Consider the following 128,071-nt stretch of genomic DNA (forward strand, 5'->3'; position numbering starts at 1 on the left):
AGTTCTAAGAAGTAGAATATTAAATGAGGAAATATCAGTAACAGAAACTTCTTGTTAATTTTTGTCATTCGTTATATTTTGTGCGGAATTTCCACCATTAAAATAAAGGTATTTTGTTATTTTTATCATAAGTGATTTTGAGACTCAACGGTTTAAGCCTAGTACTAGTAGTAGCGTGGTGTTGTTAAGCCTAACGAAATGTAGCTTAGTACTAATTATTTTATTAGTATATGAAACGTTCAGAATGTAGTAATGTTATTACTAGAAGTTTCACTAGAAACTATTACTACTTCTAGTAACATCATTGCATAGTTAAAAAATTATATTTTGTGTTTTATTTTTATATTAGGTACCTAGTAGGTAGTACATTTCCTCCCCCAGTGGCCCATTAGCAAACGAATTTGTATAATGTAGGGGTTTGTTTAGCTCTAACTTAAATTATGGTTCAGTTATAACACCAGTAAGGGTACAGTAAACGATAATTATCTATACGAAATGGTAATCTACGTTCTCTACATAATTAATTATAGAAATGTTTGGTGTTAAATTAATAAAGCAATTGCAATGAATTAACGTTTTTGAATATATAGTTATTCACACAAAAATTGAGAACAATATTGGTTATAAACAATAGCTGTAGTTGCTTATAAATTTATTTTTTATGATATATATGTTTTTAAGATGCATACTGTAAGAACACACTCATATGTACTAATAACTAATATATACATACAGCTTCTTGTAGTGTAGTATAAATAGATTAATGTTTAGTATGTATAGTTTCTAGTGCTTTGCTTTAAATATAATTCTAACATCCATAATTTCTAGATACCTTATCTCTAGTAACTATTGAAATATATAAAGTAAGTGAAGAGAAACTTCTACTACTTAATGGCTAAAATATGCTTGAGGATGATGATTTGCTTTTTGTCCTGGGATGTAATATTAAGCTTTATATCTATGTGGAGCTTAACTTAGTAAGACCTTATAGCTGTTACATAACTATATAATCTGTGAAGCTCGTGTTTTGTTCTGTTTTAAATTTTAAATTCTAGAAGTGTTTAGATAATTTTGATAGATCTTTCTTATATCTATTAATAATACAATAACTATCAACTAGAACAAACTGTTTAAACTTAAGATAAAATCTAAACATCACTGTACAAGGTGAAGAGAACTGGTGAAACATCGGAAACCAGTTCTGTAAAGAGCAATTAATTTTACATTGTCTTAATAGTTAAAAGAAAGAATAAAATAAGTTGTTGTATGAAATGTGTATATTTGTATATACAGTATTATTTTATCTTTTTAGTGGCACATCCATTAATGTTTTCTATAAATATCAACATTTCCAATACTGTACAGGTATCGATAATGTGTATGAAAAAATGTACTGATGATAATATATTTCCAATGTTGCATTCAATGACATATCTGGATATATAAATATTAATGCATGATCAGTATTGTGAGTATTGGTATTCTGAGGAATTTCCAAAGAAGCTTATACATCAAGACATTTTTAGTGTTCTTTGTTAGTTGAGTATACAATATAGGAAGTTATTACAGAATCTAAACACGGCATAATTTTCACAATTTTTTAATGAAACAACAAATGGCATGCTTTTTAATTACATTCCTATTGTTACAGTTGTTTTTTTATGTCTAGCTTGATGTTCCAGTTGTAGGTTCACGGTGAAAAGCATAAGCTATTTATGTTTTGTGTATGGCTTATGCAGTCTTTTTTTCTTTTTTTTTTGTCAACCACAATGATAAGTGTTTTGCACATTACACTAAACCCTTGTGCAAATTAATTGAAACAAGATGGAAAATTACAAGTTCTTTTGTGTTTCTGATAATCCAACATTTAATCTCAAATTAATACATGATATGACCGCCCTTATTTTTCAGATGATCATTAGTCCACTTTGGCATTGAGTCCATGAGTTGACTGCAATCTTTACTAATTTTTGGATTGTGGTACTATATCTCAATTAGCTTATCTTTTGTAGTGCAGTCTTTTCCCTGAAGTCTTTCTTTACAAATCGCGTAAAGATTTTCAATAGGACTTAAGTCCAGAGATTTTCCATGCCAGTCCAGCACCTTTATTCACGTTGTAGTCATAAAATTCTTCACACGTTTTGATGTAGTCATAAGATTCTTCACAAATTTCGATGTGTGGCACAGAATCAGTTCTTGCTGAAAAATGCTAGATCCGTCTGGAAATCTTTTGCAATTCTGGAATGACTCTTCTCTGCAAAATTTCGATATACTGTGGTCCTAGCATCATACCTTCTATGATATGTAAGCCTCCGATGCCATAGTAGCTGAAAAAGCCCCAAAACATCTTCTTTAAGGAATGTTTTACGAACTGATTGATATGAGATTCTCAAAGTTTCTCACCTGGAGATCTGCAAACATGCAGACTTCTTTGACCCTATACGAAGAAATTAGTCTCGTCACTAAATAACACCTTCCTCCATTGTTCTTGCATCCAGTTCTTGTATTTCAGACCCCATTGATACCGTTTTTTCTTCATTGAGTTGGTAAGAAGTTGTTTTTTGACTGGTCTCCTTGCCCTTCTAACACAATTTTGAATGACGTAATATTCCTCAAAATTTCATCATATATCCCAAAAAATAGATCGATTGTACTGCAAAACACAGCTAATGATGCTGTTGTGTGAAAAAATGACTATTAAAGGAAATCAGCAGGTCCAGCAAGCCTACACCGGCCACCATGCTGAAAATATTGTAAAATGACCATTTGTTTCAATAAATTTGTACAAGGGTGTATGTAACAAAATTTTTACTTTTTCTTTTTCCTGGGCAGAAAGTGTTATTTTCTGATTGTTTATGCCTAAAGTAAATGGAAAAGACCTATTTTTCTCTTCAAACTTAGCGTTTGTGACCTAGGAGCATATAACAAAAACATGGTGGGAGACTATATTTGGGGACTGATACGTGAAAATGATTTATGTTACATTCGCAAATTTCGAAAAACTATTCTCTTCTAAACAGTTTTGTTCATTTTTGTATAACTTTAGTATAAATACATTTAAATCTTGATTCACATGTTTTATTTAGACCTTATGTAAATGAAAATGTGCAAATTTGCTCATTTTTTACCTAAAAAATAGGCTAATTTCTAAATTTCATTATCCAGGTCACAAAAGCAAAGTTTGAAGGGAATAATGGCCATTTTCTTTATTTTTACAACATAAGCAATTAAGAAAATTTGTTAGTGTTATATTTGTATGCATTCTGTGTTATATGCAACATATATTTACAAAGCTTTTGATAACTAGTTAAAGGTACAGTTATTCATATAATGGGTTTTGTATTTTTTATAGAATATTTTCCATTTCCTTTTATACTTCTTTCTTAATCCTGACAGAAATTGGTTTTAATATTGTTCTGAAGCCTTGATCTTTCCAGGTTATTTTGTTTCTCTTATGTGTGAGTATTAGCAAATAGTCCTAGGTAATCTACATAGTACATTATAATAACAGAGATGAATGTGTGGAAATGCCTGCAAAGTTGCTGCTCCAATCATCTATATTTTTTCTTTTTTTCTCATTGAAGAACAAAAATTCTAATGTGGATATATTATCTTTATACCACTTTATTTAACACATTTTCTGTTGTGAAAACTTGTCTTAGCCCCTCATATAGAGTTAGAACAAATGTATTTCATTGTAAATGTTAGAATATTTTACTAACTATGCAGAAGATAAGGGAGTGTTGTAGGAAACTGACATAAAATAACAAATGGAGGAACAGCAATGTATCTGTACTCATAGGGTTAAGCCCAAGGCTATACATGTATGTAAAAGATTGCCATTTTGCTTCTGTTTTCTGTATACATGACAATGTCGTATTCATTTTCGCATTTTGGTGAGTACCTGTTGGCTGTATATGCTTTCTCACATTATAGAATGAGAGGATTTGTATGGAGAAAATTGTATTTATGAATATATACAGGGTGGCCCGTAAGTCCCTACACATCCGTATGTTATTATATTATATTCAATTACGCATGTATTATAAATGATTCTTTTTTTTTAGAGAAGTATGGCCGATGTAAGCCCATGTTGAAGAAAATGATTCGCAGAACATGGAGTCGCATAATATTATGCAGTGAGAATGAGGGACAGCACACAGATACACTGGATACATAAGATATATGGATGGGTAGGGACTTATGGGTCACCCTATATATGTGCATGTGTTTGTGAATTTCCACCCTTCATTCCCCACTAGTTAAAGAGTGTAAGGTAGTGTTGGTTCTGTGTATAGTACTTAATGTTTTATGAAGAGAACATGACTTTAAAAGAAATGCAAAAGAATGGATTTTTATTAATATTTTTTTCATTTATATTCATCCTGAAATGATTTTGGAGTACCGTATACAGTGTTCTCTCATTTTGTTGTAAAAACTAGTAGAAAAATTAATTAATGAAATTTATTGGAAAAGAATGCATAAGTGATGGGACCAGTTTATGTATGTATGTGTGTGTGTGTGTAAACTTTGCACATGTTCAGTTATGGGTCTATGGCTGATACTTTTATTACACTCATTATTCATGTTTCTGTCAATTCAAATTTTATAATATTCCTATACTTTGCTGTTATTACAGAGATAATTTTTTGCTAAGTTGGATCCAGTATTACATGATGTATAAGACCTCTTATGGTATGAATTTTACCAATAGGAGTATTCGTACATTTTTGTTGAAGAATTAGAACCTGATCACATGCTGAAAAATAGATCTATTCCAGTACCATGTGTCTGTATAATTCTTTATTTTGGCCATTACCTTCTAAAGTAGTACTTGTCACATCACTACTCATCTTTTTACAGAAGTGGTAGCTATAATTTTGCACTATTCCAATAAAATGTTTGTACATGTACCAAGCCTTGTATGAAACTTTCACCCCTACACCTGTTAATAATTACTGGGCCAGTCTTTATTGCCTTCCTATTAGCAATAAATAAAACTACTTTAGTGAGTGTACAAGGAGGAATAGTGCTATCAAAGAAATTGTATGACAGACTCTGAAACACATGACCAAATAATTTGATTAAAAGAAGAAATAAATTAGTATTGTTCAAAATAGCAGTTTTAAGTAAACTCTTTAAACATTTGAATATTTTTTTTTGAAATGATGAAGATACAGGTAAGAAGGACTACATTACTAAAATTTTAAAATAAGAAGCTCAAAATTCTATAATTATTAATGAAAACATTTTGGAAAAAGTAGTGTTGTGAAAAAGAATGAGCCTGTATTAAAACACAATGCTCATATGGTTTATTGCAAATGCCCTTCAGATGGTAGAAAGCTGTAATACAATTATAAATGTGTGTAGAGATGAAAGTTTTGATCAATGTTTGATGCATGCTTAAAAATGTTTTGTAGTGGTACTAGTTAGTAGTTCTGTCAAGAGGTGATGTTTATGTGAAATACAATTTAGATAAGAAAAATGTTAATATTCTGAATATGTTTCAACAATTTTTAACTAAAAATATTTTATAGTGTAATTTACAATGAAAAGTTGAAATGAAATATGTTCTGAGATTAACTTCTAAGCAGTTCTGAGGATTATATCATGTAAACTACACACTTATAATATATTTTTAGAAACATTCTGAGTACCCTTAAAATGTAGTTTTATATTTGCTGTAAAACTAAAATCCTTCAAGAAAAAATCTCTTATTTCTTATGTGATATCTTTTTTCTGTTAGCATTCTTATTACTACAAGCCTTTATTCCCATCTTTTTTCTTTCGTAATGATAATTTGTCTGGTGCATTTGACACATTCTTATTTAGTCAGTATGGACTATTGAAAAATTATTAGGCCACTGTTATTGCTATTGCTCAGACTGGTTATTTAATACCAATTTGCCTCTGATGTGGCTTGGACAATGATCAATGAAACAAGAACTTTAAAAATAGTTACAAACAATGTTAAAGTATGTACACATAGAGCAAGATTATAAACTGATGGAGTAAGTGGTGTGAGCTGTAACTTTTGGTTTTGTGGGAAAATGACTACTTATGACACTTGTAGGGATGAATAAAAAATCTGATGAGAAGATTAAAAGGTATTTTTTTATACTTTAAATGTTTTAATGTGAAAGTATGTGTTTCAAGGCTACAGAATGTTTTTTATTCATTAGTTAAACTTAATGATTTAGGCAACAGTAAAATAGTCTGATTCAAATCCTTATTTACTGAAGATTATTATCAAGTTTATTGTATTCAAACAGGTGCCATAAATGAAATGTTTATTGAAAAGAAATTGCACTTAGATATAAATTGATGTTGATAAAAAATATATTTAGAAAAATTGAAGTTACCCAATCTGTCACCTATAAAACCTTTGTCAGTTTTTGCTCTGTTTTAATAATTTGTAGCAGGAAGTGAGAAATATGCCAATATTATTGAAGTTGAATCTGACTAAGTAATATGCAATATTTTGATGAAGAATAAAATAATTCAAGTTGTGAGATGAAATTAAGTTTTTAAAACAATCTCTTACAAACCTTTTACATTATAAAAAACCTTAGAAAAACTAAAATTATATGAATTTTTTTAAAGCTGAAACTAGGTGTCAAGTAGTAAGGTTTGCTAAATTAAATGTAATTTTGTTAATCATTTCCATTGTGAAAAGAAAGTAGCAGGTATTAGCAATATTTCCTTCAGTCTAGGAAATTATTATTTTGCTAAGTAATAATTCTATTTTTAAGACTTGATGTATTTAGAAATCATGTGTTGCTTATTCTATTCAATGAGAAAGTGTTAATTTTGTTTTAACCTTTGCTATAATAGTTATAGATAGACAACTATTGAAGGTTTAAGGAATGGATTATGGGTGCATGCCTAAGTTTAGATGAAGAGGAACGTCGAGCTCGTTTGAGGAGTGAGGAGATTGATCGTCAACTTGCTGAATTGGCAAAACAAGAGCGGAATGTGGTAAAAATATTGTTGCTAGGTGGGTAAAATGTCTGAATTATGGTTTGTTTTCTGTAAGTTGTGTACAGCTGAAGTATTTTTCAAACTTGTGAATTGAATGGTGTTATTAAAGTTTTTGTTAGATATGTAATAACTATTTGAAAGTGAGGTTTAATTTTTGAAATTATTAGTGAAAAAAGAATTTTTTTCCATTTGTGTATGGATTTAAAATGTTTGACTTGTTCTGACTGAGGCTTCCACTTGTTCATAAATACATATTTTGAAGGTCCTTCATGGGTTTTGATACCCATGGTGGGCACAGCACAGATAGCCAATTGTCTAGCTTTGTGCTATAAAACTTGTTTAGTGTAAAGTTTAAATTTACACTTATTTTCTCCTGAATAGAGACTTTTCAACTACCTTTGTCAATTTGAATGTAATTCTAATTTTCATATAACTGATTTGTCCTTTTTCAGCTAGCATAAAATACTCTCAGAGAGCCCTCAGTATTCAAGAAGGATTCTTTGTTTTAAAAGCTAATGGAAACAATAACAACATCAATATGTACAATTTAACCAAAGTGCAAATGTTATATCAACCCTTACACCTAGGGCTTGGTATAACATACATGAGTTCATCTACACATTTGTACATGTTAAGTATTTGTACTATAACTTTTGATACAGAATATGTATCTTCACAAAATGTGGCAGACTTTTAGTAAAAGTTACAAGTATTTTGAATAAGAAAAATCTGATTTTTTAAAGAGATATTTTTATTAAAGATTTTTGTGAAAATAGAAAAGGGTTAAACATAAAAAAAAGCAATGACATCACTGTTACTTTCATACAATAAGACATACATAAGCCACAAAGAAATTTCCTTTCAATGTCATTTCAGTGTATATTACATATGCTCTAGACCACATTGGTTATCATTTGGCTTTAACTAAACAGTAATATGGAGATTTGGACACAGTAACTATAATGTCAAAAAGTGTTGGATGTGCATATCTTGATCTTCCAATTCTGTGGCAAAAATGATAATTTATCTAGTCAATATTAAATTTTAACAAAATTCAGAATCAAAATGATACTTAATAACAAAAAGTTGTATTGTTCAGTGTTAGCAGAATGCAGTAAAAACACAACTTTGCTTTCAAACATTGATATTTTTAATTCTTCAAATAAGAGAATTGAACTTTTGTGTTTACTTGATGTGATAAAGTATCTAAAATGTATAAAACTATTGTAAAATAAATCAATAAACTTCACTGTCTGTAATATTAAATTACTCAGTAATCCAAAATGAAATTACATCTGGCTCATCAGTGTTTGCTACTTCTGGTATTGAATCACATTTTGATTAAAACAAATGTTTCATTAGTTAAATCTATTCAGTGTAAAAGGTACTAAATTTGAAATTATCAATATTTTTAAGTGTTTACAAAATATTAGAACTTAAAAGTGGAATTTTGAATTGTAGTGTTACTTCACTACTTAATTTTAGTCTTTCCTCATACAATTTAGATATAACTGGCAAAACCATGAAAGAGACTGAATGAATTTTTGAAATATATGAGAAGGAGTTTATATATTACATTTTAAATTGAAAGGAAAAATTTTAAGATTTTTTTTAAAACTTAATATGCTAATGATGTTGTGTGCCACTGGTGGTACACAGCATCTATAAGACATAACTGCACCTCCTATCTCTAAGATCTTATATAAAAGCATTTATTTTACTGGTTGAACACGGACACCATGGTGAAAGGATAATTGAAATAAAACAAATTTACAGGATTAAATTAATTTTTATTTTAAAATTACATTAAGAGACTTGTATTTTACTGGTGATGTAGTCAAGAGAAAACTGTCAATGCTGTCATTCTATCATGAAATGTAACATAAAGCTATAAATTTAGCATTATCTGAGACAGAGTTCACAATTAGGCTTTACATTCCTATTGTATAATTAGGGAAATCATGTACATTACTTTTCCTTCCACATTTGACTTCAAACTTTGTTTTTCATAAAATACTACAGGTTTTTCACATGCCATTGGTTGTTTTGAGGGCTAATATTATACCATAATAACTATATCCATGCATACAAAGTAAATAATTTATTGGTAAAATTTTGTTTATTTTCTTTAAGTAATTGAAAAAACGTATAATGTAGAAGATAAAAATTAACATCACAGGCTGTTCAAAAATTGAAATTGTTTCAATGTGTTATAAATGAAACACTTATTTACTTGAAGGATATTTAATTCCTAGTTTGTCACATGTGCATGTAGCCTATTATGTGTAATATCCCATTGTATAGACTTGTGAAATCTACAGGGTGTTTGGAAAGTCACTGTGCAGTTTTGTAATCATATTTTATTCAGTCTATTTCAAGCCAACAACTGATAGTGGTGTTTAGAAACAAAATAAGAAGGATCCAGGCCTGTATTGATGCCAACAGTTGTCACTTTCAACATTGTTTATAATTGTCATTCATATTTACCTCCTGTATTCTATATTGAAACATGTCTGTTAATAAATATATAAGTGCACAGTGACTTTATGAACACCCTGTACTTCAAGTTACCAAAATTGAGAGCTTCACAGCTCATTTAACCATCATGCTGTTGGTTTGATTTCAGCTCCTGCATGTTTTTTTCAATGGTATATTTGATACATTGAATATATTAGTTATACATTTTTCATCACACACACACACACACACAGACATTGAAGTATGCATACTCGAAATTAGTCTTAATACAAAGCCAAAATAGTGGTTAACATATTGTACATTTTTTGTAATTCCCTCCTTCCCTCCATAGCCTGAACTCCTCATTTAAGAAACTTCATGCTTAGAATACTCTCTGTACATGTGTTTCCTATTCCTATATTGTATCACCATTTTCTAATTATGTATACTTGTTACTCTAGGAGCAGGCGAAAGTGGAAAGAGTACATTGGTGAAACAGATGAAGATTATTCACAATGATGGCTTCACTGAGGAAGAACTTAGAAGTTTTAGGGTATGTTTGGAAATTATATTGGAAGTTAATGCAGTATTGTTATATGAACTAATACCTTCCTCTAGTGGCTGTTTGTTTTTAATTTTTTAAGAGTATTCAAGTTTAGTTTTAAAATTTAGTTTAAAGTAAAACCTTTGATTAGTAGTGAGAATTTCATCTGGTTGGCTTCTCAAGTACACAGAGACAAATGTTTTTGTGTATGTGGTTGCTCAGATGCTAGTCCCTGCTCTTACACTTACAAGAATAAAAAGCATGTGCACATGGAGTTACTATAAAATGATGGCATAATATTTTAACATTACTAGTTGCTAAATACAACCAGCCAATAAACACTGACATCAAGTGAATTTAGATCAAATGACTTATTTATTCAGTAGTATCTAAATAATCAAAACAAGGAGCATGTCTGGTTGTACTCTTAGATATTGTATTGTACTGAAGTTCAATGTATGAAAAACAATGTCAAAAAACTTGAATGTTTATGTTTATTTGCAAAATAATGGAACAACCCACAAATCCTTTTATTCATTTTAATTGTTACTTTTTTGTACATACTATAATACAGCTGCCACTCCTTTCCTTGAAATAAAAAATATAACCTGTTTACTCTTGGCCTATTTCTTTTCTTTTTTTACAAACCCAAGCAGTTGTTTCTTCTTGAAGAAAATCCAAAATTCCATAACTACAAAAGTATATAGCCATATTTTTATTTTATCGTTAACACTGCATGATATAATAAAATGTCACTCATTATGAAAGAAATAAACTATGATGAAGGTATGTGGTGGCAAAACTATTCATGTGTTTTGTGTATCATTAGCTGATTAACACATTTTTGCTTAAGAATATTAATGTATCTATATATTTTGGGGAGAAATGACAGTTTAGCCTGCTTACTGTAAGTTATGCAGTTGAAAACTGTTGATATAAGCTGCAGGAGTGCAGAAATATGCATTTGGTGATGCTTCATGACTCTGTAAACAAAATTCTTTTATCATTCTTTGTAGAAATGTATCCTGATTCAGTGAATTATGTGGCTCTTTATTGAAGTACTGATTAATTTCATAATTTACTGATATTTTTTTTATAGATAATCTTCCACAAGTAATGTAGTCATCATATGCTATGCAGTAGCAGTACGTTATCTTTTGCATTCAGTAAAATGATTGCTCCTGTCCTGGTGCTTCTGAACTGTCTGTTTGTTGATATACTTGAAATGAGTTCATCTAACTTGACTCTTGTAACCATCTGTATATTGGGATCATTTAGATGTTTAAGTCATTGGTCCAGGGTTATCACTATTAATGCTACTTTTGCACCTGGTTCTAAGCTTGAAATTGCTATTTGCTTTTCAAGTGATTTTCTAACTGATGTTTTGAAATGAATTACCTTGTAGAAATCATTGTCACATTTCTCAAATGTTTTAACAGTAATATGATAGTAATAAGGAACACCAATAAGTTAATACACCTGACTTCTCAGAGTAAGCAGTTGTTACATATTTAAAAGTATATAAACTGGCTGAAGCTTTTCAGTTATCTGCCAGATGATAGTTATAGGACATTGTCTCTCTGCTTTTTGTGTGCTACTATTCTCGTTTCTTAGGCATATTTAATCAGGTAGAAATTATTTAATGTAGTAGTACCATTAATGTAAAGAAGTAGGCTTAAGCTTCATTGACAGTATACATCTGTCACTAGTGATTCAAGGACTAAGGTTATTTTAGGTATTACATTTATGACGAAAAATAGATTTCTCAAAAGTACTTATGTTACATCCTCTCCATTCTTTATTTTTATTTTTATCCATCTTCTACATTGGGGGTTTTAATACTAGGATATATTAAAGAAAGATGAAACAAGTTTAAGTTGTATGGAAGACCTACTGTGGCTGTAACCACAAACTTTGAAATATAGATTTCTAAGGTGATAGGTAAAAGCATGAAAAAATAATTTAATATGCATATATGAGTGGGATTGTGGAACATTTTCAGTTTGCTATGACCATCTGGAAGTCAATCTGTAATTACAGTGTAAAAGGTGAATTCTTGATGAGAACACATTTACTCTTAAATGTTCTATATTTTACATTACTTGCATTTTGTTGTAGTAAAAGGATAACTTCTGTTGTAGACTTTGCAGTGGCTTTCATTTATGCTTATGATTGAAAGAACTAAGAATCTTGTATGCACTGATGTATAGTTGTAATTCATGTGCATTTATTTCAACTTTCTACTCTTTTTTTCAGCCAACTGTTTTAGACAACCTCTTAAGTTCAATGAAATATGTGTTAACTGGAATGGGACTTTTGTGAATTAATTTAGAAACCGTGAAAAACAGAGTAAGTATATTTTTTATAAGTTTGTTACAAACGTTTTACAAAAATGTTAGATAGAAAGTAAAATAAGAAATTATATTTAAGTGTAAGAAGAATGTTTAAAATTATTCTAAACAAATGTTAAGAGTATGGATTTTGTCTATTATTGTGTGATAGTATTTTTAGGTGGTATATCTTACCTTATCAGCTGGACACACACACACACACACACACACACACACACACACACACACACACACATGAATTGAATGAATTTAAATTTATGTTTGAAGTTGATTGTTTTCAGTAAATTTAGATAATTTTTGAATTAATGAGATAATTACTTATTATAGCTTTTAGCATTGTAAAACTATCCAAAACATAATTGTTTGAGTAATAGGCACAGCCAATTAGTCTTCTCTTTGTCAAATAGCTTTAGAGAGAATGTTTAAACTGACAGTTTCTAAAATTGAAGAAAAAAATTTTCCTGATTTTCAATTGATATAGAAAATGTTGCATATCCTGGGAAGTTATTTTAAGACAAAAGATGCATTTGGGAGTACTTGTATAATTGTGGTAACTAAAACTTAACAGTGAACAGCATTTACTCTTTAGAATCAGCAGTGATCATATGTTAAATATTTTGAGTGTTGTTATTCAGTGGCATTAGACTATAACTTCTTAATTTTTTCAAACTGTTTTTACTAAAATATAAATGGGACAATAAATACCACCTATCTTAAGGTTTGACCAGAATCCATGAAGTAATTTTAAAAGGAAGAAGATGATTTAACAGAATAAAAGAGAACTTGATAATCAATTTTTTCATCAGAGTAATTAAGTAACTGAAGACTGGGATCAGATTCACATGTGAGGATGTGCTAGTATGTATTTACATTGTTATAGATACACTGTATCTTTGGAAAAAAGGTAATGTTCAATAATTTTAAAGATACTGACTTGCTTTTATGACATTTACAATAAAGAAAAAAACATTGTTCCATTGGATGCAATTAGACAATTTAGACTGTGCCCATGATTCTTGGCTTTGAGCATGTCTAAACAATTTTTCTGTCTGAATTATTTCATGGCTGTGCTAGTTTTATTAGTTTTAGGCTTTAGATGTGTTGATGCTGAATATGTTTTGCACTTTCATGCTGTAAACACTTGATAAAATTGACATTTAAGCCCATTATTTCATTCATAGAACCAGATATAGCTCTTTTGTTAGTTTGAACTGTTAGCTATGGTTAATAATTTGAAGTTAATGGTCTCTTACTTGGCCATTTAACCCATGTGTACATAAAATTCTGTTCAGGTTGGAAATTCCAATGTTTTGAAAACTTTTGTAAAACTCCAATACAAATGAACCAGTATAATTATAAGTCTTGAAAATGTGATAAAAATTAATAGGCCTTAAGACAATACATAAATATAATGTAAAAGGCATATATTTAACAGCCAGTATGCTTATCAATGAAGGGACCAGACTCCAGTGTTCAAGTTAAAACCAAAAATATTGTTTATATTTAAAATATAAAATATAAAAATATTGTTAATATTCTCTATTAAGGGCCCAATGTTTCAACATAAAAAAAAAAAACACTTCCAAAAAACTTGATCCTCAATAGTATTCAGACAGAAAGTGGCAGAGGTTAAGGGATTGGTCAGATTATGTTCCTCCTGTAGTAGGATGATTTGTGTTCAGTTAGGTATCACATTTAGCCTCATTAATCCTTCCTGGCAACCTGTAGTAACAAACTCATGAAAACTGCAGATCAAATAGCTTTATAGAATTAGGTACTGTATTGTGCAACATGTGCAGCCACTGCTATGTTATATGGGATTTTGAATAGAGGTATGGGCTTTACACTCTCATAGTCTAGATTATTTTGTATAACTGGCCATGCAGATGTACAACTCAGATTTCAGGTATCTCAGAGTTTAAATCTCTATGTAGAATCATAAAAAATTACCAGAAAGCTTTATTTGGAAATTATCCCACTGAACATGTCTCTTTGATTTGCAAACTTAAGATAAATTTTCAAAAATATATACATAAACCAAAAATAGTAAATAGTAGAAATTTCCTTGTATAAGGACAGTATCAGGTGGTGCATCTTGTCACAACACAGAGTCAGGTCATGTTACCCCTTGGTCTCAGTTAAGTTTATAGCCTTCTTAGAATTAGGTGTTATGAGACTGGTTGGAATAGGAGTATGTTAATCACCATTATTTTCCTGAGGTTAAATCATACTCTCTCAATTTCTGGTCTGTTTATAATACCAATGTATGGAGAGAAAGCACATTACTAGCACATTGATCAAAGCTCATGAATTTTATCAACATACTCAGTCATTGATAACCATGGTTTTAAGTATTCCTAAAAATTTTCATTTTGAGTGCTAAAATTACCCAAAATTTGTTATAAGGTGATGAAAATATAGTTTGTTTGCAGCAAGTTTCTTAAAGTTACTAGGTTTTGATTTGTCAGCTAAAAAAATGAATGTGATTACAAATGTAACATTTGTTTAGTAAGGTAGCACATATATCTTATATGTTTGAAATTTCATGGTAAAATGTAAAACCTTAGGTTTTAAAGCAACAAAAGGTAAGAAACACCCATATGTCAAAAACTGACCACAGTTAAGAAAATTTCACATAATGGAAGGGTTTTACTGTCGGTGAATACAATTACTATCTGAACATAATTGACTATGACCGTGACATGGTGTTTCATTGTTGAAAAGAGCCACATCAGTAATTAGCAAATTCCAATTGAGAAAACATTAAAAGAATGCACTCACATTTTCTGTTTTTGTCTTTTACAACACTAAGTATAAAGGAATGACTAAAACATGGGTGAAATCACTTGTTTACTTTAGGAAAAACACAGACAATTAGTGTAATGTTGATGCTATTTTTGTTTACATTTCTACATGTGGCTCATGTTGTTTAGAGCCATTTTTTTTTTTTGTCTATAACAACACTCAATATAAGGAAATGACCAAAACATTGGTAAAATCACTTGTTTTCTTTAGGGAAAACATTGGTGATATATTGATGTTATTTTTGTTTACATTTATACGTGTGGCTCGTACATTGTTAGGGGCAAAAAAAGTGTAGGATCTATAATTAGTTTACAAAAATTTTTGAAGTTGATGGAGTAGACCTAGTAGTTATAGATTTTATTTATTGGGTCATTTTCTCATTAGCTAAAGCTTGGAAAGAATACATGGAGCACTTAATGAATTAGAAATAATGTGAGCTTTTTGACACTGGTGAGAATCTGCTGGTGTGATATTTTCTAGTTAATGTGTAGGACAAATGTAAAGAAGAGACAGTATTTGAGTTTAAAAAGTATCAGATGTTGTAGTGAGGATGTAATTTATTTTTTTGTATGCATTGTATACTTTTGTATACTTTGACAATTGTACTTAAAAATTATGAATAAGAAAGTTTCATGAAATTTGTTCAAATTTTATTTCAAAATGTGATTCTAAATTACCTTCTATCTTAGACTTGGTAATTACAACAAAAACCTCTTAGCTTTCTGTTTATGCTAAATTATGTTAGAAATAAATACTATACTGTTCAACCTTGTACTGAAGTCTACCTGTATTAATATGATAAACAGAATTAAAATCATATTGAAAATTCATGCCATACTTAACCTCAGGAAACAATCATTTTTAACAATTTTTTAGTACATTGAAAGGTTATCTATTTTAAATTAAATGTAAAACCTCAATATGAAGCTCAACAAACCTTGTATGTCTTTTCAAGTGGGAAAAAATAAAGGAATGCTAAGATTTATTTCTAAACTTCATAAGTGTTAAAAATAAGCCAAGATAATTAAAATGTTAGCTTGATAGTTGTTTTCTTGAAAGTTGCATTTTACAAACTTAAATTATGAGACTGGGATATATTTACACAAACACGTCATCTGAGTCAATCATTATTTATTTGTTTATTTGCTCTTTTAAGTTAAACAATGTATTGTTATTGGAAGATAGGCTTAACACAGATATAAAAATACTGGTTTTCAACTTTGAAGTTTTCTTTTAGGTTTGAGTGTTTTAAATTAATTGTAATTCTGAATATCTTAAAAGAGGTTTGTGTAATCTGAAGTATGTTGCCATAGTCTAAATGTTGACTGAGCTGTAATAAGACTGAGAAAGGAAGTATAGTTTGATAATCGCTGTAGGATACACACAGTAGAAGGGTAAATAATTGCATAGTACATAATAGTATAAAACAGTCATGATCATGTGGTATACACTAATAATTTATTGATACCTTTATTATTCTAATATTTAAAGGTATTACCATTTAACACTATAAAATTGGTAAAATCTAAAATTGTTTTAAGTAAATCTACAACCAGCCATTCTGAGACACATTTTTATTTCAAGTGGGTTTCTCATCATCAAGAAACTTAAATTCCATTACTACTGTACTTTATGATTTACTAATGTGTTCATATATAATAATAAAGGAGTCTGTCTGTGTATATCTGATCACCATAGCTCAAAGAGGTAAGAGCCTAAACATCTGAAACTTTGCATATATACTGATATACTTTTTTTGATAATAATAAAAGAGCCTGTCTGTGTTTCTTATCTGATCACCATTGTTCCAAGAGGGAAGAACCTAGAGATCTGAAACTTTGTGTATACTAAAGGGATTCTGAGAGCATGCACCTGAATATTATTTTTCAAATATGTCTCGAGCTTTACTGGTTTTATTTGCCCTATATACTTAATCCTAATAATTCTGCTTCCTGAAGGTCTGTGGGAAAGTTTTTTTTTTCTACTTCTCACTTTCTGAATGAATAATATGTCAAGGTTTGCTTCCATATACTGTTTTTTCAAAATAAACATGGGAATAAAAATACAAATCTGAGAATTGAAAATGAGTTGAACTCAGTTTGGGAACTAGGAAGAAAAATTTGAATTGCATAATATTTAAGAATTTGAAGAGTTAAAATAATTCAAATAAAAACAGGAAGAGAAAAATAAATCTGGGAAGCTAAATTAAAATTATCTACTTTTAAAAAGAGTTGAATTAAGTTTGGCAAATAGTAATAGACAAACCAGTTAAGGAATTGGTACGTTAGAGGAGCTATAGAAGTAATTACAATAATGGTGATAATTGATTGGTACATTGAGGCCTCTGAAGATCATGAATGAACCTTATAAAAAATGCAGTGGAGTAAAGGTATTTTATGCCAGTTGTAAATATTAATAAATGCACAAGTTTATAGCTACAAAACACAACTAACTTTTGTTTTATGCTTAAATGTTGTAATTTATATTGGTATAATTTTATAAGCAAGATAAAATATATAAAGAAATACTATACAAAAATTGTATAAATGCTCACCCAAGAATAACCTGTAAAAAACGGTAACAAGAAAAAAATTATTCTGTTAAATGGGCAAATTTACTTTTAAAACAAGGTTAAGTGATGGGTAAATTGGTAGGGAAACAATAATTAAGGGATTACTTAAGACAAACAGTCTTTCAAATAGGAGATGTTGATTGGTTCATTGTCTCCGATTATACATAAGATCTGTTTTTAATTTAATTATGCAAATACTTTTTGTTATAAGATTAGTTAATTACAGTATTTAATAAGACAAATATTATAAAAGAAATGTTTACTATGTAAACATCATTTCAAATAAAACACAATAGATATAAAAAGTAAAAAACAAGAGAGCAGCAAGTTTTCTCATCTAAAAACTTTTAAAAACAGTTGACATAAAATTAAGAGCTAAACAACAGTGCCATTTCAGTACCTGTTAAAATATATTTTGCAAAACAAGATATAGTATTAAGAATAAATTTTCTGTGTTATTTTGCTCAGCACCATGCTCAGACCATTTTATCCTGCCAGTGTTGTTTTGATGAGCACTTCATCATGCTTCCCTTCATTAGCAACTCCTTGAAGAACTTATGGAATGATAAGGGTGTAAGACTGGCTGTGGCAAGAGGATATGAATATGAACTTAATGATTCTGCAATATAGTAAGTGAGATTTTTATTATGTCAGACGTTACACTTTCCAACCATTATACACATCATGGGTATTTCTAAATGCAAGTCATTTTTTTTCTTTAATGTGATGATTAAAATTATAATATATTTGAGCCAAAGAAGCTAAAGCAAGTTACAAACCTTCTTAACATAGAAATTATAACCTCAACTCTTTAATAGCAGTTAGAGTTTCAAAGTGTAAAAGGTCTTTGATACACACTGCAAAAATACAATACAGCATACAAGGAAGTTTAAAATGGAGTTAAAATTAATTGTTAATTAAAGTATATTAACTTCTCAATTTTCAGTAGAGTATTTCCTAGGAAAAAAACCCTTCAAGTCCTGTAGTTGCTAAAGTGACATTTCAAAAAGAAATATATTTGTTTTAAGACAAGTGCCAATTTGTCTACTTATATTTGTTTTGTAGTCTATAGTGTTTACACCTCTCATATGTTAAAAATTGGGGTTTTCACTGTTCTTTATTTTTTGGCATGTGTGTTTTATTGCTTGTGTATTCTGGTGTCTGTAAAAATTTGTTATAGAGTCTGTTTTATATTAATATCTGCAAACAGCTTTAGTCTACATCATGTGTACCACTGCTTTTGAAATATAAAACAGATTAAGAACAGAAGATTTCTGTATTTTTCAGATAAGAAATATTTTTACTTTTTGGCTCATTAAAATTATATTGGTTTCAGTATCAAGATGTTACTGAATTAAGGGTGTTTGGCTAAAGATAGGTTGAGAAAACAATGAGTGAGTAATGAGGTACTGGAGCTTTGAATTTTAAAGTTTACTGATTAAAGTTAAGGATTTCTTTGTCTTGATTTTACTGATAAAGTGCAGCGAGTGAAATTCACATGCAGAGCATCTGTAAGTTTTTAAAATGCACACACATTCATGCATTTTATGCGGTGTTTAAACTTTGACAAATTCTGACTATACTGTGCATAAATGTGAGGGCTAGATTCTTGTTTTTTGCCTTTCTAACAAACATTAAATTATACATAAGAATTTGTTGGTTGCATACAGATTTTGTTTTCATTTTCAGGATATTAAATTTATCATTAAGTTGAAATGCTTTGTAACGTCACTTATGTAGCTCATTGTAAGCAATCTCAACATTTCCAGTTTTTGTACACATTAACAACTAGGGAATTAAAAGGTTTTATTCCATTATAATTCTGTCCAATTCATCTGGAGATAACTTTGAATAAATTAAAAATGCTGTTACAGAATATACAATCTGTTTAAATATGTTTAATTTATAAGGATTATGGAAATGGTACTTTAATTGTATAAGTTATACATCTTTAATTTGTTTTATACTTTTTAAGTTTTGTTTTTTTCATTCAGTTCTCTTTTTTTTAGGTTTTTACTATTTTATATATTTTTGTTTCAGTCTTTTTGAAAACATTGACAGGATATGTTCAGAAAAATACATGCCAACAGCTACAGATGTCTTGAGAGCAAGGGTCAGAACCAATGGAATTATTGAAACCCATTTCAAAATCAGTGATATGGTGTTCAGGTTAGGATCTAAACATAACATTAATAATACTTTTTACTTAATCACCCAAACTCCATTCTGTACTGAAGTTAATTACATTTTATAAGAACGATGATCCAGTTTCAGTGCTGTGTTTAGAAGTACTTCTTCATCCTTGATTATACCCTGTCTGATGACAGTGATTTTGCACCAGTGCCAGATATCCATTTTCATTGTAACAAATCTATGCAAAAAATGACAAGATCAATTTTACACCACACATCTTAAACAAAGAACTTAGTTAGAATTTAGATTTTTGTTTGTAAGACCTCATTTAAGCATTTGAGGTACAGAGTTTATTGGAAGTTTCATCAAAGGACTTGTGGTTGAATTGGATTACTGGAATTCTAGCTGGGTTTTTTTTACCATCTTTCTCATGAAACTAGTTGCTAACATGAAATGGCTTGTGAACCTTTAACAATTTTCAAATAATGTAATTATTTTGCTAATAATACCAGAAAATGTAATCAGTATTGTTAGATTTGAGTGATGGGTTACATTGTTGTATTTTATCTTCTTAACCTTCTCTTTACAGAAGAGGACATTACTGTAGATTGGCTTTGGGTGTGATTTTTAATCTTTTGCTTTTCTAAATTGTCTGCAATATAATGTTTATTTTTCCATGAAGAACATTGGAGGTTCCTATTATGTCATTTAATGATCTTGCTATAGGAAATATCCTTTGTGAGAAATGAGAGTAACAGTTACTACAGCTATCTTTCCATGGCATAATTGCACTTGCAAATAGTTGTAAATAAAATATACATGTTTCATGTCTGAGGTGACTCATCTTTATATTAGTTTATTCAGTTATTGAAATAGGTTGTGCTTAGTGCTCCTCTTATTAAATACAAGGATTATTTTGGAAGTGGTAAACACAAATGTTTTATATGGACAAGTAGCTTCAGTTTCATTATATAACCAAAATATTAAAAATTAATTTTGTTTAGGTTTCATAATAAAGTAAAAAAAAAAGGAATAAATAGTTATAGTTGCTTTAATATTTTTCTTAGAAAATTTCATACAATCAAAGTTAACTTGTAACCTAGCTTGTATTTAAGAATTACAAAGTAGTTTTTTCAAGTAATTAGTATTAGTGCAGGTCTTGCCAGTATGTTATTTTGTAGTCTTTAAGACTATACAGTGTTTGAGCATATACAAATATTTTGTGTGTTTGGTATAATAAATAATATTTAAGGCTATGCAGTATATAAGAGGGAAAGAGAGATAAATTTTAGACCAGTATGTGCCAAGAATGCAGTAGTGTAGTATTACAGGGTGTACAATCTCTTTGCAGACATTATTGTTAGTCTAAGTTGTTTCCACAACACTCAGTCTCTAAACAGTCATATTAAACAATATTTTTGCAGACAGTGTTAGACCACCTTGTGTAGCATTCAAAAATATGGTGACTGTAAGTAAGCTATGCTGTCAGCTTGCTTTATTCAAAATGATGTTTTGAAGGCTGTTCTATTTTGGAGCATGAATCACTGTTAAGGATAATATAAACTGAAGAGAAAGTCATTTACATGTTTAATTACAATTAAGATTTTTGTATGAATATAAAAATATTCCATTTAGATCTAGATATTGAGTAGGAGATATAAAGTCATACAATTTGCAAAAAACTTTATGCTAAAAATTGTGAGGAAAATGGTTAAAAAATCTTTAAGAATTGAGGAATTCTAGTGTTGTGTCATCAAAATGAGTAACTTAGTTATTGCTTAAGTTGTGAGCACCTAATTAGTTTTGAACTTTTAATATAGGTTCATCAAAGAAAACTAATATTATTATTGATATAAGTTTTTATTTCAGTTGGATAAAGAGCTGGGGAGAACAGTACAGTTAAAAAGAAAAAGCATGAAGTGTTAAATTTTATAGTTTCTTCTTCATTGTAATTCAGTTAAAATTGCCACTGATTCTAAGAACTGATTGATTAGGGTTCTTTCATAAATATATGGATGAAAACTTTTTATTTGTTATTATAGTGTGAATTATTTCAGATAAGAATTACTCTCTACAAATGTAGTGAACCAAAATGTTATTTAATTTTTCTTAGAATGTTTGATGTTGGTGGGCAGCGCTCAGAAAGGAGAAAGTGGATCCAGTGCTTTGATGATGTTCGAGCTCTCCTATTTGTAGTCGCCCTCAGTGGTTATGATATGATGTTGCAGGAAGACCCAAATGTTGTAAGTGTAAATACTCATCAGAGTATTTCTATTAAACTGATATTGTATCAATAAAATAGTTAGTAATGTTTAAAAAATCAAATATAAACCTGTCTATATATGAAAGACATCTTAGGCATCTTAGACATAAATATCAATATTTATAATTTATGATTATTGGTAATGCTGTCCTGGAGATATCATGAACCAAAATTGTAGCTTATTTCTTTGACCTGATGACCAAACTTGAAAGCAGTAGTGGTATTTTCAAGTGTAATTAATAATGCTGATAATTATATTAAAACAATTTTTATTTTTTGTAAAAAAAAAAGGTAAACCACTATCATATTTTTTTATTTATAAATAAGAGTTGTACAAAATTTTAACTAACAAGATGGTGTACTTTTGGGCCTTTTTGTGATTTTCTTCTTGCACATCACTTTTTTCTGTATAAATCTGTAGGTAAAAGAAATCCATTCAACACAGAGTGAGCTCATATACCATTTATATATTTCATTATTTGAATAGAGATTAAAATTAGCTTGAAGGTATGTTTAAAGTATCACTTCTTTTACAGGTAAGAAAGACTATATAAATGTTACGTTACTGGAGTAGCTTGTTGGTGATTTCTTAACCTGAATGAGAAAAATATTTTTCCATTCATGAAGAGAATAACACTAGTTAGAATAAGTACTAACCAGGGGTAGGTTAAGCCATACTTCAAAATGAATAACTGCTGAGTGTCCTGTAAAAAAGCACAATTTTTTTTGGTGACCTTGGTAAGCCTAATAAAAGCTAAGAAAACCAGGCCACTGACTTCATAAACTTTTATGTTTGAGCACCTATTGTTTTATTGTATTATATAAATAAAAACCAAAAGTATGTTTAGATAAAAGTGTTTAATGAAAAGTAATTGTATGTATGCTTATTAACTCTTGAATTTTTTTTTCCATTTATGGTGCAATACAGAACCGTCTTTTGGAAAGCATGAACCTTTTCTCTGCTATTTGTAACAACAGGTTTTTCTGTGACACCTCAATGGTAAGTACCTTTACATATTTACATGAAATGTATATTTGCATTGTTATATGATAACGCAGTCCTTGTTAACATAATTTTGTTTTCCTTTTAATCCTTTGAATATACATATACATGATTACCTTTTGCATTTATTCTATGCAAAAGTATTTGCTACTAAATATTTGAAGAAATGTAATTTTCTTTTTTGTCTTTAATTTTTTTAAAGTAGAAGCTGTTCTTTTTTAAAAATTTTTCCAAAATAGAGATTTGATCAGACAATTTTATGTAAATATGGTGTTATTAAGGTATTTAGGTTATTATAGAGTGGTATTAACTATCCATAGTTGGTTCTTTGTAAATGTAGTTATTTAGTGTAATTCATTCCTATGTTTTTTGTTGCAAATACAGTTTTGTTTTCTGAAATTATGCTTAGTTTTTATTTTCTTTCTCTGCAGATATTATTTCTTAATAAGTTGGACTTATTTAGAGAAAAAATTCTATATTCAGGCCGCCATCTTCGACATTACGTGACTGATTATAAAGGTAATTTTTCTCTCTCTTTCTTGCTGCACATTTATATACAAGTGAAATGTGTTGAAATTTGGCTACTATAACTTGCTTTCTTTAGATGTTCTTTTCAACCAAAATCATTTCCAGCAATGTTGATACATTGAACATTGTTTTGGAGGAGGTATAAAGCTTAGATATATTTAATGTGTAAAGCTATTTTTACGGTTATGTGAGGATCATTGTATTGCTTTACCTACATCAGCAACTGCTCTGAATATAAATATCAAGACTGCTCAGTATCTGCATGAAGTTATGAAAAATGCAAAAGCTAAAGTACAAGTAGATATTTAAAAGCATTTTTGATTGCTTTTCATTGGGTGTTATTCTGCAGGTTTTAAAATTATAAAGTAGTTGTTAATTACAGTGGTAAAAGCTACAAATACTTCCAAATGCATTTAAAAAAAAAACAATCTGTATACCTCAAATGGAATTATAGGGTTTCAATGTAGTTTTGTATACTAATTCATCCTATATGATAATATTACAGCTCAATATTTGTATGCATTAAAGTCATCATACATTTCTAAGTTATCCAAGGTGGTTTTAGTTGTTTTTTATGGATTATAATCAGGGGCGTAGATTTTTCACACCCAATGGGGGGTGGATGATTTTTGACCACTTATGTGGACTGTTCAATTTGCAAATTGGTAATCTCTGATTACGTGAACCTGAAAGCTGTAAACATGCAGTCACAGAGTAATCTTGTTGCCACGATACTTGCGTGTATACTTAGGCCTACTGACTGATACTTGCGAACTATCGCTTAGATCAAAAAGCTTAGAAGCACGCCTATATTAAAGATGTACATTTCGGCTACTGAAAAAGCCTACATCTAGACCTAATTATGTAATTCAATTGATAAGAACACGAGAATCACAAGAACAAACACACAATTTGTAGGTCTGTGATGCAATAAAACAATTCAACAGACCAAACTGTAGGGGGGGGGATTGTATGCACTATACCCCCCATCCCCCCATGATCTACACCTCTGATTATAATCATCATTTTCTTTGGAAAGCAAATGCACCATATCAGGTAGTACACCATATACAGGGTTAAATATGTTATCTTAAAGTGATTTTGAATGTGCAGATCGGGAAATCGCAGTTGATATATAAAGTCAATATAGGGTGGTGTGTATCAAAACTATATTTTGATATCTTTTGGCATTTTGTAGGTAGTGTTACAATACCAAATACTGGCCACTTTTGGGAAGGGTGTGTAACAGTCCTTTCTGATGCAAAATATTAATACACTGAGGTCATAAAAATATGTTCACATTAGAGATATCCCATGTTCTTAATGTTACTGGAAAACAAAAATATAGATAAAGTTAATGTACTAGAATTATACAAAAGGAAGTCTGGATCAAGTCATACCATAGCTATAGTTAGTAAAATGCTGTCTTGCAACAGTTGAGAATTCACAACCACAAAGGTCAGTTACAAAACCATTTAATGTGTTCAGCTAACATTCTGCAAACAAAATCAAGAGGAATCTTCATCTGGAAGCAAGACCAATAGGGTTTGGGTTCAATAAGACAAGCTACATATTCTCATTCAACCATCTTCTTTTAACCCTTTTACAATGGGCTCAGTATAATGAGTTTATGTACACACTTGCCCACATTAAGTATTTGCTTTATAACTTTTGATACAGCATGTGTATCTTCACACAATTTGGTAGACTTTTAGTAAAGATTATGTTGTGTTTTTTGTATTCAAAATATCATACTTTGTAATGAAATATTTTTACTGAAGATTTATTTCTGAAATTAGTTTTTTTTCAACTAGTTTGAGTGCAAAGTGATTTCATGTTATGATCCCAAGCATCTCAAGTATTTGTATAATCTCTATAACCTCCCAAATATATTTCAATCATTTGTTTTCAGTAAGACTTTATATTTTGTTATTTTCTATAATTACGTGGGGCCTGTCACTTAACCATCATAAAAAAAAAAAAAAAAAAGGAAATAAATATAAGTATCTTTTTTTTCACTCTGTAATGACTACTTACTATAACATGAAAATACAAATATTTAGTCTTAAGTAGCTTAAGTCTCATAATGTTATATATGAGCATGTATATACAGGGTGAGCCAAAAGTAGGTGGACAGTAAAAAAACATTTATTTAGAGATCACGTATACGTACAACTATATGTAATAAGACAATTATATTAATGAAAATAAAATGTTATTTATTAATGCAAATGCTCAAATTGTTTTCCTTCTTGATTTACACAGCTTTGAAGTCTATCTCTTACGCTTCGACAACCATTTTTGCACAAGTCACTCTGGGCATTAATTTCTTGAAATGCATCTCTTATGTAATTTTTTAAATCACTGACACTTCTTGGTTTTTGACTATAAACTTTTTCCTTGAGCACTCCCCAAAAAAAAAATCCATAAAGGTCACATCCGGTGAACGTGCCAGCCAATCAATTAGACCTCTTCGACCAATCCATTTCAATGGAAATGTTTCATCAAGATACTCACGAACTCCTTTGGAATAATGTGGAGGGGCCCCATCTTGTTGAAAATAAAAGTCATGTAAATTAGGTTGTTGCTGTAACTGGGGAACAACTTGATTCCTTAGAATTTCGAGATACTTATCTCCTGTAATTGTTCCGTCCAAAAAAAAATGGTCCATAAACACCAGAACTTGAAATACCACCCCAAACATTGACACCAGGCTGATTTAGCTGTTATTCTAATGTTAAATGCATGTTTTCACTATACCAGTAAACACAATTATGTCTATTGACATGACTGGATAATTTAAAAGAAGCTTCATCACTCAACACAATGTTATCTAAAATTCCTGGGTTTTCTTCAGTCTTGTTCAGCATAATTTCACTAAATTGCAGTCGCCTGTCTGGATCATCCTCCAATAGGCCATGAATTAGTTGTGGTTGATAGGGTTTCAACCCAATTTGCATTATAATTTGCCTAATAGAGGTTTGTGGTATGTTCAATTCCATAGAAGCTCTTCTGGTGGATTTGTTTGGACTTTGAACAAATGCATCGGCAACATGTTGCTTATTCTCTTACTGTTTTGGGTCAACCAGTTTTAGCAGCATTAAGGATTGAGCCAGGCGTCAATTGCTAATAGAGGTTTTGGTATGTTCAATTCTATAGAACCTGGTGGATTTGTTTTTTGAACAAATGCAGCATTATTATTCTCTGTACAGACTGTTTTTCGACCAGTTTTAGCAGCATTAAGGATTGAGCCAGTGGCATCAAATTTGTCACGGATAATGTAAATGGTTTGTCTTTTTGGAGCTGGAGTATCAAATGTTTCAACCCACTTTCTCCTTACGGTTTCAGTATTTTGAGATTTCCAATACTCTTTTAACACTCATATTCTTTTATCTGTATTTAAAGTATTTGACATTATGGGTTCTATTAACAATCTAAAAAAAAAGAAAACAGATTAAATTAAAACAAATGTAATTATAAAATTGTAATTATATAACACAAATAATATAGTTGCAACATAGTTATAATATACAATTGCATTAATATAACCAATACATAAACCTATTTCAAATGTTGTCCACCTACTTTTGGCTCACCCTGTATATTATTTTCTATTATGTTGATTTTCCAGTCATGCCCACCTAACACTATGTAACTTGCATAAACATGGCACACATACACTTGTGTTTCATATCCAGTAATATAAAACTTGACCATATGTCATTCCTGTCTTGGCTGTGTTTTAATGTAGTAGTATTTTGTACTATTCAGTCACATTTCAATTATTACACATTATATATGTATATAGATTATTACTATTTAGAAATAAATTACTAAACTTATTTTTCTTAACATACAGAACAATATATCAAGAAGTAAAGCAAACCGTTATTTCTTCTTTCTATGACCTTTGTAGTTGGCATAAGTTGCTAAGCCTTTTAAAATTTTGCACATGGAGGATAGTTTTTTTTATACACTTGAATAACCAAATAATCATAAATAACTACATTGATACCATAGAATCCCACTGCACCTCATTTTCATTCTGACAAACTTTAAGGGCAAATATCTCCCTTTTTCATTTCAAAGGGAATATAGGAACTTGCTGGCTCTCCAAAGTCAGTCAACAAGCTTTGTTCTGGGACATATTGGTGGAATCATCCACATCTCAACACAGTGAATTCCTCATACATTCAAAGGCAATTGGGGATGTACCTATTGAGGTTATGCCTCATTCTACTTTAAATTCATCATGAGGAGTTATTGTTCAGAGGAATTTGAAGAACATCCCAGAGTCAGATATTCTCATTGGTTTCTCCATCCAAGGAGTTGCTGCAGTGAGGTGTATCCACTTGCAAAGATTGAATTATGATGCCGACCAGTGTCCTCATTTTAACATTTACAAAACTGCGACCACATGCCACCATCAAGGCATGTTATCTTAATTGCAAGGTATTGCCATATATTTCAATCACTTTCAGATGTTTCCTGTGCCAGTGGTTCAATCACTTGAAAACATCATGTCATAGTTCTTTAACATGTGCTTGTTGTGGTGGCAAAGACCATGATGCCTATGAAATTGAAACAGATCCTCATTGTACCAATTGCAATGGCTGTCACCAGTCCTATTTTCGTTCTTACCCTAAATAGTTGGAAGAAAAAGAGGTGCAGCTTTTGAAGACAATTCAAACAGTTACTTACCCTGAGGCTCGAAAGTTGCTGTCCACCACTTCATCTCAGATGTATGCTGCAGCACTTCATTTCACTACTATAGTAGGAGTTGAGAAGAATCTCTCTGTGCCTTCAAAAGAATTGCTCTCAAACCAAAGGAAAAGTCTTTTGATCTCCATGGTTAAAGAAGTTGATGAATCAATATCAACAACCATCTCTGTCCCTAACATACATTCCAGTAAACCCCAAGATCCATTTATTTGGGTACATCTTCTCCCACCCCAAGATGCAAAATGATCATTCGTTCATGTCATTACTCACTGGAATCCTCTTCCAATAACAAAGACCTGCCCATTCGACTCGGGGCAGGATCCATGGAGGTTGACAGACCTCCCTCGAATGTAAACATAAGGGCTATCCACCCAATTCAGCTACACTTAAATAAAAATGGTCACTTTGATACAATGGAACTGTCGAGGTTTACATTGTAATGTGGATGACATCAAAGCACTGATTGCTTCCTACCATCCTGTATATCTTTCCTTACAGGAAACATTTTTGAAACTTGTCAATACAGTTACCTTTCGGCAGTTTTCTTTGTACAGAAATAGCAGGCTATGTGATGGACGAGTGCATGGAGGGGTGGCACTTTTGGTTGATCAGCATGTGCCCACCCTCTGTCTTTGCCACTCAACACACCATTGGAGGCTGTAGTCATCCGTGTTTCCTTGGGTCATACCATCACTGTTTGTTCTCTTTACCTGTAGCCTGGAGAGATCTGTGATCAATCAGCCCTGTCTGCTCTCTGATCACAACCTTTTCTTTTCAAAACTGGTTCTTATACCTATTTTCATGCACCTACTCAGTTCTTTAGGGCTGTTGATCTCTCAATTTGCTCCCCTTCACTATTTTCTCACTTTTCATGGAGGGTTGACAATAACCCATGAGTCAGTGATGATTTTCCCATAATTTTGAGAGAGACTATTCATGGTTGATGCCACTTGACCCATGTGGCCCAATGGAAGCTGAATCAAGCAAATTGGCCCTCTTTCATTGTTGCAGAATTCGATCCTGCCAGCATCTGTAAGCCATCAGTAGACAAATGTGTGGCAGTAGTAACTGACTGTATTATATAGGCAGTTGCTCAGTGTATTCCTAAAACCCTGACACTTTTCCATGATATCCTCATGCTTGGTGAAATCCTGCCTGCCACATGGTGCAGAAGGCTCAAAAATGGGCATGGAATACTTTCCATAGATATCCCACACTCTTGAACTGCATTGCTTTCCAGCAGCCCCGTGCACATGCTCGGTGGGTGAGACGTCAAAGCCAGAAAGAACCTTGGATTAAGTTCACAACCAGCATATCTTCTACCACCAGTTCCAAAGTCATATGATACAAGATTCAAAAGGTCAGTGGGCAATATAATTCTGTCTCCCTCACAATCTTGCTCTCTTATGGCCAGGAAGTAGCTAATACCCACAGCATAGCCAATACTCTAGGTGAAAGCTTTTGCTGAGTATCTAGCACTTCTGCATCTTCCTCCACCTTCTTAGCCATCAAGATTTGGGCAGATCGATCTCCTCTTTCCTTTTGAGATGATTGTCTCTATGACTGTAATTGTCCCTTTACACTGGTGGAACTTAAACTGGCAGTACATCAGTTGGACCTGATGATGTACACTATGAGATGCTGTGCCACCTATCTCCTGCTTCTCTTGCTATTCTTCTGATTGTTTTTAACCGGATGTGGCAGAAGAATGTTTTTCTTGATGCCTGGTGCCAGGCTATTGTCTTACCTTTCTCTAAGCCTGGGAAGGATTTCAAGATTTCTTCAAACTACTGTCCAGTTGTTTTGATGAGCTGCCTCTGTAAAACCTCATAGAGGATGGTTAATGCTCATCATCTTTGGTTCCTCGAATCAAACAACCTCCTCTCACCCACCCAGTGTGGATTCCAGTGACAATGCTCCACCATGGACCACCTGATTCCACTTTAAATGTCAATCAGAGAAGCCTTTTCCAAACGACAGCATCGTGTCAATATTCTTTGCCATTGAGAAGGCTTATGATATGACATGGAGGTATAGTATTTTGCAAGACCTCCATATATATGGATTACATGGCCATTTGCCCATTTTTATTAAAAGTTTTTTAATGGACAGGAGAATCCATGTTTGTGTGGGTTTGACACTTTTCCGTTATTTTCTTCAGGAATTTGGAGTCCCTCAGGGCTGTGTTTTGAGTGTCACACTTTTCAGTATAAAGATTAATGCCATCACTGAATGACTCCCTCTCACTGTTGCAAATGGGCTCTGTGTGTCAGTCATTGAACATGAGTTATATAGAGCAGCAGCTATAGATTTCTCTCAATTGATTACTGAAGTGGACCACAGCAAACGGCTTTCACTTGTCTCTCTTCAAAACCATTTGCATGCACTTTTGTTGCCAATGGGGTATTCACCCTGATCCTGAACTCTGTATCGGTGAAGTTGTGCTGCCTGTGGTCTCTGAGACAAAGTTCCTGGGGTTTATTTTTTATTAGAAGCAGACTTTTATACCACACATGAAGCAGTTACGGGTTAAATGTACAAGAGCACTAGGGCCCGGCATGGCCAAGCGTGTTAAGGCGTGCGACTTGTAATCTGAGGGTTGCGGGTTCGCATCCCAATCACGCCAAACATGCTCCCCCTTTCAGCTGTGGGGGCGTTATAATGTTACGGTCAATCCCACTATTTGTTGGTAAAAGAGTAGCCCAAGAGTTGGTGGTGGGTGGTGATGACTAGCTGCCTTGCCTCCAGTCTTACACTGCTAAATTAGGGACGGCTAGCACAGATAGCCCTCCAGTAGCTTTGTGCAAAATTCCAAACAAACAAACAAACAAGAGCACTAAACATCCTCTGTGCCCTCTCTTCCACCAGTTGGGGAGCAGATCAATGTTCTATGCTAAAGATATATCATGCTCTTATTCGATCAAAACTCGAATATGGATCACTGGTCTATGGCTCTACCAGGACCTCAGCCTGAAAGATGCTGGACCCCATTCATCATCAAGGACTTTGTCTCTGCATTGGGGATTTCTGCACTTCTCCACTTCAGAGCTTATACATAGTCTAATGAACCTTCTTTGCACCTCTGCTGTTTGCAACTGTCTTTACCATATGCTTCAAAACTTCGTTCCTTACCAAAGAATCCCACCTGGGATTATGTTTTCCTTCCTCAGCGGGCCATACTTTTTCAGAACAGACAATGCTCCTTTTGGCCTTTATATCCAGGCGCAGTTGGATGAATTGGGTCTGTCCTTGAATATTGTTGCTGTATCCACCAGTCAGCCCATCCCACCATGGCTTCTTACAGTCCCCAAGTGTGACCTATCTTTAAGTTATCTGAGAAAAGCATACACTCCCCATTGGAAATACTGTCTGTTATTTGCTGAACATCTTTTGAATCATCCTTCCATTCCAATTTATACAGATGGTTCAAAATCAGGAGACTGTGTGGGCTCTGCCGTGGTTTGTTGTGGTTCGGTGGTTGCTTGCAGAATCCCCTCTTCAGCTTCTGTTGCTGATCATACCATTCATGAGTTATATAGAGTCAATTACAGACTGGGCATTTGTTCTATTTGCCCCCATATACAGCTGGGCAAAGTTATACTTGTATAACTTTGAAATACAAGTGAAATTGTAGGTCTACAAAATTTCATAATTCTGTACAATTATGGTACAGAAAGTCCTTTACAACTTGTATTACTATAGTTTTTCTCTTACCACTGTAGATTAGATGTAAAAATTTGTTTTAATGCTATTTATGTTTTTAATTTGAAAATTAAACTTTATTTTGCTTTTACCTTAATTTTCTTTTATGAATTTTAATAATTTTACATTAATTATATCTTCTTACCAGATATTTGGTGCAGATAGCTTAGTTGGTTTGCACCATAAATCACCTAACCAACCATCCAACATAGATACAATACTTTACTCAAAATTAAAAAAAATATATATAATTAAATGTCAAAATTTATAGCCTTTTTGAAAACAATTAATGATTAATAAAATAATGTTAAAAACACTTATGTAGCTTAATTTTAAAGTACCTCAGAATTATTAAATGTAGTGAGCATCACAAAGCCATATACAGGTATGTTAGAAATGAAAGAAAATTGATATTTCTTGTTAAAGTTTTCTTAGCAATATGTTAAATAATTAAGCTTTTTTGTACTAGGTCCTGATTATGATGTTGACAGTGGAGCTCTGTTTGTGCAGCACAAATTTCAAGCCCAGAACCGACACCCAAACAAAGTAATTTATCCCCACTTCACGACTGCCACTGATACAAGTAATGTGCAGGTGGTGTTTCAGGTTGTCATGGATACTGTGATTCGAGAAAACTTGAAAAGTGCCACATTACTTTAAGTAGATCTTTTAAATTGCAGTTGTATATTTTATCTTTTGGAAGTGTCAATGTTTGGCTGGAAGAGTAGAGCTGTCGGAAGAAAAATATTTCTGAGCAACTCTGAAAAGTTAGTGTGATCTGCTGAATGAAATAATGTTGACCTTCAGAGAGCAACACTTGTGGAAACAATCACAGTTATGGGCTGTTAAGTGAAATGTTGCTCGCTTTTAGAGTGCAAGGTTCCTGGACATTATAACTAAGTACTGACAGCTTTTGAATAAAGTACTTCTGACACTAAGAGACAAATATTGTTATATATTATAAAAGTTTTGGTGTTTCACTGTATGAATTATTGCCAGACAATTTGATGACATATTGGTGTAACCATGCATGCAAATATTTGCTGGTAAATTTAAAATGAAATACTGGTGAAAATTGTTGAGTGAAAATATATTAAACTTGAATTGTGTAACTTGGGAATTCCATTATTGCTGGAGATGAGGTTGAACAAAGCAGGTAATTATATTATTCATCAAAATTACATGTGATTTCATTGAATTTGAACAACTTTGAAGTTATTGGTATAACTCTAATTTTTACAAATGTGAAACTTATGAAATGCATGTACACATTATGAATGTATTTGTCCTTTGCATAATTTATTTTGTTCTAGTGGTAATATATCTTCAAGTTCATTATCATTACGCTAAACCCAGAGGAGATTCCAGTGTCTGTGGTTTACTATAGCTGTAAGCAACTGTTCTCTTTGAAGCCATAAGAGGTCGGTCACCATACTGTCAACTTGCTGTTATCCAACCAAACTGGTGTTTTTTTGTTTTTCATTACAGAGTTGGTTGTGGCTGATGTTTTAATTGTAAAAGTACAATTTTGTGGGCTTTCAGTGATACTTAATATATATAAACACAAACAAACACATACACATGATTTATGTATTAAAAAAGTATACTTCTATAGCTTAAAGTATTTCACTACAAAAATTGGCAGTTCATTTTTTTTATGGCCATTTGCCAAGTTAAAATATGTATTTGTAGTTTTAACTGTTTTTGGATATTGTTAATTTTATTGTAATGATAGAATTAGTTTGAGTAAGCTGTCACAGTAAAGTTATTATTTGTTGCCCAAAACAACTTGTCAGTTATTGTTTTTTTCTGTTCACCTCCTTTTCTAATTTCAGTTTTACTAAAGTCTCATTAATTAGCACTACCATGTAGTATGTTTAGCTTTCATCTCCAGGCTTATATGTAAACTTAGTTTAACATTTCATTGAAGATTGTGATCTCATTGTAATAATAAATCAGTAAGATTTATTTGTATTATTATTGTAACCAAACAACGTCTCATCTGCATTTCAACTAGTAGGCCTATTCATATATGCATGTTACCAATGACATCACAGTTATCAAGGGCACAGGCCCAATTTTTATATAATTATATTATTTATTTGAGGAATAATTAACTTAATTGAGGTTTGGTCACACTAATAATAAATCTTTTACTGAGTATCAAATCACAAGAACAACTGTACATTCTTGTATTTATGAAGTATAATAAATATATGCACTTGTTTAACTTCAGCATAAAATTTGTTTAAAAGTTAGTGAGACTTGTGTTGTCATCCATAGTCACTTTCCATGCAGTACAGTATATGTCAAAAATGTTTACAGTTTATTTGATTATGTTTTTAGTTATCTTTTTCAGGAGTGAAACCTTAGTTCATATGTCCACATTCATGTTACCAGTTTGATCAAATTATTGTAACTTGGCATAAATGAATCAGTGTAAATTCACTGTACTGTAAAAACTTGTTTGCAGCCAGTGGTGTTGACAGCTAGATAACATTGATGTAGTTTTTTATTTTTTACCAGCTTTTCAAGGCAATGTTTTAAATGTTTCATGCTACATTTCTGCCAACCACAGTAAATAATTTGTTATGGAGTTGGATAATATGTTTTGTTATTCTGTTTTGAGCTCATCATGCGTAAATGTTGGATTTATATGAAACAAGTTATTAGTGCCATTTAAGATTTTTATCACTAAGAATATTAAATTAATTGTATGCTGATCATGTTGGTTGTAAACCATACTTACATGCTGAAAAAAAAATGTACTTGCAGATTTAAGATGATAAAAGCATTTCATTGCTGTTGTGTCATGAACAATGTAAGCCCTTTTATTTTTATTTTACATGGAAAGGTTTCCAGAATATGTAGCAACACATTCTATCAAAATTGTGTGTGCATCATCCAATTAGAAATAGAATGTTTGATACATCATTGAAACCTTGTTCACATGACTTACTCTTTGTGGTTTTAGAACCATATATCCAAATCTGGGCTTTTAACCATTTGTAGTTTTGATTGACAGGGATGACTTGTAAATTTGATGTCTGTTATTATCAATTTGGATATTCTGTAGATAAACAGAAAGGTTATGTTTACATTAGTATAAAGAAATGAGGTTAGTTTTTGCAGTATTCCTAATTATAGAGAAGTATAGTATCCATTGCCAATTAGTAAATCCAACAGTAAGATGTAAAAATCCAAAACAAGGATATGCATAGAAAAGTAATTGTTACACAGTTTAAAGTAAAATGGTTATAGGTTAGTTCTTGTAACAACATTGACTGCTCAAAGAATAAAACTGTTGGAGATTAACAAGAATAATGTAAATTTTCAGTTTAAAATGCAATTCAAAGACACTGATTAGTGGAAGGTTCAAACTAAATGCATAATGATTTTTATTTTTAAAAAATGTGTGAGAATGGGTCAACAAAAACTTCCACATTTTTCCAAAGTTGATTGTAAAACAAAGACTGCAGGAAGCTAAACTGGTTAACATAAAGTTCAAATTAAATACTTTGCAACATTTTATTTGTAAAAGTAAAACAACTGAGGAAACAAATTGTCAATACAACTGCACAATGTTTTAAAAAAAAATGGTTGCAAAACAAAGTAGCCTGCATCAGTAAATCTTCTACAAGAAGGATGCATGTGTTACTGACAAAAGTACTTACACTTAAGGATTCTACGTATTAATAAATCTTGGAGTCTATACTCATTTCAACTGTATATATATTCTGGAGTAATGTTGGAAAACATATAACTTGGAGTTTAGTGATTTTAACACACATTTGAAGTACAGTGGGCCCATTAGATTTGAATAGCAACTAAAACATAAAAGAACTTGTTCTCTAAAGTAAGTAATACTAGCAGATTTCCCTGCCTTGCCAACAAAAATTTAATAATTGTAAAGTTCCAAATAAATATTGTACAGGGTGAAAGGTCCCTGGAAATAAATAATCCTACATGAACAATTATGTGGAACTCAGTTTACTTCCTTGTAATAACCCTTCTTTTTCATTTTTATAATTTGCTACGTCCTCTGTTAAATTGACCTGCAGTCATTAATATTATAAATGTTTAAAAAAATTTTGGTAATTCATTTAAAGATCTTAATGCAAGTTAATTCTTTATTTATTACTTCATTTTGCCTTTTTTAATATGTCAACCTAGAAATTGTACAGCTGTTAGTGTAAAAAAGAAGTACATTGAAACCAAATGTCATAATGTAGAAATCTCATCACAATTAAATTTTTAGTTTAAAACTGTAATAGTTCAGTTTGAAATCAGTGTATTTCAACACACCCACACACAAAAGCTATTATAAATGTAAAGTACAAACCTATTTTATTTAAAACTTAGAATTGTTTCACACAATAAACAAATTATTGTATCTATAAATATTAAATTGAACTATCTTTAGTTCAATGCAGATACTTACATCGGTTTACAGGAATGAATCATATGATTTGAACTTCACAATCTCACCCTTGGTCTGTCCAGTTGTTCTTAAGCGAATACTTTGTGCTTTTCATGCAGTCTTAAAATAATTTAAACTAAGTTTAGTCATTTGCATCTACTTAAAGTAATTAACCACCATGAATGTATTGGAAAAATTAAATTGCTGCAGTAATAATAACGGCAATGATGTTCAAGAATTATACAAATAATATTCTTTACAATATTAGTTCTTTTGTTTTAAATAAATTTATATTTTGATAACTAGTGGAAGGCTAAAAGTACTTATTTTTTTTTCTGTTTATAACCATACCATTTTATGTTTACACAAATATAAATTATTTATCTTTTTTGTTTTAATTGAAACTTCCAATTTTTTACTTCAAACAACTGGTGGCTTTATTTTTGTCATGTGTATTATTATATCCATAAATATTAAAGTGAGTTATCCTCAATCCAACATAGATTATATAATAAATTAATATTATTTATTGCTGCCTTTCTACAGACTGATTTGTCTTTAACTTTGAGAATCTGTATGTTAAGGAAAGCTATTTTAATAAGGTCCAAATTGATACATTGGCATGGTTGACCCTGGGACCAAGAAACCTGTTATATTTATAAAATATAAAAGTTTGTTTTCTTAACATTACAATTTTATTTCATAAATTCTTATTATGAAAGCTGTAAGTCTTCATTCTTTTGTCATAAATTCAAAGTTTACAAGTTAATCCACTTTACAGGCAGCAAGAGATGTTATACTGCCCAAAAGAAAAGTAGTTAATAAAACAATTGTAAATATGTATATGATCATACAAGCAAGAAGTTTGTTTTATTAAATTTTAAAATGTCATTTTTGTGTGAATAATACATGATTTGCAGAAAAGTTTTATACCTCTTTTGATATGAGATGGGTTATATTTGGTGTTATATGTTCTAAAGGATTTTACTACTTTTAAAATAGAATGTGCATTTACCAGTTTCTTTTTCTTGTACTTCAGCTAATTGTGATATCTTGTAATCATACAAGCCTGGGTCTCAAAACCAGCATTTATCAACAATTGCATGGCATGATGAATGTGTTAAGTTCGTATATCCAAAAAGGAATATATCAAATAATATATTGAAAATGAGCAAACTGCTGTTACTCCATGTCAGAACAGGATTCATAAGTATTTGTTATAAAGTCAATAAAGGTGCATTTCTGTTGTCATCTTTACAACAGAACATCTGATAGGACATTTCTCTAAAAAACAAGCACAGTTTATTTAACTTCTCAGAAAAATCAATAAGAGAAAAAAATAAAGTTCATTGTGGTATTAGTTCTTTTGTTTTAAGTAAATTTGTTTTTTTTTATAATTGTCAAAGCTAAACTTTTTTCCTTTTTTTGTTACTTCAAAATTTTCAGTTTTTATTACAGTGACTGAGGGTTTTATTTTTGCCACACAATTGATGATTGTTTGTCAAAATATAGGTTGTTGGTGGTTGTATGATTTGGGTTATCTGTGATATGTCAGAGATGTTATCTCTTGTAAGATTAACTCAAAAAGGTTTATCATTAATAGATTAACTTGTATTCTGTGGAGTTTTGGTGCCAAAAAACTAATGTCACAGTAAACTTAGTTTAATATTTGCCTTCATAGCTATGGATGATATCCAATTAAACCATATTTCAATTCTATGAATATTTCTGATGCAAAATTACACCACTTTTCTTGGCTTTTGTGGATGTTCTGATACTCAAAATATTTAATATCCCACTCGGAAAAAGTACTTCACTGTTGTTTACAAATTCATAAATCATTAGAAGTCACTTCTTTATGCTTGCTTTAAACAAATATTTGTGAGGTTATATGCATTTTCACAGTTGTAATTAGAGATATAAAATGTTTGGATTCTTCCAGTTGTTCTGATGTGAATTTTTATATAAACATGTTAGATTTTTTTACTTGAAATTTTATTTTTCTATGGCAGGTTATTATTTTCTATATGCAGCTATTGAAGCTTTGGGAGTGTAGTTATTGGACTTATTTTTCTACATATTGATCTCATTCCTTTATGTGTGCATTTGAAGGGAATATTTAGATAAATTACAGGTTAATGTGTAGGTTTGACACCTGGATATTTCTTGTACAGCTTCATAAATAAAATAAAATGTAATCATTTTCACTAAAAATTTCTCTTTGGTGTTGTATTGTTTGTTGCTAAAACTTTACAACATATTTCAGTTGTGAATACATTCTGATATTTCTGCAAGATTTTCATGCACTATATTTGTGTATTTTCAACCTCAACCCTGGTTTACTGTTGAATTATTATTAAAGGAACAGAAACAAATTATTTGATCACAATACAGTGACATTTTATGGCCAAGTAGATGAAATATTTAATTTTTAGGTACCTTAAAGCATAGTAGCTACATTGCCATCCAATTAAATTTACATTACTAACTTAATGGTTTGAATTAGATAGAATTATATTTGCATTCTTCAAATCAATAGATTCTGAACATTAAAATACAATTTTTTAAATATTTTATCAGCAAAACATTCATGTTGATATTTGTTACAAAATTAACATTTTTGTACAGAATATTCAATTTGTATTTCTTATTGTTTAGAATATAAAAAGTTATTCTAACCACTGTTAAAACAAATATTTCTTGAATGTGTATGCTAGATGGAAAGCTCAGATTTAAATTGTTAAAAATGCCTTACAAGCAATTTCTAAGTGGCTTAATCAAAAATGTATGTGTAAGTAAAATCACTTGGTTATTGAAAATATTGGCAAGAACATTATACTAAGTAGTAAGTATGAAATAAGATTCCATTGTTAAGATATGTTTGGGTGAATACACTAGCAGCAGGATTTTTGATTGGTTGTTCATTTCTATTTTTTTCACCAATGCAAAATTTCTAATTAACTTCATATAACTGTAAAAAGTTTACTTGGAAGAGCTGCTTAAAAATATGTGGTTGCTAGCTAGCTTCTGGAGATATACTTTCTTTTTTTTAAATGGATGCATTTATGACTGTTTTAATCACACTACAGTAAGATGTCATTGGTTCAAAAAATCACCTATTCCCTCATTTTTGTGACAACTTCCCTTCCCTTATAACATTTATAAGTCATAACAATTAATTATTTATGTATTAAGTTAATAGAGGTGCAATAAATGTTCACAACAGTTTAAACAACAGTCCTACTGCTGCTTCTTAAAAGTGATTTGCATGAACTTGAATATCTGATATAAATTGCCTGAAATATCTATCATAAATAATTGGACAAAAAATGCCAATACATGTTTATGTGAAACATTAAATAATGCTCCACTTTTATTTCATTTGACAGGTTCTTTTAAATTATTTGGTGAAAATAATTCAATGTGCATTCATTGTAATGATAAATTCATGTATGTATTCTATGACTGGCTACTATCAATATTATTGTGCAGTTTTAACTATTAGATCTAAAGTTTACAAATGATTGAAACTTAAATATCTCTGATGGTACTATAAAAAACAAAGTTTAGGTACACTTGCATGACTAATCAATCAAATAACTGAATATACCCCATAAATATCACTAATCCAAATACTTCATTTGCAATTATTCTACCACTAAAAACAAAACTGACTGATTCACTGCTGACTGAGCTAATAGACTGGCCCACTCATACTTATAATTTATCAGAGTTCAAGATATTTTACAAAGTCTCTAATATTTATTATGATCAGAAGCTTCCTTCAGTGAACAAACAAGTTATAACACCTCTTGCTTCCTGAAATGTAAGGTCCCTTGAAAAGTCCTCATACAAAAATAAAACACTACAATGAATTGTCCATTCACCAGATCTCTTTGGTACTTTCCTCTCTTGAGGATCGTGGTTTCTTTCAGGGTCTTTTATGCTCACAGCACAGGATTAACACCAATTCTTTGCAGGTCCTCAGAAATTAACCCAAAAGAAGCATTCACTTATTCAGTTGTATACTTGAATACAAGTTTTGTGGTAATGTTCTTTCTTCATCATGTTGAATTTTTGTTCACAATCTGCAATCCAACAAAACTTGCTTGGTTTTATAAGAATTTTGTGTAGAGGATGACTTTATAAAACTTACTTCATGCAAATGCTTTATGGTTGGTCAATTCTGTACAGAACCTCCAGACATTCCCTCTCTGCTCATAATGAACCCCAGAAAGCTTACCTGTTGATGAAATAATTCACTCTTTTTGGTATTCAGCTTAAGGTTCTCTTTCCTAACCTGATCTGGAACCCTCTTTAGCCTGTCACACACATTCTCAAAACTCCTACCATGTGTAATCTCAATAGATGAGTACAACCTTCCAGGAAAATTCAGACAAAACACATTCCACTAAATACTGAAATGTAGCAGGTGCATTACATAATCAAAATGGTAACACAACTTCCATCTCTTCCAGTAAAGGCTGTCTTTTCTTTGTTTTGTAAACTTGCATTTGCTAATATATACTCTCAAGTACAATTTTTAAACCATTTTAAACATAGAACATCTAGAGTGAAGTCAATCCTTGGCAATGGGAAGACATTTTTCTTTGTAACTTTATTCATCTTATGGTAGTCCACACAAAATCTTGTGAACCCTTTTTCTTCACAAATACATTGGTTGATGCCCATGGGCTAGTACTCTTTTATCACTCCTCCTTCTGTCATGGTTCCTATCTCTCTGAAAACCTCTTCAGCAAGAACCATCTGGCTAACTGACATACTGAGGGTTGCATCTCTAATATAAATATTGAGATATTTATTTGTTCAACTTAAGCAATGAGGTTCACTGAAAAAGAAATCTTGTAATTCCACGAGCAAGTTATGTAATCTCTAGTGATCGTCAGCTGTGAGGCCTACACAGCTCCAGTCATTGAGCCGTTGTTAGTAAGGTAGTAAGCTGTTCTAAGATAAGAATTTAACATCAGACTTCCTATATTTGTCCTCAAATGTGGCTACTTCTGAATTTCTTAGATGTACAAATTAACATTGTGTAATTTTCCATTTTAAGTTTGACTCAAATTTTGTTTGTTGTTTTCATGGCTCTAATGATGATAACTTTATTCTTCGGATCCATGAATTAATTTATCAGTACATGCTGGAGTATTTGTTTTTTATGGTTTTGTTTTTAAATGAAAAGCTTCACAATGGGCTATTTTTCCTGTGCTCATCACGGACATTGGACCCAGGTTTTTAGCCTTTAGACTTGTTATTGAGCCACTGTCTAGGGAAGTCACAAGACATTATTTTAATAGGTACTAATATGAATATTTTACTTCTCAGTGGTACAATGATTGTTATCCTTCTTATGGAAAGTTCTTCCTCTGATATAATAATTGTTCTATAGTGCACAAGGATTTCCTGATCATAGATTATCAGAATAATTGAAACTAGCCTAACCTTGCATCTGTGTTACCACATGAAATCAGTTACAAATAATATACACTCCTCCTCGATGTCAATTACCCACACATCATGAGGCACAGAAATGTTTATTAAAACAAGAGTAATTTTCATCTGCCTGGAGCTTTATGTCCATTTCCTGCTTGCATTACTCACTCTTCTTTCTTCATTTCTAAAGACAATTTCCTTTCAGGTTCAACTACTGTAGCTATAAAACCACTGTCAATCAACGTAATGCTTAAGTTCCCATCGATAAGACTATAGACTTTTGGACCTTTTTTAAATACAAATTTTGTGTCTTGCTTGGGGCAGGTGGGATATTGTCAGCTAAACTCTGCCCCATAAGTCAAGCCGAGTTAACATTTTTCTGAACTGGAAACGCATTTCAATAGATAAGTCTTTCACAAAAAAAGCACAGGATAAACTAATAGATGCTATGGCAGATAAGGATATAATATTTAGGTTGAAGTAAAATAGATGTAGATCTTTAAAGGTTAGTGGTGCAACTAGAATCCATTAAAGTCACAGATAACCAAATACACCATCTTACAGAAAAACGTTTATGAGATTAAGTAGCAGTTAAACAATTTCTACTGATGATAGTATAAAAATATTCATTAAACAACTAGATACAGATAATGAAGGGAATAAACCAAAAGATAGTGTTTCAGATGTAACACAAACAGGGCATTTTGCCAGAAGCTGCACAAAAGAGAGGTAGGGAGTAAGAACTCCCAAAGAGGGAGCTGTTACAAATGTTAGAACGTAGCCATTATAGTCAAACTGAGGGTTTAACAGCTGTTAAATACACCAAAGAGGCAATAGCCCAAGAATTACCTTCCAAACATAACTAGATAGAAGTAGCAACAAAGAGTTAACTAGCCACTGGAAAACAGAAATTATGATTCAATATCTTATCTCCTCTCTCAAAAAGCTTTTTTGACTTGCACTGCTGTATATTGGTGCACAATTTTACTCACCACTAGCCTTCTTATTCCCACTCATTACTACATACTAACACACAAATGATTATGCACCAACCTTCCACCAACAGGAGTGCAACCCTAATCCAGTCATAATTAGAATCCCTCTCTGATAATAAGTACGTTAATCCCTTTCACGATTGATCATGACTAACCAAATCAAGTCATACGAGAAGTGGGGGAGGATGGGTGGTAATTGTGGAGAGGCAAGAATCTATCAGAAACATTTTAATTTTAGTAAAAAGTTAATTTCTGATACAATATCTTATCTCCTCTCACAAAAAGCTAGAAGCCCACATTGAACATTAAGCATCTAAAAGACCATGAGGTGTGATAAAGAATTAAAAACAACCCATTACTGGGAGACTGCACCATTTCTAAGCCAGGTATACTTTTTGCCCTTCAGTAATATGTCTTGCCAAAACACAGAATGGGAAATTGGAGGAGTCCCAAAATATACACAAGTAATTGGGCCCCATGATGTTAAATGACTAGTGTGCAACAGAACATAAACCATTCCACTGACATCAGCAGAATGCCACCATCATACTTTCAAAAACTGAACGGTATTATGCAAACTCAGGAAGACAGGCCTCCATGGTCTGCCACATCAGGAGCTGGAAACTGACAAGTGGCAAGGGTTCTCATGTGTCACTGGAAGGAGGAGATAATGCATTTGAGTCTAGAGGACCACAGCACCAGAGACAGTGCAACAGGTGACCACAATACCTAAAAGCAGAGCAACCACATTGATGTAGTGCATCATCTAACACCTGGAAGATTCTAGTCCACAACATAATGAGTGTCAAATGCCATGGATCATAACAGATAGACAGTGATTCCTGCCTGCTTTACTCATGTTAGTCCCTAAGTGTACAGTCCATGATGAACATATCTATAAAGTAAAGGAGGTACACCTATGATCAGAATATTCCACCTCAGTAGTAGGTGTAAGATGACATTCTGACAGGTGATTTCATCTTTTCTTCTACATTTTATAATGATGCATGGTGGAGATATTGGATGGCATTGATCAACGAACAACTGGCTACACATGGAATGGAGTACTACATCTGTGGTAAGAAGAATATTGAAATCACACTCATCTAGCATATTCAAAGATTGCACAAAGTGGAATACAAATATGCAATGAAGTCCTCTGTAAACAAAAATGAGCAGAGTAGTCACCATCACAGATAAACAGTTACAGCATTAATGATGTTCTACTATGGAAAATGGAAATGTGTAGCCAGGGGCATGGTAAGGTGATGATCCTGATGGGAAGAAAACATGAAAAGGTGGTTATCATCAAGAGAAAGGGAAGAAAATGCCAGGCAACTTCAACCCAGAAGGGTGATTAGAAAGTGACAGTAGAGATGAGTATTTCATGGAAGAAACAATTCAAGAACCATGGAATGGTAAAATACACTTCATATATCTAGGACAGCCTTGAACTGACAAATAAGGTAGATGGACTGGAACATTCTGGAAGGATAAGGGGGAGACATATGAAACAGGAAACAAGTACAGAATATACCTGAATAAGAAAATCCACTGAAGGAGAAAAAAGGTCTGGGTAAGTCTCCCAAAATTACACATGGCTAAGTGGCATATTCAGAAGGAGATGATGTCCAAATCCAAAACTAAAGGATCACTGAAAACCTTGTTAGGACAATCATCAGTGTGTTTTAAGTGCAGCATAAGAGTGGACAACATCCAGTGGACCAGAGCTACATAATGAGACAAAAACCGTGCTGTTAACCTGTTAGCTGTGTTGGGAATGCCACTTCATAGTAAGAGTGGTCACAATCATGACTACCCAAAATTTAAAGAGGAGAGAAGATAAATTGTAACTCTCTCAGAAACAGGACAAAAACATAAGGAAAAAATTCACAAATATGAAAATATGTATACATGTTATTAAACAGTGAACAAAAAGCCTGTCTTATCAGTATGTCTACCAACAGAGAAGTGATTAGCATCGTAGTCCATCCATTAGTTTCTCAACTGGCTGATGTGGATCTCTCCAAATAAATTTTGGAACTTGATTTGGTAATATCATAACTGGAATGTTCCAGGGAGGTTCCGTAGTAATACAGCATAGTAGTAGTATAGGTACAGACCAGGTATGTTCTTGTATTCCATACTTTAAAGTAAATGGTATTTTAGGTTGGGAACTCTTGAGCTGATGCAGAAAGATGTATGGTTGATTTAATTTTCATATTTAATAACTCATTTCCCAAATGTTTTATTCCAACACTTCTGTTCTCTTCTATCTTGTTGATATAAATCTTTACTTCAATCAGGTCTTTCTGAATTTTTCAACTTTGTCATTACAGCTTTTTTCTTACTTCACTGACATCTTTGAGTTTTGTTGATGTTTATCTGTAATTCTTCAATCTTATTGTTGTTGTTCTTATGTAAATCTTGTGTTGCTTCATCAATCTTGTCCCCAATCAGATTTATTTTTATTCCTAATTCTTCTTAAGATATTGCATTTTTCTCTCTTAACACCTCTCTTAAATTTCTAACTCTTACCTCTCTGTCTTTCAATCTTCTATAAATTTTTTATTTTTATATTTTGTTTTCTCTTGAACTTTTTTCATAATTTCATCATCTCCAGCAATGACTCATTTTTGCTTTGGAATCTAGTTTTCTTGCCAATATGATGAAATTGAACCAAGTTATATTTTGTTTTCACCAAAATAATACCACTTTAATACCAATACTGTAGGCATTATTCTTTAATTGGGAAGGTTCTTTCAAATTATTTGCTGAAAATAATTCAAGGACCAGTCTATATAACTAATAACTTTATTTCTTCCTTCACATTAATTAGCTGCTATCAGTATCACCTGTACACAATTGTACCTTGTATGGCTAAGTTTACAAATGGCATTCAGAGGGAAACACCACTTTGTTAACTGTACTACAATTAACATAGAAATAAAATTACTGGGACAACTTCACAGCTAATCAGTCAAGTTCCTGAAGACATATGAAACTAAATGATTCACTGTTAGCTTAGCTAATTGGCCAGACCACACATATTTCTTGTTCTAGATATTTCAAAAATTTCTAAACTAGTACACTCTCATGACCAAAAGCTTCTTTTAGTAAACAAAAACATTGCAGCATTAAAAATATGTTACAAAGACAATTTTTCTACATAAATTAAACATAGATACTTTAGTTCTCTTCACCACAATAATTACAAGAAATTGTGAACACTGGTATAATTGAGTATGATTTTAGATATACAAATCAAGTCAGTGACAACAACGGTCAATATAAAGTTGCAATGAAATACATAATTTATCAGAACTACATTTTGACATTGCTTGATGTTTCACAATTAGTGATAATCTTAAATATTGATTGCTTTGGGGAAAGGTAAGTAAATAGCTATTTCTGATGCAATATGTTCATACACTTTGATCATAAAGACCTGTTTAGACTGTAATTTTAGAATTTTTCATTCTGAGATATTCCTTATACTTTATTCCATTGGAAAAAAGCAGAATATGGATGAGTTTGGGATACCCAAGACTATAGCAAAAGAGATCTATAAAGTCATAATCTAGTCATGATATACAAAGTATAGTATCTTTTAACAGATAAGAATACAAAAGTCAGCAGAAAAAGCCATTCACATGAACCAGATAATACTGTGCAATACAATATAAAAGGATCTCCATCTGAAAATAGGTTTACATGATACAAATTACCAAGATGAGACTTCCAGTCATGTCTTCTATTCAACCACAACATATTAAAGCAGCTGGAAAATAAAATCAGTCCTTCGTGTTTGAAAAATGTACATTAACTATAAACACACTGTCACCAACAAACAGTTCAAGGGAACTTTTAGAAGACTGATGCCACATCTTAATTATGAATAAATTGAGACTGGTTTACAGCTTGCTACTAAGCTATGACAACATCCAATCAATACAGAATTCCTTACAAATTTGTCATGCAGAAAATAATTCATCAAGTGCAATATAGGTCATGATCAAATTTGCTGAAACTTCTTGCTAGCCTCAACTGACCAATAATTATCTAATTTTGTACTTTAAACTTAAAAATACTGACTTACTTTCTCAGTTATAAATATTTAATGTCCATGTACAACAATACAGTTTGAAAAATTTATATTACTTCCATGTCCAACATCACTAGTCTAGACAAAAAATTAAAATTAAAGTTCTGATTGTGTAGTATAGCAGGATTTGTATTTCAAAGTATTTGTTTCTTCTTTAGAATAAAATGAACAGTAGTATGCACCAAACAGCAAGCATCATAACAGACTTCACAGGGACTCTAACAAGTTCCTCACAAAACTCATTTTATGGGTGCTTTTGAGCATCAGTGTGATGGTCCCCATCAAGTGTGAAGGACTGTAAAATAGATATTCATGCTATTCCTTACAAAGACACTAGTCAACTCACCTGATTCAATGCCCATGGATTTCTGTATGATACTATTAATACATTAATCTAGTTTGACTCAACTACATGTATGTATTCTTGTTCAAATGCTTTCTGAAAATCCAGATACAACAAATCTATACTCTTACCCTCACCTAAATAAGCAGTGACTTTTTCAAAGAATATCAAAAGATTTGTAAGGCAAGATTTTCCTTCAGTGAAACCATGTTGACTATCCAACAAAATTCTTATGTAAGCTAATTAGGGAGAAGTAATATGCTTTCAGATATAACAGCCTTAGAAAAATAGCTTTTTGCAATGGAAGTTATACAGAACGGATATTGTCAAGATAAAGCATGTCCAGATAAGACAACATGACCTGTAGTGTAATGCAAAGTAAGACTCCAAAATCATTATAACACACTCAACATCTGCAGCTGGTGTGGTCTGATTATTGTAACAAACACAACTGTGCCTGATGCACAGATTTCTTACATTTTACCACTGAATCTCTTATTTTGTTCAATTGCCTGAAAACTCATGAAGAAATTAAGCCAATATTTTTGATAAAATTTTGTGGTCTTCCCAGGTTATTTATATTTGTTTCTTCTTTAGAAAATTTGTAAAGTTAATGTTAATTTTCTCTTGCAATAGATGCATTAATGTTATATTATACATCAAATAAACGTTTTGCACTTAATTCACATAAAACTTTACATTAAACACAGTTCTGGATGATCAACAACAAAAAAAGGTAAATTAAAATTCAATTTCTTAAATTTGTTTAACCTTAAAATACTTTGCAGGTATTTTACTGACAAAACTTTTTTAAACTTATTTACAAATATTTAAGTGTAAATGACATAGGGAACTAAATACATGGATAAAGACTTTCTTACTATATTTATTATAAGGTAAGATTAGTGAATTTGTAATTTTTTAAACTGATACTTTTATCACAGCAATTTTTTTTATCATTTAGTCAGTTATTGTTGCCATTAACATTTTAACTATCTGCATCATTAAAAGTTAAGTTTTAAATGAAGAAAACTCACAAAGCATTATAAACTGACAAGTCCAAAACTGAAATTAAAAAAAACATGTAAAACCACACCTTTTAACATTCCTTTTAATTTGTTTGTTTTGTATATAAAATTTCAAATATCTTCATTTTTGAATATGAAATAAAGAAATGTTTGAAATTAAATGTATTTGGTAACCAATTCTGGAATCACTCTGCACATTATTGTCAGAGTTCAGTCTAGTGTAATTACTGTACTGTGCAAGTGTCAGGACAAGATAATATTTTGTCATTCTTTCTATTTTACAGGCCTAATTCTTCAATGTCATTCCAGAATGTAAATTTCAACACTATGGTAATGCTTCATTGATCCTTGTTGACAATTTATTGAACCATGGTTAGAATATTTATCACTCTTTAGAATTCCCATATACATGTACAAAGGGCATGTCATAAAGGTTCTGCTTGAACGAACATACTGACCAAATTTATGGGTCTGAAATAATTGCAGTAGTACCTCATGCAGTGTCTTAACTATATAGAAAGGAGCTAGCATATTGTGCCAATATATGCAAGAAGAAATCAATTTAACTCTTTTGCTTTGGGTTTTACTATGCATGACAAAGTTTTACTGTCTTATGTTCTAAATTTTATCACACTACTTTCTGTTAAATTTATCAATTAATACAGCATAAAATATTAGCTAATAATCCATATTTTAGTAGTATATGATGTTTATATTTCTAATTCTACAAGGACATGTTTTTAAAATCCCAAATTCCCCATAGTATGACACAATTGCCATATTTTCTTTAAACATCTTGTCTTCTCTGTTTCCTTCATCCCTAAAAAGAGTAATTAATTAAACAAGTTATCCACTATAGAAACTTTATTGTTGAGACAAACCATAATTGTGATAGCCTTAAACTTTGTTTGGTTACAAAATTATCTATATAAAATCAAACCATTCCCACCTGTCACATCCCCTTTCTCAGGATATGTTCATAGTTCTGTCTTATATTTAATTATATATTACATATAACTGAGAGAAACTTGTTTTCACCTAACAACTGACATATAATGCTGTGTTCTGAACAGATAATAGTCAATTTTGTTCAGAGTACAAGCAATGTTCCAGAGAAAAACATAATGACTACTTGGATGAATTTGTAATAGCTCTTGTTCCATAGTTAAAAAACAAAATAATTGAGAGGTAGGGAAAATTGTATACTTTTTGCATGTTATTAGTCTATGTTCTTTGGTGTATTATTTAACTAAAAATTTAGTGCATTACTACCATTAGTAGAAAAAGTAAGCTTAAATGTCCTTGACAACTGACAGCAAGAAAAACAATTGGGTAAGTACTTTATTTCTTGTTTTTCACATTTATTCTTTCTTTCTAATTAGAAAAGTAACAAAAAGGTAAAAGCAGGGAGGGATCTTTTTAGGTTAGTTAAGTAAAATAAATAATAATAACAAAGATATTTCATGAGACACAAGGCAAGCATATGAGCAGCATGTGGGTTAAGTAATTTGATAGATTAACATAAGCTGCACATACCATGAGTATGTATAAAACAATAAAATTTCATTATAAACAGATGTATACTGTTATGAGCTTAAAGCTACTTAGGATAGATGAGTGTAGTTTTTTATAATTTGAAGTCATTCTAGAGCAAAAAATGGGAAATTTAAATTTATTTTCATTTTCTTTTTTTGGTAGTTATGAGGTCTGTCAAATTAGCCAAACCCATTTTAAGTTATGGTAAAGAAAATAACAGATAAAATACAGTCTTACTGAAAACAAATGTTATATACGACATTTTAGAGATTACACAAAGGAAATGTAAGATTTTTGAGATGAATGAAAGTATTTTCAATTTTAACATCAAAATTACTTTGCACATGGGCTATTAAAAATAAATGCTCAATTTATTAATGGACAAATCTTTACTTTATTAAAAATTCTTCACTAAAATATATATTTTTTTGTAAGTGAAAGACTGTAATGTTAACTGAAAGACAGCCAAATTTCATAAAAATATACATGCTATATTGAAAGTTAGAAGTATTAAATCCATAGACTTTAAACGAGTACAAAAAGGTCACTTGGTTGGTCAAACTGACATAGCCCATGTTGAAAGAGTTAAGAGACTCCACAAATAAGCTTTGATAAAAAGTGTTTGACATTATGTATTAAGTTCTGTTGTCATGCCACAGCCAAAAAAATATGGAAAATTGTCAGTAAAAGAGTTTGCATACAAACTTTATATGATGCTGATTGGACTTTGTGACAACTTGCTGCAGACTTAAAATGCTTCCCAAACACTGCCAAGGACACCCTAGATCACGAGACTAAGACAGGTAAATTTTAAAATAGGAAAATAATAGGTAGAATACCTAATCTCAATCATACTTATGTTAAGTATCTTTGTTTATCTAGCCTTCAGGACAAAAAGACAGCCATTAATCTCAAGCCTGTAATAAATGACTTTGTACCAAATGACAGTAGTGTCCAGATCTATAGCATTAAGAAAACTTATTGAGAATGAAATATTTGGTCATGTAGCAGTTAAAAAACCTTTACATTGATCTCCAAATATTAAGAGACTGAAATGTACTAAAAGTTACAAAATCTGGACTGATGATGTTTGGAAAAGTGTGTTATAGATGGATGAGTCCAAGATTGAAATATATGGTTCACAGTGTAGGTTGTACATCAACTGGAAGAAAGTTGAAAGATACTTACCTCAATGCATCGCACCTACCATGAAGCATGGAAGAGGTAGTGTGATGGTTTGGGGGTGTTTTTCTTCTGAGGCAACAGAAGATATTGTCAAGACCCTCATACCAGTCTATGAGATAGTGTCCAACTCCTAATTACAGCCATTTTGGCTCAGTCTCACATATTTCCACTTGAGGCCTGTCAATCAAAGTGAAGCTCCTACCATACATCAACTGATAGTAGCCATGTTTTGTCGGTGTTACAAACAAGGTGATCATTAAAGTTCTCTATTAATGACATACTAATCCTACCCAATGCTTCAAACCTCATGCTGTACTGATGATCATACATTCACTATTAAACCAACAGTATATTTTTACACTCCATTAAACTTTGTCATCTGTAATATTTCTAGTTTGGTGAGTCTTTGGTCTTCTTGTGAACAAAAGATTTGTTCAAAGGGCAAACTCTGCACATATGTTAAAAGTCCTGTCACCTTTCCCTCCATTTTGCAAGAAACAGAACTCTGTTTTCTCAGCCAAATCAATTGTCTCTGTTCTGCCACACTGTCTACATTTTGTAATTTACTGCTACAATTACTACTGTTCAGTTAGATTGTGATTGTGTTGGATCTTTATTTTCTTCTGGAACTTTTGTGTTAATTCAAGACACTGATTACTACATGGATTACTGATTCCTGCTAACATTGTAGAGATGTTATTACAACTTTTGTATCAAACAGAAATGTAATAAGATGAGTATTATGGGCAAGTTGTAGTGGTATGTACTGTACCTTTAAGGCCTCATTCTGATCCCCAAATTGACCCCATACTGTGACATACTGTAATATGACCACCCTGCTATGTGTCCATTAATTACTCAAACCCACAGCTGACCAGATAAATGAGGTTGGACTTATTCACAAAATAAATGAAATAATGAACTATTAGATAACTGATCCCTCTTGTTATATCCAGTTGATTTCATATTATTGGTGAAGGATTCTAATTCTTCTGTCAAATGACCTTAAACACTCATCCAACTTATGCAGAAATAACTTAGCTAAGAAGGAAGCTGCTGGAGTCATTCAAATAATGCAATGAAACACACAGAGTTAAATCCAAAATCTGCTCAACTCAACTGAGCAGGTCTGGGATTTGACAGATCAAAAAGTTACTTCCAAACAAATTTTATAGGAGTGTATTAGAGATGTTTGGTGTAAATGTCCAAGGGACACTGATTAAATATGTTGCAACAATGCCCATAAGACTGCAGTTCATAAAGTAAAAATGGAACACACAAAATATTAACTGTTTGCTGAATTCAAACACTCTTACTGAGTTTCTGTTGTACTAAATATGAATATCAATAAAATTTTGATGTTCCACTTTTGATTTACCTTCCACTGTTCTCTAAAAGTAGTCTGAAATCTGATTTTTGACTGTCTCAACACTCTTGCATTGTACTGTATATATTTTTAGTTTAAATTGTCTAAATACTTTCAAACAGTTCATGAAACCTTAAACCTTTTCATCAATAATTATAGTCAAATAAAAGTACTAGTTTAACTCAAAAAGGTATTTTAATTTTTGTGAATAATTTCTGGATGTGATAAAAGAAAGTTTATACACAGATAATTTCCATACATCTCTTCATAATTCTTGCAAGACTAATTATGAATAAAATCACTCAAATGTTCAAAAATCACTTCACATACACACTATTATTATATCTAAAACATGAAAATTATCAACCTCACATAAATAACTAAACCTTCAGCTGCAAATTATCAACAGTACATGTTCATATAATGCACATGCAGAAAAAAAAATCTGTTTCTAGTTCTCGTGAAACATAATAAAACAAGTATCTTTAAAAATAAATAAACTAGTTTGTATAATTCTTAATAAAATGGATGGGTTGACAAGAATCTACAGAAATCCTTCATATACACTGGTACAAAGACATTCAAAAAGTCAATTTTTGTCAAGGTAATTAAATAATGACACAGAATAGTTAAGTGAAAATATAATCACACAAGCTCCTTTGTACTTTCACTTCATAAAAGTTCTATAGATATAATTCTTATGTCAGTCTTATGGGAAAAAAAACAAAAAACCTTCTTCCTAAAATAGTTGGTCAGTTTATTGTTTTGACAATCTATAATGCCAAGGTTGTTAACTTAAAAGTTTTAATACCATGATATTTCTTACTTCAGGTTTTAGTGAAACATATCACAGAGAAGATGGGTGAACCTAGAAATGAGGCATACACACTTTCCCAGCAAAAAGTTCAGAGATTACTGTGATCCACAAAGCAAGCACAAAGAATATATATGACAGTCCCACATGATAATGCCCTGGAAGTTGGTATGGTTCTCCTCCAATTTCCTCCATGGTGAACCCCAGAGGGAAAATAACAGCCGCCAGACAGAACAATACCACTGAAAGATAAACAGTTATTGCAAACCTAAATTCTGGCAAAATGTAACCACAATGATAAAACACTGCACATAATACTATAAATCAAATGATACCATAGAAAGCTGGACAGACAATAACACAATTTAAGCAGCCAAGGAATTTTAATTTTTTTTTTTTTTGGGGGGGGGGATTTTTTGACTGGAGGATTAGTTTTTAATTTAATCTAGTTTCTATTAAAGAAGAATTTCTATTAGCTGGTTTTATTAAATTGAACAGACAATAAATTTAAAGTATCTAAATAATTTACTTTTAGGGGAAAAAATATTTTAATTGATATGACTGGATTTTAATTTAACCTATTTTCTACTAAAAAAAATCTGTTAGCTGGTTTTATTAATATTTTCCAAACTGATGTTCTTTTTAGACAACTTTAGCAAAAGACCTATACATACATGTAAAAGTAACTTATTTGGACTTCATGTTAAGCTCTTCCTCCACCAATTAAAAAGTTGATGGATTCACACATGGGCATAAATATATTACTGTGCATGTAATTTCATACATACAATAAACATATTGCTTAAAAGAGGTTAATTCATGCCTTTAAAAAGGGACATTCTCATTCTTCAAATATTTTTAAATCTATTAACTTATTGAACAAACAAATACTTTTCTGAAACTAGAATCACTTGTTAAAAAATTCTACTGTATTACAAGACACATAACAGATATTTTCTTATGTGAAAATATGACTTACTTGCAGAAAAACCAACCCATCTTGCATAAGGAATGACATGAATATTCCATCGAGACATAAAGAGAAGACCAAAGGTGGCTGTGACACATAAAGCACCAATGACAATACATATCAAAGTTAACATCCATTCTGGTTGGAGGCTTGGAGAAAAACAAAGCTGAGGACGACCATATATTGTCATACAGGTCTGCATTAGGCCAATTCGAGTGTCACCTACAGGATACATAAAATTAATTATATAAAACAGTGAGGGGAACAAGTCTGTTTCTATTTAAAACCAATTTCTTAATGTTATCTTAGAACAAAACTCAGAATGGTCAATTTTGTGTATCCTGGATAGCTGGAACAATAAAAACAGGATTAAGTGGAAAATTAATCAGTTATTTTCATAATGTTAATCAATTAAATCATAATTTTGAATGTTCAATTACTTTATGTCGGGCCTCAACAAATCCCAGGTGTCAGGCCACGATGGAAATTAAAAATTTCATTGTGGCACATAGTATTTTATTCCACTTTATTCATCTAGAAATGTGCTAAATAGATTTCTTGGAAGTATGGAATTATTTTGCATTCTTTAAGTCCTAAAGTGAACTTTGTTTGGAGGATTCTAATGGTAGATTCAGCACTTCAAGGTTTTTTCAGAAATGAAATGCTGAGGCCACAAGTCACATTACCAATTTTGCACTATTTTGTTTTTCTTCTCTTTCTCAATTAAACCAGTCAGTGTGTGTGTGCACTTTAGACACATACAGGACCAAAGGCAGTTAAGTTCAGGCAATATTATCAAGTGGTTGCTGATATGTGATCATTAACATGCAGCAGTTGATGTGAAAATAAACTGATATATATAGCTGAATTTCCTGGTGCAAACAATACTGAAATTAGATTAGGCACACGTGGCTCCTGAGTTTCTGGGTTGGTTCCTAGATCTCAAATTGTTTATTGAGGCCTATGATACTGATCTATGTAGTTGATGCTGTTAGGTCATCAAGTCAATATCTCAGCTCTGCTTTAGTAATAGTAAAATATGAATGCCTTAATATTCTGATTATAACAATATTTACCCATCACCATCATATCTTGGATCTACTTAACATTTTTTTTTATATGAAAAGGAAATTAAAAAACTACAAACACTATCTTACCAACAAGAATGCGAGTAAGAAATCTTGTGTTGATTACTGCTGTACATTGCTATCTGAAATTCTTATAACAAGTTATGTCATCCTTTTTCAAGGTCTGTTTACTTTATTGTAACTTTCATTATATCAAAACACAAACAAGTCCTTACTGATAAATTAACAAATAATTGTTTGTGGGTATATTTTACAAAGAATAAAAAAATTATTAAGGATGATGGCAACAGCAAATACTTTGTTCTTTAAAAACAGACATGCTGGCTGTTTGAAGTACTTTTTTTTTTTTTTCACAGAAGCTAGGAATCTGGAGGATGTAGAGGATTGTTTTCATTTTAAAATAGCACACCAAATATGTTATTTTAAAACCTTTAATTTTATGGAGGATAAGAATAAGAATAAAAATATTTACAAATCTCAAGGCACTAGAAGATAATGATAACCACCTTGGTATTTGACATTGCTATTAAAATAACATTCAGAACTAAAAACTAGGAAAAACTAACTTTTGGAAAAATAATTGTATTGGATTTCAAATCTTGTTTAAGAGATTGGTTATCTTGTTATATTGGAAAATGTCAATATGCAGTTTACAAAATATTTCTTCTTGCTACACAGGAGAAACTTTTCAAAAGTGATGTGTTACAGTAATAAGCCTGGTATAAAATGGAAAAAGAAAATTAAGCATGTAAAAGTTTCAAATTTCACAAACTAAATCTTTATTATATCAAGACAGTTTCACCAAATGTTACTTAAGAAAAACTTCATATTTTATGTTATTTTCACAAACAAATCTCTTTATGGGTTCAGTCAATTTGACCTATCATCTTGTAACCACCACATAAAATTAGGAAATGAACATAAATTATGCCTTTTTCATTCTAGAATGATTACAGATTATAAAAATTAAACAAATGTTTAGACTAAATATCTTAAATCTCATCACGTTATACATTTATTAATTTTATTATATTGACCTTTCAAGCTGTGCCTAACTAACAATACAGAAGTTACAAAGTGGTGCATGTGAACTCGAGTCACCACATCCAGTAATATAAAACTGGTCATCAGTTTCTACAAAGTGACCTATCTTGGCTGTGTTTTAGTGAACTAGTATTTGGTAAAATGCAGTCACATTTCAGTTATTATAATATGTATAAATATATTGTTACTATTTACAAACAGATTCTTGTACTTATTTTTCTTAAGACATAGGACATTAAATAAACAAAGCATACAATTATCTCTTCTAGTTATGAAATTTCAACTTGTTGCTGCTTGTCTTAGCTTGCTAAGCCTTAAGAAATTTTGCAAGTGGAGGATGTGAAATGTTTTTATGTTCTATGTGACTTAAACTTAATAATTAATCTGTATTTGAATCTAAAACAATGCAAAATCATGAAGACTAAAACTCAACTCACAAGCTTGAAGGTTTGTGTCAAAAGAAAGAGAGGACTGTCATATTTGAAAATGGTTAAGAAAAACCACTAAGAGGACATTGTGAACTTCTGATTGGTTATTCACATCATATGCAGAAGCTACATATAAGGGACCATTTCCACATATGGAAAGAGGTGAATAGGAGGCCACTGTGTTTACTCCACTAAATATAGTGATAGCTCAGCAAATAGAAAAGTTACTAATATTGACAGCTAGAATATAAAATAAGAACCCCATATCTTTTTATTTTGCTGAGATGTGGCTTATATACTGAATTAAATAGTGACTCTATTCAATTCTTACCAGTATATGACATGTGAATAACCAAATCAACAGTTTAGAATGTTTCCAGAGTGGTTATCTTAGCCATTTTAATTTTTGAAAAGGGTACCATGTTCTTTCAATCCAAATTTTCAAGGAGACAGGTTGTATCTTTAGTCTGCTTGAAGTTTCATATTTTTTTTGAAATCTAAATACACCTTAGTTACTAAGCTTAATAAATGATTGAGGAATTTTATGGTAACAGTGTAGCTATTTATAATTTTTTTGGTTATTCAACTGTATATGTAAAATCTAAAATATCTTCCATGTGCAAAATTTTAAAAGGCTTAGCAACCTATGTCCAGCACCAACTGAGTACAAAGATTGTAGTGAGAACAGATAATTGTTTGCTTTACTTCTTGATTTATTGTTCTACATTTTATGAAAAACAAGTTTAATAATTTATTTCTAAATAGTAATAATCTGTACACACACAGACACTCATATATATATATATGTATAATAATCAAAATGTTATTCCATATTACCAAATACCAGTCCATGACCAAAACAGAGAAGACCAAATGTCAGTTTTATGTTACTGGATATATGACCTGAGTGGATGCACACCCCATTAATGCAAGTGACGTAATGTTAGTTATGTCCAAGTGGAAGGTCAATATAATAAAAAATATATATATGTAAATATATAGCTTTATGAGACTTAAGCTACTTTGACTAAACATTTGTATTTTCATGTTATAATATGTAGTCATTCTAGCACAAAAAAGGATAATTTATATTTTTTTTTTTTTTTTTTAAATGAAGGTTACAAGGTTAGTCAAGTGACAGACCCTACATAGTTAGAGTATAGAAAATAACAAAATACAGATATATAGAATATTTTCACAAACAAATCTTTAGTAAAATTATTTCATTGTAAAAAACTGATTTTTTGTAAAATACTTGTTATATTTACTAAAAGTCTACCAAATTTTGTGAAGATGCATATGCTATTTCAAAAATTATAGTGTAAATACTTAACGTGTACACATGGAGACAAAATCGTATGTATTATACTGAATCTGTAACAAAAGGGTTAAACACTAACATTTCTTTGTCATCATAAAACAATTTTGGAATCTGAAACTGCATTCATATGACAACCTTTCCATTTTAAACATCATCCAAATATCCATCCTTTGATCTTTCTTAAACAGTTTAGTGTCCTGTCAAATATATGGAGCACAAGATTGAATACAATAATAAATATTTCTGTAGATACAAACTAACACCTTATCTGTTCTGCTACTAGAAACAGCAAAATGCTTGGATGACTTAAGAGACTAATAAACCAAAACACTAAGATCCTTTCATTCACAATACTGTTAAAGTTATTTCCATTTCTTGTATTTATTACAATTAAAGTTAATATTTTCCTTCACTGAAAATGTATTTGTGACAGCTTTTCACCTCCTCTTACAGAACAGCTTTTCCTGCCTTATAGTGTCCTCTATATGTGCAAAATTTCACTTATCACTAGTTTTGATACTCCCACCCACCTTCATATGTTTTCTTGTGAGGCAGCTGTATGACAACATACAACAACCTTTCACCAATAGGAGTGCAACACAACTCGCACAGTTGACTTTCTCTGTGCATTTGAGTTCAACTTCAGTTTAAGGTTGAGCAATAGAAAAGAAAAAGACACCAGAAGTGGAAAGTGGTACAAATCTATTAGAAATATATTTTCAGTGGTGGAAAATTTTTGATATACTGCCTTATCTTCTCTCAGAGCTTTGCTACAACTTCATGTTTACCTAGTAAAGGAATAGATGCAACAGTACCTAGAAGAGCCCCCCTTCAGAAAGCATTCAAAGGAAGCACATGGGGTGTGTGAATAAAATGTATGCAAGTTACAATCACATAAGATTTCAGTATTTCTGAGTCTGGTATCCTTGTAACATGTGAAATTAATGTGTCACAATAAGAACAGAATCATATGGTGGGGCCCCTGGTGTAGTAGCTAGGGCACATAAGGGCAAGTTAAACTGCAACCAACACCAACAAGACAAACATATGAATATCCAGCCCATGATAGAAAAATGGTCCCTTACTGTTCACTTTGGACAAGAGAATAGGAAGGGAAGAAGATCATCTATTCCAAAGACCTGCTTTATTATATGTGGATGTCTCATACAATCAACACCAGTACCCCTAGAACTAACAACCCAGCAGCAGTAAAAAGATGGACAGCAAGGTAGCAGTTCAGCTCCAGTTCAGAACAATTTGGCACTAGGAATAAATCATCCAGTCCACAGTAAGCAGAAAGTAACCAGGCCTCTTACCTGTGAGAACTTGTCCACCTACAACCAATACTGGTATCCTGTGGGAACTGACAACATAAGGGTGACACGACACATGGTGCTCAGTCAGAGGGGTAAAATGGATCTTGGTAGAAATTATTTAATTCATTACATGCCAGCAGCTTGAATATTACATCAGGTCTGTGGTAGGAGGCTGGTCTATAAACCACTGCCCTGTTCTCAACCAATAGGAACTGAGCACACTCAGAAGGAAGCAAACCTCCATGGTTAACCACTCCAGCAGCTAGGAATTAGTAAGTAGTAAGGTTGGTTCGTTGGTTGGTTTGGTGTTTTATGGCACAAAGCAAAAATTAAAGTAAATTTAGTAAAATTCATAAAAGAAAATTGAGGTAAAACAAAACAAAGTTAAAAAAAAGCATTAAAACCAATGTTTATATCTAGTCTACAGCAGTAAATGAAAAACTACAGTAACACACGTTGTAAAGGACTTTCTGTAGCATAATTATAATTATCACAACTCTCCAGGAAGACTAACAGGTAAGTTCAAAACCATTGTCAGTCACTGAAAGATAGCCTTTCCAGTCCTGGTTTCGAGTTATTTGACATTACGACCATTTTCTAATTTTAAATCAAACTAGAGAGACTGTGATTCTTAAAAGGGAACCATGTTAAAAAAGGCGTAATGTATAAATTAAAAAACTTAAATGGCATTAAAAAGATAAATGGCCTTTAAAAAACAAAAAACTTTATCAAGGTGGATAATGTCACCATCACCAATAACACTGTCTAACATTATGTACAAACCTTGGGACAGAACATGTTTAAAATGGTGCTGTTGTTGAGAGTCATAACAAAGGCAAGACAGTAAAATGTGGTTTATTGTGACCTGAGTGTTATACAAACAACACATTGGTACATCAGTTCCAGATAAAAGAAAACAATGAGTTAAAAAACTGTGACTAATGCAGTCTAGTTAGAACAGCTTCCTCTTTCAGATCCTTAAGAAAGCACAAGAGCCAAAGTCCAATACAGAATTTTATTTGGAAATGTTTGTTTTCATATTCCTCATTCCAAGTCGCCTACCAAATGGCATGGAGCCGAGCTTGGAATACAGAACCATAGTTCATACATGGAACAGGCATAGCGGTGATAGTGCCAGAGCAGATAGATTTAGCTGCGGTGTTGGCAAGCTCGTTCCTGCAAATACCAACATGGACCAGTATCCAGAAAGACTTGACAGAAGTAGATGTTAAACAGAAATGAACCAGTCAGTTTTGAATATTGGCAAGAACAGGGTGTGAACTGACGTGAAGAGATTCCAGAGCCAGTAGAGAACTGAGTCAGCATAAATAGTGCAGCTTGAATACTTCTTAGCTTCTATGTGATCCAGGGCAAGAGAAATGGTGTACAATTCAGCAGTGAACACAGAAGCTGTAGAGGAAATTATGCAAGCAACCCCTGCATCACAGCAAACCATGGCAGAGCCCATACAGTCACCTGATTTGTATAAATAGGAATGGAAGGATGGTTCGAAAGATGTTCAGTAAATAAAAGACGGTACTTCCAATCGGGAGTATCTGCTTTTCTCAGATGACTTAAAGAAAGGTCACATTTGGGATGGTAATAAGCCATGGTGGGATGGGCTGACCAGTGAACACTGCAATGTTATCCAAGGACAGACCCAATTCATCCAACTGTGCCTGGATATGAAGGCTAAAAGGAGCAATGGCAGATCATCTGTTCTGAAAATGTATGGACCACCGAGGAAGGAAAACACAACCCCAGGTGGGATGCTTTGATAAGGAAGGAAGTTTTGAAGCATAAAGTAAAGGCAGTTGCAAATGGCAAAGAAGGTTCATGAGACTATGTATAAGCTCTGAACTGGGGAGGTGCAGAAAGCCCCCAGTGCAGAGCCAAAGTCCTTGATAATGAATGGGGTGCAGCATCTTTAAGGCCGAGGGTCTAGCAGAGCCATAGACAAGTGATCCATAGTCATGTTTCGATCAAATAAGAGCACAATATATCTTTAGGATAGAACATCGATCCACTCCACAAGGGGTGGTAGAGAGGACACGGAGAATGTTTAGTGCTTTTGTACATTTGACCCATAGCTGCTTAATGTATAGTATAAAGGTCAGCTTATGGTCAAAGATAAGCCCCAAGAACTTGGTCTCAGGGACCACACACAGCACATCTTCACTGATACAGAGTTCAGGATCAAGGCAGCAAAAGTGCCTGCAAATGGTTTTAGAGAGAGAGAAGGTAAAGCCGTTTGCTGTGGTCCACTTCAGTACACAATTGAGGGCAGTTTGTAGTTGCCGCTCAATATATCTCATGTGCGACGACTGACATGAGGTGTGAAAGTCAGACATAGAGCCCATTTGCAACATTGAGAGGAAGTTGTTCAGTGATGGCATTAATCTTTATTATGAAAAGTGTGACACTCAAAATACAGCCCTGAGGGACTCCAAGTTCCTGTAGAAAAAAAACCGGAAAGTGTCGAACCCACATGGACTTTGAATCTCCTGTCCATTAAAAATTTTTAAATAAACATTGGTAAATGGCCACGTAACCCATATGTATTAAGGTCTCGCAAAATGCCATACCTCCATGTTGTGACATAAGCCTTCTCAATGCCAAAGAATATTGATACAAGACATTGTCGTTTGAGAAAGGCTTCTCTGATTGACTTTAAGTTGAATCAGGTGGTCCAAGGTGGAGCGCTGTCATCGGAACCCACACTAGGTGGGCAAGAGGAGGTTGTTTGATTTGAGGAACCAAACAAGAGGAGCATTAACCATCCTCTCTAAGGTCTTACAGAGACAGCTCGTCAAAGCAATTGAACATTAGTTTGAAGGAATCTTGGGATCTTTCCCAGGCTTAGAGAAAGGTAGGACAATAGCCTGGTGCTAAGCATCAGGAAAAACATTCCGTTGCCAGATCCAGTTAAAAACAATTCAAAAAATATCAAGAGATAGATCGAGCAGAATGTCATAGTGTACATCATCTGGTCCAACTGATGTACTGCCAGACCAATGAAGAGCAAGTTTCAATTGCACCAGTGTAAAGGGATGATTATTGTCATAGAAACAATCAGCTTGAAAGGAAAGAGGAGATTGTTCTGCCCGAGTTTTGATGGCTAAGAAGGTGGAAGAAGAAGCAGAAGTGTTAGATACCCAGCAAAAGCTTTCACTTAGAGTATTGACGATGTTTTGGTTATAAGCCACTTCCTGGCCATCAGAGAGCAAGATTGAGAGGGAGATAGAGTTATATTGCCCACTAACCTATCAAATCTTGTTTCATATGACTTTCGAACTCGTGGTAGAAGATATGCCAGTTGTGAACTCTATCCAAGATTCCTTCTGGCTTTGATGTCTTATCCACCAAGCATGTGCACAGGCCCGTTGGAAAGCAATGCGGTTTGAGAATGCGAGATATCTACGGAAAGCATCTAAGGCCCATTTTTGAGCCTTCCGTGCCATGTGGCAGGCAAGATTTCACCACGGATGAGGATATACTGGAAAATGTGTTGAGGTTTTAGGAATACACTGAGCAGCTGCTTGTATAATACAGTCAGTTACTGGTGCCACACAGTCGTCTATTGATGGCTGACAGATGATGGCAGGATTGATTTCTGTGAGAACAGTGAAAGAGGCCCAGTTTGCCTGATCCAGCTTCCACAGCAGCACGTGGGTTGGGTGGCATCGACCATAGCCAGTCTCTCTCAAAATTATCGGAAAATAATCACTGCCTCATGGATTATTGTCAACCCTCCATGAAAAATGGAAGAATAATGAAGGGAAGCAAACAGAGAGATCAATAACAGTAAAGGATTGACTAGGTGCATGAAAATAAGTTATAGAACTAGTATTGAAAAGAGAAAGGTTGTGACCAGAGACCATACGCTCCACAAAGCGACCCCTCCTATCAGCACTTCCCCAGAGTAGATGATGTCCATTAAAGTCCCTACAGAATAAAAAAGGGAAATGGCAACTGTTCAATGAGAGCATCAAGGTCTGATTGATCATATGTCTCTCCAGGTTACCAGTAGAGATTACAAACAGTGAAGGTATGACCCAAGGAAACACAAATTGCTACGGCGTCCAAGTGTGTGTTGAGTGACAAAGACAGGGTGGGCACATGCTGATCAACCAACAGTGCCACCCTTCCATGCACTCATCCATCACACAATCTGTCATTTCTGTAGAAAGAAAACTGTTGAAATGTTTCCTATTAGAAAAGACATACAGAATGGTTGGAAGCAATCAGTGTTTTGATGTCATCCAGATTAGAACGTAAACCTCAACAGTTCCACTGTATCAAGGTGGCCATTTTTAATGGCATGTAGGCGAAGTGGCTGGAGAACCCTTCTGTATATGACCATGTCTTTTTTCTTTACTGTCCTTATTTGAGGAAAGTCTATCGACCTCCATGGATCCTGCCCTGGGTCAATTGGGTAGGTCTTTGTTGTTGGAAGGGGATTCCAGTGACTGAGGACATGAATGAATGATTGTTTTGCATCTTAGGGTGGGAGAAGATTTATCCAAAGAAACACCTGTACCTGGTACCAAAGGATGTGGATCTTTGGGTTTGTTGGAATGTATGGAAGGGACAGATGGGTGTAGAAGTTGATTCATCAACTTTTTTAACCATGGAGGTCAGAAACTTTTCATTTGTTTTGGGAACAATTCTTTTGGAGGCACAGATAGATCTGTATGCACTCACACTGTATTTGTGGAATAAAGTGCAGCAGCATATATCCAAGACAAAGTGGTGGACAGCAATTTTCAAGCCTCAGGTTAAGTAATGTTATGAATTGTCTTCATACACTGCACCTCTTTTTCTTCCAACCATTTAGGGCAAGAATGAAAGTAGGGCAGGTGAGAGCCATTGCAATTGGCACAATGTAGGTCCATTTCACACTCATAAGTACCATGGTCCTTCCCACCACAACGAGCTCATGTCAGGAAACTACGACACGACATCTTTGAGTGACCAAATCTTTGATACTGGAAACATTGGATAGAGTTTGGAATGTACGGCCATACCCTGAATTAAGATAACCTGCCTTGATGGTGGCAGGTGCACGTGGTGATGTAAATGTCAGTACGAGAATATTGGTTGGCAATGTAACTTCATCTTTGCAAGTAGAGATACACCTCACTGGTTTCTCCACTCACGGTGTTTCTGCAGTGAGAATCTCTGACTCAGGGATGTTCTTCAAACCCCTCTCAACAATAACTCCTTGTGATGAATTCAAAGTAGCATGAGGTGTAACCTCAATAGGTATATCCCCAATTGCCTTTGAATTCAAGAGTTCACTGTGTTGAGATGTGGATGTTTCCACCAATATGTCTCCAGATCAAAGCTTCTTTACTGACTTTGGAGAGCCAGAAAGTCCCTCCAGTCCCTTCTGAATAAAAAAGGGGGATATCTGCCCTAAAAGTTTGTCTGAAAGAGAATGTAGGATAAGAAAATGAGGTACAACAGGTGGTACAGAAGTTGAAGATTGCTGCTCAGAAACTTCAAGATGCAGTCATTTACCTATTTACTGTTTTTTCATTATTTTATTTAAATTTGTATTTGGAGGATCCATAGGAAAAAAGGAAATTTTGGTATCCACTGACCCTACCCACTATGGATCCCTATGAGGGGATGCACTATGATGTCAAGCAAGGACACTGCAGCAATGCCAGGGTTTTGTAAGCACTGTACCCAAACACCAGCATCAGATTGTCCACAACACCTGTTGAGAACTTCCAACACTGGTACTTGGTTAACCCTAGCACAAGTGGACCAGCTGATTGACCCAAGCGGGACCACCCAAGGGCTGCCCATGTACAGGAATTCAAGGCCAAAGTGGTGTGTTAGGGTTGGACCCCTCAACCACCAGGATCCTCTCCTCCCCTTCATGGGTCGCCACACACGGCAAGCACATGGGTGGATGTTTAGATCCCAGAGGAGGTAAACTGAAAAAACAGAATCTTCCATGGAAGATCCCCTCACCATGTGCAGGAATCCACACTGAGGGGGAGAAATTAGGGAAAAAACCCATTGGAAAAGTCTGGTCTACACCAGACCTGTTCCCACCACAGTCACCAGAGAGATGTAGAAACATGCAGACTCTAATCTAGTCTCCAAAAAAGTCACAAATATCCCAAAAAATTTTAGTTTGCCTTAGAAATGGAGTCATGCACAAGTACAATAAGGACATTGGGGGTAAACATACACAGGACAAAAGGGCAACCCAATCTAAGATATCCCAACAACAAAGGAGCCATGTGTGTAGGGAAAGGGTGGAAGATGACAACAACAGAAAAAAGTAGGTCACAAATTTCCAATGAAAACCATTCGAAGGAATGATGAAAAGCCTCAGAGAGAAGGTGGACTGAGGAAAAAAAATGAAAACAGAGGATAACATGAGGTGAACATGAAAAGACTGAGGTTTGAAAAATATCACTGAAATATTAGGATCTGAACCTGGAGGCAGAAGATAATCCAACTGCTGGAAATAAAAAACAACAACACAGACCTATGGTAAGCTATAGCAAGGATTTCCATATTGTGTGGGATTCCAGGCATGCTAACCCCCACATATAATTTGTCCACAAACCACAAACCTATAAGCATGAACCCCAATATCCAGCAATTGGGGGAAGGGAAGAGAAAACAAGATATTGGCCCAAAGGCATCTCACTTAAAAGGGAGGAGAAGTTGCAGGAAATAACATACCTAGTTTATTTAACTCCAAGAAAGAAGGTGGCCTGGGCACATCCACCAGAGCTAAACATGACTGTGTGGCATAGGAAAGAGGAGGAAATAGTCTGTCAAAAGAATTCTCCTCTTGTTTGGGTACCCCTAAACAAGGCATGATAGGATAATACTCAGACAAATCAGGAGCCCACATGGAGGGAGCCAACTCCCAATGAACCAAAGTTGGAATATCTTCCACTGACATGTGGACCTGATGCCACAGCAGTTGGAGTAAGGTTAACTGTTGAAACTCAGAATTCATTGCAACTTAGAGTGCAAGTAGGAAATTCCAAAGGAAATCTAAAGAATCACATGTGAACAAGACACAATGTTAATGTGTATAAACTAAAATTCCAAGTGTAACACATGTAAAGAAAAAATAAGCACCCCCCAAAAAAAAAACAAGGATTGAAAATTCCATGCACGAAAGCACGAGAAAAAAAAAAAACATCTTAACACCACATATACCAGTCCAGAATTGAAGTTGTGCTAAGATGCACTGAAGGAGTCAGCATTGCTAGGAATTGTGTAGTGCTCCTGCTGGTGATGCACTGTTACATGTTCACTTGCATGCAATCATGCAGCTGCCTTGTGTGAAAACATGAGTAGGTAGGAGTATATCAAAGCTAATGGAAAGTGAAAATGTGTGCATATAGAAAACAGTACAAGTTGAAACACCCGTTCTGTAAGAAGAGGTACGATATCACACTGGAAAACCATGTATCCTTTATTCAATCAGCTCACCAAGTTATCCAAATCATTTTTAAAGCAGTAACATTCTCCTCACAGTAACATCCAAAATGTTTAATATCAGCAAATTTAAGTAATGTAACAACTATTCTTTCATCTGAGTACAGGTTCTAATTTTGAGTCCTAAGGTATCCCAGTTGTGGCTAAATACAGGTTCATTGAACTCTTTCTTCCAATCATTCTTCTACATCATATACATTTTTTGACAGGTTTATTATACTGTATCTTAACCTAAAGATTTCTGAAAATCCAAATATACTAAATTCACACTCTTCCTCTTATCCACATAAGCAGTAATATCTTCAAAGAATATCAAAATTAGTAAGGTGTGATATTACCCTAGCAAAACCATGATGAATGTCTAATAAAACTGTGAACTTTGTAAGGTATATATGCAAAACATCGTTTATCAGACGTTCAAAAACTTTTCCTATCATTCCTGGACAAAATTTGTCACATGTAAAACTTTTATCTATTACCACACAGAAAGAATTGTGTATTATAATACTAATAACAAACAGTACTAGTAACTTCTAATAGAATTAAATAGATAAAGCGAGAATGAATTAACTAAGCCTAATATAAATATTGAGACTATCTATGTTACTAGGAGTGCAACTCTTTCCTACATGGACTACTGGTTTTTGCAGAATTCACAACTGAATTAAATTCTATATTTCTTGTTAATTATGAAGACAGGATTAGGCCAGACTGAGAAACTTCTACAGATTGCTGTCTATAAGTTATACTAATTACTGATTTTGTTGTAGTTTTGCTTTCATCTTTATAGGGATTGCAGCATTATAAATAAATATATCAATATTTACTTTTCATTTACTTATATCATTCTTTGCAAGACAAGGTTTCAGACTGGTGCTTCATATTTCTTTGACTCATATAAGAAATGTTTTCTCTTATATTTATAATTTGATTTTAATAATTAAATATGCATAAAGTCTTCAAACACTTGCAATGAGTGAACTTTTTCGAGTTGTCTAACTTTGGTTTTTTATTATGATTCCCCATGTTCTATATAATAACCTCTCCTACACCCTAGCTTCATCTCAATAGCAATGTCATGATAAACAAATCCACATCAACTACACTTCAAGCATGTTCAAGAAATTTGCACCTCCATATAAGTCACTTATTTGACCAATTCCACTGGAAAAAACATTGCAAACCACAGAGAAAATACTTCTTTAAAAAAGATTAGACATACTTTTCAGCAGGGGTAAGGCCACTTCAGTGTGGTTCTGTCAGATTGTGGATATCAGAGGTGGATACTGTATCCATAACACAACTACAGAGTTTACTGAAACGAACAGCAAGTATCTACTACAGAAACACTTTTAGAAATGTATTGGTGATTGAGCAGTCTCCTCACTCAGCTCAAGTATACAGAACAACATTCTTAAAGCCTTCCACCTTTTGTCTAGAGAGGCAAAAGACGTTTGAAATTTTTCATCTACAATTTAGCTGCCCAAACATGGTCATCAATATATTTCTACAAGTTTCTCAAAGCCAGTTGCCACCCATTTCACATTCAAGTCAATACGAATACTCTGAAAACATAATCCATCAGACATCTCAGTGATGTGATTATGGAAATATGGATGGGTTCTTTCAATTTTGGATATTGTAAAAAAATAATTTAATGCATTCAGAATCATAGCATAATTTGTCAGAAAATGATGTGGATAGCTTCACCCCAAAATATGTTCTACTTGACTTGAATACTGGGTGTTAAAATGGAATTAAACTCATACATACATGCTTAAAAATATGCATCAAGGTTTAGTTCTTTCAATTTTAAACCAGAAATATATACCACAAAACACATTTACACAACACACACAAGTATATATACAATGGTAATACCCATTTTTCTTACCTCCAACTTCAGTAACTATCCAGTCAGGTAAGATGAGACTCATCACAGCAAATATATCAGCTGCTAAAAACAATGTTCCTGAAATAACTGTTAATTTATCCATTACTGTTTCCTAAACTTTCCCTCCAATCAAGCAGTAATACTGAACAAGCTTTCGCAAGTTAAGACATAAGTTCCACGAGTCTATATAGCGTTGTTAAACTGTTAAGTGTTATCATTAAATTACTAGTACTGCTAAATGTTGTTGTTGTAATATTTAACTTAAGTTACACATTTACTTTTATAGTAATACTTTTCAATTCAATGCATAATATATAGTTTTTATTTTTTAGCACAGAATACTTAAGTAGTAACTAGCAAGGCAATTTAACGTATATTATATTACTTTATTTAAATTACAAATTTTCAGATAATTAATAATACACCCCATTGACAGTCTTTACAACGACACCCGACCAAATGTTAGGCAAAAGAAAATTAATAAACATTTTTATTTGAATACATAGCACCTAGAGAGCGCGGGATTACAAAACATCACAAAAACATATATAAATGGATAAATACAGAAATAATTCAAAATCAAATTTAGGGAATACCTGCGAAATTTAACTTTCTGTTATTCTTAGCATGTGTGTTGTTATCACATAATATTACACATAAACATTGTAACTCCAATAACTTAAAAAAGCAATTGATAGATCTAGTTTAAAAATCACTTTGGTCTGTTTAAATTGCCCATTTAAACTCCATTTTCGATAAAACAGCAATAATAGATACAAAATTACGAAAATGACATAATACCTGTAAGTAACATTAAATTAAAGTAAATTTATCCATTCAAGGTTTTTGCCATCTATTTTTATTAAGATTCATAAAAGACGTCCTGTTATATATGACAGATATAAAGAGATACCAATTCACTTACAAGAATAACATTATAACGGTATTTTGAGGCGCCATCTTCATAATGGACTAACTGTGATCAGTAAATTGCATAGAATCAATCTCCTCGATTAGTATTGTGAGTCCATAAACTTTTGTTTGTTTTTTAGTTTCGCGCAAAGTTACACAAGAGCTATCTGCGCTAGCCGTCCCTAATTTAACAGTGTTAGACTAGAGGGAAGGAGGCTAGTCATCACCACCCATCACCAACTCTTGGGCTACTCTTTTACTAACTAATAGTGAGATTAAGCGTCACGTTATAACGCCCCCACGGCTAAAAGGGTGAGCATGTTTGGTGTGACGAAGATTCAAACCTGCGACCCTCAAATTGCGAGTCGAACGCCCTAACCACCTGACCATGCCGGGTCTACCGTAAACTTACTGTTCACTCACTGGAGTCAGATATCACAATATCATGTTCATGTTGTTGTTTTTTGCTACAAAAACACACGTAGCTATAGACAAACATAAAGAAACGATCACAACTCAGTAGAAAAATATATATTGAAACAGATGTTGTAATACAGGAATACGATATATTTCTCCTGCCTTTTCTCTTGTTACAATGTAATTTTTCAATTGTTATTGTTTTTGCGAGTCTTGAGTGCGAACCCTGAGATTCGCGTAAGTAATACTTTAGCTTTACATGTTTGGAAAGCATGTAAGATATTGATTCGCTAATTGCCGGTTAACTAACTCTCTTAAAGGGAAAATAGCACATGATATATATAAATATACGTTATTTTTCCAAACACCATATTGGATATGGAAGGATTATGAGCAGCCACGTAATACAACTCAACTTTTTGTTGACATAGGTGTCAAATGTAAAGTACGTTTTATCTGAAAACTTGGCTTTCTTACGTATTTTGACATACAAAACCAAGATTTGCTCCTTTAGTATGTTTTCGATTGGTTTAAAGATATTTATTTTTTAGACGAATGTAAAACATTATTGGGGCATGTTTTTCAGCTTCAGCTTTTAGTTAATATTTCTATGGATTAAACTCTCACCTTTAGTTTTAATTTGGATAACATTTTTGTGTCCTATTTTAATATTAATGTTTACTATTATTTAATCTGAAACTATTGATAGGAGATTTACTTTAAATATACTTTGTGAGGTTTAAGTAGTTTGATTAGACTGATTTTTTGAGGCTTTGTTTAAATTTTAACTTTAGATTGGTTTAAACTTAATTTTGGATTTATTACAATGATAATGTGACTTTAATTTTCTTAAGTTAAGGAGGAAGACATCAAAGTAACAAGAGCTTTTAAATAAGGTCTTTAGTTCACTCTTATTAATTTGACATGTGCTAATAAACACTTGCCATTGTTTAGCTTTGTTTTTATTGCATTGTCATTTTTTTTAAATAAACATTGTGTACTTGTTAAATATCGATATCAAATCTTGTCCACTTTACAATCCTGGTTGTTGAGCATAGAGAACATTATAACTGCACAGAACATGGCGGAGAACAATGTATATGAGACACTCTGAATGAAACCATTCTGACCAGTAAATATTAACTTTGTCTTGGTAAAAGGGGGATACTTGGAAATGGATGTAGGGGCATGTTTTCAAATATGTTTGAATCACCTGAACCATTGGACAAAGAAAATTACAGTAGATTTATTTCGGTTGAAATTTAGACACATAAATATATTACAGGAGCTCCCATCAACCTTCGTTTATGCAACAGTAAACTGAGTTTTGGTGGAATGACCATTCACTATTGGTCAGAACCAACCTTGGAATAATTTATTGATTGTATGTGTCTCCACCAAATGGAATAATAATACTGTCATTCATACATGTGATGTGCCAGAGTTACAGCACCATCGAAAATAATAATAGAACCAACATGTGAGAACCGTTGTTTTCTATTTCAAAAGCAAGCAACAGTAGCAAATAAAGTGGCAGAATGCAAAGTAGTTTACATGTCAGGAACTAGGCAAAACTATCATGTAGTAGAAGAGGGACTACAATATGATAGCCAGGAAAGGACATTCCAGCCTGTTGACTAGGTATGGTAGTGGTATATCGAAGAAGAACAGAAGTAATGAGCTGATTTTTTACTCCACTGTTGTATGAGACATAACATTCATAGGGCATGCATAAGTACAAGCATCATGTGCATAAAATGAAACCATATGCTATTGATGCACCTCTCCTACCTCGGCATGATCAATAATAGAATTATATTGTTAGGATTTACTGCCTAAACAATATCAAAACAGTTATTAATTTGTAATATCACTGACTAAGAGGAAGAAGTGATCCTTACATTCCAACCTCTTAAATGTTGATATCTTGTATTATTTTCCAATTGATTTTCAAAGCTAGAATAGTTATTGATCATGGAATTAGCACTAAAAAAGCTTAGCAACTCTTACTTTTCGAGACCCTATATCATAATATAAGATATCATGTATTTATTACATAATACAATTACCATTTGTGTGCAGGCAAGAATGGTCATGAGCAACCCATCACTATCCAAATGCTCAAGAGATTTTCATTGTCACCACTCTTGTCGAAATAACTGTGATTTTTCCAAAATTTATAGTGAGGTTTCTCTTAAAAATAACTACCCCATATACGTAATCATACTGACTCCTCTGTGAAGAGTAAAGAGATTGTATTCTGTCCAGACTAGCATATGCTCTAGTCATTATGGTGCTTTACACAATTAAAAAGATATCAATAGTTTGTTTACCAAATATGCTGAGATTTGGCTAAGAAGGTTTGCTCCCTGTAAATATGATTTACGGTCACAAACTTAGAGCAAATGCCTTATAATCTACACAAGAAATTGGAGAAGTTAAGACATGTATTAGTTGATATGTATGAGTTTGCATGTCAGCATTTAAAAAAAGCTGCTATACAGTAGAATATGAGTTGCGATAAAACATGGAAAGAGCCAATGTACCAACGTGGAAGCTGTGTGTGGCTTTAGCATGTTCTAGCAGCACAGAAAACTTTTGACTCTAGATAGACAGGGTTTCATATTTAGCTGTGATGAATCGGTTCACTACTATACAAGTAACAGAAGCTGAAGGGCATGTAAAAGCATGTGCATATCGACTAACTTCATTCATAAGTGACCAATGATATATGGTAAGTTGGCTCGATCAAACTTCAAAATAGTAAATAGTAAGGACTGCTAATGATGGAAACACTAATTCATCTTACCCTAATCCTGAATATGAGGATTAAAGAACTGAGAGTATTTAATTTGTTATTAAAAATACGTCAGATGAGGAAACACCAAATTTAGAAGTAAGATACAGTGTCAGTTGTTCATTAAACTACCAGTGATGACCTGCCAATTGGTATGGTTGGAAATAAACTTTAATCTCCTGAGAAAATATCACTTTTAATTGGAAGAAACGTCTGCAGCACAGCAGGCAAATAAAAAAGACAGGAAACAAAAGTAGCTCACACGTGGACCAATAATTACATGTGGTGAAACAATAGAGAACAGTACTATGTGTGACCAATCCAGGTAAAAAGTGTGTCAAGACAGAAAAGAAATTTAAATACTTTGCAATAGAAAACCGATGCACTAAAAAAGAGATGTAAATACCTAGAAAAACAGAATATTGTAGCAAATTCATTAATAAATACTGCTATTAAAAATATGCAGCACGAAAAAATTCGAATTTTTATCCAGAAAAGAGCTTGTTTGTTTCTTAAATACTTGCACAAAAGAAGTTCAAGATTATATGTTCCTAATGTTTAATTGATAGATTAAAAGGAAAGCAGTTAATCAACAATAACCACCACCTACTCTTGGGCTACTCTTGCCTGATTAAATAGTTGAATTTTATTTTTATTCTTATAACGCACTCATTTCATCAAAATATGGAGCACAATATTTTTGAGCCCGTAATGAAACAGGAACAATGGGCGTGCAGATCCACAGTCAGGCACATTAACCATTGGACAATACAGGGGAATTTAGGAGAGGCTGCATCCGTAAAAATTTCCTTGAAAAATATCTTGTCTTAAGTAATATTAAGAGGTAGCTTTCACGTATGAATGATGATTCAAGAAGAGATAGCCACAGTGCAAGAAATAATTAATACTCTCGATTATGATGATGATACCTATTTAATGGCTTATGTCTTTCGTTCAATGAGTGTGACAACATTTAATAAAACAGGCAATGCTGATAATACTCATTTGGATAGATGTCATCTCGATGGTATAATTGAACTCCACTAAAAGTAACATCGTAGTTTTTTTATTAAATTCAGCCCCTAGTCATATTGAGATGAATAGAGATAGCTTATGTTATGTGACAGGTGAGATAACAAAAAAGGGAGAGAAAACACCATTTATTTGGCAGTGTCACATGGAACAATAATAAAAATCAAATATATTGTTTACAACATGGGTTGCGTAATTATCAATTGACCTTTCACATTCCTACCTATAATATGTATAGAAGGTTATAAACAACTTAGTACAACTTCTAAAAATATTCTATCGTGTAAAAAGCAAGTACTGGCAACTAACCCATGGATTAAAATTTTCGTCCATATCAAGTATTTACATTTTAAAATTGTTAATGATGGCTCATCCAAAACCCAGCAGAGAAATTAAATAGAAAACTACAAAAGGGCAAATAAAATAAACAAAATAACATAGTAGGCTAGATATGTATTACAATGCAAGCAAAGATGAATGAAACTTTTGGTAAAAATGTTTATTTAATTTTAAAAGCGCAAAATCAGTAGGGATCTTCCTCAACTCCAATGGAAGTGACATGTGACATGTGATTGATATATGCTCTTTAAACCTTTATGGTTATTGTGTAGAAAGGCGATATCTATGAACCAAAGGGCAACATCTTTTCTAAATCTCCCCTTCCAAACTTTTTAAGTTCGGGAGATAAACACTTATTTCTTCTTGACTTTGCAGAATTAAGAACAACATGTTTTGGTTTCCATTGAAAAGGGTTAGGGATACAGCAGAAGGGACGAATTAGCATGTATTCATTAGACATATTTTAGTGTTCTCTGCTTGATTGGACATTTTAAAATAAAAGATCCAAAGATTATTTCCAGAAGGTTTGACTTTCCAAATAAATGGTGTTCTATCTTTGATATTTGAAAAGTTTTGGGCTTCTAAGTTCATATTTTGTTCAATTTTGATCCCTTTAGGGTGGAAAGGATATTGATTTGGAAGGAAAGTTACAGAAACTATTTAATACTGCATAATGATTTCTAGCTTATAAGATGAACTATGACGGTACATTTAGCACTTGACCTCATTCTTACCAAGATGTAGGATAACCAAAGAGGTAAAATATTAAGTCTGGTTTGTTTCTGTAAAGCAGAGGCTAAATAAGTTATTAAGATTTTAAAAGTAATAGTTTTGGAATCTGAAAGCATACATGCAGGAACATTAAATTATTAAATGCTAAAATGACCTTTCAAACTAATGAAGCATTACGAAGCATTACTTTTTATTACACTAAAACGAAGTATATGCAGCATTAATTTTAAAACAAAAACTTAATCTAATGTTATTTCACATTCTGAAACATCAGCCTGCTTAAGTGTAAATTTACAATTTTCGTGATTGGCAAAGATACTAGGCATTGGCATACAGGGCCCTTGCACCAGTTCCAGTTGACAATACCCTGGATCCCTAGTTGAATCTTGGAAAAATAAAATAAAACGTATTCAACACCGAAAATTTCTGCGTATGTGGGTCCGAGCCTTGAATCTTTTAAGTACTAAACGTTTATCATTCGTAATGTTTCAAAGAAATATGCGTCTTTTTTACCCTCTCTCGCTTTCGAAATGTCCAAATAATTATGGGTGACGTATTGTTTTTCTAAACTTGGAAACTCTTTTAAAACTAAAAACTAGTGAATTGATTATTTTTCAATTTTGAAATGTAAAAGAAAAGTATCTAAGTTCATGTTACTGTAATTATGCAGTGTTCAATTTCATGGGCCAGGCATGGCCAGGGGGTTAAGGCACTGAACTCGTACTCCGAAGGTCGCGAGTTCAAATTCCCCTCACACCAAACAAGCTCGCCCTTTCAGCCGTGGGGGTGTCATAATGTCAATCCCACTATTCGCTGGTAAAACATTAGCCCAAGAATTGGCGGTGGGCGATGATGACTAGTTGTCTTCCCTCTAGTGTTACACTGCTAACTTCGGGACGGCTAGCGCAGATAGCTCTCGAGTAGCTTTGTGCGAAATTCGAAACAAACCTGTTAATTTGACGTTTAATCATGCCATGAGTCCAGCTAACGAACCTATTACCATTGCATAAAAACAATATATTTTTGCAGCTTTTAGGGTTTATAATTTATAAGCATTAATTTCTCAGTTTAAAACGTTTTTAAATCCTTAATTTTAAAATGAAATGACTTCATTTAATATTTTGATGACCAAATACGTTATTTTCCAATTCTATTTTATTAATTGTAAACAAATTTTGTTAAGATCGTAATTAACTTCTGATGGGATGTATTATGTTTGTGTGTGTGTGTTTTCTTATAGCAAAGCCACATCGGGCTATCTGCTGAGTCCACCGATTTTATGTTCATGTATTTGTTTGTTTGTTTTTGCAAATTGTTTACAAATCTGTGTATATGCATCAGTAAAGAAATTTTAGTTAGTTTCAGATTTTAGTTATGTTACTCATATAAGATTATTTTGATCCAATACAATATCAAATGTAGTGTCATCGTTACGCAGTTTGACTGTATTTTTTTTTCTCTTTTAATTCCTAGACCAATTAATTTTTACCTGTAAAACTTGACATTTCCAGCACTGATAATATATTTTACCATAAATTTTATAGATTGTGGATTCACAGACAAATTCAGGAGAGAATCAATAGTATAAAGACAACTGATTTGTTTCTGATACATTCTGTAAACAACAGGGCAAGTGAAAACAAAAGTGACATTTAGAAAAGGCAGGTTAAGCTGCAATTAAGACAGTTTTATTTTTCTGACTGGGTGATTGACTTAAAGAACGATTTACCATCGGCAGTGATTAAGATGACTGAGGCAAACCAAGAAAAACTGACACTGTCAAATGAAACCCTGGAGAAATGAAGCAAAGAAGACAAATTGACACTGAAAGACATGCAAATAGATTCTGATCAACCCACGTCCTTCCCGTGCATTGAACTGGTACAGCAACTATTATATATACAATTTTATGTATTCGTAAAATCAGATCAAGTGCGATACATATCGGTAATAATAATATTACACTCCACATGAATTTTTCTCCAACTTTATTTCTTTTAGTTTCTTAAGCGTATAATAATCATAGAAGCAATAGTATTAAAAGCATCTTATTTATTGGGTGGTTTGTGTTCAAAATAAACAAAAAAGAAAAACTGTACAATGTAATTCTTATTAATATCATAAAAGTAAACGTGATTGCCACCAGCTGGTTGTCGCCTGTGGGCGATTATTCGAGGAGGCGTGACGCTATCTAAACTGTCTACATTTATAAGAGAGTTAGGAAAGCCTATAGTGTGGCAAGAACTAAACTCCTTTAACATGTAAATAAATAAATAAAAATTAATACTAGACATACACTTTCAATCACACTTCTTTATTTTAATACAAACTACACCCAATAAGACAGAATGTTATATAACTAATATTTCACAGATTTTTCTATTGTATCTTCTTATTACGAGTTGATTATGTATTTTGAGTTTTCTCACAATTTTAAAACTTTTGTTATTACTCTTTCAGGTCATCTAGGCAGTGCTTTGTTGCTAGTGGTAAAGCTAATAGATTTTTAGGGTGTATTTATAAAAATTAATTACAGGTCAAAAGAGGCGATTCTCCATATATAAAGCAACATACATAGGGGTCTCGTGTGGAATACCGTGTACACTTGTCTTTATCCAACTTTTAAGGAAGGATACTGACTTATCGGATTTGGTGAGGAATAAAGCTTCTCCGACAGCATATAGATGTCAGTGTTATCTTAACAGTGTAAAGGGTGTGTGTTTTCTTATAGCAAAGCCACATCGGGCTATCTGCTGAGCCCACCGAGAGGAATCGAACCCCTGATTTTAGGGTGGTAACTCCGGAGACATACCGCTGTATTAGCGGGGGGCAGAGGAAAGGAGAGTAAGAAATATTGTCATTATTTTATTTGATAGGTATCAATATGGCAAAGGATTCTGACTATATATTTTTATTATTTGCTTAAGGATTAGTATAGGCAGCATAGATTGGTTTATGGTTTGTTTCTGAATTTTGGCAAAGCTACACGAGCGCTATTTGCGCTAGCTGTTCCTAATTTTGCAGTGTAAAAATAGAGGGAAGGCACCAACCGACAACTCTTGGACTACTCTTTTACCAACTAATAATGGGATTGATCGTGCCATTACAACGCCCCCACGGCTGAAAGGACGAGTATGTTTGGTGTGACGGGGGATTCGAACCCGCTACCCTCAGATTACGAATCGAGTGCCTTATCCACCTGGCTATGCCAATTAGTTTATGGAATGAAATTCCGTCAGAAGTACGGAAAGTCAGCACCTTAAAAGAGATAAACTTTATTATTTTTCTCAAATTGTGAACTTAAATGTACATTTTTCTCAGGAGCGAGAGTAGAGCGAAACCTTGAAACGACTTAATAAACCTCTGCTATGCATATATTATATTAGTAACATGAGTCGAAGTTATTAAGTTCGATTAGGCAGAACAAATGTTCACTTGGTGCACTTAGTAGCCCTTAGCTCAGAGTGGGTTTGGTTTGTTTTGTTTAGAATTTCGCGCAAAGCTACACGAGGGCTATCTGCGCTAGCCGTCTCTAATTTAGCAGTTCAAGACTAGAGGGAAGGCAGCCAGTCATCACCACCCACCGCCAACTCTTGGGCTACTCTTTTACCAACGAATAGTGAGATTGGCCGTAACATTATAACGCCCCCACGGCTGAAAGGGTGAGCATGTTTGGTGTGACGGGGATTCGAACCCGCAACCTTCGGATTACGAGTCGAGTGCCTTATCCACCTGGCCATGCCGGGCCCGATCACCGGGAAAAATACCTTAATGATATTTCAAAAACACGTGTATTTAACAATCACAACTGGTATAAATTAATAATAAATATAAAAAGCATTTACTCATTTATGCTAATACTAACCAGGGGCGTAGATCCTGGGGGGAGATGGAGGGTATACATCCCCCCCCCGTCATTTTAGGTGAGGGGTATGGTGCATAAAGTCATCCCCCCTACAGTTTGGTCTGTTGAATTGTTTTATTGCATCCCAGGGCTACAAATTGTGTGTTTGTTCTTGTGATTCTCGTGTTGTTAGTCCTAGATGTAGGCTTTTTCTGTAGCCGAAATGTACATCTTTAATATAGGCGTGCTTTTAAGCTTTTCGATCTAAGCGATAGTTGGTAAGTATCAGTTAGTAGGTCTAAATATACATGCAAGTATCGTGGCAACAAGATTACTCTGTGACTGCATGTTTAGAGCTTTCAGGTTCACGTAATCAGAGATTACCAAGTTGAAAATTGAACAGTCCACATAAGTGGTTGCAAAAATCATCCCCCCTCCATCGGATGTAAAAAATCTATGTCCCTGATAGTAACCACACAGTTTTCTTAGTCTCTTTGTTAGTTCAATGGGGCAGAGTAAATGGATATTTTAATTTATTATATTTGTCATTAAATTATTAGAGTAATAACACAAAATATTTCACTGTATCTTCTGCTGCTAAAGATTTAAATTTTTTTATTGCTAGTAATAAGAATAATGTGGGAAGTTATTCTGATATTTACAAGTTGTACGTATCATATCCTATGTGCAGCTTAAGGAAGGAATGGTAAATTATCCATAATGTACAGGGACCAAAAATTATTGAATCATTCAGCGCCGTGTTCTCAGGACGATCGGTATGGGTATCAAAACTTTAATTAAAATAAAGTTCGGAACAACAATGTTTCGACATTTTTAGGTCATCATCAGGTTAACAATCTTCAGCACTGTGCTTGGAAAAAATTGGCCACTTAGATTAGATCTGTTTTTTTTTTTTATGTGAAATAATCATTTTGCATCGTATTTAGGTTTTTGACGTAGCGTTTAGCATTCAAGCTGTTACGACGATTATTCACTATCCCGAGGGAAATTACTAATGTTTTTACCGGGTGTGTGATTGCAACGCAAACACAATTTAATGATCGTGTTTGAGTTAGCTGAATGATTGCTTTTGAACTCTGATTAGATAGCATGTAGCTTTACGTAATATTTATAATCGAAAATATGACTCGCAGTTGTGTTGTGCCACACTAGGGGCAGCAGACGTCATAAATTATATGTGTAAGATATAGTGTTATTTAAGTTTTAAGTAAGCATGAGCGTTTCTGAATGTTATTAACTCCAGAAGTTTGAAGGTAAGTGTTTCCGTTATTGAGAAATTAAATGTTTAAAACTTATAGATTTATAAATTATATGGAAAATAGTTTTAAAATAAAAGTTTCAAGATAATTTTGGCTATACCCAACTTCCTAAAAGTAATAAAGTAAAACAAAACTAGATTCTAACTCTAAATACTAGTACGAATTAAGTGTGTAACCTATAAATTATTTATCTATCGATATGTCGCAACTTAAAATATTAAATTTACATAGTTGTATAAGTTAACAATGATCGTCGCCTAGCTTGTCTGACGGGTCTTCCTTAATCTGAAGTGATTTTTTTGTTTTTTAAATTAAGCTTGCCTTCAGTTATCCGATAAGAAACTAGAAATGTGATGCTCAGTTTAAATTGTACATTAAATAGATATTTTCTTAGTAATCCTAGTTTGATGAAAATGTGACCTAGAGACATTGGGTACAAATTATTATACAACACCATGCCATAAAATATATTGAAATAATTAGTTGTGTTAAAGAATCCAACATGAAATACGCGTGTTCATTAGGTATTGAGACTTTGGCCTGCTTGGTAGAAAAAACGAAATTTTGTTGCAAAATTAGTAAAATATCTGTAACTTTATTCGAGATGTTCATACACTGATACAGGATGTTCAACATAATTTATGTTGGAAAGATTCTTTGCAAAATGACAGTGACAATCGTTTAGAAGAGTGCATGCGTTGATAATATTATTAATAGATTGGTAATTATATGAAATAATTCTATTAATACTGCAGATAACTGCACAATTTACATTACTAGTAGGATTACATAAGTAGGGAAGAAGGTAAAATTCTCTTGTTGTTGTAGAGTTCTTTGTGAGCAAGACTACATTCAGTATTTTATTGTTTTATTTTATAGCACAAAGAAATCACTTAAAACTGTCCAAATCCTTACAAAGTTACCTTTTAGTTATTTTAGATTTCAGAAAAAAATGAAACTTTTGGTCTTTTTGTTGTAGTTTTTTATGCTAGAAAATTTTATTTTTCAAACGTAGTGGTCAGCGTGCAAAATAAGTTGCTTTCAGATGTATTGGTTAAGTTTGAAAGAAAGCTTAATGATGGTTGTAGTCGATAATTAAAGTTTTCTAATTTAAATATATAGATTTTTCCTTAGTGAGGAGCTAAAAAAATTTTAAGGTGCCTTATCTGCTTTAATGATAATAATGCTCTATAGATAACATCTATTTTTCAGACTTCAGATTGTTTTTCTCACTATGGAAAGTATTGGCATTCACAGGTTTATTAACCAGAAGATTACCTAAGAATGTTAGCATGTACATTTTCATAAAATTTTACCAAATTTTAGTAAACATTATAATTCTTATATGTACAAAAACTACGATTTCTTTAGTGAAATGTTTTTGGCAAACTAAAAAAAGATTTGTCTAGGAATATATAAAGTCTTCATTTTTTACTAGTCTTAGCTTAAGGTGATTTTTTGTGTTTTTAAAACTAAAAATACTTCATCTTTAAAAATCTTTAAATTTTATATGCATAACTTGAAACTCTCAAATGTTTTTCAGTAAAATTTTGTATTTTTTATTTTCTTATCTTAACTTTGTATAAATTTGGTTAATTTGACTGACCTCATAACTAGAAAAACAAAACAATTTAAATTTAAATTGCTCATTTTTCTTCTTTCCATATTTAAACTCTTAACATTGTACATCCACTTGTTTTGAAATTTGATAATTTTATTGCCCTTGGAACCCTATCTCTCTACTACTTGTACCATTATAAGTGACTTTAAGTGTGGGGCTTGTTACACTATTGAATTACTTGACCGATGAGCTACTCAAAGCTGCTTGCATGTGGGTTACTTGAAACTTTTATTATTATAATATATTTTACCTGATGTAATTATAACTACATTTTTTACATTTTAGTAACTTTTCATAATAATAATAATAATAAAAAACACATGAAAAACAAGAGGTACTTATTTAAACTTTTCCTTCTGTCAGCTGTTGCTAACACTTAACTCTACTTTTTTATATTAAAGGTATTAGTGCACTAAATTTTTATTTAATTAGGTAATGCACCAAATAACAGAGAATAAATGATAACCAAAAACAAATAATTTCTCCTATTACAATTATTCTTGCTTTCCAACTATGGGACAAGAGCTGTTACAAATTCATCCAGACTATTTTATGTTTACCATGGGAATAGAGCTTGTACTAAAGGAGAAAGTGGACTTTTTGTTCAGAAAACTACATAATACATTATTTGATACATGAAAACCTTGGGTTTCTATTAGTTATAAGTAATATAGCATTTAAATATAAGGGAGAACTATTAACCCTTTAATTATGGGTTCAGTATAATATACTTAAGTATTCACACAATGACTTTTAAAACAGTATGTGTACCTTCACAAAATTTGGTGGACTTTTGTAAAGATTACAAGTTTTTGTACATTAAAAAAAAGGATCCTTTTTAACGAGGTGTTTTTTTTACTAAGAATTTGTTTGTGAAAATATTGAGTCTGTTTCATTACTGTCCAAGAATGGCATGATTTTCGTGTCAAGATAGAAAAAACTCTTTTTTTTTTTTATTCCCAAAGTCTCAACTGTTATTTGTTTAATCATTAAAACTCTTAAATACATCTGTTTAAAGTAAAACAATGTTAAATATAATGGTATTGGGTTATTTTTAGATGTACTCGTTACTGTTATTATAATAGTATTGCTAAATAGAAATTTGTGTATGTTATCAAATAGTTTGTAGAATGTTTAAGATGTATATTTGTTATATATATTTTGGCTTTAATTGACATTTCAGTTTCTTTTGTTAGTGGAATGGCAGCAACTAAGTCCAACCAGCCAGAAAAAACATGTATGAGAGAGGAGCCTCTTTCAGAAGATGCAAATATCGAAGAAAATCTGAAGACAATTAAAACAAATCATGATGAAGCGTATATTTATGTTTCGCAGGGAATTACGTATGAAGAAGAAGGACACCCTCAAATGGCCAAGGAAATGTATATTAAAGGTTTAAAAAGACTTGAGAAGGCAATTAATGTCCGGTGTGACCAATCGTATTGTGTTGGTTGTCAGTGGGATGATGCACGGAAGATGCAGCAGAAGATGAGGCGCACCATATTAGAAGTAGAATCAAGGGTTAGAGTTTTAACAAAACTACCACAACCAAGTTCTCTCAATCTAGGGGGTGAAGATAATCTTCCATCATATGAAGAGGCTTGCTCATTGGTTCCAGACCCCTCACCTTCAACTGTCACAAGTAAAAATCATGACATTTCTGAAGCCTCTGTTTCATTATGTGAAAGTATGCTTGATGGTAAGTTGGGAGAAGTTGTTGATGATATACAAATTGAAGCTGAGAGAGCTGAAGAGCTATTTTCTATACCTGGAGGAGTACAACTGTTTTGTGTGTCACCAGAAGGCTATGTTAGTGTACCTTCAAGCCCTACTTTTTTATACATATACAAATTTACTGCTTCTGCTGTGAGTCAGGAATCTAGTCGACCTCCAGCCTGGCTACAGATTGGGAATTGGACTTACCCATTGTTACCTGGAAAATCGCCAGTTCTTTATAGTGGCTTTGGAGCTTTCATGTTTCCTGATGTTGCATCACAAGAACAAAGTATGTATAGTTGTTTATATGAAATTTCTGTATTGATTGAGTGTTCATCAGATACTTAATAACCCAAGAACAGTCATGCTGACAGAAGTTCTTTTGGGTAATGTAGATTATAAAATATTTTTTCAGAACATTAAACATACTTCTTGTATATATATCTTTACTACACATAAAACCTGGAATGAAACAACCTAATTTATCAACTTGCAACAGTATTAAATAGACTATTACTCCTGTTTTGAATTCTTTAAAATATACTGGTATTAACACTTTCATAGTGTGAATATCATCTAAACATAAAGCAGAAAATTAAACGTTATGTATAATGTAACAATTCTATCAGTACTATTGTGATAATCATAAGTTATTTTTTGTAATTACCTCTATTATTCTTTAATATTATCATGTTTATTTATTATTGTTGGTTTAAGGAAAAGCAATTATTTTTTGTAGACCTAGTTGTTTGACTATAGATGAATCACAGAAGATTGATAAATGTTATAAATGTAGGTAACTGATAAATTAAAACAAACAACAAAAACTTTTAAATTTGGAACTCTCAAGGTTAGTTAATATGAGAAATGAAATTAATGTAGGATATTATTCTTGTTGCATCTTCTAGGTTTTGATTCATTACATACTTTTTTTTGTGTGTATTAATGCTTTTTCTCATTAAACATATTTATTTTACATGATCACAAAACATTTTTGTGCCAGCTTGTTATTCTAATTTTTATATATTTGTTCCAGACGTACATGAGCAAGTGTTTAGATTTTGTTTGAAATAACTAGAATTTTAATTTTTTAGTAATGTTTGTATGTAATATGCTGACAGTTTCAAATCTTTTATTGTGTATTAATGAATTTCCTTATTAATGTGCTTGGAAATAGTGATTGACAATTATTCATCTACCAAAAGTTATTAAAGTCTTCTAATTCTGGTTTTATGATATAGGAGTTGAAATATATTTGGTTATATTCTTGCATCATGATGTTTCAATACCTCATTTGTTCCTTCATATTATTATGCATGTCCAAGAAACTTGTTTTGTTCAGCTTATAATTATTTTATGTACTTGACCTACCTGTGTCATTAATGGTTGTTGCACTGAGGACAATTTGAAAGAAAGTAAAAAAAATGATATTGAAAAAGTAATAAAGTACACTTTTTTGCTACTTTTACTTTTCGTACATTGGAGTATGTAAAAATGTTTCTCACGTAAATGTATTTTCTTAACATAACTGAAAGCTCATAATATAAATGTGTTTTATCTGTTTGAAACAACATTGTTTCAAGCCAAATTTTCTGATAATTTTCTTCTAGAGGCTGCTGTAGGAGTAATTCTTCCTGGAGAATTGGATCCAAAAGAGAGACTGAAATTTGAACAGATTTTGTCAGAGCTAACAGCTTTTGAAGCAGAACCAAAATCTGAATTGCTTACAACTATATCAGAGGAAGAAAGGCTTAGTCACAAGATCTCTCGTGGAATTGTTGCAGGTAAAAGCTGGATGTGTATGATTTTATTCTCTTAATGATGTGTAGTATATTTTGCATCTTGTAATTGTAATCAATACAAACTATAAAAATGTGTAAAAAGTCTGGATGTTACAATAATATTCAGAAATAAAATGGATAGAGCAAAGATGTTTTAATTTTTTGATTAATTTTGCACAATAAATTTATATTCAGTAGAGTTGCTGATTTCTGGTTTGAATAGTTAAAAGTGGTTTACATTCAACTTCAATATTATGCAAATTAGCAATTTCTTGCAGTGGGTACAGTATAGTTTTTAAAGTTTGTAGATTACTGAGCCCTTTTTAAGATATTTAAACTCTATAAAGGTACCTTTTTGAACAAGAGCAGCAAGTCAGAAGATGTGTAAAATACTAAGATTTATCCAACAACAAATTTAACACTGCAGAGTACTCTACATAATATTTTAACATTAACATTTCTTATTGTAGAGGTAGTATATTTATTTGTTGTTGTTGTTGGTTATGAAATCTGAATGTTTGTTTCAAACTTTGAATATTAATAGAAATATTTTTCATACATCACATTTGTATAAAAAAAATAATAATAATAATTGTACTTTATATATAAAATATTTGAACTGCATGACAGTTATTTGTGTTCTTACATGGAATATCCATAGTCCTGTAAATTTAAATTGAATTTAAACTAAAATAAATTTATCATTGCTAGAAAAGTTTCAATTTAGTTGTGTATACACTGACTTTGGATAAAACATTTAAAAAAAATATCTCTTCTAGTAAAGTTCATGTTAATTTTACTTTTCTGTATTTATATCTAATCACAAGTGTAATTCTCATAACATTCATACTGAATTATTAATACCTGTAAGTGATGAGTCCTTTTTATAGTGTAGAAGAGAAATATTGCCTTCCTTTCTTAAATTAAGATTTTTTCCCCCAATTTTTTTCACTTAGAACTGAAGGATGTAATTTTTGAAAAATTTTAGATTTTACTTAAAATTGTTTCATATGTTTATCATTGTAAGTGACAGACTTTGAGGCTATCACCATTGTCCAAGATAGAATATTTAAAAATATATATTGAATGGTAACGTTTAACTCCTTCTAGATGAAACTTTCAGAATGATACAAGGTTATTGTTCCTACAAAGAATACTGTAAGCTTGAAAGATCTCCATCTGTTGGTTAAAAACAATCTTTATTATACTTTTCATTACGTTCAATAATTTGAAACTATTACGTGATAAAGCAAGATGTGTTAACAAGTTGAAAAATATCAGCTTTTGTTTATACACACACACACACACACACACACACACACACACACACACACACACACACACACACACACACACACTTCGTACTAGTCTGCATGTGAAGTATTTTTCATCTTAAGATTAAATATTATTCACTATTTCATAAATGTCAAATATTATTTGTAATCTATGAAAACATCCAAAATACAATTTCAGATGTTTTGTTTTGAGTAAAACTTTATTTTGTCTGTTATCTTCTATATATTAACTATATGGGGTCTGTCAACTTGACTGATCTTGTAACTGCCATTTAAAAAACAAAACAAAAACTACTGCTAAATTTATGCTTTTTCTTGTAGGACTACAGATTATGATATAAAAACACAAATATGTAGTCTAAATAGCTTGGATTTCATAACCTTGTACATTTTATGTATGTGCACTCGCATTACCATATCTAATACATAAAATTGACCTTTTGGTCTAAACAAAATGACTTGTCTTGGCTGTGCTTTGGTGTACTGGTATTTGATAAAATAGTCAAACTTAATTTAGAAGAATAATCTGAGCATTTGATTCACATGACATATATTAAGGTAAGTTTATGTAAGGGATCGTTCCCAAAAGTGAAAGAAAATGAGCAAGGCTTCTGTGTTTGATTCAGTACATAAGCCATATCTCCTCAAACAAAAATTGAGGTTCTTATTTTATATTCTAGCTTGTCAATATTGGTAATTTGAAATCCTGATTCATATGGAAGTATAGACTTACTATTTTGACATCACATATCTGTTTTGGACCAGTGCTGCATTCAGCATACCACGTTACTCAAAATCAACATTTAGATGTGTTCTTCTAATATTTTATTTCCTACTATATAATACTAAAATGTGAATTGTAAGTTACAATTAGGTACTGCTTTATTGACATAACTTCATAAAATAGTAGTTTAGTAAAATTTTGAATACAAGTCAACAAACAAGATGACTTGTCCATTGACAAGTGATCCATCACAATAGGGTTAACATGGAAGTATTAACTCTACAGTTTTACATCTTGCTAAGTACCATCTAGAGTCATTTTTTATGCTTTATTGTGTTCATGGCCCTAATGATAACATTTTTACTCTTCTGATCCACTAAAGTCTTTCTAACTATTAATCCATCAGGTCATGCTGGAATGTTTGATTGAACTATAACCCAGTCTATATGCAGATTTATTACAAACAGTCCCAGTATGAGTATATTAATTCTTAGTGCAATAAGACTGCTCTTATTGTTACTAAGAAATTCATCCTTTAGTGTAGCAATAATTGTGTATTACAGAGAGATTTCCAGGTCATAGACTATGAAGATAACCCAATACTGCATCCACCTCTGCATGAAGTCCATTCCCATTTTTTCTTGTTTATCAGTTATCCACATGTCATGAGGTGTTGATAAGTTTCCTATAGTAAGAGTAGCTTTCCTCTAGATGAAACTTTTTGCTTGCATCAATCTATTTTCCTTCATTATCGTTGGAGGCAATTTCCCACCTTTCGTTATCAAATCAGGTTGAACTATTGCTGAGAACTAGTCTTGACTGACATGCACTGCAAGGCTTCACATATGAAATTCTTATTTTGGACAGATAGAATATTTTCACTTTAACTTCAAATTATTAGCCCATTTCTGTTTCTATTTCCATATTTTACAGTAAATGGTTTTTTTAGTCTGGAATTCTTAGTTAAATGGAAAAAAGATGTGGCTGGTTTAATTTATATACGTTTCTTTCTGTTACTTGTGTTGTTTTCTACTCCATTTATCTTGCTGGTATAGTCTTGCTGCACATAATAGATGTCTTTCTATGCTTCATTTTGTCGTAACACCCTTTCTCCTTTTTTGTTGGAGATTCTGTTGTTTTTTTTAATATTGTTATTTTAAGATTACAAAAAGATTATCAATCTTTTTTGTAATCACATTTATTTTTGTTCTGAACTCTGTTTTTTATTTCAATTTTCCACAATTTATTTCTTGAACCATTTTTTAATTTTCTGTCTTCTAATTTTTCTTTTATTGTTTCTTCTTCCAATTTTCTCTCTTTCTCCTTGATCTTTTTACTTTTTCATTACCTCTATCATCCAATGATTCAATAGTAAGTCTGAAGACTCGTGATGCTAAAACCCACGTTTTGCTTTCTGTGGTTGATACAATACATGTAGTTCTGTAGTTTGGTGCTTAACAAGAAAGCAAACACAAAGGCAAGTAATATTCTAGTAAAGTTTTTATTTTTCTTCATGATTGACAGTTAATTAAAGCTCTATTTTATTTATAACAAAATAATCCCACTTTTGACACAGATTTAGCAATCTATTCTTTCATTGTGTGGTTTGTATTTTGAGTATTACTTAAAATTAATGGCATGTCTAGTCCACATAATGAATTAATTCCTTTCTTCAGTGTGTGAATTACCTTTATCACAGGGTACATTTACTTGAAGCTCTAATTTTGGACACAACTTTGAATAACACTTAATATAACTTCTGAAAACTAATATATATTTTTAACTCTCAAATGCCATTTGGACAAACATTTTGAGATGTATATAACATTTACTTAAACTTATTTGTAGAATTTCAATTACAGATGCATACATTATTGTTGATTATAGTAAAAATATTATTCACTTGGACTTCCTGGGTTTAAGGTGTCACAATAATTCTTTAAGTTTATGTTTTGATAAGATCTCCATTGATTTCAAATGTCCACATTCTAGTATTCATGACTTGTATGCTGTAGCTCATTATACATGTAAAAGTGTTCCTGTATGGGAAAAGTAACAACAGCTGTGTTACTTAATGTGGTTAGTATGGGATGATTTGTATTTTGTGAAAACTAAGATGATGTTAAAAAACAAAACATTAGAACTATAATACTGTCTGAAATTTTCTTGATATTCCATATTTTTGCAATGTTATTTTAAGTATTGGCATTGTATATTTTTTCTGTAATATTGCTTGCTCTAATTTAAAAATTGTCATTTTACATGTTTGTGGACTCAAAGATCAAATATTTTTGGTACTATTTTAAGGAGCAGAAATTGTTTCATTGGGTCTTGCTAAAGGAATGGAATACACAGGAGAGTGGGTTAGGAAAGGAGCAGCCCTGCTAAGAGAAAAGGTCCCTCAATCTCAGCAGTCTTCTACTGTTGACCCTCGTGTTCAACGTGGACTGAAGGTTGTTGTGAAGGCTTCAGGAACTGCTGTAAGAGTCAGTGGATATCTGGGTAATTGTTTTGTAGTTATATCACTATTATACTTTTAGCTATCATATTTGATCTGTGTTGTCTGGAATTTATTTTTACTTGTAAGGCAAAATAATAGTAATATTTATTGCAAGAAGTGAGTTTTATAATTTGAGTAATGTGAGATTTAGTGAAACTAATCAGAACATAAATGTATTCTTCCACATGAAAGAAATATAATCCTTTTTTATCTGTTAAATTCTTGTTTGATACAAACTCAGAATCACTTATTTTAAATTTAAAATGGATGATTAACTTCTATTTGTGAATGTTGTCTTACATTTTAATTTGCATTACTTCATCTTTTCTTCCAAGAATACTTGGGCATTTATGAATAACTACTATACTTAGTTCTGTGATTATCCAGTTTAAATCTGATGGAGAATTTTGAAACACCTGCTTCTTTGATGGCATGGTCAAGTGATTGATTAAGGTGCTTGATTCCTAATTTGAGGTTCAAGGTTTGAATCTCCATCACACCATAGATGCTTGCCTTTTCAGCTGTGGATATGTTATAATCTTATGGTCAATTCATTGGTAAAAGTGTAGCCCAAGAATTGGCAGTGGGTGATAATGACTAGCTGCTTTCCCTCTAGTCTTACATTGCTAATTTAGGGATGGCTAGTGCAGATAGCCCTTGTGTAGCTTTGAGCAAAATTAGGAAGCAAACAAACTTACTTTTTTTGAGAAATGAACCAAGTTAGAAATTATGTGAAAGTAAATATTTTTAATTTTATTGATAAAACAAATTGTATAGTTACCTTTAGCATTTTAGTCCTAAAGGGAATGTGTTTTATGTTACCAAATAAAGCAGACTAGTTACCACTTGATTAAAGGTAGCAAATGGTAAAATAAAGCAGAGGAACTAAAGAAATCATATTCAGTAAGAAGTTAAAGAAAAGATATAACTGGAATGAAATTGAAACTTCAACTGCTTTTTATCCAGTGAAGGGTGTTTTTCATCCCATTGTGTGCTTCGATACAAAATGATGTTTTTTGTGCAAAATAGGTTATCAAAACAGAATGGATTACCTGGAATTTTTAGCTTGGTACAGTATATTTTTAAACACTACCCAAGTGGGGCTGTTTATATTTGCAATAATAATTATCTAACATTTCTAATATACAGCTGATATTAGTTGATACTTTGATCACTATATGATCAAATCTTTATCTATACTTAATTTTTTATTAAGAAAAAACATAAAAATTAATCCTTTGTTAGTGCTTTGTACAGTGTTATTTCAGTAATTGAATTTCACAATCAGTTTTTGGTGATTCTACCTGTAGTACAAAATGTCACCCATGTTATTTGTATAACAATTTAATTTGTACTAATGATCCAAATTATTAACACTTTCGGCACAGTTGGCAACCACAGTCGACTATGAAGGCTTAGCATGGCAGGCGATCTTCGTCGACAAGATGTAAACAACATGCCCTCGTGGCTAATTATCGTAATCACACGGGCCTGTAGACCCTCTTGAGGCTAGAACCACGTGTATTCATTGTTTACTTGGGATTCCCAGCAGGTATTTAAACTGGAGGTCAAGTGATTTCTTTGTTTTCCAGCCCGTGTAGATCATACTGTTCATTGTTTTAGAAGATGCCTTCCTTGCATGTTCTGTTGATACTTGCGATGTTGTTACAATGCTGAAAGGAAAAACTTGTACCACTAAAGAAGTAATCGATATTATTTTTAACGATAAAGAGAGTGACAAAGAGTTTGAGCCAGATGATAATGAAAGCTTACTTGTAACGGACGAGAGTGACAATGAAGACATTCGTGGCATGGTATCTGCCCCTGCTTTAGATAAGCACATGGTGTAATTAAGGTCATATAACTTATTGCATAAACTGACTGACCAAGGCTAGTTCTTGTTAATGGATATATAATATATTGTGTAGATTGCAAGAGCAACTGTGAAAACCTGGTATCTCCAAGATTATTCAGAGCAGATTATTCACAATTTGCTGGAGGGCTATGTCAACAAAGCCAAAAAAAAAAAAAGACCAAGTACTGATAAAGGTCAGTGCTTGGTGGAAAGACATATAGTATTGGACAATATGAGGACAAAAAACACAAACTTGATTGTACTGTTTGTAGCGATAGATACACAGCTGAATGTAATAGAAAGCAGACTAATTATTTCTGCAAATGGTGTAATTTCCCCATGTGCTTTTTACCATGTCATGAGATATATCATAACCACAAAGACTATCGATGGGCTGCTGCACAAATTGTATACAATTTATAATAAATTATTGTGCTTTACATGGCACTTCTTCGTTATGTATCAGGGTGTCTTCCTTTATTCCTGTTAAATTCAATACATAAGAGTAACATGTATAGTATTGGATACAATCACTGAACATTTCAGGGACTTTTGTTGAGTTATTGCAAAGATATCATGCTTTTAGTACTGATACCATAATTAGTTGAAGTATCAAAAATATATATTCAGTGCAATGCTAAACATTAAAATTTTTTATTCAGTGCTGAAAGGGTTAATTAGTTGAAATATGATAATGTATTGATATAAAAATTTCATCTGTTTGTATCTTTTACTTATTAGGTAATGTTTAAGTATGTGTTTTTATTAGGGCTATTTAGCTTAAATCATACATTAAGTCTTTCAGCATATACTGTATAACTAAATTTTGTTTTTATATAACTTTCTAGTCATGGGAGTCAGTGTTTAATATTGTTTTCTTATAGCAAAGCCACATTGGGCTATCTTCAGAGTCCATGGAGGGGTAATCGAACTTCTGATTTTAGCATTGTAAATCCATAGACTTACTGCTTTATCAGCAGGAAACTAATATTATTGAGAATGTATTAACAGACCAAGAGGATACTTTAATTTTTTTTTCTTAAGCATCTTTCAGTTCTTAGTAGTATTTTTCCACTACTTTATGCAGTTTCATGTACCTATTTAAATAGACTTTTGTATTTTTTGAGATATGAAAGGCAAAAATAGTTCTGTAAAATTTGGTATTGAAGGCAGTCATTCACCTTTTGTTGATTCAAGTATAAAAGTACTTCTACTATTTGCTTATTATCCATGCCTTTTTGTCATTACAAAGAACATTCTGATTTTAAGATGGGTGAAATTACAGTTAATAATTTTGAAAAACTAACTATAACAGTTTAATAATAGTGATTTTATCATGGAAGAAAACCCTCAGAACTATTGATTGATAAGATATTTAACTTCATATTATAATAGTTTTGTTTTGTTTGTGTATTAAGTATCCAAGTTGGGGAAACTTACAATGGCACTGGGAGAATGGGCTGTTCCTCATATTAAAAACCAAGGCAGCAAAGTTCTGTCTAAGACACTACATGTGGATGTTCTCGATTCCAAAAACTCTATGGATGATGTACTTACAGTAGCAGCAGGAGGTGTAGCAGGTGAGAACTGAAATAATCTAATAGTAGAATCTGTTTTACTTAAAATGTTTTGTGGAACACGTGCTGTTGATGCTTCTGATTCGGTCACCAATGAATTTAGTTAAATGTTTCATTTTTGATTAAATTCTGAACTTGTGAGGTGAAGAATCTGTGGGTGGTTAGTTATAGACATTTTTATCTTTCATAACCTATGTGTACAAATATTTCCCTTTTTCTTTTATTTAGTTGTTTGTATGCTAATAGAATGCTTTATTATTTTGATCATGTGTATAATTTGATTTAGGTTTTTGTTGTTTATAACCTTTTTGGAGGTAACTTCAATTTTTATTACATCAATATTTTGATAATTATGCTTTTTTAGTATGTACCATAAATGTGCTTATGTCTCTCTGTCCATTACAACAGTGTTTAATCAACATAAAACTTCTTTATTGTTCCTCAAACTCCTTACATTATTAATTTTCTTTTTTGTGGACACTTCAAACTTCCTCTTTGCTCTTGCTGCATTAGTGTGTACTTCCCAAACCTGATTACTATGAAACTTGTGCAAGTTCATGGGTTTTCAGGACACTTGATCACATGTGTTTTAATATATTTTTAAAAAAGTTACAAAAACATAATTTCACCAACAGGGGGTGAATTTCTAAATATGTGCATGCCAGTATTCAGAACCTCATTACAAATGATGCAGAAATGTGATGTTGTCATTCTCATGAATCTAGTGAAATAAATGCTACAAATGGCATGGGTTTTTCTGCTAATAAATATAAAACTGGTTAGGTTTATGTGAGAATACTATGGGAATGTCAAGGAAGTTTAGCACTGATAGATTAGTAAGACTATGATGAGATGAATGTTTTAAAAGCACATGAAATTTCAAGGATGTCTTATATTCTTAAAACAGGTATTCTTCCTCCTGTATTTTCCATTTCTCTCAATAAATAAAATATGTATACCATGAAGATGATAAAATATTAATTAGTATCACTTCTTGTTATTAAATTTGCTATTTGGGTAAATAAATGTTTGATCAGAGAATGTGTTGTTGGTAGGCTATAAATTTGAAATTATAAGCAATAGTGACTATGTTACTCCATTAACTTTGTTTCTTATTCTTCAAACTGCTTCAATTAAGGTTTCCTAAAATACTTGGAACTGTGGTAATTGTTAGACAACAATTGTAAGAATTTTTGTTCTTTGCTTAATAAGCCCCCCCCACACACACACACAAAGAATGGATACACAAGGAAAGTACTATGTAACTGAAATAATGTACCTTTAGAATATTTCACTGAACTTTAATACAGAAAGTAAATTCAATTTCTTTTATTATATAGTACTTCACTAAAACGTGTCGCCAACCATTGGTTTATATCTGATGATACAGACTACCACTTCTCTTTCAAAGTAACAATCCAAAAATATCCTAGAGTGGTTTCATAATATGTGATAGGAACTTTGAGCTGAGCTGATCAAGACAGATACACCATGTTGTGTCTTAAAGCACTGAATGTGGTGTGAATACTTTTTAGTGCATTATCATATTAAGAGGCATAGAGCCCTTATACATTATTAGTTAGTTCAACAAACTGTTACTAAACCTACTTCTCTTCAGTTATCATAGTCATATCATATTTATAGTAAGATTTGTTATTCCACATGATGTTTCTTGAAATTATCTGTTTTGATGCTCAATGCACCTTAAGGGCTGACATTTTGCTTTCACATTTGTGAGCTACGTGCCATTTGTAATTTCAAATTAAACCAATTGCTGTTTCTCAGACTTGGTTTTCATGGTGTGATGTGATTACCAATATTTGCCATGAGAAGGCATAGGTAAGTAATGTTATAATGTAATCTTGATCAGGATAAAGAGATAATTTCACTTGTTAATATGTTTCTAGAAGAAAAGTTGTTAACATCTTCTCCCACAGTTGCATTCCTGATTTCTTAAAGTTGTGAAAAGCTTGCTGTATCGTTTTGTACTCCATTTGAATTTTGATGTTGAAGTGTGATGGGAAATGTCTTATGGAACAAGATTAGACAGGTTTAGTTAAATCATTTTGCAATGTTATCATATTGCCAACAAGACTGCTCTTTGTCTCTAGAGGGGTAAAAGTAGTTGTTTATTGTACACCAGTGATCATAAAGTTCTGTAAATGCAGTGAAAAAGTCTGCAATGTTTTTGAATCAGAATAGAGATGAACTTTTACAGTTTTATAAAATTAAAACTTTAATAGACAGCTTCACAATAATTTTAAGATATACAAATCAGTAGTTGAAGTGTACCATAAAGATTTTTTTTCTTTTTAAAGCTGCAATTTCATATAAATATTACATACAAGAAATATGTAATTTCTCAAAACTTCAACTCAAGTTTCAAATGATTTCATTTAACTTTGATTTTACAGTATCTTGGGAAAAAAAAATACAGCTCTGTGTTGAATTAACATCTGGGTGTTTGAGTCAGATGTGCAGCTAATTTCACAACACTTACAACCCAATAATTATAAACCATTAAATAGTTGCACTGCAAAGTACTATGTGTTACTTATGTTTATGGCAATATCTAGTATATATTTAATAAAATGTGTAAACATTCTTCTATACTTTCAGGTTTTTCAACTGTATATATGAGTTTAGAAAAGGCAGCTAAAACACTGGCATCTTGTCTTGCAGATGAAACTGTGCAAGTTGTTCAACATAGGTAAGTATCAAAAAAAAAAGAAAAAAAGAAAGAAATCGTGAAACCCAAATTTTAGTTAGAATGTAATCCTTTTCATGCTATTATTACAAAAATAGTTTTATCACCTAAAGTATTTTCTTTTATATGCAAGTTTTGATAATTCTTTTTGTGTGTGTGTGTGTGTGTGTAATTGTTTTATTTTTCTTTATAAATTTGTTTTTTCTTCATATTTGTTCAAGCAGTTTTATAAACTATACTATTCAATCAGTTTCAGTAATTATTTTCATTTCTAGTTTGACTTGCATTTTTTACCCTCTCACCCTAGTTACCCTTTACTGTGTACATTTAACAAGGTTTTAGTGGCTTACATTCAAATTTTAAACAAATTTTTGTTTGTTATACCAAGTAACATAGTATAGGCTTATAGCTAACAATCCATATTTTAATGGTATGTAAGTTTTAAGTTCTTAATTTATAAGGCAATATTTAAAAAGAAAAATTCAAAATTTTCCCTAGTGTGAGAAATGCGATATTTTCTCCAAGAATTTTCTCTGTTTATTCATTACCTCTCTTACAAGTACAATATTTAATGTAATAAATCATAATTTTTATAGCCTTCAATTTTGTTTAGTTACAGAACTGTGGAATAGAAAATCATACTCCTTTTTCCACACCCACCTGTCCCATCCTCTTTTCAGGATTTGATAATAGTTCTCATCTGTATATAATAGTAAATAAAAAGCTAAGGTTTTTGTCAATGAGATAACATGTTACATTGTTTTCTGAACAGAGAAATGTCAGTTTCTCCTTTCTTACAAGCTTTGTTTCTACTGCAAACATGGAGAATAGCTTGAATGAGTTGGTAGTAACTCTTGCGTAGTTAGAAACCCAGTAAAATTGTAATAGTTAGGGAAAATTGTCTGCTTTTAGTATTTTATACTGTATTCTTTATGGCATTATTTACTTGAATACTTAAAGTAAGACGTGGATAAGTATCTTATTTTTCATGAGTATATTGTTTATTTTCTATTATAAAATTAACTGAAGTGTAAAAATAGGGATCTCCTTGAAGTTTGTGGAGATTAAATTAGGTAAAGTAAGTGATGATAATAATAATGTTTCATGAGACGTGCTAGCAGCTCATTGGTAATTTTATTTGATAGCATAATATAAGCTTCACATTCCCTAAGTGATTTAGAACTTTATAATGGCCCAAATAGTAGTTAGGTATGGTTCAGTTAGAAATCATACAATAAAAATTAATTATTTAATAGATGCATACTGTTAGAAGTTTAAAACTACTTTGAATAAACTAATGTAGTTCCATATTACAATTTGAAGTCATTCTAAAGAATATAAGGGTAAATTAGAGGCTTTTTGTGGTCAGTTGTGTGGAGTTAGGGTAGAGAAAGTAATGGATAAAATGTCTTGCTGAAACTAAATGTTTGAAAGGTATTTAGGGGGTTTTAGAGATTGTGCTAATGAAATAGATTTTTTTAAAATGAAGTAAAGTATGCACAGGGATTAGACTAGTCAAAACAAATACTCACTCTGTATTTATGTAATTTTTTCTTTAAGTTTGTTAGAGTATTTCCTTAAAAATGATTTTTTTTTGTATGTGAAAAATTTGTTTCACTGAAAGTTTGCCAGATTTTGTGAAAACGTATTAAAAATCAGTAATAACATAACTTTTAAATGGTGATAGGAAGAGTTTAACCTATTAGCTTTAATTATTTCATGGACTTTAAAAAGTTTAATTGTATTTTACTCTTGGCTTCACACAGAACCAAAGTTGTAAGCTACTTGTACCACCCACCACATGCCAAAACATAAATGATCAGTATGCCTAGAATTTTTGTACCCCAGCTTCAACTCTATCTGGTTATTGTAAATAGATTTTAGCCTTGTGAATAACTCGGTTTATTCCTTTTAAGAAATACAAGTTCATGATTAACTACATCCAAATATTATTAGATTGTACAAAATATTTACAAAATGACGATAGAAGATAAATGATTTATTTATAGTGAACTTGAGTTAATTATAAACAGTATTCATCTTGCACTTAATTTGACCATTTTATGACTGTTAGGTACGGAAAAGAAGCTAGTGAAGTAGCCAGTGATGCTGTGCAGTCTGTAGGGAATTTAGCATATGCAACATACAATTTCAACTCTTTAGGGATAAAAGCAATAGCCAAAAGGACTGCCAAAGACACGGGAAAAGCAATTCTTAAGGATTATGTTGAGCAAGTAAATAAAGGTAAAGATAAACAGCATATGACAAGTGGTTATCGTGAGAACAAGTCAGATTTATGTCATACATCAAATTCTGTAATTAGTAATCATCCATCTAATCCTTCTTGCAGTCATAATTTGACATCTGCAGCAGCTTGTGATAACATGTATAATTATACAACTGAAAACATGCCATCATATTCACCTTATCCATTAGCTAATAATAACACAAAAACACCTTATCCTCTTGTCAATAATTAGGTTTGAACAAATGTTTTGCATTATTTTCCTTGGAAATAATTTAATCTTTTTAGTTGGTGAATGGCCAAATGATCTGTATTATTTGTAAGGTATAAGGGTAAATAAAATGCATAATATATACAGAGTGCATATTATTTATTTACAAAATTATTTTGTGCTTTTGCTTGAAGGCATGATTTAAAAACTGTACTCAATATAGTCTCAAAGTACTAACTAAAATAGTCTTACATTTTTATGAGCAGTTATTACTTTTTAGACTTGTGTATTTTGCAAATGTTTCTTATGTTTTGTTTATATTTTAACTTGGTTCTCATTTACTAAATAAGATAAGTCGTTTATGCACATGACTTGGTAAAATGTTTTCGAAAATAAGGATATGATTTCTACACTTAAAACCTTTCAAAAACTAAATAAAATACACCTGTAAGACAAAACAGAAACCTAATCTGATAGCAAGCTTTTAGTAATATTCTTATAAATTAAGAGTAGGGCAAAGTTTGCCATAACAAGTTGTTTTAACACAGAGTAAAGTTATTGTATGAATCTCATACTTCCTCATAACTACAGTTAGAGGTGAGTCCTTATGGATTTTTTTGGCTACCTAAACACTTTTTCAACTGTTTATGCCCCAAATTGTTTGAATTCTTGCTTAATATTAGTTATGTAAAATGATTTCACCCAATTTGTTTTAATCATTTTCACATTAAATGTTGTAACAACAAAATAAATGAATATAATGAAGTATGTAGACCTCATTTGTAATTCTTTTACAGAAACAAGTCTGTAATTATAGGAATAATGAAAAGAAAAACACAAAGTATGTTATGATTTTCTAAACTTTGATTTTATCACAAGCTCTTAAATATTTATTGTGAATAAACAAAATTGCTTATTGCCATTTTTCAATATACTTTATGGTCCAGACATATTTGGTAGATAGAAAACGGAAACCTATGCAGCATTATTAACTGAGCCCGTATTCATTAAAAAAAAAAAAAAAAAATTGGGGTGCTGAAATTTCTACCCGTCTTTATAAACTGCTGTAGGTTGATGCTTTATTATTGTCAATGTCAACATGATTTCTTTTCTAAAAGTTGAACAACTATTTAATATTCTAAATTATGGCTAAAAGATGTTACTCAATATATGTTAGTTATTTTTATAATATAAGTGTTTGTTTACAATATACTGTTATGGTTAAAATAGTCACTTTTATATGGTTTTAATTCATACTTTGTCAAGTTTGCACTAAAGAACTGAGAACATTTAATGAAGGTTACATCTTAAGTACTTAAACTTTCAAAAAGGTTTTAGATTATCGTGATGTTTTTAACTGTGCTTTTAATGTGGTTTGAAAAATAATCACTACTAGGTAAAAACTTAATGTTACCAATAATAGTATGCAACAAAATTTTTATTTGTTCCTGGGCAGAAAGTGTTGTTTTCCAATTGCTTATGCCTAAAGTAAATGGAAAAAACACTTATTTCTCTTCAAATTTTGCTTTTGTGATCTGGGAGCGTATAACGAAAACATTATGTGAGACTATATTTGGGGGCTGATACATTACAGTTTCAATTCTTGAAAAACTACTCACTTCTCAACATTTTTGTATAACTTTTGTATAAATATATGTAAATCTTGATTCATGTGTTGTTTTATTTAGACCTTTATATAAATGTTTGCCTGTTTTTACATAGAAAATAGGTTAATTTCTAAACTTCATTATACAAGATACAAAAGCAAAGTTTTTGATGGGAATAATGGCCATTTTCTGTACCTTTTTACAACATAAGCAATTAAGAAATAACACGTACTATTCAGGAACAAAATTTATATTTACATGGTGTAATAGATGTCATGCTAACAGTATATGTGAAAGCTTGATTTATATACCATGATTAATATTATAATTTGCCTTTTAAATAAGTCCTCTTAGTGGGTCAGCTGTATGTTTATGAACTCTAATGTTAAAATCAACTTTAATTCCTTGTGATGAACAGAGTTCAAATTAACACGTGTAGCTTTATACTGAAACAAGAAGATTCAAATATAAAACGAACCAAAGTTTAAGTCTGATTTTTTTTCCTAAATATCAAGTATAAAAATGTTTTCTTTTATTTCTGATGTAAACATAAGTTGTGAAAATTCATGTTAAAGAAAAATGTGCATTTTGTATAAAGTTATTAATGAATGCACTAAATTTCAGCAAAAACTTTGTAGGAATTTGAAACTTTACAGTTCCTGAATGTGAAAAAGAATAAATTACTAATAGATCTATAGAAATAAACAAGAATGAATATTTGTTCTTATGATACTGCATCAATATAGTAATGCAGGTTAATAACAATTACACATTGTTGTGCATGTTGAACATCAACATTTTAATAACACAATAAGTGTACTAGTAATGAAATATATATCTCTCTCTCAACTTGTTTATGTAAAAAAAAAAGACATTTGGTCACAGTTATGTATTGTTTTTTTTGTAAATGGTTTTGTATATTAAAACAGCAAATTTATAAATGATTTTAAGCATAATTTTTGTAGACAAAGAAATGATACTATGTGTTTAAGAAGAAACATGGTCTGTTGTTTTTTGTTTCAACATTAAACTGATCTTTTGTTTTCTGTTTAAATCTGTTTGTTGTCAAGATAAAAAAAAAAAAATCATTATTATCAACTATTAGCGTACTGTGCTTCCATAATCAATCCCAGCAGAATTCTGTGACTCTGTACTATGGATTTTATTTCTAAAATTAGATTAATTTCAAAATACTCTCAGAAATCACAGTTTGAATGCATAAGTTTTTATACATAAAATGGTAAAAAATCCCATATGTTTCAATAGAAGGCACACTTGTACCAATAGGAGATTCCAGTTAACTCATGTTTATAGATTAAATGAAACTATTAACAAATATCCAAAAACAACCAACTAATGGCAAAAAAGAAAGTAACACAATCTTATGGAATTGAAGTTGGAGCCCTTTTAAGGAGGGCTGGGATTTATAAATCATGTCTAACAAATTAGCTGTGGGAGAGAAAGAGGAGTGCCCTCACAAAAACCCACTTTCTAGGACTGGCACCAAATATTAGCTGCCCTGAATAGGTCCTAGAAGTGTTCTCAGTAGTGTGGGAAATTAGAAAAAGATAAGAGAATGTATTAATTACAGTTCAATGTTTGGGATGTTGTGGAAATGTAGGTGTTACCAATGAAGTTTATTAGGACTTTAAGAACTGATAAGTGTAATGCAAGTGTGATTTTAGTTCTTGCTACTTTGGTTGTCTTACCCAAGATGCCTTTTGGGAGTAGGATTTAATGACTGAAATGTACATCCATTTTTCTGTCCATTGTATCTTCTGGTCTACATTGTCAATGTCTGATTTGGGGTCACCAGGTGTTTCAATCTGTATTGATTTGCATTTTGGTTTTGTTGGAAAAGTCTGGAAGAAGGTGGCGCATTGTCACACGTTATGAGTTGATTTGTCAGTAGGAGAGACAGATATATTGGAAGAAGTTTTTCCTGTTTGTTATCTAGACTACAGGTTTAGGTGATGACTATATGATGTTTGGTGTGGAGTTTGCCTTTCTGAGGAAGTCTACATTATTCTGTTGTTCTGTCTTTTTTGGAGTTTTCTTGCTGTAAAATGTAAAAACCTAAAGAAAAACTAACAACTTTGAGTTGATAACATTTTGGTAAGTTTAGAAGTTCTACAACTTTTACAAAAGATGCCCTTCTTGTGGCCCTGGATATGATGTGTGAGGGACATCATAATTGGTCAATGGGTTGTCTGTCCACTTTTAGGGTTTCTCAAATTTTCTGAATAGTAATGGACACTTGGAGTTGAATACACAATACTGCACATATTAAACAAGACAAAATCAAAGCAACACACATCTGCTTCTAATTTTTGGTTTGCAGAATTTTGCAATTATAGAATGCAAAACTTATTAACTTTTTCATGCATAATTCTGCAGGAACTGCAACGTATTTCATTATATATGTCTATATTTTGTGTATGTGTAAGATGTAGCCAGTGCTTTGCCTTTTTGGTATTAAAGATGAATGAAAAAAATTGTAGTATGTTTATATGATGAACTGTGAAACTCAAAACTAGTAAGAATATTTGACCAATTTCCAGAATTTAACTTTCTAAAGACTAAATGCATCAACAATTATACTGTATGTCACTTAGTGTTGTTTTTTTGTTCATGACATAACAGTACATTTTTACTATTGCATATTTTTTTCAAAATTTTGCATTAGATAGTTTCACAAACTTCATAACTAGAACTTAAAAATATGGTTAATTATTTTTCAGTTACAATTTATTTTGTTGAGCTGGAACAATTTAGTGTAACCTTTCTGTGTGGCTTAGCATGTGATGTCTTTACACTTACCTTCTATGGGTGGCACGGAGGTATGCCTGCAGACTTGCAATGCTAGAAACCTGGTTTTGATATCTCTGGTAGGTAGCACACAGGTAGCCTGTTGTGCAGCTTTGTGCTTAGTTATGACCAAATAAACTTAGTGAATTTATTTCATTAAAGTCTGGAGTAATAGAACTTCAAACTGTTATTAGAAATAAAAAACCTAAAGTCCATCCACAAATATATTTTTCTGTTACTTATCTGAATATAAATTTTTTCTTATGTCCAGATGAATTAGTTTCTTAAAAAGCAAATGCACAGGATAATCTATTAAAAAATAAATAAAATGATAATATTTTAAAGTACTTTCCCTGGAAAATGTATTTTATCAAAGATGCAATCAAAATTGCAAGTTTTGTTTGGGAAAGACTGATCATGGTACAGCAGTGTTTCAAAATTGTATATTTCTATACAACCTTTCTTGGAGATTGGCATTATTATTACTTTTCTCTCCATCTGAATAGTGTGAGATTGGTTATTTGAATAAAATGTGTTTTGAATGCAGAATGTAATGAGGATTAATGTTAGGTAAGTATATTAATTATGTAAATAAAACAGGTTAGTAATAGAGCATGTGTATTTTAAAATGTAATATGTATGATGTTCATTGTATTTTTCTTTCCAATGAATAAGATGATTTCCTTTTCTAAACTCATTAAAACAAGATTTATTTTTTATGTTCAGTAAAATATTAACAATTTGTATGCTAAGTGTGAAATCAATGGAGAAAAAAAAAAATCTAGGAGCAAAACGTAAGCTAACTGACATTTAATTTCCAAGATCAGGGGGGACTAGAAATGTATTGAAGAGAATAAATTTAACTCGTACAAAACAGAACTATTTTTGTGTGTGTGCGTGCGTGTGTGTATTCATTCTCAGGTTATTTTGCCCCCCCACCCCCCCACACATATATATAAGGTGCTTTTGGGTTTTAAAAAAAATCACAATTCCCTATCTCAAAATGAAAAATTTTATGACTGATTTAAACAAAAACCAGGATGAGAACTTGTGTGAATTAGAAGTACTTGCAAATTTTTTTTCTGAATGGTTATTGGTCTTTGTTAATATATACATGACAATGACATCCCAAAGGGCTAACAAAATGGTGGCTCATTGTTCTTGTGAATAAAAGTTGATTTATTTTCTTAAGATCAGTTGAACTTGTGATTATAAAATTTTACAGATGGACAACTTTTTTGGAACAACAACAAACCTACAACTGAGTTTACAGTTTTAGTGGAATATCCGTTTTATTAGAAATATGCAAGAACTACAATTTGCAGCATTTACAAAACGCAAAAATTATGTATCCAGAGTACATTTTTAATTCTATCATGTGAAACAAATTACAGTCTTCAGTAAAATGAAATGAGCTAAGTGTAAACTTGCACTATTAGCATATAAGAGGTGACATGTTCTTGTGGTTTAATAATTTAGACTAGTAGTCAAAAGATCGTACACTTAAAGCTCATCTGTGTCTACTCCACTCACTTGCAAATTAGTACAAGCTAAAAGCCAGGAGGTAGCATATGATGAACTAACATCTCATCCAAGAGGAACGTAAACATTTTGATTTGATTATGCTACAGGAACTGGAGTTAGCTACTATTCCTCTGTACTTTAACAATGGAAGGGTTTAACTTAGTGGTATGTAAGGGCTAACCTCCTTTAGCAAATGAAGAAAAAATGTTCTTTTTATACCTTATTCAGATAAGCCACTGTGTGTAAGATAATACAGTAACATACCTTCAGCTACTTCAACCAATTAAAAAAAAATTAATACATTCATGCTATATATAACTAATATTCGTAATATTTATTTTTCAGCATTTATGGAATAAATTAATAATGTTCGTACAAGTTTTTGCCACATAGAAGCAGTTTAAAAACGAAATTTTAGTATTCAGTGTTAACCACAAAGAAGGGTTATAGTTGAAAGTAATAGATTGTTCAGAGCAGTCTCTTATAGGAACGTAAATGCATCAGAGCGCTTTAGCTCGAAGGCATATGGAGGCACAATTAGTTCCCATATCTGAATAATTTAATAGAATTGTGGAGCTTGTGAGATTTACATGAAATTCAGTTGGGCTAAAATACTGGCCTGATAATCCACTAGTTTATTTGTCTTCAGGTTATAACTTGAGAATAGAGACCTATGGATATGTCTAGGTACAAATTTTTGCATACAATCACCTTTTTTTGATGTTATCATGATATAGACAATTGTTTAATATCCTTTTAAGGATCATCTAAATTAGTTTCTAGACTATATTTTTCCAGTAAGGTTTTCCTACTTTAATTGTCGTATTATGTATAACTCATGATCAAATAAACACTTTTTGACGAAGTTTGTTAACCGCTATTCAAGAAGTTAAAATAATCATGCCACTAAATTGAAATCTTGGTAAATTTAGTGAAACTGTGTGACACTATTATTAATTCTTTATAATTCTTTTTCAGTGCTAGCAAAACATGATTGTTGTGAATCTTCAATTTCTGTAAGATGTAATGATAAAGCCACTGTTAAGAAAAAAAAAAAAGTCTTTAATTAATGTACCTTACCATGGAAATTCTTTAGCTATAGAGGACTTAGCGGTTAAAACAATTGACTCAGTTAATAGATCATGGGATAAAAATTAAAAGTACATAACTAAATTTTTCATTAGTTAAATATATTGTTGTCTTAATGAGTAGTTTTTATGTTCAGTAAGGTCGAAAAACCATAATTTCATTTCAGCACAAGGTAAATTGGTTTTAATCTTTAAAAAGAACGAAAAGTTTCGTGGTTTTACGTTTATTTGTCTTGACATAAAGAGAAGTCTCGATGAAACGATTTGAAATTGATTTGGTGAAATTCCACACCATAAACATATCCTAAGGTCGAGCTGAAACAACTATTGGATGAACAGTTCGGTTTGAGACTAAAGTGACATTTAACGCCACTTACTATCAGTGCTTGAGACAAATTGTTCATGTGCTGTTGCTCAAAAAAGTGGGATGGACAACCCATGACTGCATTTATAGCATTACTTGACATTGACAGTTATCTTTGTTACTGCAGAAAATATTTCATAGTTTCTATTTCATTTTTATCATTCTATTAATCTTCTAAAACGTATGTACAAATTTATAAATTAAAATGCATCATATAATTATCATATAGATACACGTTCAAATAACTAACTTGTAAGATCGTGATAACAGTTACATAATATGTTAGATTTAATTTACTATTACCTTTTCGAATCCTGTCATTTTGTGATATTTTTACATTTATTTAACTGGCAAAACAAGATCCAACAAATAAAAGTTCATTAGATTATAATCTGTCAGTACCTTTTTACTGAACTATAATATGATACTATAAGATTAAAACTCTTTATTTCTTTCTTGTAACAACTAAATGTTAAAAGCTATTATTTATTGGTGATATATCATGTGCAATTTTCGATCAAAATTATTAAATTCTCCCCTCCTTTAATAACAAATATGCTATAAATTTATAATTTAACCAATAGGTGGCAGTATAATTTTACTCTATCAGAACGTGAAACTATGACTTCAATATTTATTATTATTTTATTCAGGAAAACGGATCATATTGTGTTTTTGAATCTTTACAATTTATATCTTAATCAAAAGTTATTGACTTATAATTTACCCCCACTATTTACACATGGAGTATTTGCGAAAAAAAACATCCCTGATTTTGTAATAATAAATTAGCTCTTCATCAGCACCCACTCATTTCTTCATTCATCGAATAATGGGATTTGCTCATTATTTTTACGACACACCCATGGACCCAAAGCGTGGAGTGCGATTTTAAGTCAACGGGACGCGAACATTAGATCATTAGATTCAGACCAATTTCACTAAAAACTATGCTATTCCCGGCTTCTTTGAAAACTTATTTAATGATATTGTTAGAAGTTTTGCGTTTTCTAAGTTTTATTAAATTTTTCTTTACTGTTAGTTTAATTAACACCCCTGGTTAGAATGTTTAGTATATACTTATATCATTATTTTCAATCTTTTTATTGCAAATAGTATTTTGCAATTAATATATAGGTTGGGGCTATTTTAAGTCTCCTAATATAGCTAAATTCTGTAAGATATTGGAATTTTACCGAAAATATCATTAATAGCAAGAATACCCAAGTGACAGATGAATCAATGCATTCTAATTATTCTAAGTGAGAGTCCTGGCATGGTTTGGTGATTAAAATGCTCGACTTGCACTTTCGTCAGTAGTGGTGCTATAATGTGTTTGTTAATTTCACTATTCATTGGATTATTTTTGTTTTTTAGTTCAAAGCTATGCAATAGTTTATCTGTGTCTTACTCAGTGTTGGATATCAAACTTTTAGATTTCAGCATTTAACTATTCGTTAGTAAAGAGTTGGTGGTGCTGAAGCGCATTTGTCTTAATCGGTTTGCCATGACAAACGAACAGTTACAAGCGGTTAAATAATGTACTCCAAGCTGAAAGTGTGGAACTGTTCAGTGGCTCAATATAATAAGCATTAGAATACACCCGACCTTATATATTTACAAAGTTTTGGGCTTTTTATTATTATTTTACCAGAAATAATATCTAGCGATTTTATTAATCATCTGGTCATCTGAATTAGCTGGTGCCATTAAATCAGTACTAAAATATTTATCAAATTTCATCAGTTAGTTTTGAGACCAGTTTCCGGAATAAAAAAAATTCATTTATAGAGTATTAATACCATTATATGAGCGAGCACCCAATTGATAATGTAAAATAAGTCACAGTTGATAGATTTTATGATAAACTTTAAAGAATAATAACTTCCGTCACTAGAATATATTCTTAAGGAAACTCAAATTTGACACTCGGCAATCGAATCGTCTGAAGAGTTCCAAACGTGAAATTTGAGAGGTCAAAAACAACACAACACACAATAATAATAATAAAAGCTAATAACTGATTTAATTTATTTTGAATTTCGCGCAAAGTTATTTGATGGTTATATGCGCTAGACTTCCATAATTTAACAATAACAGACTAGAGGGAAGAAAGCTCCCAAGTAGTCAACATCACCCACTACCAAATCTTAGGTGATCATTTTATCAACGAACAATGGGATTGACTGTCACGTTATAAGGCCTCCAGGAATGAAAGAGCGACACTGTGTACTATCGAGAACCGAGCAATCTGATCATCATACCAAGCTGATCATTTCTACATTTATTATACTCATAATCTTAATCAAATATTAAATGTATAAGAAGAGATGTTTGACAGGAATATAATATGGAGCATGTAATGATTGTACAAGTTCAGAAAGATTACAGTGACATAACTTGTATACTAAAGAAAGCTGATACGGGTATTAAAAAAGGTTAAAACGTTTTCTACTTTATTATAATTAAAGTTTAAATACCCATACCAGCCGTCTTCAGAATAAAGGTTATGTCACCATGTTTTTTCTGAACTTGTACAATCATTATATGCTCCATATTGTATTCCTGTCAAACATCTCTTCTCAGTGATGACGATAAAATCCACTTCTAGAAAAATATATCTGAAAACTGCTAGTTTGAGTTGAGAAAATATTTTTTATATAGAGGAGCAAACAACGTTTCGATCTGCTTCGCTCATCGACAAGTTCACAAAGAAAGAGGTAACTGACCGATAGCTGACCACATGTTTGAAGGGGGTTGTGTAACTGAGTGTAGGAATGTAGAGAGCGTGCTAAGATGTTTGATTATATTTATTAATATAGGTATAAAGGTGTTCCTTTGTATTAGCTTATTTTAGGCTTGAGTTGTTGTATAAGTAAGGCTTCTTTAATTTTACGTTTGTTTATGTTTGTTTCTTTATTAAGTATTTCTTGGGTGTTTTCTATGGTTATGTCGTGTTTATTTGATTTGCAGTGTTCGAAAACGTGTGAAAGTGATGGTGTTCTTTGAATCTGGTTTCCATTTTTCTACTTGTTTCTCCAATATAGAAGTCGTGGCGGTTATCACATTGTATTTTATAAATAAAGTTGGTGTGGTGTTTGTCAGTGTAGTTTTCACGTAGTGTAGACTTTTGTTTTGTGCCTGGTTTTTGAATAAATTTGGTATTAACTGGAATGTCATTTTGTTATTAGTTTGTGCTAAATGTTGGTTATTTTTCTCCTGATGTCGGGAATATATGGAAAACAGCAGTATATGGTTTCGTGATTTTTATGACATAGGTTGAAACACAAGCAATTAACACAGCATTATATCCACTTTTTACTGGTACAGATACGAGTATGTAGACGACACGATTGCGGGATTCAGATCTACAGAACACTCACTTACTTTTTTCAATCACATTAACTCTACACATCCCAACATTAACTTTACATGTGAACAGGAAGAAAGCAATCAAATATCATTTTTAACCTCAAAATTACAAGAACCGATACACAATTCAAAACTGAAATCCAGCGAAAAATCACCCACACTGGACTATACATTCCTTGGGATTCAGCACATGTAACAAAACAAAAACTCAACATACTAAGAAACCAAATAGACACAGCCACAAAACTATGCTCACCAGATAAAATTAACGACGAATTAGACAAAATAAAGCAACACTTTATCAATAAGTTTTTTCCAAAAACCGTAGAAAACGTTATATGCACACACCTAGACAAAAAGCAAAATCAACCAACAAAAGTAAATATATCTCGCGAATTAAACAATCGCGAAACCATATACTGCTGCACACCATATATTCCCGACATTGGCAGAAAAATAACCAACATTTGGTAAAAACTAGTAACAAAATATAACATTCCAGTTAATATCAATTTTATTCAAAAACCAGGCACAAAACTAAGGTCTATACTGTGTAAAAACTACACTGACAAACACCACACCAACATTATTTATAATATACAATGTGATAACTGCCACAACTTCTATATTGGAGAAACAAGTAGAAAAATGGAAACTAGATTTAAAGAACACAAAAAGTCACCTTCACACGTTTTCGAATATTGCAAGTCAAATAACCACAACATAACCATAGAAAACACCCAAATATTAAATAAAGAAACAAACGCAAAATTTAAAGAAGCCTTACTTATATAACAACTCAAGCCCAAAATAAGCCAATACAAAGGAACACCTTTATACCTATATTAATAAATATAATCAAACATCTAAACACGCCCTCTACATTCCTACACTCAATTACACAACCCCCTTCAAACATGTGGTCAGCTATCGGTCAGTTACCTCTTTCTTTGTGAACTTGTCGATGAGCGAAGCAGATCGAAACGTTGTTTGCTCCTCTATATAAAAAAAAGTTTTCTCAACCCAAACAAGCCGTTTTGGGTTGTTTTAAACATCTCTTCTTATACATTTAATATTTTATTAAGACTATCGTGTAACACACTTCTGTTATCACGATATTAAGTTTTTGGTGCGTCTCTAGTTTTCATAGCTGGCTACTCAGTAGTGCAAATAATGGCAGTAACAGAAACAAGAATGCACATGTTTAGAAAAAGGTAAGTATATTTCTCTTCTGGAACTGTTACATTGTATGGTATATTTGACAGGTATTAAGCATATAAAACATGATCAAATACTATTATTTTGTATTGCCATATATTAATACTTGTTATTCTTTACTATAAAATGCTTTAGTTGATTTTAGAATTTATTGAAACAGAGTTATGGAAAACATTTTATTTACTACGTCGTCGTGTTATGGTTGATATTTTAAAATTATTGTGTTACAAAAAGTATTTTTTAATTCTAATTTAAAGCGGCATCTAGAAATGAAATATGTCAAACCATATAAGCAACGTGGTGACTGCATGTATTGTCATTGTTCGAGAAGTAACGAGTGAGGTTGTATTATCAGTAGTTTTATTATATTAATTTTCCGAGATTTAGTTTTAAATGTACTGGCTAAGCTAAATACCTTAGAACTAATTTATTGTAGTTATAATAAGCTAAAGATTTTAATTATGATTTTTATAGTACATTATAATTTTTATGCTTAAGATTTTTTTCTAAATCTGTTTGCAAATCTTGACCGTTCTAATGAGTAATGTGTAATTAAAAATACTGAAATGTTCAAAACGAAATTGAAATCGCAATAGACATTTAACTACATTGCAAGTAAAAGTTTAGTAGTAGCACTAGTACTTTGCTGATTCAGTGATGGTTTGGTTTTTGACTCTTGAAGAAATCGCGATAAGATTAGCAAAGGACTACTGAACACTTACTATTTAGGTAAATTAATTTTATTTAAACTTTCACACTTTACTGTATAATAATTGATGTATAAAATTATCTTGAACTTTGAAGTAGAGTGAAGACCGGGTCTCTGCACAAGGTATAGTCACTGAATTAGTAAAGTAACTGGTTAGCGCTCAAGCCATTACAAGGTGTTCTTTGATAAATTGTTTAGGCAGAGTATCTATGTTGAGATTTTAGTTGAATGGAAGGCCACTGTTGTAGAAACACCACATTACAAGTGTAGAAGACTTTTCAAAAGATTTGTTTTCAGTTGAATTCATTTTCAAGGTGCTTGAAGTTAAACTGTACACTTCAGCTGAAACAGTGAAAGTAAATAATTAGCATATACTCTCTTTTAATAGTGTTTGAAATCTAAAAAGCACAATTAGAGGAAATTGTCTATCTTTAGTTTTATATATAAAGTAAGTAGGCATAAATGGGCAATCAAATTGCCACAAAAAATTAGTGTGCACCACGTTTTAGTAACAACAATTTGCAACTTCACATTGCTGATGTTTGAATAAAATTTTTTACATTTTATTACCTTCTTGGTATGTGGTGTTTATGATATAGTCATACATTTCCTTTTACAAATCTCTAAGTACTGGTAAGGATGAAAGTATTTATGGAAGTAACATTTCATTAAATAATAGCTGATGATGATGTTTAGCAGGATGTGGGAATATTGGAAGGATACCTTTATCTAACTCAAAGGAATAATTTTTGAATTATGGAAGAGTAGAGAATCCAAGAATAAAATAAAATGGGGATTAAGGAGTGCAGCTGGGTTATACAAGAGCTCTAATACAATAACACTTCTAATGTAAGTGTTGAAATATTGCTCCAAATGACATCACTTTTGGAGAGTAACTGAGCAATTTGTTTTGTTCCAGCCATAATATAAGCTGTATGATGTAGACATGTTGGATAAAAGAAAGGCCATTAGCATATTCAATGGACCAAGAAACAGTATTTTATCACCTCTGTTAATGTCTTGATAATACACAGTAGTAAAAAAATAGGGTTCTGTGCCAAAATATTGGGAGAACCTGTGGACTAAAGAATATTTATCAGACTTGAAATTTCATTAAATGCAATAAACATTCTAAGACTTTAGTTTCATTTGATATGTTGTAAAATTGGCTTTTTCTATCTCAGATAAAATTATTTGAATAAGATGTACGTTTGATAACTGTCCAGATATTCCTTAGATTTTTTCAGATGTTGCTTAAAAATATTTTTCATTTAATTCATACATTGGACTTTATAGTGTGTTGTTTTCCTTGTATTACAGTTTTTTTCATTTTCTTATGAATAGTTTTTATTATAATTTTCTCTTGTGTATTTCAGATGGAAAATGTACAGAGTTAGTAACTATCAAGTTCCAGATTTAGATAGTATTTACCAGAATACATCATTTTTAATGAAAAACCATTTATTCTGGATGGAAGTTGAATACAGATGTTTGTTTTCACATTTATAGTAGAGATTTTATGCACACAAGTTTTTAATCTTTCAAGTTAACTATTTTTGTACTGGTTGTGAAATATTGAACTAAAATATTAGGTGAAAACATTTACAATCATCAGTGAGTTTAAAAGAAAATTGAGGATTTAATGAAACTTCTGATTTCTTGAAACTATACATTAATTACATTTTTGTCTTAATCCTGTTGCACATTCATGTGCAAAGCTCATTCTTAGTTTTTTTGCAAGTTTTCTGTGACATGGTGTGGCCTGTTATTTAGGGCATTTGACTTGCAAGGTTTGAAACCCTTACCCTTGCTTGCCCTTTCAGCTGTAGAAATATGTTATGATTTGATGGTTAATTCCACTTTTTTGTTGGTAGAGAATAGCCCAAGGGTTGGAGGTGTTGGTTAGTTGCCTTCCCTCTAGCTTGTTTTTCAAAATTAGTGATGTCTGTGTCATAGATAGCCTTTAAGTAGATTTGAGCAAAGTTGAAAAGCAATTTTTGTTTGTTTTGGTTTACAAAACAAATCATGAATGTTATAATTTTCCAATGTGTATGTATATATTTGTATTTATTAATAGATTTTTTACATTGGTCATAAACATTTTGGAAAATAGTTTTACTTTTTTGTGTTTAAGTTGCTTTAACCTGAAACTGAAAATAGAATACCTTTTTAAATATAAATTGTTTGAACTCTTAATCCAAGTTTATGAAAAAATTAACTAATTGTGAAATGTGTGGTTTCATCAATGTGTACAAGTGTTTGAAGATTTCCTTATTTGCCTGATAGACCAGCTCTTCAACAAGCCTATCACATTGTGGATTTTTTACTTTTTTGTTAACTCAAAAGTACACGTTATGTTTAGTTATATTATAATCGAAAAATAATGATTCTATCATTTTAGATATATAAAAATAAGTCATATAAAGAAATACCAAATTAAGTCTTCATCATGTGTATTATATAAGCTAAGGCATAAGTTATTAGTGAGTTTATTATTGTTTCTGAAATTTCCTCATCACAATTAGTGACTTGTTTGCTAGATATTCTATTTGCCAAGTGAATGTTTGTTCTTATTTGTCATATTGATGGTGCATCAAGAGTTTACTGATAACTAATGTAAAATGCAGTTTTTCTGAATCCTTAAGAATGTGGTCTGATATTAATATTTGAGATTGGAGATATGTCGGTAATGTGTACAGAACTTTTTTGAGAGCAAAGTTAAGAGAAGTAGTACTTTTTTGAAATTTTCATGTTTATGAGCCAATACTTATATGTGGCTAGACCCACTTGCATTTCTATGAGCTGATGCCTTTAGGTCTGATGATAAATTTCAGAAAATAGATAATTTCAGTTTGTTATTTTTTTATTTAAAGACAAATCATAGCATTTCATATAACTTGAATATGCTGTCCTGGTAAAAATTCTTTAATTGATGACAGATATACATTTCACAATTGGAATTAAAACTCCTATACCATACTCAGTGTCTACTGCTGCTAACTTTGATTCTTATATTTCTGTTGCCTCTCTTTTGATTAATCAGTTGTTTTTCTTTCTATTAAATAAAAACAAGTCTTTGTTATGCAAAGCTACTAAGAGTTTCTGCTACTGTCACTTATTTTGAATTTTCTAGAGGGAATGCAACTGTCTAGCAGCATCCACTGCCAATTATATGTTGCTTGTAATACAGTGGTTTGAGGAACACTATTAATTGAATGTAATTCATGAATGGGAACTTTATTTAGTAAATGAGTTAGCAAATACCACTGCTCATTGAGATTTAGCATTGATAAACTAGGAGAATGAATTCTCAAGGCTGATATATATAAATATGTTGAAGCACAGTAAACGGAACTGAGCTTAGATGGATCAGCTTGGCTTCTGGTAGCCTGTGCAAAATAAAACTTTGTTCTAACATAGTATTATATTCAACTCTGTAGTACTTGGAGCACAGAGTATTTGACTTTGGTAGATACATTATTGTATGAATATAATTAAGACTTATTTGAAGTGGTTTGGAAGTGCTTTCCCAAACAGTCATAATAATATGTGGTAAGAAACATTATTTAAAAGTGAACAATTTATTATATGTTTACTTTAACATATTTATACTATTCATATTTATATTTATACAATTAGTCAATATTGGATTTCCTTGTAAGGTAGTATACATATGTGCATGAACTGACTGATATACATTGTTCTTTTAATTACATAGATTTGGCCAACAGTTCTGAACTAAAAATTTATTCCACTGAATTTTAGAGATGTTTTTGCTTAAAAAAAAGTGTTCCAGGCTTTTATTAAATTGCCCCATCTGCCTATCCTTTGGACTGGCAGATGCTTAACAAGACAGGTGGTAATATTATAAGATTGGCAAAAAGCATGACATTAATTTCAACTTAACCAAAATGTTTGTGTACAACATCCAAATTGGTAAAATTTGTGCTTTTCAACTAATAAAGTATTTGATTTTTGTTTTTCTCTCATGTATTGTTTATATGCATTAAACTGGGATATTGCTTTGAGTGTAGATGATTCAGTATTCATATTAGTCATTCTGATTATGGTTGAGTGAAATAGTAATTTCAAAGTTGAACTGAAACTTGACTTTATTTTAACCCTATTCAGATCAGTAGGAGAAGATAGTAAATATTCCCTTATTTTACATCTTACAGTTGGTACTTTATCATGTTGCATGAAACTTTGGATAAATTTACTATATTTTATCTATTTTTGGCTATTTCTGTAACTTTTCAATTTGCAAAATTTGCAGACTTTTATTACAAGAATATTTTGAAAAAACATGTAAAAACACTTCATGTTAAAATTTCAACTGTTTTTATCACTGATTTGTAAATTGAAGTTTTCATATCCAAGCAGTTCCACTAGATTGCTAATTATGAACATGTTTCTTTTGATATAGTATTTGACTGAATATAGTAGTCACCTTTACTGATTATGTGATTTATATAAACAACAGCAATATCTGCCAAAGATTTATTGATGAACAATGATCTTTTCAAAATGGCATCACCACTACCTTTTATCAGGCCAGATAATGTTTTTGCTTACAGTGCTCTTCATATAGATAATGTATATATTGACAAATATAACTCTTTTCAATAAATAATTTAATTATTTTTGTTATTTAATTGGGATAGACTCAAATTTAGTGTTGTGAGGCCAAGTTATCAGAATACTTTGCTGTTACCTACTGTATTCGGTAAAACTAACCTAACTTTTGTTATTTCTTTTCCTTAAACAGAATTACTGTAACTTTTAAACACACAAATAAGCCTCTAAACCACACTTTAAGGTTTGTATACATGGTGCTTGCTTTGTGGCTCCAGCACTTGAAACACTTGGATGGGCAGGTTTGAAATCCTATCTTATATCTTGTTAGCTTTGTAAACTGCATTTTTAGGTGTTTTGTTTTCCTTGTCTTAAAGTACAGTTGTACATTCTACTTTGAAAAAAATTTATAATTTTATTAAATTTGCTTGTGTTTTTCAGATGGAAATTGTACAGCACATTTTTGTAACTTCTTCAAACATCTATAATTTGTACTCTTCATGGCATTTACCAAATACATCTGGTCTGAAACCTTTTGTTTGTGATAGAACTTGATCACAAAGGTGTGTTTCACGTTTTTAAAAGAATCAAATCTGTAACCTTTAAATAAATGTTTTATACTAAACTTCAGAATATGAAATGTTAAGTCATTAAACAATTAAGAAATATAATTACTGCTGTCATGATTATTTATCAAAACAATTTGAGGGTTTGATGGTAGTTTCCTATTTCTTGAGACTATTTAAATTTTGTTTTTCTAACCCTGTGACATGTTCATGTGTGAAGCTCTCTTCAAAGTCTAATTATGTAAATCAACATAAATTGTAGTCATTAATTATCATAGTTTGCACTAGTATCTCATAGAATGATTAAAAATTATTCATAACACATTGTATGTTTAAGTTTATTAGTATGCAGAATTTTATTGCCTAAAACCTTAAAATAAATACTTTGAAAAAATAATTGTTCTTAATACTTATGTTGCTGGTAATTTGAAACTAAGAAATATCTCAATTTTTAATATAAGTTTTGATATAAAATTATGAAATATCCTAAAGTGTTTTAAAAATGGTATTGGAACTATGAAATGACAATTAAAAATTGTGTAGGATTAAATTAGACCTGGATGACAGGAGATTTTCACAAAAGTGTACTAAATGTTGATGAAATTAAATGTAGAAAAAAAAGACTATTGTGAAAGGCTCATTAGATTTCACCTACGTATGTGAATGTTTGATTGTGTTTTTTATCTGATAATGTAGTTCAAGTTTCTGTGGGCAGATATGATTGATTTATGATTGTTTACTACTTCTTTTGGTTTCAATACACGAGTGTTATGGTTATTTTCATTACAAGAAACTAATGTCTGTATCCCTTCATGTATCATAAATAGCTATGTAAAGGAATGATAAATGAACATGTCTAAAGTAATGTATGTATAAAACCTGCTTTCTAGTGATTGTTTGTTTTTATCTCTATTAGTGAATCAAGAGTACACTTACTGGTGTGAAATCATGTTGAATGTTTTACATCGCACCGAGGATCAGCATATAGAATTATGATGTATAACACAGTAGTCAGTGCATCTGCTCTGATGACTGAAGTAAAAATAATGATTATAAAAGAACAAATGAAAAATTTATTTATTGTAGGTACCATAAAGAATTAACTTGAATTCAGATCTCTGTATCACCCTAGGCTAATTAGAAAATAGGGCTACTTCTGCTACAGCCAAGAAACAACTCATTGTATTTGTAGAATTCATCACCCTATAATTGCTCCACCAATATTTCAGCTAATTCAAAATGAAAAATTCTTTCTTAATGTTGGTTTCTAAAATTTTCAACTTTCACTTATTTATTTCAGATTTGAGCTGCTTTTCCTGTCTCATAAGTACTGTGTTTAGCAGTTAAAGCTGGCATTGAAGTAATCATTTCTGTTACTATATATTATAGCTTATAATCTTGAAAGACAATCAAAACATTCAAACATTTTGAATTTAGTCATTCCTGATACCCAAAAAAAATTCAACAAAATTAAATCTTAAAATTGGATATTAAAACAGTCTCAAATATTAACTTGATTGTGATATTTTCATTGTCCTATTCCTGAGCAATCAGCTTTCTCTCATATAAGAAAATGGGTTTCACATCATAGCATATAAATAACTTAACTTTTGTTCTTCGTAACTTGAAAAATAAATAGTTTAGAAATTTGATAAAGATTTTTGTGTTGAAGAGAGGGAGCAACATGTAATAATTATAAATATCTAGCACCTGAGTTTTATATCAGTCAAAACGTTCATGTTCTGATCTTGATGTGTTGTAGTTAGTGATGAAGTATTTTGTGAAGAAAATGTTAAATACCTGATGTATTTATGTCCTTGCAAGTTTGTGGAAATTGATATTTTAACACTGGTGTAATGAATATTGAGTTAATTTGAAGAATTGTATTTGAATTCATGTATGAGATTTTTAACACAAAATAATCTGTTCGAGAGATTAATAGAGAATATATGTACACAATTGTTGATAAACTAGATGAATGAGTTAAACCGATTCATATAAATGTATCGAGGCACAGTAAACAGAACTAAGCTTAGAACAGTCAGCTTGGATTCTGGTAGTCTGTGCAAAATAAAACTTCTGTCCAATAATTTTATTAAATTTTTCTCTGTAGTACTTGGAGAGCAGTGTTTGACTTGGGTAGATACATCATTGTATGAGTAGAATTAAAACTTAGGTGAAACAGCTTTATAGTACTTCACTAAACAAGCAATAGTTGTAATTAGGAAACATGTTATTAAAGTGATTGATTTATGAAGTTTGTGCTTTATTTTTCCAAGATTTTTCTTGTAAACAAATAATAGTACTTTTTATAGTAGATTCATAAACTATATTTTTAGATACTTTAATTTTTCTGTGTTGCAATTCAGTTGTAGATTTTGCAATGAATAATTTTAATTTTCTAAATTCATTTTGTGTTTGCATATAGAAAATTGTGCATTTTCCTGTAACTTTCACAAGATATAATAGATGTTTTACTTTTCATGATATCTACCACAAGAAACACCTTATAGTGCAACACCATTTATTTTTGATGGAAATAAAACACATTAATCCATTTCATATTATCAGGTTTGTCATTTCTCAAATTATTTAGTTACACTACATACACAAATTTGGATTGGCAAGTCATTAGAATAATTCATGAAGTGTTATAATCATCAGTTTGTTCTTTTAATTCTTTAAAACTCTAATCTTGCTCTCTACTTTGGTTATGCCAAATTCAAAGGAAATAATATATTTTTGTTTGCTTTTTTACTTTCAGTGTTTTCTGAATAAGTGATTATTTACATTATAGTTTGCAATGACATTTTCAGGTATGAATTAATGCAGTATGTTTACATTATTTTAGATATTTGAATTTGTCATTGAGCTGCTTTTGAAAAAAATATATAATGAAGCAACAGGAATGAAAAGCATTTTTTTTATACAGTTGCTTCTGTAAAGAATTAAAAATTATAAAGAATCTGGGTGTGGCACATGTGAGGAGAAATAGCATACACGAGATCACCTACTCAAAATGAGATCGAGAACTTGGTGGATTACAGGTAACTAGGATTGAGAATCAAAGGTGCTCAAGGCATGCATGAGGAAGTTTAAAAATAAAGAAAATAGATAGTTTCAAGTATGACAGTGACAAACTGATGGTGTTACTCTAGTAGTACAGAAAATGTTTTTATATTGCAAATGCAAAATAGTGTTTTTTGTTAAAACTATTTGACATTGTACATTATAGTTTTTATTTTCTGTAATGGGTGGCTAAACATGACTTCTAGATAGCACTTTTTGATTATGTGTACATATGTTTACAAAATTGTAAAGGTTATTGGTAAGTATAACAATGCTTTTGTATACAATATCAGATTTTTGAATTAAGTATAAGGATTTTTCTAATTAAAGATATTGTAATAAAATCTTCCACAATGTTGACTATTCAACATGCAGATTGATTTTCATTTTAAGATAAAAAAATGTTATACATCAGAAAATTTTAAAAAATTCACATGTGAAACTTTGTAACCTCTAGATAATTATCAAATAGTTTAAGAAAAACCTTATTTTATCTGTTATTTTCACTATACAATAGGAATTTCTGTACATGTGGATTTGAACAATTTCATAACCACCATGAATATAAATTATGCTTTTTTTCTAAATTGACTACAAATTATAACTCAAATGCAGACGTTTATTCTAAATAGCTTAAATATCATAACATTATACATTTATTATTTATATTATACTGACCTTTCAGCTATTGGTGGCTAATATCATAGAAGTTAGTGACAAGACGTACATGCACTCATGTTACTGTATCCAAGAATACAAAACTGACCTTTACAAAGTGACCTATTTTGGCTGTGTTTTAGGGACTAGTATTTGGTAAAATAGTTACACTTCAATTATCATAAATTGTACATGTTCTTAGATTATTACTATTTACAAACAAGTTGTAAAACTTATTCTTCTTAAAACAACAGAATAGTAATTAAAGAAGTAAGTAAATCAAATTATCTCTTTTAGTTACAAACTTTGTACTTCGTTACTGCTTGTTGTAGTTTGTGAAGCCTTAAATATTGCATATGAAGGATATGAAACAGAATTTTTAAAGGTTTTGTATATACATTTGAACAACCAAAAAAATCATAAATTACTATATCAATACCATAGAATTCCATAAAAATTTTGAATGCGAGTCAATAAATGCAATGACATGGCTCTTGACCCATAATTTGTATGGAAAGAATGTATAGAAAATATGATGGTAATTGAATGTCCAGTGGGCTTTATCTACCTGTGTGAAGATTTAAAGATGTTTTTGTTTGATATTACAGGTATTCAAAAAAAATTTAAGAATTGTTTGTGTCTTGTTTACATTGTAGAGGATTGTCTCTGAAATTAAGACATAGGTTTGAATCAGAAGTTTAAGATGGTCCAAGAACAAGTTGTTGCAAGGAGAGATATAAGGATCAGTGAATATAGTTAAAGAAACTTGTATGTTTCTTTACTAAGTTGTTAGTAGATTTCACCTGTTAGATTGAGTAGTTAGTTCCTGTATTGTTAGAGAATCTCAACACTTACTGAGGAGACGATCAAAATCATTCTTATGGTTCAAACATAGAATTGGTGGGATTATTGCTTTTGGACTTCACAAAATTTGCAGATTCACTAAAACTGGATTTCCAAATTCAGTTATCAAGAAAATATTTGAAAGGAAATATTCTGATGCTACCAACATTCTTTCATTGTTCTGGGTACTACAGCAGGTGTGGTAGTTATAGTAGGAATGGGCCAGATGTGCACTATGTGTAGATTAAAATCTTAATGACATTGCAAACAACAAGGAAAAATACTAAGCACTTTATAGGCACTGTGTAATAGACAGACAAACTATAAAGTGATAAGCCACTAAAGCACTTGAGAAAGTTTGCAGAGTGAAAACAAATTTTACAAAAAATTCAAATTTGTCAATCTAACCACCAGACCACTGTTGGAAAGGCATAGATCTCTCCTACCTTCACTATGCAAATCTAAATCCACCTGATTGAATTATGCTACCTTGGCATAAAGTGTTTTTGGTAGTTTAGTAATAAAAATAACCATTTACAACAATGTAATAGTAGCCATATTCTATTATTATGAGCATGTTCATGCGAGTTACCAAGTAAGAACCTGCTTTCATGTTATGTGCAGGTGCATGATTGCTTATGTGTACGTGCTACATAATTTACGTGCAGTCATGTTACCTTGGTAAGAAAAAACAAAAAAAAACAAAAGTATATAGATCTTCTATATTTAGGTTGTGACCAAGATCTGATGTTTATAATCATGAAAATTCTTTGTCCAAGTGAAGAGGTCATTACTGCAAGAATAGAGATAAGGTTAGAAACAGTAATGCTGAATATACAAAACACACCTTAACCATTAATCTAGTCAAAGAAAAGGCTGTCATTCTAGCTAAATGGATGAAAAACCATAGCAAAGATATCAAAGCCAAGAAATGCCAAGAGACAACTGAGAAAATCTATGAGGAGGATAGACCAAGAGCCTAATCATTCTTAAGACTTCATACCAAAAAGGTTATGAGACAAGTCTTAATTTTTAAATAAAATGGTTAGAGGAAGTAGGAAAACTAAATAGGAATGGTGGTGTTTGACGTGGTGCAACTTCAAAGTTGGTGTGTTCAATGTTCTATCCATTTCTACTTCATGTTTTTCTTTGAAATGTGATCCAATTATGGACGTGAATTGAGTTTCATCAGTAGCTAATCCTTTCTAAATACTCAAATTTAAACATTTCAAAAATCAATGCTTTTGATGCTATTCTTTTGGCTCACCATTTACCAATCAGCTAACTATGTCTTTTATTAGCAGTGTGACTATTACAGCTTCTTGTCTCATTTCTAAAATCAAATGCCTCCCTTATGTCATGCATTTTGTTAGGTTATATAATTTGATTACATATATGTATCTGTACTTGGTTGCTGAAACAAAGTTTACAAAGAAATTTAGGTCCACAATTATTAAGTTACAAAAAATTAAATGAAGTAGGAATGAGCAGAACAGTAGCCACACCTACTTTGAGGTGCTGTCAGGTCAAAAACCATAGTGTTATCCCATCCATTCCTACCTTGTTTTCTTACTTTTCAGTGTTCTAACTCGTACTTCCTAAGTTGTATTTAAAAACTTTTTTACACGTGGTTTATATATATGCAAAAACGGCTCGTTTGGGTTGAGAAAATATTTTACGTAGAAGAGCGAACAACGTTTCGACCTTCGGTCATCATCAGGTTCACAAAGAAAGAAAGAGGTAACTGACCAGAAGCTGACCACATGTTTGAAAGGGGTTGTGTAACTGTGTGTCGGAATGTAGAGGGCGGTGTTAGATGTTTGAATATATAATTTTATATTAATTATTTTATTATATTTAATATAGGTATAAAGGCGTTCCTTTATATTGGTTTATTTTGGGTTTAAGTTGTTGTATAAGTACGGCTTCTTTAATTTTGCGTTTGAATTCAAAAATCCAAAGAACAAAAAATCACCTTCACACGTTTTCGAACACTGCAAGTCAAATAAACACAACATAACCATAGAAAACACTCAAACACTAAATAAAGAAACAAACGCAAAATTAAAGATCCATCCCACAAACAAGCCATTTCTCCAGACTTTATACCCGTGTTGCGAAAAACGTGTCTAAAGACAGACGTATCTCTTGCCCTCTCGTAATAAAAATGAATAGTAAAGAAGAGGAACGCGTTAACATCAAGTTTTGCGTGAAACATGGTTAAGGAGGACTGGCTTTGGTGATGACTGATTAAGTAAGGCTGCCATTTATCAGTGGATAAAATGCTTCCAAGTTGGCCAGAAATCAGCCAAAGATAATCCACGTTCTGGGCGATCGTCGACATCGTCCACTGATGAAACGGTCACTAAGGTGAAAGAAAAAATTCGAAACGATCGACCATTAACTATACACAAAATTTCTGATGAACTGGACATTTCCTTTGGATCGTGTCAGATGATTTTAACATCAAAACTCTGCATGCGTCTTCATCATGATAACTCTGCCTCACACACTGTTGTGTTTGTTCAAGAAGTTTTGGAAGGAAAAACATTCAAATCTTCCATAAAGTATAACTTAGTCGCATAACAGTTGAAGACTTCCAGCATTGCTTCCGATAATGGCAGGAACGGTGGAACAAGTGTGTATCAGCTGAGGGTGAGGTTACTTTGAAGGATATAGCATATAATACTGATGTATCTAAATCACTTTTATTCCGAATAATAGTCTTAAAACATTTTGATCACACCTCGTATATGTGTATGTATGTGTACACAAACACATACACAACACTTTCTTACCCGTAAACAGAAAGAGGATAAATAACACCAAATATTTTGATATTGGTGAAAGAAAAAGGAAAGTGAACATAAATTTAAATATAGGCTTGAACGGCCCTGCTTCAGGGGAGCGGAGATCTATAAATCCTATGCCAAGAATTTGCTGTGGGGGTAAGCGGGGATGCCCCGATAAAACCTACTTCTACAGGACAGACGATGAAGGCTATTTATGTGTCGGAAAAAAACTTAAGCCTGATATTGTGTATTTTACATAAGTTTCATTCGAGCGCTCTGCCATGTACGAGCGCTTGGATGTTGGATGGGTACACATAAGATTACACACCACGTGTTTCACCATTTCGTTTTGGCATTTATTTGATTTTGAATTTTGATAGTAGCAAGACAGTGACCTCGAGACGTACTCCGTATCGGAATGTCAACCACGTAATCCTGGGAAGTTGATGTCATTTACAAGAAAGTACGTATAAAAGCAGACTCAGTACTAATAGTTGGAGAAGCCCTTGCTTGTAGTTTAGCCCTTGGGATATTGTTTGTTTTAACTTTCGTCTTACAGTTGTTGAGGAAGGAGGAGTCCAATTTTACTAATGGTACTGGTATGTTATATTGTTCGACTTCAAATCTGAGACAGTTATGCCAAACGAGGCCCGAAAGTTTTCTGTGAGAAAAGTAGCAAGCATGATTGCTGTTGAAAGTTCAGTGTCATGAATATATTTTTGAAGTATTTAATTAAAAGAGTGGCCTTTTTGTGTTCAGTGTTTGCAAATTCTTTCATCTACTTAATTTCATGGAGTTGTATTCTTTATGGTAGTTTCTTAAATTTATTTTCAAATTTACGCCAGAATAACGTTATATTTTTCTTCACGTTATCCAGTGAGTTGGAGAATTCTAACCAATTAACTTCATGGTGATCTTTACATATTTCATTGGTAGTTTTATGAATGTGTGGTTTGATGTTTGCATCAAGATAATTTCTGTCAAAAATTAATTTATTTAGCTCGCAGGTTAAATTCCAGTGGTTGTTTTGGTATTTGGGGCACGTGGGAACTGTTGATTAAATTGAGTTGGATATACGTTGGATATTATTTCATTGACATAGTTATTAAAATCTGCATAAGAACTGGCTAAAGGGCAAAATGTTTGTAGAAGGGAGTCAACTTTAATTTGTACAAGTCCATTTTCGTGAAGTCGTATACTCGGGAAAGATATTTGGTTGTTACTTCCTGTGTCGCGCTCACCTCTAATGACATCTTGGACCTGAAAATTAGAGGCGTGTAGGACTAGACTTTGTGGTAAGATCGTCAAGTCTAAAATGACCTATGATCCTTTATAGTGAATGGAGTATGGGTTTTGTGTATCATTATGATTATTACCTGTTATGGCTAGTTTGTTTTTCTTTAATTTCGCTCAAAGCTACACGAGGGCTATCTACACTAGATAATCCCTAATTTAGTAGTGAAAGAGTAGAGGGAAGGTAGATAATCATCACCACCCACCACTAATTCTTGGGCTACTTTTTACCAATGAATAGTAGGACTGAACGTCACATATAACACCCCACGGCTGAAAGGGCGAACGTGGGTAGTGTAACAGGGATTCGAACCCACGACCCTCAGATTATGAGTCGAGCGACTTGACCATCTGGTCGTGCCGGGTCTATGGTTATTTAGACGGCAGCTAAGTTCTCTATGTTTAGAGTTCAAATCCCTGTACTGTACTGTTTAATGTAAAATTTTGAAGTGTAACTTTTAAACCTGTTTTTACCCGCGGCATAGCGGCTCATGGGACGGCTCTGAGTTTTTTCGTTGTTTTTCAAATATAAACTTTAGTTCATAGCACCGTCACCTTTTGACCGGTGAGAGATGTAATTACAGTTTTGAACTCAGAATGTCAAACCTTTTCGATTGATGTATTTGACCACACTCAAGGTCTCAGATTAATTTACTCTAAATCTTTCCAAAAGATTTTCAACTTGAGAGTAGATTAGTAGAGATCAACACAATTAATAAAATTGAATTGGGTATACGCCTTAATGACTTTTGAACGAACACACGAACAGCAAATAATAAAATTAACTCCTTCATTCCAATCCTTTTAGTTATTGAGACAGTAAGTCGACATCATAGTTTTGAAGGTGGAATGAAATCTTTCAGGAGCATCTTGTGAGTCTGAATGATATGTACTAGATCTGATCTGTTTAACACCGAGCTGATAACTTGTCGAAACAACCCCAACAAAAAATTAGATCCCTCGTCGGAACGATTTTTTTTGGTGCAAACCAACAAAAGTAAAGAATATAATCAAAGCCTTAGAATGTTTTTGAGTTAAAATGTTTCTCAAAGTGATAGCTTCAGGAATCAAGTGGTTGAACACATGATAGTTAACAAATACTGGTTCCCTAAACGACATTTTGTTAAAAACCCAACATAACAATCACACTCCTGAAGAGTCCTTAGAAAGCTAAGATAAAACAAAGGAGAAACAGGGAATTTCTAGTTAGGTTTTCCAACCAATTGACAGTTATAGCAAGTTTTACAAAAACATCTTGCCTAATTTTTGGCCAAAAATACTCAATTTTGTCGCATATCTTATTAACACCATTGGGAGTTCATGGGTAACTTTCAATATTTCAGAATGATATACTTTCAGAACAATGGTTTCTGATAAACTACAGCCCCGTCCTCTGAAGCTGGCGCTCTTTATTTCCTGATAAACAGACCATTTTTGAAAAATTACCATTTGGAACTTTTCCAGTTTCTTTTTGGAATGCATATTTAAATAGGGAAGAAATCGGCAGATCGTTTGCCTGCTTAGCATTCAGTGGAATTACTAGCAAATGGAATTTCACCAGGTGAGCCAAGATTCCTTACATCCATTATTGTCATTGACTGAGGGATTGTCAGAAATACAATATCCACAAGATTCCCATTGGATCCGAAAATACTGGAGACAGATTCATATTACTGTCCTTTGAATACATGTCTATCATTTGTTTCTGGTTAAATTTCACAGCCTGAGCTGGAGCCGCAGCACACAAAGAAAACATATTGGGATTCTCCTTGGTGACAACATCCTTATATGAAATATTGATTGCCTCACTAACCATTTTGGGTTTGGCATCAACTTTTTGCCCAGCCAAATCATTTCCCAACAATAATGATACACTATTGATTGGCAGAGTAGGTCTTACTCCAACCACAACTGGTTCCAAAACAAGGTATGAAGTTAAATAAATGTTATGAAGAGGAACATTAACAAAGTCACTATAAATATTCTGAGCAATGACGAGCTCACCTTTAGCAGAACTCAAATCTAAAGGCAATATACCTTCTAACAACAATGACTGAATCCCTATAGTATCAGGTAGAGAGAACGTATGGGTATGGGATTAGCAGTGTTAAGACACAGAACCAACAGACATAAAAAGTCTAAATTCCTCCCTAACTATACCAGTATTTATATCAGTGACCAAATCAACAAAATCAGGTGATCTGGTGAAACTACGCCCATATACAGGGACGAATGCACTGGGTGTTGTCTACTTTACTTTTTCTTTCTTTTTCGAACACCAACAATCGGACGTAACATTTCCGGGTTTTTTTACAAAAATGGCAGACAGATCTTGATGGCTTTGATGAAGTTTTATCTTGACTGTCAGAAGATTTCAAACTAGAGCAACTATTTCCTGTAGTACTATAAATCGTTTTTCATCTAAGTTAGTTTTGTGGTTATTGCAAGCACAATTAAATTCCTCGATTATACATTGTTTTTCGAAACTGTTGCTAATATGCATAGAACTACATCTATCAAAATAAACCTCTTTTTCGTGTGTGAATTCCATAAAAGTTTGACTATCTTGCTTACGATAATTTACAAATGTTTGGCAATAAGCCTCTAGTACTAACTTGGATGTTTTAAGAATAGCTGCTTTAACTTTATTATAACTCATAAAGTCTTCTAGAGAGAGAGAGCAGCATAAACTTCTTGTGCTTTACCAGTTAAAACATTTTGTAATAATAATAGTAATAATTATTTTTTTTGGGAACATTCCATGGTTTGGGCAACCTACTGTTGGATTTGCCAACTTAATTTTCATTAAATGGTGGTACTTTAACATACTGATTCAATTCAAAGTTATCATTTTGGTCTGGTCCATTGGAGTTGATTCAAAATTTATTTCTTTCAACCCAGTTTATTTTTCAGCTTCAGTATGAGCTTGTTTAAGCTTTAGCTGGATCTTTGATTTATCTTTATCACTCAAATGCGATGGGCCAGTGGGAACACTAGAGCACTTCCTTAATGCTTCCTTAGGCAAAAAGTAATAACCAACTAGTATTTCAGTCATGCGCTTTTTCAGTTCATTCTTCTTATTAATTTACTGTCGACGTTTAATTAACTTCTAAATTTAAATTATAATTTAACTCTGTTTTAGGCTATTTGAAAT

General features: G+C 31.8%; 3 protein-coding genes and 1 long non-coding RNA gene across 5 annotated transcripts; 3 read left to right on the plus strand and 1 right to left on the minus strand.

The window, feature by feature from the left end:
* The first annotated feature begins 474 nt into the window (after nt 1–474).
* On the plus strand, nt 475–38,695 carry LOC143225928 (guanine nucleotide-binding protein G(o) subunit alpha-like). Its single transcript, XM_076456181.1, is given in 10 exon segments — nt 475–498; nt 6,835–6,997; nt 9,900–9,991; nt 12,239–12,331; nt 18,179–18,339; nt 19,751–19,879; nt 21,957–22,086; nt 23,035–23,106; nt 23,541–23,628; nt 32,531–38,695. Coding segments are annotated over 9 exon segments (1,080 nt in total). The 5' UTR covers nt 475–498; nt 6,835–6,873; the 3' UTR covers nt 32,722–38,695.
* A 1,124-nt stretch (nt 38,696–39,819) lies between these two features.
* On the minus strand, nt 39,820–69,310 carry LOC143225930 (uncharacterized protein C16orf52 homolog A-like). The gene is made up of 4 exons (XM_076456182.1): nt 68,848–69,310; nt 54,284–54,496; nt 53,317–53,546; nt 39,820–49,223 (listed from the first exon to the last, which is right to left on the minus strand). Exons 1-3 carry the CDS (start codon nt 68,948–68,950, stop codon nt 53,359–53,361), a joined length of 504 nt encoding a protein of 167 aa, XP_076312297.1. The 5' UTR covers nt 68,951–69,310; the 3' UTR covers nt 39,820–49,223; nt 53,317–53,358.
* Nucleotides 69,311–80,054: 10,744 nt separating this feature from the next.
* On the plus strand, nt 80,055–101,093 carry spartin. Of its 2 annotated transcripts, none has more exons than XM_076456183.1 (7): nt 80,055–80,194; nt 83,018–83,826; nt 85,148–85,321; nt 89,645–89,839; nt 93,111–93,272; nt 95,889–95,979; nt 98,051–101,093. In XM_076456183.1, the coding sequence occupies exons 2-7, from the start codon at nt 83,022–83,024 to the stop codon at nt 98,454–98,456; spliced, it is 1,833 nt and encodes a 610-aa protein (XP_076312298.1). In that variant the 5' UTR covers nt 80,055–80,194; nt 83,018–83,021; the 3' UTR covers nt 98,457–101,093. The 2 variants fall into 2 exon arrangements, with proteins under 2 accessions (XP_076312298.1, XP_076312299.1); XM_076456184.1 differs by having other exon boundaries at nt 80,070–80,194; nt 83,005–83,826.
* Nucleotides 101,094–110,078: 8,985 nt separating this feature from the next.
* Nucleotides 110,079–118,825, plus strand: LOC143225932 (uncharacterized). The gene is made up of 3 exons (XR_013014200.1): nt 110,079–110,409; nt 116,139–116,260; nt 117,180–118,825. It is a non-coding gene; the product is annotated as an uncharacterized LOC143225932 (long non-coding RNA).
* The last annotated feature ends 9,246 nt before the right edge of the window (nt 118,826–128,071 follow it).

The sequence above is a fragment of the Tachypleus tridentatus genome, chromosome 9, assembly GCF_004210375.1.
Source record: "Tachypleus tridentatus isolate NWPU-2018 chromosome 9, ASM421037v1, whole genome shotgun sequence".
Lineage (NCBI taxonomy): Eukaryota > Metazoa > Arthropoda > Merostomata > Xiphosura > Limulidae > Tachypleus > Tachypleus tridentatus.

What these genes read in the sequence shown, in the direction of transcription:
- LOC143225930 (XM_076456182.1), bottom strand. Translation starts at nt 68,950, where the DNA reads ATGGATAAATTAACAGTTATTTCAGGAACATTGTTTTTAGCAGCTGAT. An exon ending in GATAGTTACTGAAGTTGGAG is followed by an intron (nt 54,497 to 68,847) that starts GTAAGAAAAATG and finishes TGTATCCTGTAG; the next exon opens with GTGACACTCGAATTGGCCTA. An exon ending in ATGGGTTGGTTTTTCTGCAA is followed by an intron (nt 53,547 to 54,283) that starts GTAAGTCATATT and finishes TTTATCTTTCAG; the next exon opens with TGGTATTGTTCTGTCTGGCG.
- spartin (XM_076456183.1), top strand. Translation starts at nt 83,022, where the DNA reads ATGGCAGCAACTAAGTCCAACCAGCCAGAAAAAACATGTATGAGAGAG. An exon ending in TGTTGCATCACAAGAACAAA is followed by an intron (nt 83,827 to 85,147) that starts GTATGTATAGTT and finishes ATTTTCTTCTAG; the next exon opens with AGGCTGCTGTAGGAGTAATT. An exon ending in CTCTCGTGGAATTGTTGCAG is followed by an intron (nt 85,322 to 89,644) that starts GTAAAAGCTGGA and finishes TACTATTTTAAG; the next exon opens with GAGCAGAAATTGTTTCATTG.